This window comes from Leptinotarsa decemlineata, unplaced genomic scaffold (assembly GCF_025532065.1).
Source record: "Leptinotarsa decemlineata unplaced genomic scaffold, Ldec_3_MD MMD2_tig00026282_RagTag_RagTag, whole genome shotgun sequence".
Lineage (NCBI taxonomy): Eukaryota > Metazoa > Arthropoda > Insecta > Coleoptera > Chrysomelidae > Leptinotarsa > Leptinotarsa decemlineata.
Genome location: NW_027412668.1, coordinates 2,207,927 through 2,332,500, shown reverse-complemented (window position 1 = coordinate 2,332,500; position 124,574 = coordinate 2,207,927). Strand labels below are relative to the sequence as shown.

At 34.8% G+C, this 124,574-nt stretch overlaps 10 protein-coding genes, 1 long non-coding RNA gene and 1 other non-coding gene across 17 annotated transcripts; 7 read left to right on the top strand and 5 right to left on the bottom strand.

Annotated features, from left to right (window-relative positions):
- Nucleotides 1-30,187: 30,187 nt before the first annotated feature.
- Erk7 (Extracellularly regulated kinase 7) lies at nucleotides 30,188-37,129 on the top strand. Its single transcript, XM_023174453.2, has 6 exons — nucleotides 30,188-30,407; nucleotides 32,747-33,146; nucleotides 34,319-34,525; nucleotides 34,656-34,796; nucleotides 34,855-34,994; nucleotides 36,258-37,129. The coding sequence occupies exons 2-6, from the start codon at nucleotides 32,887-32,889 to the stop codon at nucleotides 37,007-37,009; spliced, it is 1,500 nt and encodes a 499-aa protein (XP_023030221.2). The 5' UTR covers nucleotides 30,188-30,407; nucleotides 32,747-32,886; the 3' UTR covers nucleotides 37,010-37,129.
- An 857-nt stretch (nucleotides 37,130-37,986) lies between these two features.
- Nucleotides 37,987-53,747, top strand: RpII215 (RNA polymerase II subunit RpII215). The gene is given in 16 exon segments (XM_023174454.2): nucleotides 37,987-38,139; nucleotides 41,766-42,035; nucleotides 42,091-42,418; nucleotides 43,409-43,679; nucleotides 44,908-44,929; nucleotides 44,931-45,130; nucleotides 45,191-45,322; nucleotides 45,393-45,600; nucleotides 47,974-48,379; nucleotides 48,438-48,539; nucleotides 48,645-48,943; nucleotides 49,082-50,211; nucleotides 50,750-51,087; nucleotides 51,178-51,467; nucleotides 51,580-52,078; nucleotides 52,322-53,747. Coding segments are annotated over 16 exon segments (5,691 nt in total). The 5' UTR covers nucleotides 37,987-38,061; the 3' UTR covers nucleotides 53,440-53,747.
- A 539-nt stretch (nucleotides 53,748-54,286) lies between these two features.
- On the top strand, nucleotides 54,287-67,326 carry LOC111518086 (centrosomal protein of 104 kDa). Of its 3 annotated transcripts, XM_074179606.1 has the most exons (14): nucleotides 54,287-54,430; nucleotides 55,204-55,368; nucleotides 56,129-56,355; nucleotides 56,409-56,622; nucleotides 56,677-56,888; nucleotides 58,324-58,628; nucleotides 59,452-59,799; nucleotides 59,958-60,095; nucleotides 60,160-60,291; nucleotides 60,976-61,189; nucleotides 65,607-65,718; nucleotides 65,779-65,932; nucleotides 66,407-66,654; nucleotides 66,715-67,326. In XM_074179606.1, exons 1-14 carry the CDS (start codon nucleotides 54,364-54,366, stop codon nucleotides 66,867-66,869), a joined length of 2,691 nt encoding a protein of 896 aa, XP_074035707.1. In that variant the 5' UTR covers nucleotides 54,287-54,363; the 3' UTR covers nucleotides 66,870-67,326. The 3 variants fall into 3 exon arrangements, with proteins under 3 accessions (XP_074035707.1, XP_074035705.1, XP_074035706.1); XM_074179604.1 differs by having other exon boundaries at nucleotides 54,288-54,430; nucleotides 65,607-65,932; XM_074179605.1 differs by lacking the exon at nucleotides 54,287-54,430 and adding an exon at nucleotides 54,848-55,152 and having other exon boundaries at nucleotides 65,607-65,932; nucleotides 66,715-67,325.
- Nucleotides 67,327-69,744: 2,418 nt separating this feature from the next.
- Nucleotides 69,745-75,312, top strand: LOC111518095 (stromal membrane-associated protein 2). The gene is given in 5 exon segments (XM_074179603.1): nucleotides 69,745-69,958; nucleotides 70,169-70,328; nucleotides 70,832-71,040; nucleotides 71,043-71,174; nucleotides 74,771-75,312. Coding segments are annotated over 5 exon segments (1,023 nt in total). The 5' UTR covers nucleotides 69,745-69,840; the 3' UTR covers nucleotides 75,175-75,312.
- Nucleotides 75,313-78,976: 3,664 nt separating this feature from the next.
- LOC111518113 (trafficking protein particle complex subunit 13) lies at nucleotides 78,977-81,170 on the top strand. The gene is made up of 7 exons (XM_023174456.2): nucleotides 78,977-79,150; nucleotides 79,204-79,457; nucleotides 79,514-79,638; nucleotides 80,160-80,374; nucleotides 80,447-80,673; nucleotides 80,739-80,839; nucleotides 80,895-81,170. Exons 1-7 carry the CDS (start codon nucleotides 79,117-79,119, stop codon nucleotides 81,145-81,147), a joined length of 1,209 nt encoding a protein of 402 aa, XP_023030224.1. The 5' UTR covers nucleotides 78,977-79,116; the 3' UTR covers nucleotides 81,148-81,170.
- A 463-nt stretch (nucleotides 81,171-81,633) lies between these two features.
- On the bottom strand, nucleotides 81,634-84,231 carry TTLL12 (Tubulin tyrosine ligase-like 12). Of its 2 annotated transcripts, none has more exons than XM_074179600.1 (2): nucleotides 83,382-84,231; nucleotides 81,634-82,826 (listed from the first exon to the last, which is right to left on the bottom strand). In XM_074179600.1, the coding sequence occupies exons 1-2, from the start codon at nucleotides 84,103-84,105 to the stop codon at nucleotides 81,748-81,750; spliced, it is 1,803 nt and encodes a 600-aa protein (XP_074035701.1). In that variant the 5' UTR covers nucleotides 84,106-84,231; the 3' UTR covers nucleotides 81,634-81,747. The 2 variants fall into 2 exon arrangements, with proteins under 2 accessions (XP_074035701.1, XP_074035703.1); XM_074179602.1 differs by having other exon boundaries at nucleotides 81,634-82,814; nucleotides 83,382-84,228.
- A 1,053-nt stretch (nucleotides 84,232-85,284) lies between these two features.
- Naa40 (N-alpha-acetyltransferase 40) lies at nucleotides 85,285-86,776 on the top strand. Its single transcript, XM_023174457.2, is given in 6 exon segments — nucleotides 85,285-85,438; nucleotides 85,493-85,749; nucleotides 86,079-86,095; nucleotides 86,098-86,236; nucleotides 86,293-86,448; nucleotides 86,508-86,776. Coding segments are annotated over 6 exon segments (735 nt in total). The 5' UTR covers nucleotides 85,285-85,432; the 3' UTR covers nucleotides 86,668-86,776.
- A 1,047-nt stretch (nucleotides 86,777-87,823) lies between these two features.
- On the bottom strand, nucleotides 87,824-91,002 carry LOC111518115 (uncharacterized). 2 transcript variants are annotated; one of them, XR_012466703.1, is made up of 3 exons: nucleotides 90,233-90,548; nucleotides 87,918-88,925; nucleotides 87,824-87,838 (listed from the first exon to the last, which is right to left on the bottom strand). It is a non-coding gene; the product is annotated as an uncharacterized lncRNA (long non-coding RNA). The 2 variants fall into 2 exon arrangements; XR_002723917.2 differs by lacking the exon at nucleotides 87,824-87,838 and having other exon boundaries at nucleotides 88,252-88,925; nucleotides 90,233-91,002.
- A 734-nt stretch (nucleotides 91,003-91,736) lies between these two features.
- Nucleotides 91,737-93,879, bottom strand: LOC111518116 (uncharacterized). Its single transcript, XM_023174459.2, has 2 exons — nucleotides 93,725-93,879; nucleotides 91,737-92,393 (listed from the first exon to the last, which is right to left on the bottom strand). Exons 1-2 carry the CDS (start codon nucleotides 93,740-93,742, stop codon nucleotides 92,040-92,042), a joined length of 372 nt encoding a protein of 123 aa, XP_023030227.2. The 5' UTR covers nucleotides 93,743-93,879; the 3' UTR covers nucleotides 91,737-92,039.
- A 1,147-nt stretch (nucleotides 93,880-95,026) lies between these two features.
- On the bottom strand, nucleotides 95,027-95,218 carry LOC111518152 (U2 spliceosomal RNA). Its single transcript, XR_002723919.1, has one exon. It is a non-coding gene; the product is annotated as a U2 spliceosomal RNA (small nuclear RNA).
- An 860-nt stretch (nucleotides 95,219-96,078) lies between these two features.
- Nucleotides 96,079-101,672, top strand: Sac1 (phosphatidylinositol-3-phosphatase SAC1). The gene is given in 5 exon segments (XM_023174437.2): nucleotides 96,079-96,316; nucleotides 96,373-96,659; nucleotides 97,109-97,774; nucleotides 100,768-101,226; nucleotides 101,229-101,672. Coding segments are annotated over 5 exon segments (1,737 nt in total). The 5' UTR covers nucleotides 96,079-96,281; the 3' UTR covers nucleotides 101,519-101,672.
- A 9,156-nt stretch (nucleotides 101,673-110,828) lies between these two features.
- On the bottom strand, nucleotides 110,829-120,170 carry LOC111518117 (terminal nucleotidyltransferase 4B). 2 transcript variants are annotated; one of them, XM_023174460.2, is made up of 5 exons: nucleotides 119,634-120,170; nucleotides 118,731-118,924; nucleotides 115,101-115,690; nucleotides 113,908-114,138; nucleotides 110,829-113,212 (listed from the first exon to the last, which is right to left on the bottom strand). In XM_023174460.2, exons 1-5 carry the CDS (start codon nucleotides 119,954-119,956, stop codon nucleotides 112,976-112,978), a joined length of 1,575 nt encoding a protein of 524 aa, XP_023030228.1. In that variant the 5' UTR covers nucleotides 119,957-120,170; the 3' UTR covers nucleotides 110,829-112,975. The 2 variants fall into 2 exon arrangements, with proteins under 2 accessions (XP_023030228.1, XP_023030229.1); XM_023174461.2 differs by lacking the exon at nucleotides 119,634-120,170 and adding an exon at nucleotides 119,188-119,376.
- Nucleotides 120,171-124,574: the final 4,404 nt, after the last annotated feature.

The window sequence follows — 124,574 nt, the reverse complement described above, 5'->3', positions numbered from 1 at the left end:
AAGATAGAGAGACAGACGTTATTGCGTAAATAATGAAAATAAGAGCAACACTCTATTGTAAAATTCGTGAAATAGTACCCTTTTTTGTAGGGCCTCTTGGATAGTTCTGATTTTCGAAGGAATGTTACTGTAAACCTTTTTGTTTCCATAAAACAGTGAAAAATTGAAGTACATATGATCGTTATATTTCTTTTCTCATGAATTACGTAAAAATCACAACAGAGCTTCACTGTAAATTTCTTGAATGGTATAATATGCTATTTTTTGTAGAGCATCTTCGACAATTTTTCTGAACAATTTATATAAGGTAAATTTCTAGTAAATGTGCTTATAAAGCTTTTCGCTTTTATAAAATAGTGATTTCTTTGTTGAAGTCGATTAAATGACTGAAAGAAGAAAATGCATATTTGTCCTTTACCGCGTATTGTAGTTTGAGGTTTCACAGAATCCTCCTGAATTGTATTCCTCATGAATAGGGCATACAGATTCAACAATCAAGGTACATATGTGATTGTTATATTTCTTCTCTCAATAATCATTTCAAATGCACAGCAGAGCTTCACTTTAAAATTATTTTTTTCTGTAAAGTATCTTTGACAATTTTGCTGAACAATTTATATGAGGTGATAGTTCCGAATTCCTAGTAAATGTGCTTGTAAAGCTTTTTGCTTTCATAAAATAGTGATTTCTTTGTTGAAGTCGATTAAATGACAGAAAGAAGAAAATGCATATTTGTCCTTTGCCGTGTATTGTAGTTTGAGGTTTCACAGGATCTTTCTGAATTGTATTCCTCATAAATAACCCACACAGATTCAAGAATCAAAGTACATATGATCGTTACATTTCTTCTCTCATGACTCACGTAAAAATCACATCAGAGCTTCACTGTAATTTCTTGAACGGTTTATATAATACACTATTTTCTGTAGAGCATTTTCGACAATTTTCCTGAACAAATTATACGAGGTGATAGTTCTGAATTCCTAGTAATGTGCTTGTAAAGCTTTTTGCTTTCATAAAATAGTGATTTCTTTGTTGAAGTCGATTAAATGACAGAAAGAAGAAAATGCATATTTGTCCTTTGCCGTGTATTGTAGTTTGAGGTTTCACAGGATCTTTCTGAATTGTATTCCTCATGAATAAGGCACACAGATTCAAGAATCAAAGTACATATGATCGTTCTTCTCTCATGACTCATGTAAAAATCACAACAGAGCTCCACTGTAAATTTCTTGAACGGCATAATACACTATTTCCTGTAGAGCATTTTCGACAATCTTCCTGAACAAATTATACGAGGTGATAATTCTGAATTCCTAGTAAATGTGCTTGTAAAGCTTTTCGCTTTCATAAAATAGTGATTTCTTTGTTGAAGTCGATTAAATGACAGAAAGGACAAAATGCATATTTGTTCTTTGTCGTGTATTGTAGTTTGAGGTTCCACATGATCTTTCTGAATTGTATTCCTCATGAAAAGGCACACAGAGTCAAGAATTAATGTATATATGATCATTACATTTATTTTTCTCTCATGAATCACGTAAAAACCACAACAGAGCTTCTCTGTAAATATCTTGAATGGTATTTGTCATATTACGTCTGTTGAAAGACTCTACATGAAAATATCTACTGTAAAAAATCTACTGTAAAAAACACAGTATTCCCACATTCAAAAACAACCAAGCATAATTTCATTTCCCAGCATTCATGTATTCTCCAAATTTCCGAAAATCGCTAGTTCCATCCGTGAAACTGTCTAGAAAAGTACGATATCATAAGAAAAAATAAAACGAACCATCCGGCTGATTTGTTGCCGAGAGGTATTTCTGGAAGCTGGAAAACAGGGGAGAAAGAGGGTGGAATACGGGGATTGGGGTTCGCAAGGGAAGCCAGCAGCGTTTATATGCATGTAATCTAGTCCGTGAAATAAATAGCTGTAATAAATTGTGAGATACGCGAAGATCCCATCTGAGCTACAGTTGGGGCATGCGATCTTGCCCGTGAAAAGGGATGAGATTGCAGAGCTGAATTCGAGAGTGAAAAAGGACCGGAAAACATTCAGAGATCCATCTTTGAAATCGACAAAAATTTTCTGTCACGTCTCAGTTGTTTTAAGACAAAACACAAGCACTACAGGAAACATTTTCAAGGCGGTCTAAGAGCGGTGTCTGAGCGAAAGTAGCGTATCACGTTGAATATGATTCACTGGAGATTAAATTAATTTGGAAAAAAGTTCTCAGAAAGTTCATTCATTTATTTATTTATTTCATACACTATTCTACAGGATGAACCTAATTACAGAATAGGGAGTTACAGTGGTATTTACAAATACAGTGTGACCCATTTTTAATGGAAACACCCCCTAAAATTTGAAGTTGTAAACCGATTTTAATAATTTTTTTTGAAATGTCAAGTAATAAAAGGTATACCTTGGGACAAAATTTGAAATGTTTATTAAAGTTTCAGGGCATACTACGATATTTTTTCTTAGTCGAAAATCGGGATTTTTTATTAGCGATTTTTTTATTGAAAAAATCACTACGCCACTGGATTCAGAGTGCCTCTAAACAGGTGTGACCAAAATTTCATGAAAAAATATTTATTATTAACAAAGTTATGACAACTCAAAAATTCGAAAACTCACACAGCTAACAGTTACAAAAACACCCTATATCAACAGATATAGCCATGACAATATTTTTTTTTAGATTTCAACAATAAAGTGCCGCCAGATGAGAAAAAAAAAAAACAAATAGCGTAAATATTTTTAACGAAAATAACGGAATTACATTCAAGTTTTCACGCAAATTAACGATTTTTTTTTGGTTACGTTTGGTTTGATTTTTTCGGCAAATACAATCTGAAGTAAACTAGTAAAGTAAAGTAAACTAAGTAAACAAATTAACCAAAACTAAGACCTAATATTTCAATTTAAATCTTAGTTGCCATGGAAATGATATTACAGTTTGACACTTGTGAAAGATTTAAGTGTACTATTGTCAACAATATTCACCGTACAGTTCTTCGAATTATTTTGTGTCATGGCTGCAAGATTGAGCGTAAGAGAGAAATTGAAATTGTACGCCTTTCAGGAGATGACGTTAGAAGTGCTAGAGAGATTTGTAGAGTATTTAATGAGAGACATCCAGATCGTCCTCGTATTAGCTGCGGAAACTGGTGCAGTATCAAAAATTATGTTAAAAAGTAATCCTGTACAAAGACGAAACAGGAATGACAGGAATGATCAAATCATTTTATATTATTTCGGAAATAATCCTAATGCCAGTATAAGGAATGCCACTTTAGATTTGAATATTCCACGAGAAACTATTCGGAGATGTCTCAAGGCGAAGAATATTAAACCTTTCAAGCCAAAATTTTCACACACTCTTCAAGAAGACGACGAAGCAAGACACCTGGAATATTGTTTATGGGCCCAAGGGGAATATTTAAACAATAGAAATTTCCTAAAAAATATTTTATATACCGACGAAGCCACTTTCACTACAAATGGAGTAGTGTCATCACAGAATTGTCGCTATTGGGCAGCGGATAATCCTAACTGGTTAATAAACTGTAAAAGCCAGTATTCCCAAAAAATCAACGTCTGGTGTGGGATATTGAACGAACGAATTATTGGTCCTTTCTTTTTTATGGAAAACATTAATGCGCAGAGGTTTCTAGAATTTTTAAACACAGTTTTGGGATGCTATTCACGAGCTGCCAATCAATGAACGATCAAATTTAATTGTCCACTTAGATGGGTGTTCAGTTCATTATACCAGAGCTGTGAGGCAATGGCTCAACGAACATTTTCCAAACCGATGGATAGGCCGTGGTAGTCCGTTTATAGAATGGCCAGCCAGATCTCCAGACCTCACAGTTTTGGATTTTTTTCTCTGGGGACTTTCTCACACGAAAGGTTTACAAAAACCGCTCAGAGATAGATAGAAATGACTTTGTGCAAGAATTCGACAGGTATGTGCAGATATTAGCCCTCAAGAACTAAGGAACGTAATCAGAAACATTCGTAATTAGTAGAGGCTACTAGAATATAAGTTAGAATTAATTGTTGCACTGAATCGAAACATTTCAATAATTGGTTATTAGTTAAGTTTATAAAAAATTTTGCTTCATTGTTAGTTGAAGAGTGTGAATGTAATTCCGTTATTTTCATTAAAAAATATTTACGCTATTTGTTTTTTTTTTTCACCTGGCGGCACTTTATTGTTGAAATCATAAAAAAATGATACATTGTGACTGTTAGCTGTGTGAGTTTTCGAATTTTTGAGTTGTCATGTGGATATTATATGTTCAGACCAAGTTAAGTCGGTATTAATAGTCACTCCCAAGTCTACATGTGAGGACACTGTACGTAACGATTGACCGCTTATTGTGTACGTATGGAGTGGATTGTTCTTTCCTTGATGAAGTACCACGCATTTGTCGACGTTAAGAGGTAGAAGCCAATCCTCGTACCACTGACTAATCGAGTTGAGGTCTTCTTGAAGGGAATGATGTTCGACTAAGGCATTTCCATACAGTTTAGTATCATCGGCATAAAACGACTTGCTGGACTTTATGTGAAGAGCAAGATCACTTGCATAAACAACGAAGAGGAGCGGGACAAGAACAGATCCCTGGGGAACTCTACTTGCGACTTGTCTGTGCGAAGAAAAAGAGTGGCTCACTTTGACCGAGAAAGTTCTATCTGTCATGTAATTTTCAATTACCTTTTAAATACCTATTAAATGATCAAATCGATTTAGTTTACTCACCGGTTTTCAAATTAGCACATCCGCATTGTAAATTGTAAATTCAGGTACTCAGTCAAGCCAACTACGTCTATTTTACCTACAGGGGTACTATATAAGGGCTAATGTAATAAACCATTGTTAGTTTAATGTATACGTTTGAAAATGTCCATATAGAACGAAACTGCAGTAACGTTAATTACAAATAAAAGTGGTGAAAAACATAGAAATTTTCAATTTTCTTTTCTTCGTTGATATACAATAAAAAGAGGCTTGTAGACAATATGGATCCCTGGGGAACACCAGCGGCCAATTGCAGAGAAATTTCTTTCAGGAAGCTGAAGAGCCATACAAAAAAATGATCCGACAAACCATAACATCTGAAAGCAACTCAATATTACAACGGCACTCAACCCCTACCAAAAGATATTCATTCAAAGAAAACTACAAATTTTCTCTACGGGCATCACCTAATGCCCCAACTATATCCCCGGAGTTTCCCCGCTTCCCATCGCTTTTCCCCTAGCAATTTCCCCGGGCCAATAGCGGCTGCCTTCGTCGTTTCCCCCGACCAATGAGCTTCCCGGGCGCGGGAATAAAAATACCCCGGCAACATTATCGGCCATGATAGCGGCCCGTCTCGCTCAGACTGATTCCTTTCATAAATCCGGGAGAAACGAGCCCGGAACTTATTAATAAGTGCGCTCATTGTAGCCCGGAGCGAGTGATGGCTTTCGTAATTGCTGGCTGTTTTCGGGGAATCATGCGGGGGTTGGTATTGATCGGGGACGGGAAGGAGGGGGTGGTAGATCGTCTTCAAGACAGAGAAGGTGTTTTTTTTTCATTGAGGATCTCCATATATTTCAGTTTTCGGCTTCACAGCCGTTTAATGGGCTTGTTTCATGATTTTTGGTTTATAGTTCACTTGATAGAAATTTTAAATTGAAAAACAGTGCACTTTGTTTTATCTCTCTAAATTCCGTAGTTGTCCAGTAATTAGTTATTGAAAATCCTATGTGGTAGGGTGGTGACGTCACGCTTCTTATTCGATTGACCAGTAGAAACAATAGAAATAATCAACATTGCCAAATCGTATAATTTACGGAGTCTGTCATTATCAATTCAATTATGGAAGTGTATATGAACCCGTTAACGTTTCATTTAATGACAAATTCTCCACATGGAATAAAATGTACACGATAATCATGTTTGGAAATAAGTTCTATATCTAAAATCAGTACACAAAGTCGATAGATTACAAAATATTTACCTAAACTATGATTTTACGCATTATTTAATAATATACAGTTATGAAAATCAAAAAATATAGCGAACTGAATTGAAGAGTCATTCGAAATATTCAATTTATTCTACATTCCTCAATTTGTACAACTGCAATTTATCACAAAAAAAACGATTCCTACATATAAACCTCTTTCTGATATAGCTACTAAATTCAAGCGTTATAAGCTCGCTTGGGTAATCTGTTGAATCTTCCAAAACTTGAGAGGAAGGTTGAACGAGGACAAGTATAGACAGAATTGATTGTACTCGAACTGATCCGACAAAAGCTTCTGAGGTACTACCATTAATCATATGATAAAATTTAATGAAGTACAAAGTATCACATCACTTCCAGCAACAGTATTAACTCCAGATAATACTTTCTGTGGAGAATACTTGAAGCAGAAATAAAAAACTGTGTCAATAAATTCAATATTTTCTTCTGCCTTTCATTTATTGTCACTTTTTAAATGATTTCTATAAAGTCTTGGTAGAGTAGGAGGATTGTAGTTTTTTTTTTTCGATACTATCACCCATTTTTTTTTCTCATCATTTTATCCTTCTGGAACCTAAAATCATTATATGAACTCTCTCTGTTTTCTTGTGCCTTTTCGCACAATTAAAATCAGCACAAGAATGCACCATATTAATAATCAAATATATCTTTAAAGCACTTTTAAAACACACACAAACTATACTCGATGAAAAAACGAATTGTTTCTATGCGAGCTGTCAGCTAAGAAGAAGTTGAAACTTAATGTTGCAAAAATAAGCAGAATGGATCCGATATGACATTCATTTTTAATGCCGAATAAACCAATAAATTGTGATATGGGCACTCCATTTTCCTGAGAAGACGAACGATCCATTAAAATCTTCCGTAATTATTTATTAATTTTTTTTTAAGAATGAAGCCAGCAAACAAATAAATATACAATAATAAGATCGCTCGAATCCACGAATTAAGCATAAAAATAGACAATAATATTTGCCTTGATAACTGATATAGTACGAGTTATATCTAAATATGATTCTAAATAGAATTTAACGAGCTGTATTTTCAAATGCTTTTCGAATGCTCATGAACCCTAATAAAATAAATTATGCATTCATGCTACCCACCAAAATTAAGAAATTCAACGTTACTGGTATATTAGCCATATTTTCATCCAGTCAGCCAGCGCCATCTGTAGTATATGCGACAATGTGCTCTTTCTAATGTCAACGGTTTCCACCAACTTCGTATTTTCGTTAAAATAATTTCAAAATGAATGTCGAGCCTAGTTTTGTTAAAGCTGACTTCCGACAACTGATCAAGAGTCGATTTTGAAATGATCGATGAATTTTACTTGAAAAATTTGCATTTGGTACCGAAATGAAGAATGAAAAATTGAAACGGTAGGTGGTATGTTTAATAGGTCCCTTTTATTTATATGACATTAATTTCAGACCTTGTCTTTTATCGAAGGATGGAAAGTTTTGATTTAATTTTCATTTTATCTCGGCTAAGGAGCAGTATGATGACTGAAAAGAGAAGCAAAAATATGTACAGTGAAATGTAGAATTACTCGAGAACATATCAATTCAAAAATAACCTGAAAAATTATTTTTCGGAATGTAAACTAATGACACGGAATATGCAGCAAAATAGGCACCCGCCGGGATCTAAATTTTACAAAAAAAAACGTTCTTTAATTAGATAATTGTAACAGTCGTATTCACACCGAGTTGACAACAATAACAACAAAAATGGCATCTGTCAAATTGAATCATCAGATCTGTGATTGGATATTAAAAACCAATACACTTGGCAACTCCGCTCTAGACACGATCAATTTTATTGGTCAACAGACACGCGGCCAATTTAAATTCTTGCTTTTCGAATTATTCTTTTTTCTGCAAATATAAAGACATTTTGGGACAGATTAGGCTTGATAAATATAATATACCCCTAACTCGATCAGTCTATAAGCAAACCAGTATCATTTTCCATAGCATGAAACAAGCCCATTGTTGTTACTCAGTTTCAACTATTCGATTATTATTATTGTAAAAAATAATCCAGGATCCATTTCATGAAATTATCGGTACAAAGTGGGCCAAAATGGACACTTTCAAAGGGAAACTCCTGTTTCCAAACTAGATAGATGACATCTGATGGCTGTGTCTGTGGTTCAAATTCACGCTATTGGCCCGGGGAAATTGCTAGGGGAATGTCAAGAATATCAAGAAAACTGAAACAATTACGTTCACACTAAAAGAACTGAAGGGCCATATTTAGCACAATTGAAACATTTTTTATTGAAGGAATGTTTTTATTCGCTTTCCGAATTTTTAATTGAAAATTAATGTATGTGACTAACTTATCTTAAATTCATATTTTATTTTTTTTAAATACTTTTAATAACCTTAGAATTAGGCTTGACAATTCCCATACATGTAACTATCAACGGGAAATAAAGGTTCATTATTAAGTAAAAGCCAAAAAAAAACCTTTTCTTCTCAAATATTTTTAACTCCATTAATATTTTCTGGAAGAAGCATATACACACCAATAAAAAAGGCTATTTCAATCAAGACCTTCAGGATACCTAGAACAGTCATAATAACCCTTTCAATGTTTGCCTATTTTTTCTTATCAGTTATCAGCGTCTCCATCAGATTATCATTCCGATTTATTCATCGGAAAATTTATCGAAATCATAACTCCGTTCCGTCGAACGGTCTTTTTGCATCGCATCAGCCTATCTGAGCAATTATCAGACATAGATGGTCCATTCACTCGAAATATTCGAGCATATTGCTTTTCATATGCCTTTATGGTTCAGGACCGATATCAAATAAAAATGAATAGGGTAGATAACAGTGGAGGCCCCTCTTTGTAATGTGGCTTAACATATCACTGCTTGTTGTATTATACAGATTGTCACAACAAAGGATTACACAATGGAAAAGGATTCGCTACGAAGCGTTTTATTAGATTATGCTTTAATGGACTTTACACATGTTACTGTCTATGTTTGTGCAATGCGAGGGTTATCGTGTAGGGGGTCTTCATTGAGATCTGATTTGGAGGCATATTTTCAATTAGATGTGTCAAAATAAGACTGTAACTGGTATCTGTAATTTATTGGTAATTACACAGGCATAACGAAGATACAAGACATTTTTTTCAGATTTGTTTCCAACAACATAGTCTCCTTTCAACTCTACACACTTTTCCCAACGATGCTCCCATCTCTGTAACCCATCCAAATAGTTCTTGGCGTGTTTCTCTGCAAAATAATTGTCCACGATGGTGATTGCCTCTTCAATTGACGAAAATCTCTGTCCTCCTAGCGCAAATTTTAGATGGGGGAACAAAAAACACACGGCTGTGCAACAGCACGCGATTAGTCGAAGCCACCATTTTAAATGGCAAGTTCCGAGGTGAAAATATATCAATACCACAAATTCCTATTATACTTACAGATGTGTCAATTCGTTTTAAACGCGTGCAATTCCCAATCAGATTGGCATTTGCAATGACCATTAATGAGTTGGGTCCGTTTATGGCTTGGATTTGAGCACACCATGTTTTTTATACGGACAGAGTGTTATTGTTCTGACACTGACGGTGGGAGAAATTTTATATGCGTAAGTATTAGGAAAAAAGGAAAAGAAACTTTTTTTTGCAATTTTACGTATTTGGATGTTTACGGCTTGAATAATCTAACAGACTAATAACAGATTTTCTACACATCTACTGCACATCTTGAGGGAGGCAGGATATTATATTTCACGAACAACGGTTGGCAGTAGTTAAATGCTGAAACATTTGCAATTATTATTAATGCTTTTTTTTTAATCGAAAAACATTTATTGCGGAACTGGGATAATGCCATAAGGAATTCTATAATGGAATAGAGAATAGTAAACAACCAATTTAACGAGTTGACTAGTTGGATTCCCAAAAGAATGACAGAACTTCCAGTTCGTATATCATTATGACCGGAGACGATAATGGTTCGAATTTTCGCTCTATTCAGTTTGAGCTTATTTTTATTGTGCCATATATCAGCGTTATCTTCAATTTGGTTGATTGGTGGATTGATAGGTAGCATAATCAACATATGACACCATATATATAAAAGAACAGCTCAGCTCATTAATATGTATCATGAATAAGAGTGGTCCCAAGACAGACCCCTGCGGGACACCATGTTGATTTTCCTGTATTTCCGCTCAAAATCTTCATTTTGAACACGAACAAATTTGTTTTTCCACTGTGAATCTTGAGCAGTTTTTTTGATTGTGACAGGTTTTTCAGAGCTAAAGACTCTGCCCGGTCTTGAGAATAATAATTCCCAAATCAGTTATCTTTTTCAAAAAGTAAGTTTTTCACTCTTCTTTTCATCAGAATCCTCTGTCTCAAATGATGGAACTCAAAAAAAGTTGTAGTTAGAGTTACTCTCTATAAATTCGATTATCAATCAACACAATAGCAAAGGAAAATATATTTTTACTATCATTTTTATAGTCTCCTATCTAATTGTATAACTCCATTTCGTTTTATTAAACGGTTTCATATAGCTTGGCCTGTTTGTTTGATAATTTTGTAGCTGTGGCCATCTTGGATGGATGAAAAAAATGCAAATTCAATATAATCTATAAAAAATCTGTCAACTCTGAATCGGGGTACAAGCATGGATCTCCCACCCAAGTCAGGGTGGCTAAAAATGATAATAATGATGTAGATAATGTAGTAAAGGCTAAAAAAATAATTCGGAAGGTCCTAGATTTTTTTTCACATTCATTGTGTAATTTATATCAAAACCCCAACAAGTAAAGCAATATCAGTTTCCCAGATTTGTTTAAACTAAAACGATGAATCGTTAGCTATATTTCTGTCATATATCAAAGCTATACCAACTACCTGACACATTTATCATGACGAATCAATATTTTCTTTCTCCCAGTTACATTTTTCCTGAGAAGCAGTTTTGGTTACGGTGCGAAAAATGAAAGCATTTATGATTTTATATCTGTATTGTCCACTTTCGTTTTATAGCATCATTATTTGTTTGCTACTGAATATCGTGTTGTAAAGTTTTATAGGCTCGATATCTTTTCCGTTAATGGTAAAGTCACACTCAGTGTACATTTAGCTGATTCGAAAGTTTCTAGAAAAAATCGCCCTAGATTATGGATGTTCAGAATATTTGCTGGAGATGATGATTTCAAATATTTGTCGACAGAGTGGTGTAGTGTTAATGGTATGTAAAAAACTTTCGTGTCGTTAGTTTAAATTGAACGTGTACCTTTGAAACATGGGGCTTCAGTAGAAAATTATAAAAAAGTTATGCATATTTTGTAATGTTATTACGAATTCTGGAAAAAGTTAATGGGTGCTATAATTTTCCAAATACTCTGTACTTTGATAAGGAACTAACAATAATGTTGAACATATATGTTGGGAATAATTTTGGAAATCATTAATGAAAAACGACAAGTGAAAATAAAAACAAGAATCAGAATGGAACTGAAAGTAATATCAAATGTTAACAAAGAAAGTAATAAGACGAAGAACGGGAATAAGGGAAACAAAAAAAAGAACACAAAAAACAAAGAAGCTAAAAGGCCTAAATAAATTCATGATGAACAAGAGAAAACATAACAAAGAAAGGAACAAGACGAAAAACGGGAATAAAGGAAACAAAAAAGGAACACAAAGAAGCTAGAAGGCCCCAAAGACAAATACAAGAAAAACAAGAAGAGCAGAAATAAATCATGATGAATAAGAGGAAAGATAACAAAGAAAGGAACATGAAGAAGAACGGAAATGAAGGAAACAAAAAAAGAACACAAAGAACAGAGAAGCTGAAAGGCCTCCAAAGACAAATACAAGAAAAACAGGAAAAGCATAAATAAATTCATGATGAACAAGAGAAAACATAACAAAGAAAGGAACAAGACGAAAAACGGGAATAAGGGAAACAAAAAAGGAACACAAAGAAGCTAGACGGCCCCCAGAAACAAATACAAGAAAAACAAGAAGAGCAGAAATAAATCATGATGAATAAGAGAAAAGATAACAAAGAAAGGAACAAGAAGAAGAACGGAAATAAAGGAAACAAAAAAAGAACACAAAGAACAGAGAAGCTAAAACGCCTCCAAATACAAATACAAGAAAAACAGGAAAAGCATAAATAAATTCATGATGAACAAGAGAAAACATAACAAAGAAAGAAACAAGACGAAAAATGGGAATAAGGGAAACAAAAAAGGAACACAAAGAAGCTAGAAGGCCCCAAAAAACAAATACCAGAAAAACAAGAAGAGCAGAAATAAATTCATGATGAACAAAGAAAGGAACAAGACGAAGAACGGAAATAAAGGAAACAAAAACACAAAGAAGAGAGAAGATATTAATGCCTCCAAAAACAAATGTAACAAAAACAAACTAGAAAGAGTTCACCAGAAATCCGAAATTAAATATCAACAAATGAAACAAAGAGCAAAAAACTAAGAAAGTCCAGATGAATCTCAAAAACAAGAATAAGAAAAACATTAGGTATAACAAGAAAAAACCCTAACGAACCAAGAAGCAAAATTAAGACAAGAACAAAAAGAATAATAAGTATAAAGCGATAGGAAAAGTTAACGAAACCAATGATAAATAGGAGAAAAACAACAAGGTTGGCAAATCAACAACAAACTGAGTTTAACGGACAAAAGAACACAGACAAAAGACAGAAGAAACAAAACGAACAAAAAACAATAGAATCTAACCAAAAACTGAAAATAGGAACAAACAAATAGCGACGTCACTATATTTTATGTCTCAGAGGAACAAAAATAATAACTTTTTCATTAACCATTCTGGAGATTTATATTTTAAACAGTTTGAAAAATTGTAAGAGGAAACTTTATGCATGGGTATAAAAAGGAAAAACGTTTTGGTTCACCTCGATAAGTTACTGTGTAAATTCGAAGTATTTTTTACAAAATAAAACAGTATTTATAGAAACTTAATAATTTTGACTATGAAATAGACATATACTTATCTTACCGTTTGGCTCCTTTTTCACTGGTATAAACAATGTTCTGAATTGAAATTTTATTTTGTCTGATTTTGGAAGGTTAAATTCTCTAGATAAACGTCGATGAAAAAATTCTGATTTCCTCCACGAAAAATTAGTTTTGTTAAAGATTAGAACCTTTTGTTTTCTGTTTACTCATGTGAGGTTTTTCAGATCCATGCACGATTACCTCAATTGGGAAAAGATCTGAGAAATATATGGATCCTATTCACCTTCCCCATAGTTAGAGCAACACATACAAACGTTGTGAGTAACAATTCCAATTGAACAATCATTCAACTAATTCTCTTCAATATGACTTATATCTGGAGATTTACGATCACCATAATAGGTTGATTCAAAAGTTTTGTCAGTTTTTATGAGTCTACTTCAAAGTGTTATATATCAGTGAGTATTTATTCAATTCATTTCAAATAAGCCCCATGGGTTTCGATAAAGTCGACGAAGGTCGTTTTTGCCTAGTGCTCATTCGTGAAGGTTCTAGCGGTGAGAGAGTTATCGAAGTGCTTGAAAACATGGTAGTCGGTTGGCTAAAGGTCAGGGGAGTATGGTGGGTGAAGCAGAAGTTCTATGGAGCTACAGAAACATATGACATTAAAACGGACAGAACTTCTGAAACAACCTTATATTATATAAAGTGTATGTACTATAAATTCAAATGAATAATAATTGAGTTTTTCAGATTCAATGTCTAAACATTTCATTCTTTGGAGTGCTGTTTTCAACAAATTTCTCTTCTGAATTCTTGGATTATTGAACCAATAACGACAGTACTGATCAACAATGATTAAAGGAGCAATCAAACAGAAGTTATGACATCGCCTTCGAAGAAGAATGTCAGTATAATAGCAGGTCTACTTCGTGAAGGTATACAAAGCACAAAAGGGCAATAATTCGACCAGTGTCGACAGGTTTATAACACGAATGTCGGCAAAACAGTCGCATCTTCGGGTAAACACGGGTCTGTGACGAAACGATTTTGACGGTTCATGAAAATTGGTCAATAAAATGCTAAACATGTCATCTGATTTGTTACAGTAGCAGAAATGCATTTCAAACTCTTTGAGTGTTTGGCTATTCATTGAAATATGAGTCAAAATATTTCTTCCGTTGATCTTTTGTTTTCCGTCTATTTCATTGGCAATCGTGATCACAAGTAATGATGAAAATAAAGGTACTAGTAATGAAGTAATAATGATAATAACTTAATTCACAGCAGAAATATGTACTACATGAGTACTAACTGCCGAAAGTTCCAAGTCTGCTGGAACTGCAGCATTTTCTGGCGAGAAAAGAACACAAAGAACAGAGAAGCTAAAAGGCCCCCAAAGACAAATACAAGAAAAACAGGAAAAGCATAAATAAATTCATGATGAACAAGAGAAAACATAACAAAGAAAGGAACAAGACGAAAAATGGGAATAAGGGAAACAAAAAAGGAACACAAAGAAGCTAGAAGGCCCCAAAAATAAATACAAAAAAAACAAGAAGAGCAGAAATAAATCCATGCTGAAAAAGTGAAAACTTAACAAAGAAATGAACAAGAAGAACGGGAATAAGGTAAACAAAAAAAGAACAGAGAAGCTAGAAGGCCCCAAAAAACAAATACCAGAAAAACAAGAAGAGCAGAAATTAATTTATGATGAACAAGAGAAAACATAATAAAGAAAGGAACAAGACGAAGAACGGAAATAAAGGAAACAAAAAACATAAAGAAGAGAGAAGATATAAGGCCTCCAAAAACAAATATAAGAAAAACAAACTATAGAAAGAGTTCACCAGAAATCCGAAATGAAATATCAACAAATGAAACAAAGAGCAAAAAATGAAGAAAGTCCAGATGAAACTCAAAAACAAGAATAAAAAACATTAGGTATAACAAGCAAAATTAAGACAAGAACAAAAAAAATAATAAGTATAAAGCGATAAAAAAAGTTAACGAAACCAATGATATAAGGAGAAAAACAACAAGGTTGACAAATCAACAACAAACTGAGTTAAACGGATAAAAGAACACAGACAAAAGACAGAAGAAACAAAACGAACAAAAAACAATAGAATCTAACCAACAACTGAAAATAGGAACAAACAAATAGCGACGTCACGTCACTATATTTTATGTCTCAGAGGAACAAAAATAATAACTTTTTTATTAACCATTCTGGAGATTTGAATCTCAAACAGTTTGAAAAATTGTAAGAGGAAACTTTATGCAGGTGTAAAAAGGAAAACGTTTTGGTTCACCTCGATAAATTACTGTGTAAATTCGAAGTATTTTTTACAAAATGAAACAGTATTTATAGAAACTAGTGTTAATAAGTTTGAAAAAATTGAAAAGAAAAAAATGCCAAAATCTGGGAAACAACTATCTGTTTCATCCAGTGGCGGTTGAAAATTTTTGGTATTTATGGCCCGGAGTCTCTGTTATTCGTTCATGAACTTGGGAGGAGAATAAGCCAAGCAACGAAAGATCACCGTTCTACCTCTTTTTTGATAGAAAGAATTAGTATTGCTATTCAACGTGGCAATGCTGCTTCAGTACTTGGAACTAATCCTCCTTCACATAATTTTGATGAGATCATGCATTGTCCTAATTTCAGTACGGAACTGAAACTTCTTCGAAACAAGCCGAGATATGTGGATATACATCAGTCTCCTATCAAGGTTAATTCACAAGTGATTGATCCACCTTCTTCTTTTTCAGTGCGGTCAGTGGACTCAGGTCATTCTTGCCCCAAAAAATGAGTTGCAGTCCTCGTAGAACTGGTTCCCTTTCAGTGGAAGAGCTTCATGAAGCAAGAGCCGAATCGATCCCTCTACGAAACCCTTCTTCACTTGGAAGGATCGATCGCAGCTTGAGAAATGGTTCTTATGGAGATTCTGTGAAACATGTTCTTCCTTACGAATCAGTAGATAGTTGCCCTGAAAATCTAGAGAAGAAAATTGGATTGGATAATTTAGGAAACACTTGCTACATGAATAGCATTTTAAAAGTGTTGTTCATGACGAAGAATTTCAAGAACGAAGTTTTATAGATGAACGAGAACGGGAATGTTTCCTGTTCATGCATCTGCAGTTTCGTAAGAATGTATCATCGCTCCCTCCAACCGATTTCCTGGAGTATTTGAAGTCCACTAGATACTCGTTAGGACAACAAGAGGATTGTTCCGATTTCCTGGGGTTCTTGTTGAATACTCTTCGTGAGCAAAACATTAGCAAAATCAATACTCCTAACCGCTCTGGACTGAATGATTCCGTACAGCCCATCTCCCCTTGTGTTTGTAAATCTTTTGCTGAAAAATTCCTCACTTGTCTACTTTGTGGTAAATGTTCAAGAAGTACCGAAAACTTATGTGAATTTCTGGAACTTCATCTAGCTTTTCCTAATATGACTAATAACCAGTCCGTGCAGAGCTTATTGTTAAATCATCTGAAAATGGAATTTTTAACAAGTGATGATCGACTGTATTGTCCAACATACGCCAAACTAAATGGCGATGATTATACAATAAAAATGAACCCGGTAAGAATTTAGTTCTAACATTTAACATTGTTGCCGTTAGCTCTCAGTTCAATTTCTATATGAGTTACCTTCAATTGAAAATTGTCAGACCAACCAGCAACCAACTCTTTTTCTGAGCACATCTACTATTCCTCTGCCCTCCCTCTTAGTTCAGAGCTGCTACCCCAACCACCCCTAACCTTCTCCGGGCTAATTTACAACCCCCACTACTAATTTCCAAGGTATCCAATAAAGGTTCGCGCATTTTAATTCCAGGTGTTTTAAGGGCAGCTTCGTGTTATTTACCAGCTAACTGCCGCGTCGTGATAGACATATTGGCTGTTATCCTTCCCAATAAATCGAGACGATCAGTTAATCTAGACGTCGGTGGTGTGGTGGCGCAGCCTTTATTAAGCTGTAAATTACCCCTAAACGGGAAGGCGCGACCGCGGTGAATACTTTCTTGGCTGCAAACGGAACTGGATATCTGCCGGAAAATGTTAGGTTCGAGGGACAAGAAATGTATTCGTATGTACAGGATGTCAATTCGAAATTCGGCTCCTATGGAAAATCTAAAAATATGAGTTACATCAACCGATAGCCGGTCAGGTTGACGCGGGTAATTTGCTCCACTCACTCAATCGACCGCTGTGTGAATCGGTGATTCGAACCGCAAGGCCGGACTATCTATTTTCACTGTACATCATCCAACCCATGTTGGGAGTCACACGTTGAAAGTTGAGACCTCGTTAGTCCTTAGCTCGCACAAGTTTCGACTTTTGAGAGTTGTTGTTCGTATAGGGGTGCGACAGCTGGTTAACAGAAAAACAGATTTAATCCTTCTAGAGGGTGCACAAAACTCCTGAAATTTTTAATGGAAAGAGGAGTCAAAGGCAAAAATACTACATGCTTGACCTTCTTTCTTAATACTTTTAGAGATTCTGAATAAAACCGTGAAATTATTCAATTATATCAAGTATTTTGCAATGAAACATAAATATTATTTAAGACTAATTTATTTTATTGAATGTGTACATTATTTACTGAATGATGGTGAAGTTTGCTCTCGAAGTTCTGTCCTAAAGTCTGCTCTAAAATTCTGCTCTCAAAATCTGCTCTCAAAGTCTTTTCTCAAAGTTTCCTCTCAAAATCTCAAAATCTGCTCTCAAAGTCTACTTTCAGAGTCTGCTCTGATAATTTGATAGAGTGAGTATCTAAGAAGGTATATAGTCTCAATTGAAATCACGTAGGGTATATACATATTAGAGTAAGAATGAACTTATACCTAGTACTTAATTCATTTCGAAACATGTCATGATATATTTTTCGATAAAGTTTGCGCAAATCGAATTGTTAGTTGTACTTTATTAAATCTCTTCATTTCTTTATGATGTTTATTCAAAGTTTGATTCTGGTAATGTAGCAGCTGCGGTCTTCTGTGATCTTTCTAAAGCGTTCGATTGCGTTGATCATAAGATCATACTGAGAAAAATTCACCAATACGGCTGCAGAGAAATGGCACTCAAATGGTTTCAGGAAGGAATCAAATGGTAGGTAAGAACAACAGAACTTTCAGAAAAAAAAAGGAAATTCTGTGTGGTGTTCCACAAGGATCAGTTTTAGGACCCATCTTATTCTTATTATATGTCAATGGCATTGGAAATTTCACTTTTTCGCTGATGACACAACGATATTGTGGAACAACGAAAACTCAAATGATTTACACAATGTGATATCTACTGATATGAAAAAATCAAGGAGTGGGGTGATGCTAATTTGCTATCCTTCAATATCACTAAAACAAACATTTATCATTCAGATGTGCTCTTGATGACCTGTCATTTTGTGATAACTTAGTGATCAAGAACGAGACCAAATCTAAATTTCTAGGTATTCACATTAACTATAAGCTCAAATTTATTGAACATATCAAACAACTTAAAAGTAAAATTTGTTCTGGGTGTTATGCAGTGAGAGTAACTTCAATAAATTTTGGAATCAAAACTGCCAGAATGGTGTATTGGGCCCTCGTTGAATCCCACCTACGTTATGGAATACCGTTTTGGGGAGTATGCAATTCATCAGCACTTCTGTCTGTATTAGTACTACAGAAACGGGCTATCAGGTATATGTGTAAGATTAAACCTCGTGATTCGTGCAGGCACAAATTCGTTGAGCAAAAGATTTTAACAGTGATTGCTTTGTTTATGTTGGAATCGGTTTGCCTCATTTACAAAAATATCTCCCCATTTGAGGCTTCATGCCATTCTTATAGCACCCGTTCCACCACGTTGAAATTGCCAATTCCTTTAACAAATTTGGTCAGGAATTCTATTTATTACAATTGGGTCAAGATGTTTAATAACTTGCTCTCAGATATAAGACAGGCAAATTTGACCAACAAAATGTTTAGAATGAGAGTAAAAACATGTTTGGCTGATATACCCTATAATAATTTTCGAGAATTCTATAATGATAAATTTACGTGACAAAATGTGCATATTTGAATTTAGGTTGTATAAGAATTTTGTTTATATTCTTGTATGGATATAAATGTTTGATTGTCTGGGTCAGTGGGTATGTTTATTTATGAAATCTACTATACAGGGTGTAACTGAATAAGTATAAAATATTTAAGGTTATTCCTCATCGAAAAAAAAAATAGGATCTTTCATATAAAGAAACTTCATTGGAGCATCCCTTGTTAAGATACAGCCCCTTAAAGGGGGTACATAAAATTTGTATAACAATTTTTTTCACAAGCACTGAAAAAGTTACAATATTGAAATTAACCTGACGTTTTGTACTACCAAAAAGACACTCAGCTAGTAATTTATTTGATTTACCCCATAGTTGTAAGGGGTGGAAAATTTATTTCCAATGTAACTTTTTGTCTTATTATTTGTTTACCATTTAAAAATTCATTTCCGATAGCCTGTTTCATTCTAAACAAAACAAGTCTCTTGGGTTTTTTGCCCAAAATGAACCAGTTCGTAGCAAAAAATAATTTTACGAACAACTACAGAGATACATCGTCATAAATGCGAACTGTATTTATTGTTATTTTGTAGTTAGTACCTGCATTAGACGATAAAAGGGTAATAAACAAAAGTAATTTATTAATAACAAAACACACAACATGTAGAAATCATAGTAAATGTTCAATATGTCTACCTTCAGATATTACGCATGCGTCTAGACGTCGGCGCATTGAGCCACGTACTCGATCAAATATTCCTGGAGTCTCTCTGATTACCCTGCACGCATCAATGATGCGGTTTCTTAAGTCCTCTACATCGCAAACAGGAGTACGATAAACCAAATGCTGTAAATGGCCCCAAATGGAGAAATCGAGAGGATTGAGATCCGGGGATCGAACGGGCCAGTTCTATGGTCCTCGACCTATCCACTGATTTGCATATCTTTCAGTTAAATGCTGACGTGTTACTTGACTAAAATGGGCGGGAGCCCCATCATGCATAAAAAACATATCCTTCTGACGCTCAAAGGAACTTCCTCCAGCAGTACTGGATGCACTTCTCTTGAAAATTGAACGTATGCCTCACCATTCAATCGAGGAGATAGAAAATGAGGTCCAATTAAATCATCCTCAATAACTCCGAGCCACACGTTAAGAGAAAACTGTTTTTGATGGTTAGTTTCGACAATAGCGTGAGGGTTTTCATCAGCCCATATGTGGTAATTATGAAAATTAATAATTTTGTCCCGAGAAAAACTACATTCGTCTGTGAACTCTATCGTCTTCAGAAAGTCACGATTTCTTCTGATCATTTCCAGCATCCAATTGCAAAATTCAAGACGGTTCGGAAAGTCTCGCGGTAACAGTGCCTGTACTCGTTGCAGATGGTAAGGGTATACGAGTTGTTCCTTTAAAATTAGAAATACCGTCATATGATCAACATTTAGCTGGAAAGCAATCTTTCTAGTACTGGTTTTAGGTTGTTCTTCAATCAAATTAAGTACTGCTTCCTCAAGCTATGGTGTTCGTACTTCTCGATGGCGACCACAATCCTGCGTTCTTTTGTCGAATGAACCATATTCTCGTATCGTTGATGAAGTCGAGCAAATATGTTATTCTATGTGAAGGATGCTGCCGTTGAGGATACATTTCAGCATATCTTCTAGAAGCTTCTAACCCATTCCCCTGCGATAGACCGTAAATGTAATGCATATCAGCCATTTCCTCATTTGTGTATGCCATTCTAATAACAAGTGAATTATTAAAGTAACAAAACAGAGAACAGAACAACAACACACAATTAGTATTCATTCAATTTCGAAAATTCACAAACTGACAGCGTCATACCAATTTAATTGTTACTATCGCTAATAGCGACCTACTAGGTAGATTAGTTTCGTATTTTCGCATTTATGACGATGTATCTCTGTAAAATAATTTTTTGCTGCGAACTGGTTTATTTTGGGCATAAAACCCAAGAGACATTTTTTGTTTAGAATGAAACAGGCTATCGGAAATAAATTTTTAAATGGTAAACAAATGATAAGACAAAAAGTTACATTGGAAATAAATTTTAGGGGTTGCGTTTTCCACCCCTTACAACCATGGGGTAAACCAAATAAATTACTGGCTAAGTGTCTTTTTGGTAGTACAAAACGTCAGGTTAATTTCAAATATTGTAACTTTTTCAGTGCTTGTGAAAAAAATTGTTATACAAATTTTATGTACCCCCTTTAAGGGGCTGTATCTTAACAAGGGATGCTCCAATGAGGTTTTTTATATCTTTTTTTCGATGAGGAATCACCTCCTTGAATGTTTTTACACTTATTTAGTTACACCCTGTATAAAAATGGATGTTGGTTGGTTGGTAAGTGATAAACTTCTACATCGCTCAACCGATCGTGATGAAACTTGACATGTATAAGTAATTTTTCATAGAGAAGTTTTTAGGCTATCAAATTTTCTGTAACTCGCCACTAGATGGGGCTGTAGAACATTTATTTTTTGAAAGCACTGTTCTATAACGCTGCGTTGATTCTGATTCTGTCAAAACATTGGAACATCAGCGAAACAGCAACATAGTACTAGTATTATATATAAGTATATATGTTTATATGTCTATTATAATAAGTGTTGATACAATACAAGTTAGTACACAACCATGTTGATTTTTAATGACATTAAAGTTTATTATTATTATTATTATCAAATACAGTTTACTGCGTCAGTTCACTTTGGGAATAATAAACCGAAACCTGTCGAAACAAATGAAAATCTCAGTAGAAATTATACAAAAGTTGTTTTCTCTATCCTATATTTGATTCAATCATCTTGAAAATCGGTTTGACATGATTGAAATATCTAGAATTTTGGAGAAAGTGTTCAAACTCTCTGCAGTATTTTTCTAAAAGGTAGCAATAAACTCTGTGCTGAACCTACTGCCCCATTATGCACAATAACACCCCATTGTACCATTCATAACCTTCACCCAATTATGTCGATTTTTCGAATGATTGTCCTTGGCAGTGTTCCATTTTTGAAAGTATACCGAATCATCTTTTGTAAACTGCCATTATTCAGACATGAATGTTTTCGCTCAGGATGTGATTTATCTGGAGTTCTGTCAAAATATTTTACAACACTTGTCTCTCGAATATGGTTCAATAGGACAAGCGTGCCACGCATTTGTCTTTTTTTGTTTTCGATACTCGGAAGGGTCTGAACAGTTGAAATACAAAATAATGGGTGTTTTGTCGAAACAAATATGCTTGAAGGTTGTTGACTTTCAATGTAGTTCATTTAGTGTTCGATGATTCTGAAACTTTCGCTGTTGGTGGAATATTTCCACTTTTATTGTAAAGATCTGACTTTAGTCGTGCATCGACTGAAAGCAAACTAAGAGATCAGATTTGTTGCAAATAATTGAGGATCTAAAAGGTATTTGTTTGTTGTCAGATGCACTGTTCTCAATTAAAATTACGTCATAACGCAGCACCGCTTGATAATTTTTGAAAACATAAATTTAGTTATCCTGGAATAAATGACGTGTAGCAGAATTTATTTACTGCACCTCTTGGAAATATGGAGTTTGTCGATATGTGATTTCTTTTAAAGATTAAAAGCAGAAAAAACAGCGTACCCACCATAGCATAAAAAAGGAATTCTCTGTATGTACAAACGTCAGTAGCTAATATTGATGTTGGTTTAAAGTAAGGTGTTGGTGTTAAAAACTGTCACAGCGCGTTTTGATTGATTTTGAAGTGTTATTGAAGTTATTTTGGTAGTCCGCTGTTTTTCTGAATATCAGTAAATATGGTAAATTATACGAATGCGGAAATGGCGCAAATGCATTACGTATATGGCCTTGCCGATGGTAATGCAACAGAAGCCAGGCGCATTTATCAGAAAAGATATCCTAATCGTGCCTTACCAGATAGCCGAACCTTTTCAAATATTCATCGTCGACTTGAGGAAACTGGTAGTTTTAAGAAAGGGACTCCGGAAGGTAGACCTCGTGTAGTAAGAACTCCTGAAATTGAGGAAGCGGTGCTTCAAGAAATTGAGGAATATCCTGAGACGAGTACGAGGAAGATCGCTAGAACTCTGGATATTTGTCATCAAATTGTTTGGCGTATTTTGGTTGATTTTTTGTTATATCCATATCATATTTCAAGAGTGCAGGCATATTACTCCCCAGAGATTTTCCACAGCGTGTGAACTTCAGTCAGTGGTATCTACAAAGTATTGCACTAAATCCGCAGTTTGAGACACAAATTTTGTTCACAGACGAAGCAAATTTTTCTCGGAATGCCATTCAAAATTTCCATAACAATCATGTGTGGGCTGAAGAAAATCCCCATGCAATAACCGAAACCCATTTCCAACACCAATTTTCGGTTAATGTATGGGCAGGAATTATAGGTGATCATATAATAGGCCCATTTTTTCTACCAGGAAGCCTTGATGGTCGTTCTTATTCACACTTTCTCGAAGAAGACTTACCTGGGTTATTGGAAGATGTGCCACTTGCGTTAAGGAATCGAATATGGTACATGCACGATGGCGCCCCTGCTCATTTCAGTGTAATTGTCCGAAACCATTTAAATACAGTTCATCCTAATCGTTGCATAGGTCGCGGAGGACCTCAGCAATGGCCAGCAAGATCCCCTCTCAACAGTTTAGATTTTTTTATGGGGTCACCTTAAAACTCTTGTGTATAAAACTCCCGTTAATACTTTGAAGATTTAAGAGAGCGAATAGTTGCCTCGTGTGAAACTATACGAAATACGCCGGGAATATTTGAACGGGTGCCTAATTCCATGCGTAGAAGGGCGGAAGCATGCATACTAAGTGCAGGTGGCCACTTCCAACAATTTTTATAATCAGTTTTGGTATTATTACTAATTAACAAATTTGTGCTATTCGTTTAGACAGACTTACTGTCACAAAATAAAATAAAACTCGTTTTTGTGAAAAATTTATTTTTTTGCAGATTATGTTTTCAAATATTATTAGGGAATTGGTAATGCGTTATGAAGCAATTTTCAGATTCTCATTCATTTTAGAATTGATCTAATTTCTTAATTTGCTTTCTGTCGATTTTTATTTTTTTGAGTGAAAATCATGCGTCAGACAAAGAAATACCAGGAGATCAAATTTTCTCAAAAATAAATGAGGATTTTAAAAATGATTTTATTTTGAAAAGAAAGCATCAGCGTAATACTTTTTCCCCAAAAATATTCAATGTGAAACCCGTAGGGATGCCACTGTTTGAAAAAATACAAATTTGTGTACATCAGTAAATGCGCCTTGAGGCATGGAACATATGTACCAAATATGCCAAAGATGTCTACAAAATTATCTCAGTTATTATTGAAAAACTGATTATTTTTGAAAACTTTGCCACCCTGTATCTCAAAAGTTAAGGCGTTTAGGACATACGTCCATAGAAAGTTTTTTTCTTAAAATGGGTCTAAGAATTACCTCCTTAAATATTAGCATGTGTTTAAGGAACACCCTGTATATTTTTCGTTAGTTCAGTCACTCTTAATGTATGGAAATCTAGAATGAGGTAGGGTCTATAATACAACTGTACAACCGTTTATGGTACTACAGAAACGATTTCTGAAAATTATCTTTAATTCAAATTTTCATTTCCATCGGCCCAAATATTCCAATATTGTGATCTGATGAGTTTGAGATATCTTTATTTTAAACAATTATTATTATTTATATTTCACAACAGAAATAAGTTAAAAAATCATCAACATGGATACGAAACCCGACTCAAAGCGAGTAACCTAGATATACCGAAAATGAACAAAGCTATTGGACAAAGATCAATTACATACATTGGACTCAAATTATTCAATCTTGCTCCAGATCATATAAAAACGGAATATGTGTTTACGTTTTTCAAAATTTCAGTGATCAATTGGCTCAAAAATGAAACTATAACATTATTATAAACAAATTCTACTGAATTAATGTCTCAATTTTCATATGTATTTTTCATCCCTACCTAGCATTTTGAATACTTTTAATTTAAGACGAGTTTGTATTGTATAATGTAACATTCATATTTTTATACGTTTACACATTTAAATTTTTAGGTTTCATATGTTTTACATTATGTACACGTTTAGAGATTTTATACTTTTAGATTTTATATTCAATGTGTCTTTTTTGTAGTATACTAAGAATATTATTCACTACTTTTTAGGAGAAGATAATATCGACATTATTAATACTATTTACAAATATAAGCACTAAAATTTTTTGCCTGAGTAACTCAAAATGCATTATATCTTGACCATCTTCAAAGGAAATAATTTCGATAGATAGATAGATATATTTATTTGACAACTTTACACTTGAATGTTTGTTGCAAGTCAGTTAAAATATACATAGAAAAAAAAACTAGTCACAAGTTAAAAATATTGAATCATAAATTGTGAATAAAATGAAAGATAATTTTGAACATTACAATAATCAGTCCAACATTTTTGAAAGTGTCAAAAAACAAATATAATGTATAAACATGAGCTTCACATATCAGATGAAATAAAATCAAATCTAAATCGGCATAATTGAAGTACTTAAATAATCTTGAGTACTATATTGATGTTTCGCAGACAAGTTTTCCAAAAACTTAAGTGAATCATCAATACCTATGTTTCCTCTCATAAAAATTCAATAATAAGACTCGTTTTGACAAACATTTCCTTATATCTATATTAATCGCCAATTTTTTCTATTGTATGCTTTTATAAATACATAAAATTTAGTGATTAATAAACTACTACTACTACTACAGTTCCTCACCATTCTGTTAACGTATAGAGAATAGTATATAGAATAGTATAGAATATATATAGTATAGAGAATTTCAGGTATTTTCAGTTTTCTAAGAATGTTGAAAACAAAAACCACTTCCGAGGATTCACGGCGGTCTTTCAATGGTTGCATATTGAATTCTTGTAATTGGCTAGAATGTAAGAAATGGGTGTTTTTTTTTTGTAATGTTATCCAAACCGGCGTTGATGAGGTGAAAGACAAGTGCTTATTCTCGGAACTTCTAAGTTTTTATCAAATATTGACTGAAATAACAAATGTCCAAAAATTGTTTTGTCTGATTAAACATATCTGTTTGGTTAGAAGTGTAGGTATATTGATTGCCAATTTATTTTTTAGTATCATAAATTTGTTCATGGTATGTGGCGCCATCTGTGTAGTACTAGCGAATACATTGTAAACCTTATTGGAAGTTCCCGTAGGTTATATTCGATTTTAGGTTTCTACTTCTGCATGTTTATCAATAAAAATGTGAGAATCTTCCAAAGAAAGGAAGAAAGCAATTAATTTCAAAATAAGTTGTTCACAAAGATAGGGAAGTGGAATTAAACAATGCCAAAACCTTTCTTTTCCAAAAATTATTCTCTCCGAAAAATACACCCCTTTCAAGTTATATTCGAATCGGCTATCGTATAGAATACGTAACAGACAAGTCATATCTTGTGAATTATCAACCTCTACTGAAATGTTTACCTTCTTCGAATAATACTGAATACGTTCATGTAAATTTTGTATTGTTCAATATTTCAGAGAAATATGATGCATGATGTGTCATCTGTGATATGTTTTTGTAACAAATGTTCATCAAATTATAGAAGTCTGCACCGTCTCTCAAGTCTGGAAGGAAAAATTTCTAGTTTCTATTGCCCGATAGATGGCAGGTTGATAAATTAAATGATACATGAAATGGGGATCTGTTGAATAGAAACATTAGACTCGAAGAAATAATCACCTACCAGAATTAGTTATATTACCAAAATATGCTACTCAACATTCCTCTTAATAATAATTTTGCAGAATAAAGGCATTGCCAGTATAGAAACGAGTTGAAATCTGTTCCGCTACTACCCACGAGATGGCAGCTTGAAGGAAACAATTATTCCTTAGTGAAATAAGGAATACATTTTTTTCTGAAATAAATTAGTATTAGTTTTAAAATTGAATTGCAAATATATTTCAAGTTAACGAATTCATCCATTTCTCCCGTACAGTTTGATTTTTAGTTAACCCCAACCTTCAAAAGACAACTGTATAAATTTCACAGCTGTCTGACTATTAGTTAATAATAATAATAATAATATGCTTCATTATCATAAGACATAATCTTGTAGACAAAGCTTGGGTAGTAAATACTTGAAAAAAATGCAATACATACCAAATGAAATTAAAATAAAAATGGTGCATGGGTACAAACTATGTCAAAATGGAGGATATAAAAGATATGTATATATAAAAGAGTAAAAGTCAAGTTTATAAAAGAGTAGACATAAAAAGTAACAACTTAGGAGCTCCTTAATAAATTACAATAGAAAATATGAGTAAGTCAGTTAGAAGCTATCGTTAAAATATTCATCCAAAGTAGGTATAATAGGGTCTATCAAATAGAAATTGTATGACTAACTTCCTGAATTGGAAGTCATTTATATTGGCAGATTTTATGACCATAGGCAAATGAATATACATTTTTCCACCGTTGTGAAATATGGAGTCTGGTGATGTTTTTAGTTGGTACAGTTTCAGAGTGTATCTGCTGTTTTGGGTGTTATAATGGGAAGAGGTTGCAGCAAAATTCAATTTATATGCTTATTTATTACACACACAGATTCTAGTATAAATAAGACAGTTACCGTTAGAATATTATGTTTTTTGAAGAAGGTTACACAGGAGTCTCTTGGTTTAATGTTTTCTATATATCTTATTGCCCTTTTCTGTAAAATTAGTAGACTTTTGAATAAAGTTGGACTGCATGCTCCCCAAAACGGTATTCCGTAGCGTAAGAGAGAATCTATGAGTGCATAGTACGCTATTTTTGCAGTACTGAACCCCAATGGGGAATGTTCCTCTTGACGAAAATCAAGTAGTTTTCATAAAAGAGTTCTGAAACAACGCATTTCAAACGTATCATTTCAATCTTTTTCTTTAAAAAATTATTTAAATACTTGAAAAAGAGGAATGAAATAATGCATTCAACATTTAAGGGATTCGTTTCTATTTCACCATTTGGCAACATCGGTTATAGCTAATAAAGGACAATGAATCTGTTACCTGTATGAGACAAACAAAGATGACATATTTCAGAGGCGTGCTGTTCTGTTTACTTATGTTCCGAGACATTCTGTGACATATGACATTTTGTGCAGCTAACCTATCTTCCTCTATATAAATAAATAACAAAACAACTGTTGTTTATGTGGCTTGTGGACGTGGTACTGAACTATAATTTATATTTTGCCTTAATTGTTCATTTATGAAGATAATTTTCCTCTTTTAAATTAGAATATCTAGGTACGTATAAATTATTTCAACTTGATATAAGCGCTGTTGCCAATATGTGAATTAGAAACAAATCCCTTTAAAAATTAAAACCCAACATTTGAAACATCAATTTGAATACTTTTCGAAGTGAATTTGAAAAACTCATGAATTAAACTCAACTTTATTTTGTTCAAACTTGCATTTGCTGCAATAACCCAAATTGATGAACATTCCCCATTCTTTATAAATCACTCTAACCGCATAACAGCCAGAGGAGACTTTTCTAGTGAGTTGTTTAACATGTTCCACAAATTTTAAATTCTGGTCCTAGAAATTTAGTGTTATTTTTAGATTCCAGTGATCTGTCTCAAAAAAAGAGTTCGTTGATTCAGCATCTAAATGATATTAAATTTGTTTTAGTTAAGTTAAAAGATAAAATGTTTGAATCACACCAATCTTTGACTTTTTTCGAGTTGGCAGAGATTATTTTGTGCAACTCTCAAGTGTTTTTATTATTCCAAAGTATGGTAGTGTCTGTCATCTGCAAATAAGGTGAACTTCCCAGAAATGTTAAGCTTGGTGCGGTCAATCATATATAATAAGAAAAAAATGGGACCTAACACAGAGTCTTGTGGAACTCCAGAATTAATTTCCTTTTTTTTTTTGAAAGTTGACTTGTTTTGACCATTTGCGTCCGTCCCATTAAGTAGGAATCGAACTATTTGTGAGGTACTCCTCTGCATCCCTAACGTTGGAGCTTTCTCAGCATTATTTTATGATCAACACAGTCAAATGCCTTTGACATGTCACAAAATACTGCGGCAGTCTTTTCACCGACATTTATCTCAGTTTGTGGTTGAAGCAATTTTTGTTAGTTTGAAGAAAATGGATAAAAAGGAATTTAGTGTGTTGATAAAGCATTACTTTTTGACGAAAAAAAAAAACTGTTGAAGCCAAGACATGCAGTTGACGCTCCAAAGAGGCTGTTGCCGACGAAAACATCAAAAAGATCCACAAAATAATGTTGGATGACCGTAAAGTGAAGTTGATCAAGATAGCTGAGGCTCTTGAAACATGCATTTGAAGGATGAAATCGCGAAATAAAGGCCCTACTTGTAGAAATAGAAAGTGTTGTTTCATCTAGACAATCTATCGTGTTACAAATCAACGAAAACGATGGCAAAACTGACATTGGACTACGAATTGTTTTCGCATCCACCGTATTCTACAGATCTGGCTCCCAGCGACTTTTTCCTGTTCTTAGAGCTCACGAGAATGCTCGCTGGAAATAATTTTAGCTCTGATGAAGAGATAATCGTCGAAACTTAGGCTAAAGACAAATCGTACTGAAAAAATGGTACCGAAAAATTGTTTGACCGCTATATACGTTGTATAGCCCTCGAAAGCATCTGTACTGAATAACAAAACAATTTTTTTTGTGCAGAAGGTGCAATTTCACTTCAAGCCCTCCACTATTAATGAAAAAAATCCATTGTTGGATATAACAAGCTCGATATTTATTAATGAACGTTTCGATACTTTCAATGTCACTGGGTCGCCTCAAACCGCCCTTCATAAAAAATTGATAAACGCGTCCATTATCCCGTCCAACCCACAACCTGACCCGTTTGTTAGATGATGCGAAAATCGTTAGATGTCTCTCGTTATGTAGATGTTCAACTGATGATTGACGATATAGATATTGCCGTGCGCCCACAATAAAATATAATGATTGATTGTTGTCATGACGACAGTCGCATGTGAATGTGACCAATAAACAAACCACACTATATCATATTAATTCCAGCATTTAATGATTAAACATTCGGTGCCTTCTTTATGTTCAGTACCGGCCGGATTGGTAGTTTTGTTTGAGTTTGCAACTGTTTGCGAGTGATTCACGGTTGTTTACGAAGTTAGCGCGAGAAATGAGAAAATGTGCGTTTGAATTAAATGCAAAATCTATGAAATTTCAGGTAAGTTTTTTGGAGATGGGAAACAAGATGTTGGTGCGGAGTAACTTGAAGTTCAAAGTTCGTATCGGTCTTTACGAATGATTTTTATTGTACGTTCAACAGAAATGAGTGTTTTATTTATATATAAAGTAAAGTTTGCTCAGAGATATACCGGATTGTTTAGTTACATTAACAGTTTGTGTACTTATGAATTGTGCATAGTAGCAAAAACAAGGGGGGGATATATCTACATAAGAAAAGATGCAGATATTCGTTTTGAGGGCCCCCACGATTTTGAAAAAAATGTTGAGTGTACTTACGTATTTTGATGCGTAGATTGAGAATCCAAAAGAAAAAAGCAGCGCTCTCCCTTACTTACAAAGTTGAGGCCCTTCAAAGTTCAGAAAATGGCAACTTTTCAGCCTTCTTTTTCACAAGATAAACTATTTTAAAACACAAGCATTTATTCACTAGGTCACCTTTACACCTTATTTCTCCTCAATTCACACTTTTCAATTCAACCATCAACATTTTTCTTATAAAAAACCTAATTTAAAAACGAATGCTTGCATCAGTCGTACCAACTATACCATTAACCTTAAAAACGTAAAATACAGAGATACATAACCAAAAAACAGCTCCGTACATTTTTTAACATTTTTATTGGAACAATGTTGATTGCCGAAGTGAAAAGTGTCAAGGAAGGAGAACTGAGGTGCAAAAGTAACCTAGTGTTATTTAGTTTTGAAAACTATATTTATTTTTCATTTTTTAGTTTCACATGCTACAAAAGCGTGTTTTTTTAGTCTTTTTTAAACTATATTTATTTTATCTAAACTTTGGGATCAATCAGCAGTAGGTATATTGTTTAGAAAAATGACCATTGATATTTTCTGATTCGGGAAAGGGAGCCTGAAAATCAGCTACCAAACCCAAGGCAGCAGGCGCGCAAAAAAGGGTTACAAAAAAGGGAACAGACGCGCGTGTTAATAAAAAAATACTTTTTTCAAATGAAGAAATACATGTAAAGTGAGTTCGAATTATATCAAAGAGATCACGTACAGCGCCATCTGTCCGCGAACAGATCAAGCAATGAGAGTTACAAGTAAATAAACATACATACATACAGGTGAAGTTAAGAAAAGCGTGTTAATAAATTAATTTAATAAATAATTAAAAATACAATGATATGGAGGAAGTCTCTAAATCGCAGCAAAATTGAAGAATTTAACTATTTCAGTAACTGCTTTTGGTATGTTCTGGATACATTTTTGTGTTTTTAAACGCCAGGCACTCTTTGAAAATTGTCGATTATGCACAAAAAATTATTGATTCTAATGAATTCATTTTATTTCGGTTTAACAAATTTGTCATTTAGATATAGTGAAATGAATTTGTAATGTCAAGCGAATTCAAATCAATGAATGTTGCTTGAAACACATATTAGTTTGAATTTCAGATTATTTAAGACGTTTTCTGGCGCTCATGTCTGTGATTCAAATTCATTCTTCTTCTTCTCGTTTTTTATGGTCTTTGTTCCCTTCGGCGCAATAGACCAGATTCAAAAACATTCGTTCTGATTATTTCAAAACTAGCGTGAAATTTATTTATGAACGGAATTTGACATTAAGTTACGTCAGTTTCTGCTTTATTTTGATATAGTGCTGCGTATGGGTGCGACAGCTGGTTAACGGAAAAACAGAACAGAAAGTATTGAAAACTTTTCATAAAATACGTTGTATAAGGATGTACAAAATAAGGCTGAAAACATTACTTGCACAAATCCGATTATAATTGAGATAGAGGAAATTGAAATGACATTTTGGCGCGTCCACGTGCCTAATCAACTCATACTTCATGATTTACTTTGTTTATTACCTAAATATAAAGTACCTATTGTAATATTAGGTAACAACTCAAATAACTAATTTTATGTTTAATATTTTTGAAAAACCATTAATAATATTCAAAAGAAGAATCTACACCTACTCAAATGAACACCTCACCTATTTCAATCATTTTTAAGGTACGATTAATATTTCTTCTTAAATAAGGGGTTGTTATGTTGATTTGTTGATTATCAATAAGTAATAATGTCGAAGACTGCATAACGTTGTGATTTAAAGATAAAGAAATAAAGACTAACTGATTATAATAACGTTTTCTTTATTTTTCCCTCAAAATATAATCCTTGTGAGGAAGTTTCGATTTCGGCCGAAACTGAGACCGTTGCCGAAATTTGGTTTCGGTTTCGGAAGTAAAAACCAGTTTCGGTCGGACACTATTCGCTATATTTTGGAAAACACTAGTGGGAAGAAGTGATAATGTTAATTATTGTTATTCTATTTTTTTATTTTCAGGGTCACCCTGTGATAACAGTACGATCCGTCACTCAGTTTGTAGTAAACGCCAAAATGACAGCTTTACATTTATAAGTTAGTTTTTTTACAAGTATTTTACACAGTAAATCGCAATAGAAAGTGTACGGATATATTCTACAATGGCCCAATCAAAGGACAAAATGTCAGAAATTGACGAACATATCATGAAGAGGTTCGATATCCAGAAAAGATTGGGAAAGGGTGCTTACGGGATTGTCTGGAAGGCCATCGACAGAAAAACCAAAGAAGTCGTGGCAGTTAAGAAGATATTCGATGCTTTTCGAAATCAGACTGACGCTCAAAGAACTTTCAGGGAAATAATGTTCTTGCAATCGTTCAAAAATCACCCTAATATCGTTAAATTGCACAGTATTCACAGGTGAGATTGATATACGAGCATTTATTAAGTAGTGGGCTACATTTTTGCCTAGAATACAAGATTTAATGGTAGCAAACTAGAATAAACCTTTACACTTTCGGAAAACATTTTTTGTATCAAGATGGAGAAGTAGAAAGTCAAAATTTCTCTCTCTTAAAAATATATCCTTTCAATTCAAACAAGATTCCTATGGCTGGGATTTAATCAAATAAGCGAACGTACTTCCATCGATGCCGTGGGTATATTCAACCCATTTCGTTAAAAAAAGTCGTAATTTTATGAACGAATTGACTGTTTTTCCTTATAATGTTATCCGTATTTGCTACTGAAGAGCCGGTAAGGCAAGTGTCTCACGGCGAAACATCAGATGTCTAGCAGTGAGGATGACAGTGTTCCATGTAAGTGAAACTTCACTTCTTTCATTAATTATATTGTGTAGGAATTCTGTGAATGATATCTAATTCGATTCCAATACGAATGTTTGGAATACAAACGGAATAGAGAAATGTGTTTTACGTTTTACGACTAATAGTCTATATACAAAGGTATATATGAAGAGATGAAGACGAGAAAATACTGTTGATCACGTCCATTTTCTTATGTAGCGTATCCTTTTAATCAGCTCAGTTGTTATCTAACTTCAATCATCAATTATTTAAATCAAATAAATAAAAAACATCCTAGAAATTAGCCCAAATAAATTTCCACATGAACGCGCAACGGGAACAGTTCTCAACAGTTCAGCCTCTAGAGCAAGAACAATTCGAGACGGTTCAAGACAGTTTAGGATCATTTCGCAGTAGAAACCAGAACAAAGGATTCATCGATCCGATATTATCCTCAATAAACCAGAACGCTCTATATCAACTGCACATGATCCTGACGTCCTAGAACCTGAATTTCGTAGAACCAGAACGAACCTATAGGCGTTATAATAGTCTAGGAGGCTACAGTTGGAAAGTGTCTACAATCAAACAAACCTTTATAGCTTAGAATTGTTTTTTTTTTTTTCATTTTTGTATATCATTAGGGCAGCTGTGATCCCATTTTTTATTTCTTTCACTACGATTTTTTAATGTCCTAATCAAACGATAAAATAAGTTTGAATCTACTTTTGAGAACATCGAAACCGAACAAACCGTTGAAAATCGTTGAATATAGTAATTTTTCAGAGCTGCCAACAACAGAGACATCTATTTAGGTTTCGAGTATATGGAAACGGATCTGCACAACGTCATAAAGAGAGGGAACATACTTAAAGACATACACAAACGATACATTATGTACCAGCTGCTGAAAGCAATGAAATACATCCACTCTGGGAATGTCATCCACAGAGATATGAAACCAAGTAATGTATTATTGGACAGTCTGTGTAGGTACGCTGATTTCGTTATCAAGTTTGGTATCAATTTCAATATTTTCAGAGATTTACAAACATTACTATGAAAATTAAAAATGAGTTCATTTTTCTAAGCCTACTATAGTCATTAAAATTAATAATTTCAGATGTAAAATTGCCGATTTTGGATTGGCTAGGTCTTTATCACAAAACCTAGATGGTACCATTGGCGAATGTGATCCAACTTTAACAGACTATGTAGCAACAAGATGGTACCGAGCTCCAGAAATACTTATAGCGAATAGAAGGTACCAAAATTGTTATTTCTTTTATATATAGTCAAAACATATATTTGCCAATTTGCAGGTACACCAAAGGTATAGATTTATGGAGTTTGGGCTGCATACTAGCGGAAATGACGGTTGGTAAACCTATTTTTCCTGGATCTTCAACTGTCAACCAGGTAGAGAAAATTATGGCTACCATTCCAACGCCAACACCAGATGGTAACTTCCATTGATAGTCATGTAATCATTTATATGTCGGACCGGGAACTAACAAATAGAGAACCATTTTCATAATTTCAGCCTGGGTCAATGTCTTACTATCAGCCATTTCCTGCCCTTCCCCTATGGTAACGCACACCAAAATCATAATTTGCTTATTTCATTTCCAACATATCATTTATTGCCAAAAAGTCTGATTATTCAATCCCATTTTCATATTTTGAAATCAGTAGTGTCAGCTGTCATTTCTAGATGATGTTTGTATTGTCTATTTTAAATTTTTATGTACCGTTTGCAGTTCGTTTTCATTGTATTTAGTTCATCATTGTTCCACGTCGTTGGAGATTTTATTGCAGCAAATGTATTTGTCTGAATTGACTGTTCTGTGCATTCGTCATTACCCTCAGTTGTCATATATAACTGATGTTTATGTTGTAGATTTCTGAGTTTTATTTTGCTGTATATATTGTTCTCATTTTTCATTTAGTACAATCATTATGACAACTGGCACTAATAACAAATAGACAACTCAAAAAAAATAGATGCATGTGATCCATTTGAAATCCTTATCCAATATGATTGGCCTCAGAAATCCTATACAGCAAAAAACTCCTTTGATTGATTTTGAAGTGCCCGGCTCTTGACCCTGGCTTCCTAAGTTCAAATAAAATTTCTACCAGATATTTTCCCACAAAAAACATCCAATTTCTGATTCAAAATCAGAATTTATTAAAACTACAAGTTTAAAATCGGAATTTGCAATGGAATGTCCTAATCGAATTCGGAGTTTCGCGATGTTCCGAATTTGAAATTGGAATATTATGAAATTACGAATTCAAAGTCAAAATTCAACAAAATATTGAGTTTAATATCGTAAGGTTTCAATAAACTTTTTAAATTTAATAATCTCTATGTTGTATCATGTATTTTGTGTTCTATGTTTTTTGACAGTAGATCATCTTCTGAGAGTCCATTCCGTCCGACAATTTTGATATGTAAAGTTGTGTCCTGATTGAATCATTAAACATCATGAAAACTAGTGTGTCTTATTGACCAAGGATCCCCAGAGAATATAACAAGTAGAAATAAAAAAATATATTGAAATCTGAATTAAATCTCAAAATATCGTTGAATTCTGACTTACACGATATTTCATTATTTTGACTTCAAACTCAGAACTTGGAGAAATACCTTTGACAGAAAATGCTCCCTCTATATTGGCTCAATTAAAATATATCGTTTTTATCCCAACTTACTTTTCAGATGTAAATCAAATCTGCATATCAGGAGTGGGGTCGTCGATGATTCGAAACGCATCGGCCGTCCAAAAAATCCCCCTCCAATCGGTGTTGGGCCCCAGCGCGCCTGCAGACGCCGTGAGTCTGATCACCCAACTGCTCGTTTTCAACCCCCTTAAAAGACTGAGAGCTGAGGAGGCCTTGGAGCACGAGTACGTGGCGAGGTTTCACGATCCGGAACAAGAAATCGTGATGCAAACCAACGTTATTATTCCTTTGAACGACGATATCCGGCTGTCTGTAGATGACTACCGCAACAAACTGTACGAATTGATGTCTGCTCACCATCACAGACCGTTCATCAATCCTGTGTCTGTAAAACAAAAGCCGATCATGCCACAAGTCTACTCCAAAGTTACCAAGAACGCGGAAAAATATATAAAGTCGCACGTCAACCTCAAAGACCGGTCTTACGTGTCGCAGTCAGAACCTAAAATGAGCAGTCAGAAGACACACTGGCTGCACACCGCGCATATCAGGTCCGATTCCAAGGTCATCGTGGCACAGACTCTTCAACCTCCTGCGAAGCACAGGGTGGAGTCTGTTAAGGCCGCGGGGGATCACAGAGTCCAGATGAAGTCGACTAGCGAAGTGCCCAAGAGAAGATTCGCTCCGGCTAAAAATCACCTGTGCAATTCTTTCAACAGCTACAATAAAAATCACGGAATCATCACGCAGAGCGCCCTGATGGAGCTTCGAGCGGCTGGGTTTCGATAAATCTCGTACTTTTGTATTTAAACACAGTATTATTTTATCACTTTTGTATATAATATACTGAATTTTATATGCATTTTGCACCTTTCATGAATTTTACTAATAAAAGGAGAGGAAAGTGGTTTTGTTTGTTTCACTCAAATCGCTTTGATTGAGAACAATTTTGTGAAATACAACTGTTTCATCTCAAATTATGTAAATATTGGGAGATGTCCTAAAAAACAATTTCAACATACATTGGTTGAAATCTCTTGAAATATTGTATGAATTACAGAAACTTAAGTTGTCTTTTTTGATGCTGACTCCAAGTTTTATACACGAATCAGTATCAACTTACCTAAAACGCAAACACCATTTGTTAATTGGAATTAACAAAGTCCAACAACAGACAGTAGTGTTTCGGTCTCTTCAGTGGTGCTAGACTGAACCACAAATGCATTACTAACTCAATTGTTCCTAAAGAACGAATCTGAAAAAACAGGCCATGACATCCCCTGTTGAAAAAACGCCATCTATGGGATCGACAGAGAACTCCATACTCGAATATCAAAGATAAACCAGGCTCACCAAGGCGGACAATTACAAAGATAAGCTTCCACATCGCCTGCGACGAGATTCGTCATTTGTCTTTCACTGCAAGAAAACTATTAACTTCCAAATGAAATACTAGTTGGAATTCTACTTCCTAGGGAGATAATTTACCTCTGAAAACTACCCTAGCCTTCGATTGTCTTACCTCGTATTATATTTCAAATAACGGATTTTTTGGCCAACAGTACTATCATTTCAAAGATTTCAAGTGAACCTTCCTTGAAACAAGAAACGTAAACATTTTACTTCGATATGTAACTTTTACATTCACTTTATTTTCCTTGGTTCCCCAGAATATATTTACGAATTCAGACAAGGTAAGGTGTTAAGTGTTCTGTGAAGTTGGTGTTTTGTGAAGTTGGCATTCTGTGAAGTTGGTGTTCTGTGGGGTCCCTTCTACAACCATCTGTCAGCCTCAGTCTGTGATCAGTTGATCATCGGCTCACAACGATTTAGACGTCAAGATGGCGGCGTCTGATAGTAAAGTTCCGCTAAGAACAGTGAAAAGAGTGCAGTTTGGAATACTGAGTCCAGATGAAATAGTGAGTAAAATATGCCTTATGTTGTAGCCGTCAGTATTACAGTAATTTCAAGTCAATCACAGATCTGTTTTCATAAGAAAAACAGTGGTTTTTGTTGAACATTTTGGACAATTTCACAAAGCAGTGTGAGGACACTAAATTTTCACAGGATGTAATTTGTTGTGCAAAAACCGAAAAAAAGCTACTATTTCATCGAATACTGTACAATTTTCACGAATATCAGAAAAATACTGTTGAGCATATACATACCAATTTTCTATTTAATTTGTGTGAAATGTTACTTGGTTTTTTCTGATTGTTAAAACTAATCAAAAATGATGTTCGTTCCTCTAAGAAACACTAGGACATGTTTTGACAAATCCCTGTATCTGGAAAACCAGAAACTAGTGTTTGTAAATATCTGTCAAGGTCAAGGCACTTTCTTTAAATGACGTCATAATACTCAATATGTTTCCCAGAGGGGATTTCCTCATAAATCACATAAGTTATATTTTTCATTATATTTGCATTCATGAATCTTCATCATCATCATAGAGGCTTTCCAATATCATTTAGCCAAATGAAATCAAAAACATCCACTGTTACCTCTTATCGACCCTGGTTTCAGAACGATTATAGTAAGACCTTCGACATAATTAGACATATACTACTGTCAGCAATATTACATTCCCTCGGATTCGATGATAGTTCACTTTTTCAAATAGGATTTCAAATAGTAAAATGTAACTATATCTTATCTGCACTTGTAGGAATGAGAAGTAGTTTTCTGCTAGACTCAATATTGGACCTATTCCTATTTTGATTGTACTTGCCTTCTTCCTGAAAGTTTTAAACACGGTAAACAACAATCCTACTGTTCATAACTTTGACATATGAGCTGTCAAACGTTTGAACCTAGTTTTCATAAGAAATAAATAATTTTAAAAAGTGTAGATTTAGTAAATCGGTTTAGTAATGTTCAAAGTAAGTGGCATTTACAGAGACAATAACATTGGTTTCAGTAACATCTATTAAGACGCCCTGTATACAATACTCTCACATTCATTGGGAGTGTCAACTTATTCACAACTTCAACTTCCACAAAGATATAGATCCTTTTCAAACCGGAAATTTCTTATTGAAGTGAAAAAGATACTAATTGATCTGTCCCTACTCCCTAATGACAAACTGTTTTTATTATGTTGAGGAATATCTCACTTACAATTATTTATAGCCCAAGACTTTAATTTTTTCCTGTCATCTATTTTCATCTTTCAACTTGATTCTCTGAATTTGCTGGGACATGTATTTAGTTTTATTCATAGACATTATACTCGTATATTCAGGACAATGTGGATCTTATGACGATAAACATTATTATTATCAGAATTATTATTTCCATTTTATTGGTTTTCCTTTTTTTGATTTCACAATATTTGTTTCTTTTGTTTATATTTCATAGTAGTTGTAGTAGTATATGACGTCTCTATGATTAACATATCTGCTAGTTTCACTCTATTCGCGGATGATACTACAATATTGTGGAATAAAAAAACTCAGTGGACTTAAATGAAATAATATCAATGTTTTTTGAAGAAGTGCTAGAACCTGAACTAGTTTCAACAATAACCGAACTAAAAAATAAAAAATCGAGTGGCCTAGACGATATAACAATAAAAGTTCTGAAATATGTCATCCCATCTATATCTGAAATTCTGTTGAATCTTATGAATCACTCTATAATGGAAGGCGTGTTTCTGAGTGTCTTCAAAACAGCCAAAGTTATTCCTATTCATAAAAAGGGTTCACTCGAAGATACAGATAACTATCGCCAAATATCATTACTGAGTATTCCATCTAAAGTTATTGAAAAAATAGTAGCAAATAGAATTATTGCGTTTCTCGAAAAATACAAGATTCTAACCGATCATCAACATGGTTTTAGAAAAGCTAGATCAGTTGAGACTGCTATTGCTAGAAAATTCGAGTTTATTTACAATGAAATCGATAAGGGCAAGTACGTAGTTTCAATATTATTTGACTTGGCTAAGACGTTTGATTCAGTAAATAGTGACATAATGGTTAGTAAGTTATATAACATTGGCATTAGAGGGTTCCTTCTGGAATGGATAAAATCTTTTATGGAAGATAGGAAAATGGTAGTGACTGTGAATAATGCAGTATCTGATATTCAAGAGATTATCCTTGGGGTACCACAGGGGTCCATTTTAGGCCCACTGCTTTTCTCTATCTATATAAATGATCTTCCGAAGTATATAAAACAAGGTTTCATTATCCTATTCGCAAATGACACTACCATAACAGTTTCCGGAAATACTGTATATATATATATATATATATATATATATATATATATATATATATATATATATATATATGTATGTATATATGTATATATATATATATGTATATATATATGTATATAGTTAAGTACCTGTTTCAAGTGTCCGATCTATGTTATACTGTGGACCGTTATTATTGTTTTATATAATTTTCATATTTTTATTTATGACATGTCTTATATCATGTATATGATCGAAAAGACGAATAAAGTTGTTATTATTATTATTATCATCCGACTTGAAGAAGGTGAAGAGCTGGTGCGATGCAAATTTACTCTCTCTCAATGCATCAAAACGAATATATCATTCAAATGTTCGCTTGATGAAATGTCAATAGACGCTGCCACATTACAAAATAAATTAAACACAAAATTTCTCGGTGTATTCATTGATAATAGGCTGAAATTTGAGGAACACCTTAAACAACTCAAGAGTAAGATCTACTCCGGATGTTATGCAGTTAGAGTGGTTTCAAATGAGTTGGGTTTTCATATCGCAAAGACCATTTACCATGCACTTATTGAGTCTCGACTACGTTATGGAATATCTTTTTGGGGAGCATGCAACTCATCCCCTCTCTACGGAAGAGGGCACTAAGATGTCTCTGCAAAGTCAAACCCAGAAAATCGTGCAGGAACTTGTTCCCTGCCAATAAAATTTTAACAGTCATCACACTTTTCATCTTAGAGACGGTTTGCCTTGTTTATAAACATAAATCGAAGTTCAACTTTGCTTCTACTTCTTATGCTACTCGTAATAGCAATTATACTTTTATTGAATCAAGGATTCCATATATTATAATGGTGGTAAGTTGTTCAATCATTTACCACTAGAAATGAGATCTGCAAATCTAAGCAACATTTATTTCAAAAAGACGGTGAAGTTTTTTAGCGAATACTTTCAACAATATATCAGCAATTCTTTGTACTATCACTTTATATATAGTGGTATTTTATCTATACATTTTTAGAACTTTTTTATATTCACAATTATACATTTTTGGAACTTTTTTATATCTACATTCATACTGTGTTGGTACTTTTTCTATATTAACATTGTATTTCTTGGACTTTGTCAATGAAATGCAAATCTTTTGACAATAAAGTATGTTTTGAAAAGCTCAATGACTAAGAATGAGAAGAAACTAAGTAGATGTCACGAAAAAAAAAACTTCAAAAAGTTTAACTTATTATATTCTTTAATGAGATAAATACATATCCGTAACAATCCAAAAATGAAAACTCCTAATTTCTCCGTGTCTCTGAATGTTTTCCTTTCTTTCAGCGTCGTATGTCAGTCACAGAAGGCGGCATTCGCTTTCCAGAAACCATGGAAGCTGGCCGCCCCAAGCTGTGCGGTCTCATGGACCCAAGACAAGGAGTCATCGACAGAAACTCCAGGTGCCAGACATGTGCTGGTAACATGACAGAATGCCCCGGTCATTTCGGGCACATAGAATTAGCAAAACCCGTTTTCCACGTCGGATTCGTCACAAAAACCATCAAAATCCTCCGATGCGTTTGTTTCTTTTGCAGCAAGTTATTAGTCAGTCCGGTAGGTGGAGCAGTTTCAAATTTAATTTGCCCGACTCACTTTATACTGTTTCTAGAATAACCCCAAAATCAAAGAAGTCGTCATGAAATCAAAGGGACAACCCAGGAAGAGGTTGGCTTTTGTGTACGATCTTTGCAAGGGCAAAAACATTTGCGAGGGAGGAGACGAAATGGATGTCGGTAAAGAGGGGGAAGATCCCAATAAAAAAGCAGGTCACGGAGGTTGTGGTAGGTACCAACCTAACATCAGAAGAACCGGTCTCGATCTCACTGCCGAGTGGAAGCACGTAAACGAAGACACGCAAGAGAAAAAGAGCGCACTGTCGGCAGAGAGAGTGTGGGAAATATTGAAGCATATAACGGATGAGGAGTGTTTCATCCTCGGTAAGTATTTGTGGTATGAGCCATATGAAATATTAGTAGCAATCAATATTTGATTGAAAATTACATTATTCTATATTATACATGAGTTACTGTACTACCTCTTAATGAAATTCGAGAATTTATCAGTATGCTTTATCTCTGGAACAAGTGCTATCTTGTATCTCCTGAACTAGTGCTCTGCCTTATCTCCAGAACTAGTGCTAGGCTATATTTCTGGGACTAATGCTACGCCATATATCTGGAACTAGTGTCATCCCATATCTCCGGAACCAGTGCTATGATATATATCCGTCACTGGTGCTATTTTATATATCTGACACTAATGCTATTTTATATATCTGACACTAGTGATATGCTATATATCTGACACTAGTGCTATGCTATATATCTGACACTAGTGCTATGCTATATATCTGACACTAGTGCTATGCTCTCTCTCTCTCTCTCTCTCTCTCTCTCTCTCTCTCTCTCTCTCTCTCTCTCTCTCTCTCTTCTCTCTCTCTCTCTCTCTCTCTCTCTCTCCTCTCTCTCTCTCTCTCTCTCTCTCTCTCTCTCTCTCTCTCTCTCTCTCTCTCCGGATCCAGTGAATTACAAACAATGAATATCATGGGTATTTCCTTTAAATTGAAGTTTCGAGTTATCCAAATTTTTTTCAGTATGGTGTCTCTCAAGGAACCTTTATGGGTCCGCTTTTATTCAGCATATACTTCAACCTCGCTAAAGCAAGCATTCATTCATTAGCAAATTTTTTGAATTTTTCTGTAGGCGAAGAATTTGATGAGCCCAAAATAAAAAACTATACATTTTTCATTCAATAAGGAATGATTTCATTCAAAAGTATTTACTTTTTACTCTTATATGTAGGAACTGTATTCATCTCTCATATTTATGACATTGAATTCGTTCAAGAAAACCATTGAATCATGTAAATTTGAAACGCCTAGGATAAAAGTGAATTTTTAGTGACATCATTTTTATAATTATCATTAGGTATGGACCCTAAATTTGCCAGACCCGATTGGATGATAGTAACAGTACTCCCTGTCCCGCCTTTGGCTGTTAGACCTGCCGTAGTCATGTTTGGCTCAGCCAGGAATCAGGATGATTTAACCCACAAACTGGCAGATATCATCAAGGCCAACAATGAACTACAGAAGAACGAAGCTGCTGGTACTTCGGCTCATATTATCACAGAGAACATTAAGATGTTGCAGTTCCATGTTGCCACTTTGGTAGACAATGATATGCCGGGCATGCCAAGGTTTGTTTTTTGAATCAATCAGTTACTAAATGTTTATACAACTTAACTGTAATTGAATAGTTTTTAATGTCGATTTGGCATAATACGCTTTTAAATCAATTTTAAAAAATCGTCATTACTTCTAAGTTTATTCTCTGAATATATTATTTTTTATTCCATATTTCAACTTGACTATTCTTGAATACAGAACATTAGACAGTGTCATTCCGAATTTCAGATTAAAATTTATAATTACGATATAAAATTTACTTACTACGGAATGTGAAATACCCAGTTATCATTATCATTTTCGGATACAATGTTAAAACACAAATCCACGTACAAAAAAATGAGTAGTTGATTTATACCGCTTCGAAGTCCTCCCCCACCATGTTGAAACGACATTGACTCTACCACTTTCAGATTGTTTTAGCTCTGACCTTGAATAACCTTGAACTACGTCATGAGAACGTAATTTTGAAGGCTATTCAACCTTGATCATCATTAATGATCCCCCACCATTCTTAACTCATTCAATTGAGAAATCTCCAGCTACAAATTCAGTGTCGAATTTTCAATCTATACGTAGAATCATAATGTATTGTTGTAATAGGTATGATAGAAGTTTTACTCAGGTAGATAGCTTACGTTGTCATCAGGCACGGTCTTGTAGGCCTAATAATGTCATCGCCGGACCTTCAGCTAAAAACCCCAAGTATCGGATGAATTCTCACCTTAAGATAATGGAGCATGCACTGAGTTTTTCGTTGACTTTGAACTTATCAATAGCACATTAACTTTTATTTTTTCAGTATGAAAAGATTTTATAGTAAATAACGTTCAACTGACAAGCGATAGTTGTCATCATCATCAATTTCCTCTCAAAACTTAATTGCCAATGCTATCTCTTTTCGATCTACCAAGTGCAAACTATCATCAGAACAAGAACTTTCGCTAATCAGCACACAAAAGTCAATTGTTTCATATTCATTTTCCAAATTCAAAATAAAATGGTTCTATATATAAATGTATGTGTTAAATTGATGACACTTATAATGATTCATTGCTGTTGTTCCAAATGTAAATATTTCCAGTTAAGGTTCCGTTTATTTTCTGTACTAATTTGTACACATATTCTAATAGATCCGGCGATTATTAAGATTTATTACATATTGTATCAAGAAATACAACAAAAACCTAACGAATCCCTCAAAATTTTTCATGAACGTTGCTATCATTCATATTTTAGAGCCATGCAGAAGTCGGGTGTAACCTCTGAAAGCAATCAAATCAAGACTGAAAGGTAAAGAAGGCAGGATCAGAGGTAACCTTATGGGTAAGCGTGTGGATTTCTCCGCTCGTACCGTAATCACGCCTGATCCTAACCTACGTATCGATCAAGTAGGAGTTCCGAGAAGCATTGCTCAAAACATGACCTTTCCAGAAATTGTGACCCCCTTCAATTTCGACAAGTAAGTAAAAAACCATGTGATAACTAAGTTCCAGATGATTTAGAATGTCTTTCTTTTTAGAATGTTGGAGTTGGTACAGAGGGGTAATTCGCAGTACCCAGGAGCAAAATACATTATCAGAGACAATGGCGAAAGAATCGATCTGAGGTTTCATCCCAAGCCGTCAGATTTACATCTTCAGTGCGGATATAAGTAAGTTTATCTATCTTTTGGCGAGTTCTTTTTACCTAGTGCGGTACTAATCCTAACCTTTTTCTTTCAGAGTGGAGAGACATATTCGAGATGGTGATCTGGTCATTTTCAATCGACAGCCAACTCTCCACAAGATGAGTATGATGGGTCACAGGGTGAAGGTGTTGCCCTGGTCGACGTTTCGGATGAACTTATCGTGTACCTCCCCTTACAACGCCGATTTTGACGGCGATGAAATGAACCTCCACGTACCGCAGAGTATGGAGACGAGAGCTGAGGTATGTCTCACTTTTTTTGTCCTTTGAGGTTCTTTTTAGGATCATTATTTGGAGCTGGTGTCCTGACTAGCATTCGGTTTGCAGGTTCACGGCATCTGTTCGATTGATATTAAAAGTTCACAAATTATCTGCGAATAAAACCCACTTGAATGAATAAGAGCAAATCCTGTAAGTAGTATTACTATGCGGTAACAGGTCCAAATTTTATCGGCTGTATTGTTTAGCCCAGATGATTTTGAAAACTTGGAACGATTAGTGCATGGTAAAATTTTCGAGTCTGTTTATCGATATTTTTGTTTTTCAAAACTAGTTCTATATCCAAGATACATCATATTTGTTGAATCTCGTTCAAAATGTATGAAACTTAGAGTTCTGTTTATGGATAATTGTCGAAAACATGAAATATGGGATAATTTCAATAGAAAAGTAGAGGCAATGAACATCAACAAAATCTGGCTACCTATCCTTGGAGGCACAGAACCAAGGTCAGGTAATCCAATTTAAAAAAAACAAGCCACGCCCTCTGGAATTGTAGTTACTGCGTTTGGAACAACGTTAACAACAACTTGGGCACTCCGGCCTTTACCACATCGCCTTTCACAATGTCTACCGCAGTATTAGACGAAACGTCGGACATGAAAGCCTGTAGACCACGGCAAGAAAAACAGAAAATAGCTTTCACAACATGGACATAGTTCCGGCCATTTTAATTTAATACAATTAAAAAGTAATCGAACCTTATTATTTTGGCTATTTTGAAATGATGTGTAATAGCAGGGGAGCCCCCGATGCAAAATGGGGAATTACCCGAGCATCATTGAGACATATTAGGTTGCAAAGCTTAGATGATAAGAAAAAAAACATTATATAATATATACCTTTTCATCGGTGGAGGAAGTGGGTACAGATTTTTAAATATGTAAAAAAATACTGTTGCATGGACATACTCGAGCGCGTCAGATATTGATAGCATAAATGTCCTACGTATTTTAATAATGTTGGTAGGTTAATCTGATCGTTTGCATGATGTGGGTGGTTGTACGTAAGGGTTAAAAGTGAAAAGAAAAAAATTTTATCGAGCGCGTGTAAGTGCAACAAAAAAAGCTCTCATTCAATAATCTGACGATTTCGATCTGACGCAAACTCGCGGCCATTATTATAATATGCATAAAAAATTCGCCATTTGAAATACTCAAGCGCGTCAGATTAAGATATATATGGTTCATCTTTATGTTTTAGGCTTGCTGTCTCATAATCTGACGATTATCTAGAGAGATTCGCTTAATCTGACACAAACAATTTTTTTTTTCAATTCATTGAACTTTATTAATTGAAATTGATTACTTGATGAAGAAAAGAGAAATGAAACTTTCTATGTTTTTAACCACTTTTATTTTTAACTAACGTTACTGCAGTTTCGTCCTATAAGGACATTTTCAAACTTATATATTGTAAAAGTTTGAAAATGTCCTTATATATTGTATAAGTTTGAAAATGTCCTTATAAGACGAAACGTTAGTTACAAATAAAAGTGATAAAAACAGAAAGTTTAATTTTTCTTTTCTTCATTATGATTTCCTACCACGTAGTAACGGCTACATCAATCAATTAATTGATTAATTAATCTTTATCACGAACGAGTCTCTGAGATCAGCTGTGATGGCGTCATGGCAACATAATTCAGAGTGGGGACGGAGCGAGAGAGTAATAGAGAAAAAGTGAATAGAAAATAGAGGAATAGAAACTCGGAGAGGGAAATATAGGTATCACACAGGTGCACGTATTAAACTTTATCGACGAATTTTTCTTATTTCGGCTTGCGGAAATCGTCAGATTATATATTTTTCGTTATCCTTGAATTATTTCCTTCAAAATAAAAAAAAATTTGCTACGCTCGAGAATGTCGAAATGATGTTATTTTTTTACAACTTTGCTGCCCTCCCCTTTCTTTACGTCACTCTCAAATTGTCAGATTACTGGAATATACACTTTTTAGCAGGTAATTAACTCGCCCTACCTTAATCTGACTCGCTCGAGAATTTCTGATGATCAATTTTTTTTTACTAATCTGATCCTTTATCCCTCACAGGCGGCCTTATATATGGGGCTCATATTTGGTGGAGGTACTCAACCGGTACAAGGTATCCCCCTGTATATTAATCTGCCGCGCTTCAGTAAATCCCGATATCCCCGCTTGGGCTCCCCTATTATAATGACAAAAAACTGAAGATATTGACTGACTCACAAAATATGTCCGTCCTTCATTCAAACTGAGTTTGATTATAGGGTGTAGTTCAGCGTGGAATATCTTACTCTACAGACTTACAGTTACTTTGACTCGTTTCCACTCTCACAAATTTTTCAAAATTCCAGGTGGAAAACTTGCACATCACCCCCCGTCAGATCATCACCCCACAAGCGAACAAACCCGTCATGGGTATCGTACAGGACACGCTGACGGCCGTCCGGAAAATGACAAAACGCGACGTTTTCATTGAGAAAGAACAAATGATGAACTTGCTCATGTTCTTGCCGATTTGGGACGGTAAAATGCCTCGGCCGGCCATCTTGAAGCCGAAGCCGCTGTGGACCGGCAAACAGATATTTTCTCTTATCATTCCCGGAAACGTCAACATGATCAGAACACATTCGACACATCCTGATGAAGAAGACGACGGACCATATAAATGGATATCGCCCGGAGACACCAAAGTCATGGTGGAGCACGGGGAGCTTGTCATGGGGATCTTGTGCAAGAAGACTCTGGGTACTTCAGCAGGTGGGTTTATGTCAAATATGAAATTGCTCAGTAAGATTCAATTTTTGGGTTTTTACAGGATCTTTGCTTCATATTTGTATGTTGGAATTGGGTCACGAGGTATGCGGAAGGTTTTACGGTAATATTCAGACCGTAATCAACAACTGGTTGTTACTCGATGGTAAGTTGAACTGTGATCAGCCGTTAGCAGTCTAGTTTTCGTTTGTTCGCAGATATTTTTACTATTTTGTGAAGGGATTTTCATTCAAATTGTTTTCCTATCCAGGTCACAGCATCGGTATCGGAGACACCATTGCCGATCCTCAGACTTACACGGAGATTCAGAAAGCCATCAAAAAGGCCAAAGAGGACGTAATAGAGGTTATACAGAAGGCTCACAACATGGAGCTCGAGCCGACGCCAGGTAATACGTTGCGTCAGACTTTCGAGAATCAGGTAAACAGGATTCTGAATGACGCTCGTGACAAAACTGGTGGTTCCGCTAAGAAATCTCTTACAGAGTACAACAATTTGAAGGCTATGGTCGTTTCTGGTTCCAAAGGATCTAACATTAATATTTCCCAGGTAAGTTTTTTTGACGAGATATTTGCCGCCCAACGTGGGACCAATTTACTTTGAACTTTGTTTGGAACTATGTAATAAAATAACACTAAGATTGGTTCCTTTATGAATGTAGGCTAAAAACTCCAAACACTCTTCCAGGTTATCGCTTGCGTGGGTCAACAGAACGTTGAAGGTAAACGTATACCATTCGGTTTCCGCAAGCGCACGTTGCCGCATTTCATAAAAGACGATTACGGTCCCGAGTCTAGAGGCTTCGTAGAAAATTCGTACCTCGCCGGTCTAACCCCGTCCGAGTTTTATTTCCATGCTATGGGAGGTCGAGAAGGTCTCATCGATACCGCTGTAAAGACTGCCGAAACTGGTTATATTCAGCGTCGTCTCATAAAGGCTATGGAGAGCGTCATGGTACACTATGACGGTACCGTTAGAAATTCGGTGGGACAGCTAATTCAGTTGAGGTACGGAGAAGATGGCTTGTGCGGGGAGATGGTAGAGTTTCAGACGCTGCCGACGGTTAAATTGAGCAACAAAGCCTTCGAGAGAAAGTTTAGATTCGACCCTAGCAACGAACGGTATCTGAGGAGGGTGTTCACTGAAGATGTCATCAAACAGCTCATGGGGTCCGGCGAGGTCATCTCCGAGCTCGAGCGGGAGTGGGAGCAACTCCAGAAGGACAGAGAAGCCCTTAGGCAGATTTTCCCTAGTGGAGAATCTAAAGTAGTACTGCCGTGCAACCTGCAACGAATGATCTGGAATGTCCAGAAGATCTTCCACATCAACAAGAGAGCTCCAACAGACTTATCTCCGCTGCGCGTCATCAACGGCGTCCGGGAACTCCTCAAGAAGTGCGTCATCGTAGCAGGAGAGGATCGCCTCTCGAAACAAGCCAACGAGAACGCTACTCTCCTCTTCCAGTGCTTGGTGCGATCTACGCTATGCGCTAAATCTGTCTCCGAACAGTTCAGATTGAGCACCGAAGCTTTCGAGTGGTTGATTGGAGAAATCGAAACACGCTTCCAGCAGGCTCAGGCAAATCCCGGAGAAATGGTAGGGGCTTTGGCCGCTCAGTCTTTGGGAGAGCCCGCCACTCAGATGACGCTGAACACTTTCCATTTCGCCGGAGTGTCTTCCAAGAACGTAACGCTTGGTGTGCCCAGGTTGAAGGAAATTATTAACATATCGAAGAAGCCAAAAGCTCCGTCTCTTACGGTGTTTCTTACCGGTGCCGCTGCCAGGGATGCGGAGAAGGCCAAGAACGTATTGTGCAGGTGAGTGTCGACACATTTTTTTTTTTTTTTTTTTTTTTTTTTTTTTTTTTTTTTTTTTTTGAATTTTGTCATACAAAATTTTCTGATAGATGCCACAATAGAGTGAAGATAAGAGTACATTGTATGGCAAAAGTAACATGTTTGACATTTTGACGTCGTTTTAACTTCGAATGTCTGTCACAAATTTGGCAAACCGTGTATTCAGCAAATCTGTGATAGAGACAAACTAGTACCAAACTTTTGGCATATGTTTAACATGCCTTATATACCAAATGAAAATACGGGGTGATAAACCAAGCGATCGCCAAATGTTTGGGTGTTTGTCAACCCTTCCCGCTGACTGCCGAAAGTTTGGACCAGCCATTTTAATAAGTCGCAATTTCCTTCCTTATTATCATCTCTTCAGTATAATATTTGGCTCTCAAACTTATTTCAAGGTCAAAAGCGGGTTGATGATGAAAAATGTCTAAAATATTTCCAATCTTATAATAATTGTAGCATTAGCCTGTTTTTTTTTTAATTTCCTGTATTTCTATAGATTGGAACACACAACTCTGCGAAAAGTTACAGCGAACACAGCCATTTACTATGATCCTGATCCACAAAACACTGTCATAACTGAAGATCAAGAATTCGTAAATGTTTACTATGAAATGCCTGACTTTGACCCAACGAGAATATCTCCCTGGTTGCTACGTATCGAGCTCGATAGAAAGCGTATGACGGACAAAAAACTGACTATGGAACAAATTGCAGAAAAGATCAACGCTGGTTTCGGAGATGATTTGAATTGTATTTTCAATGATGACAATGCCGAAAAACTGGTACTTCGTATCAGGATAATGAACAGTGACGATGGCAAGTTCGGTGGAGAAGGTAAGTCAGATTTTGGGTTTACATTTGAAATCCATATGCGTGGTTGTTTTTTTGTGTCAGCCCTTTTTATCTTCTGAATTGTTCGCGCAGGTGGAGACGAAGACGTCGACAAAATGGAAGACGACATGTTCCTGAGGTGTATAGAAGCTAACATGTTGAGTGACATGACTTTGCAAGGTATCGAGGCCATCTCCAAAGTGTACATGCACTTGCCGCAAACCGACTCAAAAAAGAGGATAGTTATTACCGAGACGGGAGAGTTCAAAGCCATCGCTGAGTGGTTGCTGGAAACAGACGGTACGAGCATGATGAAAGTACTGTCAGAAAGAGATGTCGACCCTGTGAGAACATTCTCCAACGATATTTGCGAGATATTCCAGGTGAGTTAGTTTGTTGTATACATTCATTCATTCAAATGTTGAAAAACATCAATATATGTCATCCGCATTAGCCTGTTTTGTATTTGACTAGCGACTTTTATTTTACTTTTAGGTGCTCGGAATAGAGGCTGTTCGTAAATCGGTTGAGAAAGAAATGAACGCCGTCCTGCAGTTCTACGGTCTGTATGTAAACTATCGCCATCTCGCGTTGCTTTGCGACGTCATGACAGCCAAGGGTCACTTGATGGCCATCACCCGTCACGGTATCAACAGACAAGACACCGGAGCTCTGATGAGATGCTCCTTCGAAGAAACAGTCGACGTGCTATTGGACGCGGCTAGTCACGCCGAAGTCGACCCAATGAGAGGTGTCTCCGAGAATATTATCCTCGGCCAGCTGCCCAGGATGGGCACAGGCTGTTTTGATTTGCTGCTCGACGCGGAGAAGTGTAAAATGGGCATGCCGATCCCTCAGGCTCACGGAACTGACATCATGTCTTCGAACTTCTTCGCAGTACCAACACCAAGTAGTAGTATGAGCCCTGCGGTGCCGCTGACGCCTTGGAACCAGGGCGCTACTCCATACGCAGGCAGCGTTTGGTCGCCTCAAAGTGAGTCAACTTTTTTTTTTGTTTACGTGAGGTTCTGTTTTGGGCCCTCTTCTGTTATTGACTTATGTAATCTTTAGTTTAATGATGATCATTTGGATTAGTCTATATTAAAATCTGTTGATACCTTTATAAATAAGTGATAAATCAATATTTTTCGATTTAGTGGGACATACACTCGAATTTTGCACCAACTACCTACTATAGGAATAACTTTTATTTTCAATTTCTTTATGTTTTTTCCAGATTTGCCAGGCATGACGCCCAGCGCTGGCTTTTCTCCTTCTGCGGCTTCAGACGCTTCTGGAATGTCTCCCGGCTACGGTGGCTGGTCACCAGGAGGACAATCTCCAGCGATGTCTCCCTACATGGCATCACCACACGGACAGTCACCTTCCTACAGCCCGTCGAGTCCTGCATTCCAGCCGACATCACCATCTATGACTCCTACATCGCCTGGTTATTCTCCAAGCTCGCCAGGCTATTCTCCAACTAGTCCCAATTACAGCCCGACCAGTCCCAGCTATTCTCCAACGTCTCCAAGTTACTCGCCGACGTCTCCCAGTTACAGCCCCACTTCTCCAAGTTACTCTCCGACTTCACCGAGTTATTCCCCTACTTCTCCGAGTTACTCTCCCACTTCCCCAAGTTACAGCCCTACGTCGCCTAGCTACAGTCCAACTTCTCCAAGTTACTCTCCCACCTCTCCGAGTTATTCCCCTACTTCCCCCAGTTACTCTCCCACTTCGCCGAGTTACTCTCCCGCCTCGCCGAATTACAGTCCCACCTCTCCTAGCTACTCTCCCACTTCTCCTAATTACAGTCCCACCTCACCCAGTTACTCTCCGACGTCGCCGAGTTACTCGCCGTCTTCTCCGAGATACACTCCCGCTTCTCCCAGCTATTCTCCCACGTCTCCCAGTTACTCTCTTACGTCTCCGCAATATTCTCCTGCTTCCCCGAGTTATTCCCCCTCGTCTCCGAAGTATTCGCCTACGTCACCGAGTTATTCGCCCACTTCTCCGTCGTTCTCGGGAGGCAGTCCTCAGTACTCTCCCACGTCTCCCAGTTATTCCCCCACTTCGCCGAGTTATTCTCCTTCGAGCCCACAGCACACTCCCGCTGCAAGCTCGAGGTATTCACCGTCTTCTCCGAATTACTCGCCGAGCTCTCCTAGTTATTCTCCTACTTCTCCTCAGTATTCGCCGCACAGCACTAAATATTCCCCCACCTCTCCTACCTACACGCCGACGAGTCCCAGTTATTCTCCCGCCTCTCCGGCTTACTCTCCTCAGCCTCCGAGATATTCCCCTTCGTCACCCAGTTACTCTCCTACCAGTCCCAGTCAGGACGATTCTATGTAAGGAGGGAATTTGGGAGCAGTTATTTATGACATATTGTTATTTTGAATCATTTTGGTTACATACATTTAAGCAAATTGGGATTTTGCTCAGATTATTCAATCTATCGAAGTGCCAGGTATTTTTTGTAATTATTTTTTATTCATAATGATTTTATTTAATTCATAATTATATGAAGGCGCCTTTAATGGAGGGCATGCAGGAGTGATGACTTCTCAGTATGAGTTATGAAGTTATATTGTAAGTAGGAGGTAGAGTATTTTAATATGTATAGATGTTGAATACTTTATAAATAAATTTATTAAAAACCCTGTACTTGTTTTTTTTGATGAACTTGATAGTTTTCATCGACACAAACAAATCAATGTTGGTTCCACACAGTGTTAGTTTTTGAAGCTTAAAGTGTTATTTGATCATTGGGCTGCTGAAAATACAAAATGAATGTCAATAGTATAAGTGGAAAGTAACTGAATTGAAATCAAAAATAAGTTGCTCAAAGTAACGGTCAAAATCTACAAGTAAAACATTTTTAGAGTTTGAAACATGGGATCTCAATATATCGTTCATTGGCAGATTTATTTGTGTTTGTACTAGGTCCCTATTTTTGAATCACTCACAATTCTGCGAATCTTTCGTGCGATTCGAGAATAGCCGCCCCGTTTGTAATGTACACTTGAATAAATATGAATCATCTTCTAAACATCGCATTATTTCCGTCAACAATACTTTTACAAGAGATATGGTTGAAATAAACGTAAAATCAGGTGGAAATATTGAATCAAAATGTCATTTAGACATCTTCTTCGCTTTCCTAGGGTTTTGCACTGCCACCTCGTGGCAGACTTTAGAATAATTGTGGTGACATCGCCACCAAATCAAAATCTCTATTTCCTATTTTTCTGATAACACTGGTGAAATCTGTTTACAATGTATACAAAAACATTCTTCCCCAAGGGAGGAAATAGCAAGAGGATGACTGTACTGTTGAGCCCAGGTAAGATCGCCACCAATACAGTGCTTTTTGTTTGGGTTATAAACGCTCATTTAGAACGAAACTTCAATTTCAAACCAATTTTCAGAAAATGTATTTCAAATGTCGACGCATCAGTGGTGACACAACCTTCCAAATATAATATTTTTGCTAGAAACCGAGTGAAAATGTTCTTAAATTCAGTGAACTGTCGTCGTACCTATATTAAGTTGTGAAATGTTGCTGTTTGATATGCGGTAACAGAGTGGAAGGTAATCTGGAGTCATCATCACTTGAAAAAACCAAATCAAAAGCATAACTTTTCACGGCACACGTTAGTTACAACGTGGTAGTCGTCATGCGACATATCTTAAGAAATCCTCTCAAAGTATCAGTGTTCGTCGATTTTTCGAAAAATAATCTTTTATTACTAATTTGTTTGAGTAAAGTGAAGTTACCGAACTCATGTTAATACCGGTCGTAACAACGTTGGCGGCACTGAATTCATAATACCAACTGAAAAATTTCTCTTTAGTATTTAAATTATGAAAATACTTCGCGCAATGCGCAGACGATTAAAATGAAAAATCAATACGTCTCTTAAATTATGTGAAGTAAACTAATTTTCCCATGTGCAGTTCTAGAAAAAATCAATATATTAAATTTTTGTCGAACGGAATGAAATGAGCAAACAACAATAGCCGAAATGCCTAAAAAGGTTGAATTCAGTGTTATTCAAGCAACAAGTAAAGAAGATAATTATATTTGAAATTATGAATAAACATAGCAAATTGTAGGTGAAGATCCAAAATACAGGTATACAGAATTGAATACACATGGTCCGATAGTTAAAGGGTGGCAATCTGAAAAGAACTGCAACTACCCACAAGAATTGATACTGCAACTGGAAAAAAGATGTATTTTGAACAAAATACAAATACTAGCCCATCAGTTCCTGATACGTAAGTTGGAATAAAGTCTTTTAGCTTTCTATTTCTCATTCGAGATATATGGAAACTGGGAAACTTCTGAGGAGAAGAAATACGTCATTAAAATACTTTCTATAAACATTCTAGATAATAATAATAAAATATTCTAGATAATGAAATATCAAATCCAATGAAAATTACTGTGGGATTACCTCAGGGTTCGGTACTTGGCCCCCTCTTTTCATCATCTCCATCAGTGACATTAACAGAACTTGTCCTTATTCAATAAATATTCCATTTTCAATCAAACGAAATTCCTAGGTTACTAATAAATCGATTTTTTTATAAACTGTCATTCTGATAAGACCAAATGAGCCTCTTTCTGTAACAAAAAGTGTAGTTTTTGCAAGGATTGGTTAAATAGTCTTTCAAGAGTGTTTCCGCCTGAAACTTCGAAGTACACCTGAAGATTGTAAGTGAAATTTCGTATCAATATACTCTCACATACAGATATTATATTGTGTAGCATTCCTGGATACGATATTAGTACGAATGTATGGATAGTATATGAACTAAATGAGAAAAGTGATTTCCATGTTCAAATATTTGAAAATAGTTGTTTCAGATGGATTTTCCCATTTTCAGTTTGTATATGAAATAAACTTCTGCTGCATGATGTAGACATCTCTGTAAACGATTTTGATTGATGCATTTATGTTTTATTAGATTATAAACTCTTTGAAAAACGTTGTCTTTTCAAGTGAGTTGGAAAATCTCTCTTTCTCAATTTCAGCTGCCAAGGTGGAGCTCTTTCTCAGTAACGAAGATTCTAATACAGTAGACGAATCAGCCACGAACATAAATTGGGAATATTTAGGATACATAACATTGTCTACGAATGAAAGTACAGACTTTAAGAGCAGGGAACTTAAATCCGCTAATGTGCCCAAGAACCAAGTGACATTTGTTAAAATGAATCTTCACCACAACCATTTCAACTCGCACAACAAATTCAATCAGGTGTTATCTTCGTCTGTCCCAAACGAGGGTAGTTTTTAAGGTTATTTTTCCAGGTGAGCCTTATAGCAGTGAATATGCTGGGGATGGACTTGGAAAGTAGACGGTTATCTGTAGCTGAGAAAGATGATGAAGCTAAAGTATCGGACATTATGAATAACCCTGAATACATTTCGCCTTACGATGATTTAGCTTTCCTAATGTATGTAGACGTAGATATCGCTAGGATTATTAAAGAAATGGAGTTGAAGAAGCATTTGGCTGTGATAAGTGAGTAAAGTTGTGAATTATAAGAATTTGTTTTTCGAGTACTTGTTTTCGTAGATGAACGCTTTGAGTATGCAAGAAAACTTAAGAATGCTATGGGGAAATTGAGAGTGGCGGGTGAAAAACTGGGGAAATACGAGCTAGAGAAGAGACACGCTATAGAAATAGAAGACTATGAACGGGCTAGGCACAAGAAAAATCAAATGGACCAGTTTAGGAACGAAATTTACGAAGAAATCCGCGTTGAACAATTGATGGAACGTAATGGCGTAAGAACTCATTTATCATAATATGCTTTTGAGAGGAGCCCGAATGCTCAGCTCATGCAAACGCAAAGTTAGCAAACCTTTATTAGAAAACTGTTTTTTATTCCATTGGGGTATTTTTCATGCGAATTGTTTGTAGTCCAACCAGCGGCGACTGGAAGCTCCGCGAGACCGATTCAACCAGCGACATACGTCCCGATTTGTAATTTTAGTTGCAGAAATTATACCGTTAGAGGAGGCTAGCCTCCATTTGATCTCCGTTAGTGTACGACTGCGTTTGTTTTTTATTTAATTATTCGGACGGGATCCCGGGACGGACCGGGACTGAAAAATATTTCGGTAAATCGTTTTAGTGTTTCTTGATAATATTTGTATTTGTATATAAAACAGGCAGTATTGTATTATAGCAGTGCTTTATGGTAATATTTTTAATGTGTTTTTAAAGTGTTTCCTTTCAATTTCAAGGTGTTTTCAGGGTTTCACTTTTCGGTAAGTTTTTTTCCATTTAATATGGATATGTTGGACGAAATTGAAAAATCTGATGATATAGTCGTATGGTTGCTGACAAATAATTTCAAGTCTTTATCTTATGATAATAAATTTTACATTATTGAAACTCTGGGAAGGCCTTAACCAAATTTGATTTCTTTCAAATGAAGCGTCAGATAGTCGACAAAATCGAGGATTCTAATATTAGTTGGTACGATAAATGCGATTGGTTAACCGGCTCCATTAAACGACAAAAACTTTTTTGTTGGTCCTGTGTTCTATTTTCCGTACAAACCGAATACCAAACGTTGTCTAAAATAGGATACTCCGATTTAAAAAATTTACCTCGTTCTACAGAAACACATTTTAAATCTAAGGAGCATATATTTTCGTCTTGTAAATTAATATTGTTTAGCAAACAAATTATAGCAACAGCTTCAGATACAGCTCAAAAAGAGGCCATAATTTCTTTTAATAATCAGAATAGGGAAAATCGGTCGAATTTAAAAAAACTTATCCATATTACGATTTATTTGGGTTCCCAAGAATTAGCTTTTCGCGGACACGATGAAACCGATGATTCGATTAATCGCGGCAATTACAAGGAACTTTTATTGTTATGGGGCAAATATGATTCACAATTTGGGACTTCAATTGATTTAACTCTCGAACCGCCGGCGCCGAAAAAAAAAAAACCAATTTAGACTTACCCGATTTGAGACAAAATTATAAACAGATTTACAATGAAATATTGGACACCTTTTTAATGCAAATCAAAGTTAGATTTGAAGATTTACTTAAATTAAACTACTTTGATTTGTTATTGTTTCAGAAATTTTCATCCTATACCAAAGATTTTCCCCAAAAGCTTTATAACGACCTAATAGCTCAGTATCCATTTGCTAATGAATCACCTTCGATTGAAAATTGTTATATACATTTCTTACAGGTATGTCCCAAAAACGACGAATGTTCAGATGGTGCCGACAACATCAACAAAAATCTTTTATCTCCTGTTCTGCCGAAGACTTCTTCAGACAAGAGAGCTTCGTCTCCGAATCAGTTGAACCACAGTCAAGTCTCTCCTCTGCACATGGCCAGACACCAGAGTCCCAAAACAGGCTCGCCGAGCACCGGCAGCCCGACAAATAATCAATCCAGAGGCTCTATCAAGAGAAGAAACAAATCAGCTGGGGCTACAGTTAAATCGACGTATGAGATGTATGAAGAGAAACCCTTACCGGCTTTGAGACAGTGAGTAATTTGGTTCTAAAGAATTATGCGATGTGTCCGGGTTTATTAGCAGTGATCTGCAGGTTTTTTCACTTGACGTTTCCCTGCAACTGTGGTCGAAGTGATCTACCACTTGCGCATCGGAAAAAGCATCATTGTACAACTTACATTCAAATCATTTTTGAATTTTGACAAAATTGACATTGTTTGCATGTGCAAATGAAATTCATACTTCCACTAGGAATAGCTAGCTATGTGGGGTTAATAATAAAATGGAAGTATTTCTCATAGTACACCCACATGTTTAGTGGTTTTGGTGGATAAATATCACTACTGACATTCATATGAAGATGAAAATGTATATTATATAAATTCACTTCGACAATAGAGAAACTATTATTAGATTTTAATGGAACTAATAGCATTTTTCATTGGTAAAACTAGCACATCGTGTATTGTTATCCTTCATTAGTGTTTAAAGAAATGGGGAACGGAGATACACCAGATGTACATCAGTTTTACCAATGGAAAACGCTATATATGTCAAAAAACATGTCAAAAAATCAGTCATTGGCTGGATGGCACTAGCAGCTGAGGCTATAATACGGCCAATAAAAGGAAGATCATTTATGGCATGAGCTGCCAAAGTCAACCAGCCAAGGATTTGAAATCAGTGATGTACTATGTTTATTTAATGCAATGAATGCGCATTACTGAATAAACGTATTCATCCATAATGCAATCCTTTGATTGATTCAATCGTCATTCATGTTCAATCAGCCGTAACAAAATACGGTTACAGTAGACAAACAAATGAATTCATCACTTGTTTTTTTTTGTTTAGTTCACAAACGAACGAATTTCTAAGAGAATGTCAGCTAGATGCCGACTATAAGATTCCCTCCAAACTGACGGAAAGGGAAAAGAAACAAGCCGCTATGCCCATTTTGGTGTTTGGGAACGACATTGTCGAAAAATTCTACTCAAAGCATTACTGCGATAAGGAAGAAGGCTTGAACAAGCTCAAGGAGGAGCTGCTGTCGTACGACGCCAGCAAAATACATGCGCCAAATAAGACTGCCAGAGGAGCAATTTTTCTGCTGCACAGGGCGTTGCGCGATAAAGTTTTCTCCGTGTACAGTCTGGCGAATGAGGTGATTAGGTTATTCTTCGTGCAATTCGTACCCGGCAGGTGAGTGATGCAGATATTATATAGTTTAGCTCACCTAACGTGAGTTGTTTTGATAGAAATATTATCAGAAACACCTATTTAATTGACGTCTTTAATAGACTCGACATTTTTTGTGCTGCAAACTCTGAGGTAGACTACAAAACCTAAAATGTTCTTAGGGTCGCTTCTGCTGAGGTAGCGAGAAGCGTTGACAAATTACTCCCTGAACTACTCACAAAGTCGGGTGATACGAGTCAGAGGATAAATCAAATGGCTGTTCACACCATCCTCACGATGGCAGACTGTAAAAACGTCAGGTAAGCAAAGGAATGTGTGTTTTCAACCTAGAGGCGTACATCATCGCGTCGTGATTTTTTATAGAGAGCTTCACATCATCCCTGTTCATCTAAGTAGGCCTGTTAGTAGCGGCACTCATCCTAGATTAGCGTTGAGTAGGGCAGAAATGGTCGAACAACTCATTATTAATCACGGAATATCAATGGATAAACAGAGGTACGGCTGTTCTTCCTGAAAGTAATTTGTAGAGCTGTAGTTGAATCCAACAAAAACACTTTTCCAACACAATGGTGTGCTATCAATGGCTATGGTATCAGATCTGTTAATTGAAACCTGTCATTTGTCACTTGTCGGATCTGTCAATCAACACTTTTCATATCTTTCAATTGTTAGAGTAATCTGAGCCTCACTTTATATTATGTAATTTGGAAATTCCTATTTCAAACTCAGAATTTAGACGTTTTATAACTCAATCTGACATGACCTTATTTATAATTAATAATAATTATAATAATAATTATAATAATTTCCGAGTTAAATATCAGAAGGATATTTTCTCGAAAATTTGTTTTATAAGTTGAAAACAAGTCTCAAACACAACACATTTATGAGTTCTCTGTCGATCACATAGATGGCGTTTTCGTAAGGGGATATGTCATCACCCTTATATACAAATTTTGATGTAGATCAGCTAAATTACCGTTTAGGAAATCGTTTGGTGAAACTTGAGTTGAAAATAGTGTTACAATTGTGGTGTGTGGGAAGAGTATTTCAATTGGATTTATTTAACGAAATGTATGTTTGCCTTGAAAATGTGTTATAAGAGAGTGCTTTAATTAAGACTGCTCGTAAGACTACAAAGTTTTGTGCTTTCGTGCTACTCAAACATTGTTTCTTCAGCGGCTTGACGTGTCGAATACTATCGGAATTTGGCTCAAGTGGCCTTCACCATCCTGCCGAAGCGGTGAGAAAGGTCTCCGAGAGGATTTTAGTGTTGGTATATAAAGTAAATCCAAGGCTCGTGAGAAAGCAATTACCACCCGATGACGATATCACAAGAAGAAATTTGCTATACAGGCAGTTGTTTCACGAATTTGACAGAATCGATTTGCAGGTAAGGATTAGGAAGTATTTTTGCTTTTTTGAGTATTGTTGGTTTGAAGTTTGAGTATAGTCGAGGTCTTCTTTTTTATATGTTGATTGTTTATTTTTTTTTAATAAAAATTGTGTATGTACATTTACAGATCATTGAAAATGACTACGTGAAGAATTGCAATGAAATTCACCGTTCTAAGAAATTTGTGGTAATTAATTTATTCATTTTGCTTTTTTTGGTTTCTTCTGATAATTTTGTAATTTGAAAAAATGAAGGTGAGTTTTCATTTTTCTAAAAAAAATATTTATTTATTCATCAATCTCTATTTTGTCCCCTCCCCTCATATATAATACATTTGTGCCGGCATTTTTTCCAATCCTCGAGTTCTGATATGCCCAATTCGGTATGTACTTCAGCTCTCTCAGTAATTCAGTTTTTATCTCCCCAATCGTCGCAAAACGCCATCCTTTCATGGCTCTCTTCAATCTTGGGAACAAAAAAGAAACGAGTGAGCAGGTGCATTACTGTGATGCAAAAGCCATGCATTGTTTCTCTACAATACCGGACGTTTCCTTCGCATTGTTTCTCGCAAGCGGCGCATAATAATACTCTCTATCGGCCGTACGACCATGTGACAAGCATAACTGATGCACTACGATACGCTAAAGCTTGTTGCCCATTTGTCCGGCAAAGCACAGCACGGCCCGTCCTGTCCAAATACGAATAGAATTTTGTCATCAACTTGTCCAAACGTACCTGCGAAGTTTCTGTATCTCTATTAGTCGACAGCAGTGTCAGTGTCATAGGTACCAGATTGACAGCAGTGTCAATCTGATACCTATGAAAACGGATGTGGAAAAATTCAGTTGCTTGTTAAGGCAGGCTTTAGAATATTCAGAAGTTCTGAAAATTTGCCTGGAGTCATTCGGAAACACTGAAAAAATGGATCCTCGTCTTTTTTCAGGTTGTTGGAAAAATGGTGATACTCTTCTAGATTTGCTCTCTTTTTATAATGGGATGGACCCCTAACATTCTTTGCTGTGACTATTTTCTTTTACATTCAATAATGCGGCCACTATAATGATGACTTGTTCGTCAGAACTGCTAGTAATAGACATGAAATCGAACAAATAGTACCTTCGGTATGCTGGTTATAGCTGGACAAGTGGGCGATGCTACTACCCGTCGCCATTAGGCGACGCCATTAGTCAGACAGCTCAAGTTGACAAGTTGAGTAATTTTCGTTGTGCTAATTTCGAAGTGTAGCATCTATCTTTCGAGATGGAACAAGTTATAGAAATGATTTTCAGTTTTACGAAAGTTCGTAAAAAGCCAAAAGAAGCAGGCCTGACTATAATATCAGCTATTATAGAATACTATGAAATAAGTAGTACCGAACTAGTGGAATGGACTTGAATTTGAGAAACAAAAAACCTCTAATTCATCGTCTTATTGACTCCGACTCTGGCATCAGCGATCTAGACAGCGACGATATTATGTCGGGCGAAGAAAGCCAAGTGGCAAAGATCCCAAAAAAGAGGAAAAAAGAGGCAGAAACGTCTCAACAAATCAAACAGTTGAAACAGTGAGCATAACCTTGACATTTGATCAAACTTGGCGTGCTTTTTTGGTCTTGGCTCTTCTGGGCTCTTTCGTAGGGACGATTGGACTTTGGTTTAGATGTCATAACCATATACCTACCCATGATTTGTCACCAGTTGTGATCATTCAAGCAAATCTGGAACGCCGTTATGTCATTCAACAATTCCTGAACGATGCAGTTTTGGAACAGACTTCGCTGCACCACGCTTCATACCCAAAATTTCCGAAAAAATTGCATGATATGAGTAAACCGATATGCCTATATCCTCAGCAACTTCCTTTATAGTGATTAGACGATTTTCCATAACAATTTTCTTTATTTTCTCAATATTTTCATCGGTTGTTGCTGTGCTGGGACGTCTAGGGCGAGCGTCGTCATTTACTTCTTCTCGACCTTCTGCTTGTACAACTTGTAAACATTTTTGACTCATCAACAAAGCTGAAACAACTGAACAACATATAAATCGCTAATCGAATTTGAAATTTGAACATTCACCTTCATTTTTGAACAGCCCACGTATAATTAGATTTGTTAAAACTAATCAGAAGTGACTATAGAAGTTTTATGATGATTAAGAGTTTAATTTTTCTTAAGTTTCATTTTGATATGATACTTAGAGCATACTATAGATTACGTGTCGACACGTAAAATAAATAGTGATTAACATCAAAAAAATATGTCGGTGCCATGCTTCATGGTCTCTCTTGACTAGAAATTTTATTGATCACACTGTTGTCCACCAGTAGAACAAGTAGATTTTTTGGCTGGCACTGTTGCAATTTCGGCAAAGATAATAACAATTGTATGGAATTTATTAGCACATTTCCGTTCCGTTTATTCTCAAATATTCTCACACTGATAATCGAAGCAACTTAGACAACTTATATAGAACCGTACCAGCGGCGGCTCGTCAGAGGAGGCAAGGGAGGCTTAGCCTCCCCATAAAATTTGAGGCTATTCATCGCAATAAATTAAAAGATATTGACAAATAATTATGATTATTTTTTTCAAAAAATGATGGGGTATCATTACTTAACCATTAATTTTCAATATAAATACATAATATGCCCGAAAAAACACTATCGCTCACTACGTACGTGCTCAGTGCTCAGTACGTACCACACTGTATCCTGTATCAACAAAACTCAAACGCACCGCCCATGAACGAATAACGAATAAACCATCTACCCCAAGCCTCCGACCGCTTTAAAAAAACACAGGCTCCACGAGAACGATCCAATCAGCGACATACGTCCCGATTTGTAAGTTCAGTTGCAGAAATATAGCGTTAGAGGAGGCTAGCCTCCAGTTGGTCTCCGTTAGTGTACGACGGCGTTTGTTTTTGATGTAATTTTTCGGACGGAATGCTGTGACGGACCGGGACTGAAAAATATTTCGGTAAATCGTTTTAGTGTTTCTTGATAATATTTGTTATTTGTGTATAAAACAGGCAGTATTGTATTATAGCAGTGCTTTTTGGTAATATTTTTAATGTATTTTTTTAAAGTGTTTTCTTTCAATTTCAAGGTGTTTTCAGCTTTTCACTTTTCGGTAAGTTTTTTTTTCATTTATTATGGATAAGTTGGACGAAATTAAAAAAATTTGACAATATAGTCGATTGAATGCTGACAAATAATTTTAAGTTTTTATCTTATGATAATAAATTTTACATTATTGAAACTCTGGGAAGGCCTCAACCACATTTGATTTTAATTAAAACGTCAGATAATCGACAAAATCGAGGATTTAATATTAGTTGGTACGATAAATGCGATTGGTTAACCGGCTCCATTAAACGAGAAAAACTATTTTCGTTTTGTAAATTAAAATTGTTTAGCAAACAAATTATAGCAACAGCTTCAGATACAGCTCAAAAGAGGCCATAATTTCTTTTAATAATCAGGTTAGGGAAAATTGGTCGAATTTAAAAAAAACTTATCGATATTACGATTTATTTGGGTTCCCAAGAATTAGCTTTTCGTGGACACGATGAAACCGAAGATTCGATTAATCGCGGCAATAACAAGGAACTTTTGATGTTATGGGGCAAATATGATTCACAATTTGGCACTTTTTTAAACGGTAGCGTTTTTTCGGGCACCTCAAAAACCATCCAAAATGAGCTTATAGACAGTGTGGCATATATTATTAAGGAAAATATAAGCAAGGAGATTGAAAGTGTTTCTTTTTTTGCATGGGATATTGATGACACTACCTATATTACTTGTATATCACAACTTTCATTCGTTTTTAGATATGTCAAAGATGGTAATGTGGTAAAAAGTTTTATGGGTTTTCATGATGTTTCATCTGGGCGCACAGCTGACGATTTGTTTAATAAATGAAATTCCTCATGCACTTTTTACGCATTGTCATGCCCATGCCCTAACTTTAGTATTAAGCAAAGCGTGCAACAACATGAAAATGTTCGCGCCTCTGGCGGGCTTTTCTGTGTGTATATAGTCTTTATGACTTTAGCCTCCCCTGTTCTCTAATGCACGAGCCGTCACTGAACCGTACTGAATATTATTGTTACCACGAGTTTTTGCATCAACTTTCACCCAAACCTAATTTGACGAAATGTCAATTTTTTTCCAGTCATGATTTACGTGCCGAATCATATATAACTTTTTAACCAAACTACTTCATTAGTCAATCATTTCGTTAGAAACATGTGTCAGTAATGCCAATGCGATTGATTTATTTATTAGAGAACTGTGTTTTAAAAAGGTTGGTCTCTGACTCCCTTCCTATTCATTAACTTTTATTCGAAAAGAAACTGCTCCAGTATTGCATATAGTGAATTTTCCTCAAGTAGTCGTTCTTCTCCAGAGAAAGAAAGAAATACTGGATAAAAACAAGCTCCTGGAAGCCATAACTCCGACAAATGCGAACTGCCTCAGTCCAGAGCCAGTTCAGAACCATAACGGGAAACACGAACAAAGTAAGGATAACATTTCTACCGATCCTAAACCCGTATCTGACAGCATTTTCCAATTCGAAGTATCCAGTCAGCAGAGAAGTTTCGCCTTGGCGAAAAGCTTGAGCGGAAGTAACATACAAGCTAATAGTAATAACGGCGTCAACGGGCAGAGCTCCAGTTCTGCGAGTGGTATTTCTACGCCGAGTAACAATTCGCAAAAAGACGAAGACGAAAAGTAAGTATTGATTTCAATCGAGATTAATAAATGACAAATAAAGTGAGACATCCAATTGATGTGCTACTAATGTTCATAACATAATGTGGTTAGATGAAGATCTGTCTGTCTACCAGTCTAGGCTATTAAGGTATATCACTGATATAACACTAAACATAAATCATTTGCCCACATTCTAGAAATTATGGTGCCAAAAATTTGGCGCCCAACGTGGGGCCTGAATGAATTTTCTGATTTTTTTTATTTGGTTTATTTTGAAATTGCAACTATCAAGAAATACGTTTTATGACAGACTTCACCAATAATTTTGAAATCGAAGCTAATACATATTTGAATACTGAAGTTTTTCAATTGAAATGTCGAATTGTTTTCATCATTTTTTGATCGTGTTTTTTAAAAGTCGAATCGAGTTTCTATGTGTTGGCGGAAAAATATCTCATGAGAGCAATGAAAATGTGGCTTTTCAATTTACAGGCACTGCATTTTTTGCAACCACCCAGAAACATCGATCCTGTCCGTCAGCAACTCTATGAACTCCCACTACTGGCGCTCATGTCCGATGCTAGTGAGGTGCAAGAACTGCAGCCAAGTGATAGAAGTGTCGACTTTAACAGAACATTTGCTCGCTGAATGTGAACAGCGGGAACGTTACACACAGTGCTCACAATGTTCCGAAGCAGTCAAAACCGAAAATTATGAAAGGCATCGTGGAGAATGCAAAGGTACCATATGCCTGTTCTTACTGGATTACTGAATCAATTATTAATCTCTCTGTATTTCAGAACTCTCTGAGAGCTGCAACCGTTGCCCGCTGTGTCACGAAAACCTCGAACTGGAAGATAATTGTTGGAAAATTCATTTGATGGGCGAGAAACCTTGCCCGAAAAATACTAGGATAAAAGTTCTTCATCAGAAGCAAGTCAAAATCAAAGTTTGAAATCACATGCCCCTCCACAGACCCTCTAGATTGAAAAATGTATTCACAAACAAGTTCCCCTCCTCTGTGTGATAATTCACGAAATAACTCTCGATGACTACCGACCATCAACGAAGTGTTTACGGAGAATGTTTTTTTTACAGGTATCTTTCACGAATTTCGACATAGTTGAAGACAAAAGTAGGTATGATGTCAATTATCCTCCCCAGCCATCCAATTCAAATGGTGTCAATGAAAGAGAGAAAACGTGAAATGAGACTCATATACAAATATTCAGAAAATATTGAAAAAGAATAATAATAACTAAGCTTCGGAAAAAAGCATGTTTCGAACGTATCAGAAAGGACTCAAGATCGAAGTACAAAAAATTGGTTGAAGCGGAAAAGCAAGGACCGTCCAAAATGTTTCAAATGGCTGGAAGGTGGAAAGACGAGATGGAAATATAATTCCATTTCAGTTAGCCGCTTCAGGAATATGATGCCGTCAGCCATACAGTGTTTTCATACTTATTATGAAATTTATTACTGTTCTGAATACGAACTCGATTAATATCTTACTAAGTCGGCTTATTACTTGTGCAAGTTTTCACATGAACCATGTTTGCATATACCTATAAAGTTTCATTGATATGCGATTTACAATAATGGCTTGGGATTAGTTTCTATTGATTATTTCGACTGGTATTATCATTCTGTTATGGGCCCATACAGAGTTTTTTCTGGATTCTCCGTCGATACTGGATACTCTGCCGATTTTGAAAAAAATTGTGTGTCAATTACATATTTTGGCGAGTAGATTACGATTCCGAAAGAAAAAATCGGTGCTCTCCCCCCTATTTTCAAAGATACAGCCCTCCAAAGTACCGAAAATTTTAACTTTTAATCCTATTTTTTGCAGAATATAAACTATAAAATCACAAGTATCTATACACCACATCGCCTTCACATCCACATAAAAAATATCTAGCAGAATTGCTTCTGTGAAAAATCTTGCACAAAAGTATTCGTCAGACATTCAATTCAATTTACGGCCGTAGTAGAGTGCTTGGAATTGAAAGTAGGACCATTTTAATCGAATCAATAAGGAATAGAAGTACACAACTAGTTCATTTATTCTGTTATAATCAAGAAACATTCTCCACGTGGCAAATCTCTATATTCTAGAGAGGAAACCATTCGATTGTTGAATTTATTCAAGATGTTCTTGTCTCGTTTGCCTTATACGAGATTTTTAGAAACAGTAAAGGGTTTATGAAAAATATATACTTCCAGTGGCGATAACTTTGAAACTGGATATAATTCACGGTAAAATTTCCTTATCTGAATCTACTTTGGGAGATACGATACAAAGATAGAAAATACAAAAAATGATTCGTTTCCATCGCAACAGGTTGTTTCACTTTACAATACGTCATCAGACGTATTGATACTGAGTTCTATCCACTCAGAGATTTATATACAATAATAATTCGAATTATCCGACTTTTTCTTCTTATAACTACATTATGTATCGGTTAAATTCGTCACATATTATGAAACTGTCGACGTTGAATGAAAATGAACTGTTTGACCATTTGAAGAATCATAAATGTAAATTTCATAAAAACAGTTCAAATAGGACCTCATGAACAATGAAAGAACGAATACCCTTGTTGAAATTATTATATTTTTCACCCTATTGTTGAATAAACAGTAAATTTCGTCCATTTACAAATATTAAAATCTCATCTCAATCCATTTTTGATGATTTGTTGATAGTATTTCAGATTGTTGTATTTCTGTAATCGTCAAATACAGTTCACAATGTTTTTAATAGTAATATTTGAATGTCTCTCTAATTACATTTATTAAAAGATCCACAATCATTTTATCGTATTGCCAGTTATTCAATACGTAATATTTGCAGTGGAAGTTTGAAATGAACCAAAGTTGTAATACATTTTGTTCTAATTTTGTTATAAAAATCATATTCAGCATGAAAAATCGATTCATTAAAAATTTGCCACTGTGGGATCATTCTGAAAACAAAAACAATCCTGTCGTTAAATAATTATTCATTTATTCAGAGTAGTTCAATTACACTCGGTGATTGTGGCTACTTTTCATGTACATTTTATTAACCGAATGATATATGAAAAACTGGTAATAAGATGAGATGATTGATGCATTTGTTGATCGTGGCAAAATTTTGTCTACAATCAAGCTGAATATTCCTCATTCACCACACAATTTTTAGTCTAATTACATTATTGTGCAATGTTTTTGTGATATTTTATTATTGTCAAAAAAATTTCTTGTACATTTTTATCTGTTAATTTCAAAATAAATTGTTCGATTCGAAAAAGAATATTATTGGAATCTCTACCACTGTCGAATGTAGAAGAATCCTCCTACCTCAATTTTAAAAAAAACGAAAGTTTGAATTTTGCCTCTCTGAATCAAACTACTCAAAATATGGAGTATCCTAGTATGAATGGAAATATTTATTAAAAAAATAGAAAAATAATATGGCGTAATCAGGAATCCTGGCAAAATCCTAAAACACGCATGGAGTTTTATGATTATAGTGTGTGGTAGAAGTATTTTTATTGGATTCATTTCATGCTAGAAGTTTCCCAATTCCAAAATTGGGCACCTGGATAGGATAGTAAAAACGTAGTCAAATGTCAATTCAGGTGAATTATTTCAAGTGTGGTAAAAATTGTATTTCAAGACACCAGCGCCTTATTGATTTAATTTCAATAGTGCTTTTTTAAAACACTGTTAGTCCCCCTCTTCATACTACGAAAAAATCTTGGTTGCAAGCATCAAAACCCCATGTCATAAATGATGAAAAATAGAAGAGAATATTTGTGTAGTGTTGACGTTGACGTTTGGGTTTTTACTTCGTGACGTTTTGTGAGTTGCAACCACCCCTTAGTTGTCATTCGCCAACCTTTTTTTAATGTTTTTATAGGTAATTAAACAGAAAAATGAGTTCAAAATCAGAAAAAGATAAGGCCAAACAACTACAAGATAAATGCCAGTCGGTTCTCAATAGTTTGTTAAGAGATGAAGACAACAAGTATTGTGTAGATTGTGATTCTAAAGGTAGGTAATTCATATTCATGTTTATTATCTATGATTCCACTCTTTTGCGATATCGCATAACAAAGTATCAATTAATTTCGCTATTTTTAGCATTGCGGTATGTGAAATGCAGTGTGTTCGTGTTTATTTCCATTTATGTTTGGTGGAATAAAATTTGTAATCTTCCTTATACTTTGAAGGTTGTCTAGAAATGAGTTCTGTAATTAATAGGTCCCAGATGGGCTTCGTGGAATATTGGAGTGTTTCTCTGCATCCGCTGTGCAGGGATACACAGGAATTTGGGGGTGCACATTTCGAAGGTGAAATCGGTCAATCTCGATGCTTGGACTCCAGAGCAAGTGGTGTCCTTACAACAAATGGGAAACTCAAGGTAACGATATCTATTCGAAATTTCGTCATATAAGGTCTAATGTCAAAATTGATTGAATTCACACTTACAGAAATGCAACACAGTGGTGATATTTTATTGTATCGAAAAGATGTACCTGAGACATCCCGTGTATTATTTATGACCAATGAGGTTTAGTAGTGACAAAACAACGATTCTAGCTGCCCCACTAACTAATATTTGATACCTGTCTCTGAACCAACGATTTTGACATTACCAACTACAGAACCATAAGCATTGAATTGGGATTCGAAACATTTTCTGAAAAGTCTTTGTACAAATCTCTTCCTTTGTTCAAATGCAACACCTGATCAACATGACTTCAAGGAGTTTTACTACAAATCTCTCGATATCTATGCAATACACAAGTATACTCATCTGTTCATAAACATAATCAAGTAGATGTGATCCGTATGGCTTTTCAAAGACCTTTGAAGTATTTCCTGCATTTTTGTTATTATTTTCACAAACGTATATGGTTTCAGAGCAAGGGCCGTATATGAAGCCAACCTTCCTGACAACTTCAGACGCCCTCAGAGCGATTCCAGCTTAGAATCGTTCATCAGAGCCAAATACGAGCATAAAAAATACATAGCTCGTGAATGGGTACCTCCCGCATTGCCGAAAGTCAACTGGGAGAAAGAAATAGACGATGAGATTGAGAAACAGAAAAGGAAGAAAAAGACAATAGTGGAAAAAAATCTCTTGGAGCTGTGGAGGTTCCGCAGTTACCCAAACCAACAAATCCCAGTCCTAAACCAGCAAGGGCAGTGAATAGCAATACGGAGACAAATAACAGAAAGGAGAAAAAGGACAGTGATCTTCTAGGTTTGTTATTATTGATTTTTAAAGTTCTTGTTTTACCACCCTGATATATTCTGATCTTTAAATATTTTTATGGTGGTTTCTGTGAAAAATCTTTGATCCAGATTTGTATTTTTATTTTATAAAAAATTCACAGTTTTTTAGTATGTTTTACAAAAACCTTTGTTCACTAATTTCGCAAGGTCTTAAAAATAAACGGTGTACCTTAGAGTTGTGGATTTATTATAACTTTTTGAGATATGGGATATATGTTAATCATATTACAAAAAGTTCCACTAATTTTGATGTAATACATACTACCAAAGAAAAGAATAATCCGATATCAGATTGTTTAGAAGTTTTCAATAAATTGCCTGAAAACAAAAAAAATCTAAATCAGTTCATATATTTCACAAAAACATCAAAGAAACATTTTTAGTTCAATGATGATCATCAAATTAAGATTATTTGAGTGTTCATATTTTCTAATTATTAAAAGTTGTTATTAACTTTTATTAACTTCCTTATGCCAGCATATTCCTGACTAGAAGTTTTGTAGGGAATGAATAAATATGAATCATAATTTTTTTGTTTCATTATTTGGTGTAAATAGATTGATAATTTCTGGTAATTATGCAGTAAAATACCTCATTGTTCAAGATTTATTAGCCAAATATTATTATCACATGTAAACAGACAATGGTCCACATTATCAGGATTAATTGTTGAATAAATAAATAAATTAGAAACAGCAATAATAGTTCCCTTTGTTTTTATTTACATTGATAACTATGTTGGTTTTTGATATTCCCAGGAGATTACAATTATTTAAAATTATTTACTTTTCTGAAATTCAGTTTATTTATACACTTATTATTAAACAAAAAATCGATTCACTATATAAATATTGTAATAATTCTAAGTGGTTATGAAATTTTAAAAATGCATTCAGTGTAACCGTTTTCCGGCTTTCAAACACTGTTGTTCCTATTTTCAGTTTGCATCCCAAACATTCATTATGGAATTGAATCAGATATCATTCACATGTTTGCTACACAATATAGTATATGTGAGTGTTCCATATTTTGGTTTCTCACAATATCAACAGACATAAAACTAAAAAAAGTCTTTTGAGATTTGTTAAATCGAATCCTCCATTAACATTGAAAGTTTGAAATGAATACTACAATTTTCACTTTTCAATCAACTCAGTTATGTACATCTATGGAACAGCAATTTTAAAATGATTTATTACTCTGCAGCTTAAGGGAATATACTATAGTTTTAAACAGATACCTACAATGTATCTGTACCACTTTAGACCTTCTTCTAAAAGAGAACCTACAAATTTTGTATCTGTGTCAATAATGAAAGGCTCATTAGGCAGAAGTTTTTAATGAAAAAATTTGATGATTACCGATTTTGATGTGTTTGAAATTCGTCCATTTCTCTGACACCAAGAAGGAAATTGCTTTATGGCCATTTCTGATTCAGCTACATGCAGTTCTGTATTATGAGAGAGAGAGATAGATCTTTATTTAAATAGGATATCCTAATAATATACAAATCAACTAGAATGGTAGAAATAAAAAAAAGGTATGTGTTACATATAGAAATGACTTAAATGTATGACAAACATAAGTTCAATAAAATATTTTAAAAGACATTACTACAAAAGCAGCAACTTTATACATTCGAAAAATTTCAATGCAACATGTAGAAAGATAAATTACATAATTGTTTGAAATATATAACGAACATTAGATGAATGGAATTATACAAGTTATAGCTACAGGTAACAAAGACATAATACATATCATATTTATACATTTAAAACAAATTTCTTCACTTCATTTTTGAACATGTTCAGAGATGGGCTATTTTTAATTGCATTAGGTAATTTGTTGAACCCATCAAAACCCTTGAAAAACAATGAGTTCATAGTATTTTTGTTTTTTGTTCTGTTAATATATAAGTTATTATTATTTCGAGTGAAGTGGTGGTGAATATCGTGATGAAAGACAATATACTGATTAAAATAAGATGGTCCTAAATTGTTCAATATTTTGTATACGAAGATCATTGTGAAGTATAGCAGTCTTTGGGAAATGGATTGCCAATTTAAAACATTGAGCATAATAGTGATAGGAGTATCTCTACGGCACTTCAAAATGATTCTCATACCACGTTTCTGAAGTTTTTGGAGTTGAGACAATTGATTCTGATTGAATAGATATAGGATAGAGGAACAACAGTCGAAGTGTGGCTGAACAATTGACTTGTAAACTGTGATACTTGACTCCGTTGAAAGATTATTGGCAATTCTAGAAAAAAAGAATAATTTCTTTGAAATTTTTTTATGAATATACCCAAAATGTTCATCAAACGATAGAGTGTTATCTATCTGGAATCCCAGATATTTAGTTGAATTCACTATTTCAATTTTGTCATCATCAATGTTGAGATTAATAGTTTTAGAGTCTATTTGGCTGTATTTAAACTTGGTGGTGATTATCATCGCTTTAGTTTTCATCACATTCAGCTTGAGTTTATTAATTTTTAAATACTTGTTGACACTTGCTGGAGTATTATTAAATTTTTTTATAGCCATCGTAAGGTTCACATCGCTACATGCCAATAGAGTATCATCAGCAAAAAAGTTCATAAATTCACAGTCGACAAACAATGGCATGTCGTTTAAATATAGTATGAATAGAAGGGGTCCCAGAACACTACCCTGGGGAACTCCAACTTAATTGTCAATTTCACAAGAGAACATGTCTTTAACTCTTACCCGTTGTTTTCTGTTGGTCAAGTAATTAGATAACCAATTATACACTTTGCCCTCAATTCCATATATATTCAATTTGGCTAGTAGTATAAACCTATCAATGGTCTCAAATGCTCTTTTGAGGTCAAGGAACACGACTATAACAAACTTATTATTATCCAGCTCAGATTTAAATTTGTATGTATGATCAGATATTTTCATATACATTGTTACATGAATATCGTTTGAATATCGTGGAAGGTCATTCACATACAGGAGAAATATCAGAGGCTCAAGAACTGAACCCTGTGGTACATCTAGTTTTACAGCCTGATCATCTTAGAGTTATTGCATTTTACTACCACGGTTCAATCTGTCATATATGATTCTATCCAACTTATTGTATTCATCGGAAATCTATCAGTCATTTTTATAGACACTACTCCTACAAACAATTCAGATAAGAGCCCTTTAGGGTTACCTTTTTTATATATCAAAGTTGAAACTGTTCACAAAATACAGACTTCAGAATTTTTTGGGGGATTTGGGCTTTTGTGGCCACTTTTTGTGGTTTTGGGTTTTTAGTCCGTTCGTTGGAATTTCTTCCTGACGTTTCGTCGGCGCGAGTGGCTGTCATCTTCAAAGGCCTGTGTATACGCTTCCAAAATTGGGTATACTCGCGACCTTGGAAGTGATACCACAGACCTCTGAAGACTTCAAGTAGAAATTTCAACAACGACGGCCTGAAAACTGAGAACTGCAAACAGTTTCTTTCTTATTTTTTTCTGTGTGTATCATTTGGACTGCCATTCAGTATCACCATGAAATTAATAAAGTTTATGTGTTCTAGGTCTTCAAAATGGCGAAGACAACTTCAGCAGCTTCGTTTCTGCTCCTCCAACAGCTGCGAAGCAGCCCGAGAAGACAGAAACTCCTGATCTCACGAAAAACGAAGAAGAGAGCTTCTTCAACCAAGTCTTGCCCACTGAAAAGGAAAAAGTTAAGCTGGACAAGGACAGCATTCTGGCGCTCTACGCCAACACTCCCCCTACCAATAATTTCAACCAGTTCCCGCAGGCGACCTACCAACAACCTGCACAGAACGCTTTTCAAGGTTTCGGCGGTTTCCCGCAACCACAAGCCACGTTTCCTATGCAGAACGGCATAACGCAGATTCCACCCCAGTGGCCCCAGCAGCAGTGGGGGCAAGCAGGGGCAGTTTCCCGCCCAGCAGCAAGGGCAGTTCTTGCCTAATGTCACTCAGCCTCTCGCGCAGTTTGGCAACAGCCAGCAGTTCGCTGCTTTCCCACAGCAGCCCCTGCGGCGAATCAGTTCTACCAACAGCAGTTCCAGACGCCTGGTTTCAATCAAGCCCCGAACCCTTTTTCGCCAATCAAAATCTCCAGCAGCAATTCAGTAATTTGAATTTGAATAATCAAACCGCGAATACCGGTAATGTATGGCAGTAAGAAGGGGTAGTTTGTTTGATTGGGGTTGCGCCATTGGGGTGTGTCACGAGTTTGCGCTTTGTTAGCGTGAATCCGGGTACGAGCATTTTAATTGAAACAGGGTGTAACTTGGGGGGTGATTCCCTGTTCACAGTAAGTTTTCAGTATAGTAAAATAAATTTGCCATTTCTGTGAAGTTTATTTTAAGGTATCTTTAAGGTGGAGATTCGAAGGTTTCAATTGATATTAACTTTAGATTTCGTAGTGTTACTTCTGCCGTGAAATTGTAATTTATTTTTTTTTTATTTATTGATTTTTCAAAGTTATAGCCACAGGAGATTATTGAAATCCGCCAATTCGTAACGTTTCTGCATTTGAAGAACATACAAAAAGGGCTATTTCTGCAAATTTTTTCAAACGAGTGAAAACAGAATCGATGTAATTTTACTTGTTTACCAATGTCTTTAATTTTACGTAATTTTTCTACCATATGCCTTTCTTCAAAACATAATTTATATGCAGTAAAATTCTCACTCTGAGTTCAATCTAACTCCTTTGAATCTTATGTCGTGTCAAAATGGTTTCTGTTAAAGAATTATTACAAATTTCACCTACATTTAAATGGTCTTCAAAAATAAACCAACTGGTCTTTATTAGTGACTCTACTTTCAACTAGGTTATTCATTTATTATCCTTATATTTTTTGAGCAGACACAGTGCTACTTATACAGTACAGGGTGTTCCAAATTCGAGGGTGATCATTGGAATCTCGGAAACCGTAAAAGATACAAGGTCGGTTAAATTAGGGCAAAGTTGCGTAATTTGCTATGAATTTGTAACTTATTGGGCTTTTCTAAATGTGAAAACGGCAGTTCCTTTTTTTTATAGAATTTGGAAATGGAAATTATTGGTCTTCACAATAATACATAATTTGAAAAGGCAACAAACATAGTATGTTTAGACACGTCAAACGGAAAATGTGCACATTATTTAAATTCACATTTAAAATATAAGAAAAACTAGCTACATAGGTGCCATTTCATTAAATTGTTGAATTGTCCAAGCTGCACCAAAAACATCATTTATTTTGTGAAATGCTTGGCCGTTTCACCTTGAATTTAAGTTTTTCAATTGAAAAGTTTTTTCATTCTTGCAATAGAGTGTTATATATTTTGCCATAAAATGTTTCAGATTGTTTTTCACTATTCACCATTGATTTTTTAGTTGAACGATGATATTTTTATTTCAGTCCATAGTCGCTTTTTGTTTTCGTTAGTTATTCGGCCAATGTCGCTTTGGCATAACCTACTGTTTGAATGAAAATAAAATAAAACAAAATCATTATTGAAGTGTACCAAACTACGAAACTTTGCCTCAATTCAACTAACCGAGATCCCAATGGTCACTCTTGAATTTGGGACACCCTTTAAATACCATACAGTATTTGTAAACCACTATTTCTCTAACAAATCTATTCACAGAAACACCAATTTTATTCAGTATACAACAACTATAAACAAAAACCAGCTTGAAAATAAGCCTAACAATCTAACAGTACAACACCAAATAGAATGACAGTATCCGACTCAGTGTTGCCAAACCTATTCCAGATAGAATGTATTTGAAAGTGTTCACATTTGGCAACACTACAATGGTACTGTCTCATAGAGACTTGGTCACTTGATGGAGACGCATGCTTTTGGTGCATGCAGTCATTTTTTTTTATTTTCTATTGTTTTAGAAAATATTTTGGCTCTTCAATAGATGATCCAAATCAGTTCAGATGTGCAGGAAATGTTTTTGTTGGATTTAGTCTATTCCAGAAGCTTAAATTCTACTTCTCGGTGTGCTCAAACGTTGGATGCAATATGAATATCTGCCTTGCACCAAATCCTTAGTAGAAGCTGGGCAGGTCAAAAAACAGTTACGTTCAAACGATGATTCTTATGAAACATGGCTGAATCTACTGTATTATCAGGTATGGCCTACTTTCCAACTTTGCTTCACGTTTCAAACTGATCAGAAAGAGAGCCATTTCAGAATTATTAAGTTATTGTTGCAGTCCAACTATAAAGGCAATTGACTATGCCTAGCTTTGAATTGAAATGACAAAAGAAGAAGAAGAAGAAATTCTCTTCTATCACCACAAACTAATTTATTTACAACACTTAGCAACTGACGCTTAATTTATGTCCACTATTTGAATTCCTTGTTAAACCGCTCGATTTACTTTCTGAACTCAACTGCCCTCTTAAGACGGGAAGCCTGCCTTATATATCGGTAACGATAGTTCTAGAATGCTGTACTCAACTCTAGTTGAGTACCGAAACGTCTCTCTTTCAACAATCAAGAACGTGGAGTATAACTGTTATGGGAGTATATCTGTTGCATTTCTGCAACACTGACATGAACATCCAACAAAAACACTTATCCTCTCAGTGTAACACCCTTCTCGATGCGCGTTTCACCAACTAAGTTGGCATCATCAGGAAATTACCTATACAGTTCTCCTTTTGGTTATAAAAAATAATTGCAGGTAGGGGGATCCCAGAACTATCAAATCAAATTTCTGTTGGCAATATTGAAATAAGTATAGCAGGTTCTGGCTCCGAATTTTTTTCATTGGAATTTTATGTGCACATTAGTTATTGAATTTTACATGCCCTCTTCAAATGCAGGATATCGGTTGAAACATTTCTCTTTAAGACCTTATTTGAATTTGAAATTTTGGAATACAGTTATCAGCCCCACTTCCATTTTTTTGGTTACTGGGTATTGTTGCAATATTGAAAAAAACTGATGGTGCAAAATATTAGTTAAACGAATTTTACAACTAGAGGTATTCGGTTATTTCTTTGCAAAGGTTTTATTCCTCAAAATCATTTCCGGAGTTTTTTTGCAGCCTTAATAACTGATACCTCTAGTATTTTTATGAAGATGAACGAATTAAAGGAATAATATTGTTTCGATTGATTTTTTATATTATGCTTATGTATGTTGAATGTATTTTGAATCTTATGAGATTATCGATAAATTATATATTGTATGTGGAAGTCTGTTTGTTGAAGAAGACAATTCGAACAGACATTGAGATTTAATAAAGATTATCGAAATTGAACAGTATATTTTTTTCAAAGTTATGATCATGAAAATTCACTCTATATTGAATCTTGACAGGTTATTAATAAATTTTATATAGTATGTGGAAGTCTGTTGGCGAAGACAACTTGATTTACGTTGAGATTTGATGAAGATTATAGAAATTAAACGGTGTAGTTTTCAATTAATCTCTAATGAAAATCCACTGAAGCTTTTGCTATGCAATGTATGCAGTTCAATGGTATTAAATATTTCATTAAATTAGGTCTTGATGCCATTTGATTGAATACAAACCATTTTTTGTTACTGATACCTTGTAGAAGTAGTTCTCCAGAATTGAAGATTAGCCTACTAAGTTACCAGTCGCCTCATTTACTATCACTACAATTTTTGACGGATTCCGTTATTTTATTACTTTTAGTTGCAGCCATTTTCCTCCAAATTTCAGCGCCCTCATCGGTCGACAGAAACGTACCACAGAACATGATAACAGAGTTGGTGTTCTGTGGAAAAGTATTTACATTTTTAATGTCAACTGGTAACCTTAATTTCCCTATATTTTGTTAAAAATGTTTTGGACCGCACAATCTTCATAGTTATGAAATATTGAGTACTTTATTATATATATACTAGATTTTCGGCTGCTAAAATGGAAACCGAAGAACATCTGCTTTCACTGAAGGGTAGTACAACCTAGAAGTGTTTGAAAAACCTCTACACCTTTTAATAATTTCAGTGATGCGCCTCACACGCCCTACCTTAGCCAGTCCTTTTCCAGTTACTTGCGATAGTAAAGACCTGCCAGGAAATCTATTGAACAATGCTTTGCAGCAGGATCCCACTTCTGTCGAAGGTACCGAAACGCTCTGTACAGGACAATTTCTGCTTCTGCCTCAAACACCAGTCAACATATACCTCGGTGAAACTTTTTCCAGCTACATATGCGTGTACAGTGAAACTGAGAATGTAGTCAACAATATAACAGTTAAAGTAAGTGTAGATATCAGTGCATTTTTGATATTATAAAGTGAACTTTTTTTATGAAGGTCGACTTGCAAACAAGCTCGCAAAGGTTACCTCTGTTCTCCAATCCACCAACAACTCAGCTACCTCCAGATAAAACTGTTGATGTTGTCATTCACCATGAAGTTAAGGAAATTGGAACACATATGTATGTATCACATATGCAAATGATTATGAATTATTGGTTCTTTAAGATTATACATGATGACATAGAACAAGTCGGGAATACTGATAATGGTTTCAGAGAGCGCTGCTTCTTATTTAAAAAAAGAACAAATCAAGATGTAACAAACGTCAAGCAAATTTCAATTTGCTGGTGAATTTCCTCTGTTCCTCTAAGTGCTATATTCCCTCCTCAAAATGAAATATACTTCCTACTGTTGGGAGTATGTAGGAATCCTGAACAATCAGAATCAGAATTCAAATGGGTGGTTTCCAACTTTGTCTTCGATTTTTTACCTGTTCCGATAACTTCGAAGCCGCTTTACATATGAATGATAATACTTTATTTGCATAAAGACAGAGTTGTATAGGAAATTATTAAAACAATAAATTAAAGATACTAAAGTCAATTATAAGAATTCAATGAGGCAATAATAAAAGAAGAACAGACTTGATGATTATCAAAATGTATTTTTAGAGTTTGTATTAGATAATTTTTTATTTCAGATTGGTTTGTGAAGTCACCTATCAATCTCCCACTGGAGCTCCTATGTCTTTCAGGAAATTTTTCAAAATAATGGTTTTGAAGCCATTAGATGTGAAGACAAAGTTCTATAATGCTGAAAATGATGACGTATATCTGGAAGCCCAGGTACAAAACATTACGACGGGCCCCATTTGCTTGGAAAAAGTGGCGCTGGATGCTTCACATCTGTTCAATGGTATGAAAGTGCGTTCTGAGCAGTATAGACCAGGCTTCAGTTTGGTTTTAAAATACATTTAATTTTCTTTAGTTGCATCTTTGAATTCTACTTCAAATGGCGAGAGTATTTTTGGGAAAACAACGATTCTTCAGCCACAATCCATTTGTCAGTTTCTGTATTGTCTCCAACCAAACGAAAAGTTATCGTCCGATTTGAAGTTGCTCAGTGGGGCTACTAATATCGGAAAACTGGACATTGTGTGGAGGTCCAACCTCGGAGAACGAGGCAGACTGCAGACCAGTCAGTTACAGAGAATGGTGAGCTAATTTGCTCAAGGAATCATATCAGTTCATACATTCAAGTGTTATTCTTGTTTTTGCAGAGTCCTGACTATGGAGACATCAGAATGACGATTACAGAATTGCCTAACTTTGCTCTTCTCGAAGACTTGTTCACGTTCAAGTGTAAACTTGTCAATAATTGGTAGGTTTTGGTGTTGATTCATATCGTTTTATCATTATTTTTTACCTTTTTCCAGTGATCGTACTGTAGAACTGATGATATATCTGGAGAACGTGGAAGGAATAGCCTGGTGCGACATCTCTGGGCGAAAATTGGAACCTCTTCCCCCACTCTCCCATGTAATTTTAGAATTTAAATGCATTCCATTGATACCAGGTTTGAGAACAATTTCAGGGATCAAACTACAAGATATTTTTTTAAAGAGAACGTATACGTACAATGAGTTAGGGCAGATTTTTGTAGTTGTTGAAGAGGATCATTATAAATAATGTAAATATATTAATTTATTGGCGCAGTAGGATTCAATACCCAGCATTTTTTTCCTGTTAATTCTCATCGCATCGCATCGCTATTGAAAAAAAAATCAAATCTTGCTTTTCCAAGATAAACAAGCGCCCCTATGTCCGTTTCTTGCGAAGCCAAGCTTCGATATTGAGCACTGTCATTGGTCCAAAACGAGCACTTTTCCAAAACACAAGAACTGCAATACTCTTTTTGACACGCATTTCACTATCCAAGGTATTTTTTTCACTGTTCTAAAAAGAGCGACACCTATTCCCATACACTAAGAATAGAATAGAAATTTATTCATTATTATAAATGTTATACATGTGGTGCATACAGATATAAAACTTTATCAGACTAATCAGAACAGAGAATAAAGCGACTGCGCTTATCTAGTTTATAATTCTCAGCCGTTTCTATTAAATTCTGAGATGTTCATAATAACGATGCTAGGTTTCAAGATAAAAACGTTCATTGGTCAAATATTTATTTGCTTACAAAGTTCAAAAAGCATTAAAAGCAGTTGATTTTCCAAAAATCAGTTGATCCAGTCAATATCAAAGGCAAATTACTTATCACAGCTTTTACAATGTAAAAAAAGCACCTGAATCCTCATTCAAAAACAGCAACCTAAATATGTCATTATAAAAATCGGGATAATAGTCGCAAGCCCTCTTGCAGTCAGGAGTGAAATTTATTTCTAAAATCTTAGGACGGATATCACCATCCTCATCCCACTCTAACATTATATCCGCAGCGTAAACAGCCCTGGACTGGGGGCTTTCTGCAATTCCACATGGGGGCTTCTCCATCGTAGCGCATTCCAGAATCTCCTTCAGCATCTGAATAATTGATTTTTCCACATCCTCCCAGTCGTGATTGGGGTACTGACCCGTCCACTCCATTTTGAAGTCTTCGCATTTCATATGTTTCAAAACTGCATTGTCAGTGTAGTTCATCACCGTGAAATGCTTTTCGTAAACGTCAAACTCGTTGAGCTCGAAAGGCCGGTTTGCAAATCTCAAGAAAAAATGCCTGTACACATAAGCTTCCAGAGGTTTTACGCTCTTCACTAGCAGCAAATACCTGATGTCAAATTTGACTCTGCCGCCGCACTCCGGCCTGTAAAACAACACGGGTTTCGTAATGTACTTCTGCACTATCTTGGGTCCTGTCCCCAAAAGCCTACAGATATAATTCAAATTGCTCGTTATGTGTATGTCTAAACCCCTGGCTAGGTTGTAGGGCTTCACTATCCAGACGTTGTCCAAACCAAGCTTCTCACGTTGCTGAAAGCAGCTGATGAAGTTAGGGACCTCAGTAAGAAGATTGTAAGTTACAGGTAGCCACTGGCTTGAACTCTCCTTCCTTCTACACGTTATGCACAAGAGATCTTTGACAGTTATCACATATTCAAACGGAAACTGATTCACAAACTTCTCCGGTGTCTCACTGAGGCGTTCGAAGTCTTTGAAGTGTTCAGTGTACCACAAAATATCAGCCTCCTGCTCGTCATTAACCAAGATGAACCTGTTGTTTGTGAGATGCTTGTTGACCAAACTATACTGGGAGAAAACTTTCAAGACATTATGGGGAACTTCCATGCTTGGCAGTTTCGATAAGACTGGTAGACTTTCTTTTAGATGGCCACCTGAAAGCATATCTAAAATATCAATCTATAAAAAACTATCCTTCATATACAGAAAGAAAGTGAACGTTATATATTTCATTCAAGGCTTATGTCATTAATCTTGTCTTTTTCCAAGCATACAAAAGCTTTCAATTCCTCATTTCTCAAACTGTAACTTCTCAGTAACAAGCACCTCTATTACTACTTTTTTAAACATACTTAGTTAACCCTGTAAATTATTTTGAACCCTTCCATAACAAATGCTATTATTATTATCATTTCTAGAAAGGTTTTGGGAAACTGGATCAAATTATTAAAAAAAATCAATTGTGTTCTTCCCGAAGTTTTGATTTAATTGAATTCTTCTTCAGGGCTCTGTAAGAATGAATTTTATAAGACATACCTGTCACGAACCTTATAACTGTTGTCGTTTTTAATGCTGTAAGATCATAATTACTCACTAAAAAGGAGTTTTGCCATGTTAGAACTACAACTGAATTTAAAAATCATCAGAAGCAAGGCCTCGATACTGTATCTTATGGGACTCCATATTCAAGAATACTTAAAGCTTCTTTTATTCTAACACACCTAGGAAATATTCTTCAGTCGGAATTGTTGGGGTTACATCTTTATCCTCAAACGATTTTGGAACCCAAGGAATCAACAAGGCGGAGCGACGATCTTGGTCAACTACACCCTCGGCAAAGTCTCTGTAAACTATATCTTCCTCTGCAATATCTTCTACAGGAAATAGAACCGAGTAAGTTATCTGGTCGTTTATGTAAATGAAGGGAACTATTCTACAGTTAGGTTGATCACTGTGCAGTACAGCAGTACCTATTTCATCCATAACATACCAAACCGGCAATCTGTCTTCTACGTTATCAGCACTGCTGATGGTATAGTAATTATTGATCTTCCACAAACTATCGAACAGTTCCTCCACCAATTCCTCCTTGGCCAAGCTGCTATCCTTGTCGAACATGTTACACAAGCGTTGGCGAAGACTGTCATGCTGTAAGAGCTGCTGCTTGGCTTGGTCCACACGATACGTCCAAGCATGGTCTATGAGATATATGTGGAGGGGATCGGCCTTTTCTATAGACTTAGTGGCTTGCAAGGCAAACAGGGGCTCGTGTTCTTCGCGTTTTTCATAGTCTAGTTTGAGTATTTGAAAGGTTTCCCCTGCGTCAAAGGTTTGGTTCACCAATTTGTGATATAAAGTTTGCCAATACTGTTGAGGAACTCCGGAGGAAATGAGCTGGTCTTTGTGGATATTCAGAAAAGCAGTGATTTCTGATGTCTGACCCATATTGTTTCAGCTAGCCTCTAGTAAGCAAAAGGTGTATAACCTAGAAAGTAATGTCATAACATAACCTATTTTCTGAAACTGGCAAGGACGCGAGTTACGTGATTTTCTTCTGTCACGGAACATCAAGAATCAGAACATTTAATGCTGAAACCACAGAATATCTGTAGTTCCGATATTCTGTGCTAAAACCATGGATATTGTTTTATTTTTTCAGGTAAACGATGTAAATAACTCCACAAGCCACCTAGGGAGCTTCAATTTAATCCACAGCCCCGTTGACTACGTAACGTTCCAGAATGATCCAAATTTCTACTGGATGAATTCTGTCGAGGTTTGGATCGAATTCACGACCTTCCGATCGTGAGTCAAGCGCACTATCACTGCGCTAATTCACTGCTTCCATGAAGATTAATACTTACAAATATATATTGCACCTCAGAGTAACAAATTGTTGCATACTGGCTTCAATCGTTTACAGACTAAATCTCAAGTCACACTGATAAATGTTGAGGGGTTTCATATAAAACGTTCAGAAGAATTATCATTCTGCCATATCAATTCGGTTAAGTGAAGTCAAATCTTGAACACATTATATATATTTGTAGAATGTTTATAACTTCATATCCAATTTTTTTTAAATTATTTCTGTAATATGTTTTAGTTTATTCTTAGATTTGAGTAGGTTATCAATTGTAAAATACGTTCTCTTGTATGATTGTAAATAAATACATGGCTTAACAGTTCTTTGTTATCCTCCGCTTTGTTCATGGAATCGAACTATTACTACTTGGCAGTAGTTGAAACCGGCTTTAGAAGGAAGTTTTCTATATGGTGTTGCCTCATTCTTGGGAAATTGGGAAAGGTGACTGTTTCGAATTTGAAATTGAAATATTTTTCTTATTAACGATTCAATGGGAAATAAGCTTGTTGTTTTTGTAAAAGTTTCGAAGAATTCAATTCAAAATAAACTCTTAACCTATTTCATACGAACATTCTTTCCCAAAAACTAATCTCTTCCAAAAATATTTTCAATTTGAATGAGCTTTATGACAGTATATTGAGAAAGCAGAATAGACCAAAAGTGTCTTTCATTTTTTTCAAATTTTATTCCACTCCCAAATAATGTAATAATATACCAAATTACTGTCGACGTTCCAAATCGTATCGTTTAAAAAACCCCTGAGTGTGCTTTGGCAAAACGCAACACTGCGAATGCAACCAACAAAAAAATTAACCGCGTACGACTCGTTTTGTTTTTAAACCAAACACATTACTTTTTTATCAAACTACCGGCTGTTGTTCAGGAAATAAAAAAGGAAGTTCCGCAATGGGGGTGAGTTCAGCAATCTTTATAATTATCCAGTGTTGATTATCCTTTTTTGTTCAGAGAAAAACCGCTGCAAGTACTGCAAAAAGTAAAGAAAAGCGTCTTCAGAGGAAGGAAGAACAAAACAGGATAAGCCAGGCGATGAGTGTAGTGGCAGAAGCCAATAAATTGGTCGATCCACTGGAACCGTTCCCAGTTTTCTCAAAATTCAATAAGAATGGTCTCGAAGCAGAACTTAGTGTTAAACGATGCTCGAATCTTGATGAAAATATCAGACAGTGGGCCTTCAATCTTACTAAGAGAAATATGCAACTCAAGTGAGTGTCATATAATGCATACCATGTTAAGGGAGTGAATTTCTGGCTTTCTTTGTATAGATTGTTAGACATAAAACAAATAGAAATTTCCAAGGAAGTAAATGAAAAAAGATGTGTAGAAGGATATAATTATTGGAGTAGCCGATAAATATCAGTTTATGTTTGTTGATTAAACAGAATGTTTCTGAAATGAAAATTCCAAAGACTCAAAATGTTATGTAGTTCAAACAAGGGTTTGCCGGAGTCTTGTCTTTTGGAATTGCGCATGAATCATATAGCTCTTTCTGTATAAATGAATACATATGTTCACCATCGTCTATGTTCGACAGGTATGAACAATGCTCATGGGGTGGAGTGACGAGAAGAAATTATCAGAGTTGACGGATGAGGCAGCTTGGTACCTGATAGCTAAGTCAGTAGACGGTAACTTACTGGGGTTCTCCCATTTCCGATTTGATATCGATGATGGTATCGAAGTACTTTATTGGTATGTAAACAGTTTCAAATTTTGTCGACCACGGTTTCAAATTGAATTTATTTCAGCTATGAGTTGCAGTTAGAATCGCCGGTTCAAAGGAAAGGACTGGGAAAGTTCTTGATGCAAGTTCTGGAGTTGATAGCTTTCAAAAACAATATGAGGAAAGTTATGGTGACGGTACTGAAAAACAACCAATACTCCCGGTTTTTCAGGGCTATAAAGTGAGTTCTGAATCAAACATTCAGAAAGCACGTTTCATTTACAATTGATTTTCTTCCAGTTACGAGTTGGACGAGACATCTCCAGTGGATGATGAAGACGAGAGCTATCATTATGAGATATTGAGCAAAATAAACAAAAGACTTGCTCCTCCCACAGTGGTTCCCAAAGCTCAGACAAACAGCCATTGTTGTTCAGGGCACGGACATCATCACCATTGACAGGATGTATTTCTCGCCTCTGAATCTCTACTTATCTGTTTTAATTTGACTGACATTTTTGAGCATTTGTATTAACGTAATTATAATTAAATGTTTTTAACTATTAAAAGGCATTTCTCAATGACGTATCCCTTCTTAACTTCTGAATGGAACAAAGTATCACTTTCAGTACTTTTACTTTTAATAGAAGGGAGGGCCTTCAGATGACTCTTTCTTTGATAGGTATTTCAATACTCTATCCAATAGTCTTTTATTGTTGGAAATCGAATTAGCCGTTCCCAAGTAATTAGTAGTTTCATATTCATTTTTAGAATCTGCACACAAACTATAAATATAATTTCAAGAAAGAAGATATCCAAAACTCACTTCACAAAGTCTGAAATGAATAACGGTTGTGTATCGTACACATCAGTTGTCGCATGCTCCCTCAAAAACATCTAGAGGCGTCATATCAGGAGATCTAGTGGGCTCTTCCAAGGGATCACGTTCGCCTGAATGCCGGTTTGAAAAATCAAATCTGAATGAGTTTTCAAGTAATATTAGGTTTCAGCAAGATGAGGGACCTCCTTGTTATGACGAGCTGATTTCAAAGAGGCGGGATGACAATTACCCAAACCAGTGGGTAGGTAAACGTGGTCACTTGGAATGACCGACTGCCATACCTGATATAATACCCTCATTTTTGTGAGGATTGGTGAAGTTCTTATCGAGATGTAGGCTCTTTTTCATTATCTTTCAAAAATTCTTCAGTTGGCTGTTCAACACTCGTAGTTTCTACAGATAAGCCATGTTTATCGAGATGCGGCAAAAATTTTGAGTAACAAAAATAAAGTTATAATAAATGAATATTAATGTTATTTGCAGGTGTAAAAAGTATCTACAAATGTGTGGTATTTCTAAAATAAATGTTCAAAATGGCCTCAATTTTTCTGAATGCTCATTCAGCACTGCTTTCAAAAGAAAAACCGAGTCACAGTCTTCTGACGAAATCGATTTGCACTTTCAATGATTCGGTGCCTCGGTTGTTGTTGGCCGATTATTTCAACAGAATACACGTCCTCTTTCATGAAACCCCATAAACAAAAGTCAGCAGGGTTGAGATCTGGACTTCTGGCTGGTCAAGAAATAAGGTGCCTCAGAGCCCCTTCCAATCCAACGTCAAAGATACAGACTGAAAAGATAATCCATAACGTTGTTATCGAAATATGCTGAAGCTCCATCTTGTAAATACCCCACATATTTTGCCTTACCTCATTCAAGTATTCTGGTAAAACATTTTGTGAGAACTGTAAGTAAGTTCCACCACTTGAATTATTTGGAAGAAATGTTGGCCCTATTAAACATTGACTTTGAAGGTCTTTCGGTGACGAGTCGTTTTTTTGAGTTTAGTTCGACAAATTCTACAATCTCCTCATCGTTTGTGTCTATTTTTGGACGACCGCTATTACCAGCAACTTGCGGTCGCATATACGCGAGTTTCTTCTTGGGTTGGGTAGTCAAAAAATTAAAGAATGGATCTAGAAGAAACACTTTCTCATTTCATTCTTATACTCTTTACCTCTTTATTTGTCAAAAATAACAGTATGCAACTATGAAAATATATTACAATATTAATGCAAATAACAAGGTTACAAAACTAAAGTAAAACTTAAAATATATCACATTAAAACTTAATAAAAAATGAGCAAATTTATGTAAAATATCATCAGTCAGCGGGATTTCATACAGGCCATCTCGAACAGAAATAAATAAACTGTCATGAATATTTTTTTCAGTTTTGGTCAAAGATCACCAGTTAAAGAATTACTTGAACCATTTTTCGAAAGCCACACGGTTGAAGATATGAATGCTTTATTTATTTGCAATTAGAAATTAAATTAATTATGCTGTGTTTTAAAGCGGAATAACATCGAATGGCAGTATTCCAAAGTCCCTGTATCGAGTACAAAGTATAAAGTTTTTAATTCACAAATCCTTCAAAACACGGTGGGAAATCTGTCGTAACTATTTTGATAATTCACACTAGAAGGTAAATCATTGTTATTTATACGGAACCTTGAACCGAAACCATTGTTAAATCTCCGTCTTGTCGCTCTGGCTACACGGATATGAGGAATATCTTCCGGATCAACTTTCCAGGTTCTCACATCATAGTTCACCGGCGATTTCTTGAAACTTGGAAGTTCTCTGTGGTTCAGTTGCAAATTCCTTCCGCTTATGTCTTGGGGGTAGACTACGATGAATACCAAAACGATTAACTGAAAAAGAAATGAATATATAATAGGTATAGTGAGTTACTGTAAAACAAATGTGTTGTGGGTGAGTTTAAAACATTATGTAACAGGAATCCAAGAGCCAGACTATCTAATGTGAATTCAATTGGCGAAAAAAACAATGGGTGTGCCACAGGGGTCTATGCTAGGCCCTAAGCTGTTGCTACTCTATGTTAATGATCTGACATACAAGTTTTTCAAATAACGGAACTATCAACTCTCAGTTCAATAATTATATTTATAACAAAACAATTCTGAATGATAATTTTTCATTGACCTTAATTTATTTGGACAATTCTTAACAAAGGAACATTTGTATTGACGATCTGTCAATACAAAGGAACATTTGTATTGACGATCTGTCAAATTTAAACATTCAGTCTGTTAAAACTGTTTCCCGTTAACCAGCGTTAACCCCTACGAACGACAGCCCTCAGAAGTTGTAACTTGTGGGAGCCAAGGATTAACGGGGTCTTACCTTTTAATGTGTGATTCCTAGAATATATCCTCACATTCATAGCAACTTATATTTAGTAAATTTTCCATTTTGTATTCGATAATTAAAATAATGAAAATTCCTAATTGGATGATTATGCCAGTTGCAAAAATGTATCTGTCAGATGCAAGTTGTACTGTTATATATCAAAAGAGTATAACCTAAAAATTTTGCAACTTTTCAAACGAATGAATGATTCCAAAAATATTTACAGAGAATTTGTAGTGTTGAAGAATTTTATAATTTCAAGTTCATAAGTTCAGTCAAGGTATGAAAATCTGCATTTTTGTTACTGTCTAAAAGTCTATTTTATTGTGATTTTGGCAGTGACGTAATAATATAGACTGGTCATTGAAGAGAGAACATTGACTCCAACAACTGATAAAAAATGAAGTGATTCACGTCTTGGCATTTACGTCACTCATGCCACTTCATATTGTCATGGTTGATAGTGACCATATTGGCATTTGTGTATGTACCTAATGTGTTAGGTTTCACGAAAAGTATATATTTAGCCATTTTCATTCAAAAATGAAAAAAAAATGTTATCAATGAATAGTGAAATTTTCCTGTTACTTGATATTTAATATCAAACTTTTGAATTTGACCTTCACAAAATCAATGTCAAATGATTGAAGCAGTGGCTAATTATCCCAACAACCGTTACCATTATTAACCATTCATTGAAAATTCAATTTGCAAAAAACAACACATTAAAATGAAAAATATCAGCAATGATTTTCAGTTTGAGTCAATCTTTTTTTTTACTTTCATCAAAGAAAAACGGCTCACTCACCAGTACTGTTGATTTCATATTCTTTCCTCTCAAAATAGTTGCAGTTGGAAAACGTAAACCCTGTGTGAGTAGACTCTTCCTTTTATAGACTGTAGAACGATCTGAAATCAATTAACCCCAATGTGGCATTTATATCGATTTTTCCAGATTATGCAGAATGTTTATATACTTTTTGAATTAACAAGATATCACACGCGCAGATGAATGTACGGAGTAAAATCCAGAAATACCATATTCTGGCCTTTTTCCACCTCCGCGAAATTTACTCATCAATTAGATATTTTGATTTGTTGCGACAAACAAAACAGCATTCTTCGTATCAGAAAGAAGAGTGTAAACAAGTTCCTGAAATTTTGTCACGTCAGTTGACACATTCAATTATTAGTTGCTGTTGTCGTGTTCATTGTCATGTACTTGTCCATTTGTATTTTTGGCTACACTTGACGTACAGGGCGTCCTCTACAAAACCTAATGGTGGGTGTCTCTCCCGTACGACAGTCTAGAACTATGATCTGTGAACTGTATTTGGTGCAATGAAAAAATTCTGGAAGTTTTTAGGACTTAGAGGTTAGGATTTCTATATATACGTTGAACCAGTTTTTAAGGAACAATAAGCTGATAAGTACATAATCTTTTTGTTTTTGGAGATTCCGACTTATGAAATCAAAATTTTGAGATTAAAATCGAAATTTATAGAATAAAGTCGAAATTTCGGGTTTGAAGTCGAGGCCCTGCTGCACTTTTATCACTAATTGTTTAAATTGGTAAGATATTTGATACTCCAGCTGTTTATTCAACATATATTCGTGCAATCACTTTCATACTCAAACGAGTGGAATAGTATATCATTTTGAAGCTTTCAATTTCGCTCTATATCATTCAACTTCTAAAGATACAGATTGTCTGTTCTATTGAGAAAACAAGGGGACACAAATGTGGTGAACATGGAGGTCATATATGCTGCCTATTCTCTTTGGTATATCTCACCGTCCTGTGGGAACATCAAATCACATTACTATAATACTGTTAAATCCGACCAACGTTTCCTATTATACGAATATGAATATTTCGAAATGAATTTTCGAAACCTCCATCTCCCCTAGCGTACCTGCACAGTAGGTTTCGGTAAATGCCTACGAAAAACACTACTTCCCTGGCTAATACCAGCTATTAGGTGGAATTTTAAAATTTTTAGACTTCTGCAGAGAAAATTTCAAGGGCTTTGAACTTGTCTTCATGGTAGGATTTGGCATATGCCAGAAAACAACTACTCCCGATCAAATACCACGTGGGATATTGTTCTATGTTTTCGAACCTTTCGAGGATGACATACTTTCACATTTCTCATTGAGGGTAGCACTATAAAACAAAATTTCTTCAAAACGTTCTAATTTTTTTATTTGCCCTAAACATTTCTGTTCAGAAAATATATCTCAATTCACAATAAGTGTGTAATAGTTCTAATTGGATATAATTTCACAGGAAGGTTGAAAAATATGTGAAATTTTTCTTTACATAATATATTTAACAAATAAACAGTTCTGAGTTATAAATAGATGTACATCTAACGGTGTGATACTTCCCAGTCTCGACAAATAAATTAACAATCAAATTCATACTAAATGAAGTATTTTACTTTCACCGTTTTATATATTGATACATTTGGAAAGATGACTAGAATGATATAAATAAAAGACTACTAATATTAATAAATATAACATTAAAATTAAATCACACACTTTCATAGTTGAAAAAATCAGATGTTTGGATTGTATGGCTGTTTTTTCCAGAATCCCTCTGGTCGCAATTAAAATGTGGTGGGAAATTCGTCATAACCATCAGCGTAGTTAGATAGGGGATGCACCGGCCGAAAATGTCTATAGAAATATCTCCCAGAATCATCAGAAGAATCACTGACGGGTTGGTCCTCGACAAAGTTTTCGGCGTCAGAAACATCTTCCTCTTCAGAATCGTCTATAGTTCCTATGTCAGGCACAACTTGTCGCTTGGTTACTCTGTGGACTGGCAATTTTTCGTATACGATTGCTTCCAGGGGTATAAGAAGTACGCCTCTAGTGTTCCAAAGACCTAAGTTTGTTTTTGAGCCATCGGGAATTGGTTGACTGTGGGTTGAAAGGGCAGCAGTAATGCAGAAGATGGACTGGAAAAAACAAACAGAGTAATTTCTCTATACTTTGTCTGGACATTCAGTAGGCAGAAATTGTTATTATAAATCCCAAAAAATCGAGAAACGAAAAAGTTTAGGGACTCTTGGATGTTCTTGAGAACAGACGTGAATATTAATGGGTTAACAACTCGAGCATCAACTCAGACACTGTTACCGTTAACACATAGCCTTTGATGATTTCTACCGCAGTAGTAGATGAAACGTTAGACATAAAAACCTGCAGATCGTCACGGCCAACAACCCCGGAAAATAGCTTTCACACATAAAAAATGGTCGATAAAGAAGTCAAAGCATCATGTTCTTTATCGAAAGATCTCTCTAGATTGAAAAGTAATTTTCCCAAATTATGTAAAATTAAAACAAAGGTATAATTTGGTATTGACTATTAAGAAAGAACTTCATACTAAAGCTATGTGTCTACTTCTGACAATCCTGGAAAAATTCTTGGAAAGTAATACATGATTTGAACGACACCATTGTAAAATAAAAATATTTCCATAGCTCTTGATGGTGAAAAAATTGAGAATCTGGATGCAATCGCTCGTCTTTTCAATAATGTTCATAGATGCTCCAGTGGAGCTCAAAAATATAAAGTTATACAACAAACAAAACATTCACACACGTACTATTTTTCAGAACCTGTCGCTGTTGAATATCATTCATAATTCGTTAGTCTTAGAAACCTGAAAAATAAAATTAATATAAATAAAAATAAAATCATTCCCATATATGGGAGTACTGCAAGGTTCTGTCTTTGGTCCGGTACTGTTCATCTTGTACATTAACGAATTATCCACCGCTTTTTCCGAAATTAAAATGACAACATCACTTCTGAATCTTTATCACGAAAGAAAAAATTATAATTAGCTGCACTAAAATGAAAGTCATGTTTATGAAGTCGTCATGAAAAGGATCTGCATATATTGATTTCCAAAACTGAGGTTTCGTGAAAAGCTGTGAAATAGGCACGTAAACTTAGTACAATGTAATTGCAAGAAATCGAACATGAAATTTCATTTGAAAAACATCTCAAGTTCCAACCCGTTAGAAAATGTTTTTATTCTTCAGATAAATATTTTCAAATTGTTATGGTCATTTTCAATAGGTTGAAAAAAATAAAAGAAAAATATAAAAGATGAGTTGACAGATTCAAAAAACACTTCATTGTGAGATTTTCACTGAACTATTTCACAAAAACGCAACACGTGTTTCGCCATCCAATGGCTTCTTCGGGAGTGCGAAAAAGCAATTGCATGGAATTGTATTGAAGAAAAATTTTGAACGCATAAACATTATCAACTTACGTAGTACATAAATTCCATTTTCTTGAATGAATAAATAAAAATATTGATTTCGGAAATGTTTTGTAAAGAATACCACGCACAAAAATAAACTGATTGTTAAGCCTACAAAATAACCTAATATATAACTGAATTTGTGTGAAAAAAATCAATTAGGTACAGCTATTTTCGCGACAAACAATCTGATGTCACATACTCTTTTAGAAGGCACTATCGATCAATTAATTACTAGAAGTTAATTATTATAAATACATATTTTCATGTTATTCTCAGTTTGTTGTTGACATAAACACTTTTTTGCAAACACGTGTTAACCATTGGTTAATGGGAATACAATAGACAAATGCAGCTGTAAGTATTTTGGCGCGTTTTACATGTTATTCAAACAATGAATTAAAATGTGTTCAGTTCATGCAATTCGGAAATTTGTTAAATATTTAACAAGGCTTTTTTGTTTCAAGTAAGTAAATCGATTTGTTTCAGACACCGATAACATCGCCCAAATAATAGGTCCAATCTTGAACCCCGTGAAACCACTTTTGAACATATTACTTTCATTTGTACCGTGATTGTAACAGTGAATATATTTCAACACTTCAGGAGAAAAATCTCTTTTGAATCTATAATTTGGTTTAAAACTTTGAAACATATTTAAGAAGTCCACTTGGATACAATGCATTTCAGGTTATGAACTTTTCTTCGTAAAATTAGCTCCTGAAAACGCTCTCACATTTTTCAACTAAATTAGGAAACACCCCGTATAATGGGCAAAGATTTGTGATTCGATATTTAGACAATGATTCAATGTTTGTATATAAGACAGTCTATATTTAAAGATTCAGTAGGGTCACACTGTCACACATTGTCACAGTTTAAAATATTCTGTGGTACGGCTACTGTGCAATAGATGGCATTTTTCCAATGTCAATACTTTTGTCATTGTCTACTAAATCTTTAGACAATACTTTTTTGTAGTCAAATGTAAAATTATGTTCACAACACTACCGTTTGAAGGAAACACTGATGTACGGTGATAACACTTATATTATTATGGTTTGAATAAGTTAAATGCAAAGTGATTATATATAAAAGTGGTCTGAGATAAAAAAAAATTGGAATTCCGTTATCATTGTCTAAAGATTTACCTTAGACAATGACGTTATGTACTTTATATTACTTTAAATTGTATTCATAAATAACTAACTAACTGTGCTTCATTCACCCCCTCCTAGGGAACGTATATTAACATTAACCTCGATATAATATCTAGTTCTATATATATACCCTATAATATGATTAATTTATATTAAATGGGCCGATCCCGGCGGTACTGCAATACCGGGCCAACCCGCGACGGAGGTGGAGCAAGCCCCTTAACCCTCCATCAATTTCCAAAAATAAGTTTAATATACTGGCCCCGCATGCGGGGCGTATCAGATATTAAGCTGATAAGAACAGATACTACACTTTGATCTTAGCCAAGGGCCGAGAAGCGATAAAGAAAACAGTTGTTTCACTAGTTTTTATCAAATGAGATTGTGTAAGAATAAGCAACGCGTTGCATTTAACAAATCACGCCATCTATCGCTAAATTTTGTAGTTAACGCAAATCGATATCCTTTAGAAAGAGCAATTCAACAGCGAATAAACCACAGTCATTGTATATAGATTTACAGTTCTGTAAGTTAAATAAAGATGAAGTGAAAAAATGTTGAGATATAAGCAAATAGTCTGGTAACTGAAAAGTGTTTCGGTAAAACCGGAAAACTTCAGTTATGTTATACCGGAGTATTTTTCGTAAATAGACCTAAAATACTACAGATAATCATTAAAAATGTATAATATATTCCTTTATCTGAAAATATAGCGTTTAAATGTGATAATTCTGGGCAGAATATGTTTCCAGTGTACTCCAAAACAGTTTCCAGAAACAAAAAACGCTGTAATGGCAAATGGAGGGAATGGAAACTCCGGAAAATACATAGCATTCAAAGGCATATTGGGTTTAGGGGGGAGGGATAACCCTTAAAATTTTATTTTTTTTCAGAGACCATTCGCTGTTATTGAAAATATGTGACAACAAATTTGAAATTTAGGAAAAGTATGGAAGATAACTCCTAATACTTCACACAAAATGACCAAGGGACATTGAGCAAAAAGTTTTTGAAATCTTGAGATCGAATAATGACGAAACAAGCGCAAAAATTAATAAAAATGTCGATCTACGTCGCTTTAAGCTATTGTTAAATATATTTCCGAAATGGTTCATTGGAACTGATAGTCATGCGAAATTATATCGGTGAATTTTCAAAAAAGATGGAAAAATCTCCATTTGCACCAATCAGAATGATTAAGGATTAAGCTATGGGAATCCAGCCTAAGTACCGTTAATTATTTTGACCTGGTGGCAACACTGTAAAGCGGTATTAGTTGTCACATTTGACATTTGTGTCAACGTGACGTTTTGATGTGGGTTAGATTAATTTGACTTTTTTCGAGAATTAAATGGTAAAGCTGAAATTATACAACCTAGCACTCCAATTTCCATTAAATAACGAATATGACCACTTCGGACGTTTATAATGACTTGAGTCTGTAAGTAAAACTCGTCTTCCTTCACAAACTTACCTTTAACCTCCCTTCAATTACAGATATGTTACACCCGAGAAATTCTACCTTGAACCCAGAAACAGCGACGAACTCTTGATTATCGACCGACCTTCGGAGCAAATCACGATACAGAGAAATGTCGGCCAGATTCCTGCCTCGAGCAGCAGAAGGGACTTCTGTGGACTGCTGGGTACGATCCATCTACTGGCAGGACCCTACCTAGTCGTGGCCCTCCAGAGAGACCTGGTGGGGTACATCGCCGGCCACGCTGTCTGGAGACTAGCCAAAGCCGAGCTAGTGCCTTACAATAGAACATTGTTGCATTTAGGTAAAATTCCTCAAAACTTGTAGTCATTTCTAAATGCAAGTGAACCTGGTGAATCGGACAGATATGAAGCCGTGTTGGTGTTCATTTAGTATGTTTTTCGAATCGAATGTGAGTTTTTTAGTTATCAAACAGTCCAGAAATTTGGGAATTTCACTTACTGGACGTTAGTTTTCAATGTTTTCTTCATCTCCAGGTTTGTGGATTAGAGTTGGAAAACTTTACTTTACGAATGATTTTTATTCACTAGACAACTTTGTTCTGCAGAGGAATATCAATTCTAATAGGCTCTGTATGTTCCCCTTTTTGTCATTTTATATCTATTTATGTGTTTTTTTCATGTAAATGCATGTCAAACATATTTTGATTTTGAATTTGACACTTTATACCTCATGAGCTTTTAAAATCAATAAACTTCATGACTATAATTAATAAGGTTATTATTTTATCAGATGCTGAGCAGCAGAACGACAACAACGTCTACCTTTCCATGGTGGAACAGATGCTTTCCACACCCTTCCATTACTTCAGCTACGACTATGACATCACGCATTCCATCCAGCGCCTGCATGACATCAGCCCCGACTTCTGGCAGCAATCTCTGTACGAGCGAGCTGATCAACGATTCGTTTGGAACAATCATTTGCTGCAACCCTTCAAGAGCGCGGGCGTCAAGCGTTTCTGCTTGCCGCTACTCCACGGATTCGTTTCGATTAACCAATGTGTCATCAATGGCCACAATCTCAGCTGGACTATCATCTCACGCCGAAGCGTGTTACGCGCAGGGACAAGGCTGTTCCGAAGGGGCATCGACAGGGATGGGAACGTTGCTAATTTTGTAGAAACAGAGCAGATAGTGGAGTTCCTAGGCGACCGCGCTAGCTTCGTACAGATAAGAGGATCCATACCCCTGTTCTGGCATCAGAACCCGGATTTACGGTACAAACCACCGCCTACCCTTCTGGATGTGGACCCCCAGGAGCAGCAGGCTGCGTGTCTACGTCACTTGGAGGAAATGACTGCTATATACGGCAAGCAAGTTCTGGTGAATCTCATCGATCAGACTGGTAGAGAAGGTGGAATTGAGAAGGCCTTCAGGGATACCATCAGTATTTTAGGTAGATACGAATTTATTTATCATACAGTATGAGCCCTGTTACAGTAAAATCTCACACAATGAAATATTTATTTATTTATATACACGGGCAAGTCCATTTCAGATATAAGTAGTACAGTGCTATGTAGTACTTGATGCAATACAGTGGATTAAAAGTGAATTATAAGAATAATACAATTTCGAAGTAAGATAAATTTGTAACAATATGAACTAATATAATTCTTACGGACAAGTAACACTAGACACAATACAACAAGTATTAGATGGCTAGATGAAGAATATGGTTTTTTAAGCGTGAAAGTGATATATTAAAGATTTGAGGGTTATTTAAAGAGTTAGCCAATCGAAGAGTTCTGGGAATGAAGCTGTTATATGAATAATTGAATCTGTGAAAGGAAACGTAAAACGTTTGCACTTGTCTAGTCGAACGACTGTTGACATGTAAAGATATTTTGTAGAGAAGCTCAGTCCGTTGATAAATATTATTAATATAGGTTGTATCAAGGATATGTGGGTGGACAACGTCAGAAAAATGTATTGATAATATTTTCACACATCTAAAAGGTGACTATACCCCACAAATTTTGCGAAGTTCAATATCTGATCACACTGAAAGGTGATAACAGAAAATTTATGAGAATATTCTCTAGGGAATATAAAAACACGTTTATTGAAAGCTTAAAAGAACAATACTGGTTGGATATATATAACATTAACGAAAATGAAGTAAATAAACAGTGGAACCATTTTATAAACACATTTCTGAGAATATTATTATATTAAAGTAACACACGGATGTGAAAGGAGTTTACAGTGCAACAAAAAAAAGTACCATTAATTGTTGAAAAAGAAACGAGAAGGTTTCTACCAAGAAAATGAAATAAAATGAAATGTATGTGCAGTATTCATATATATATATCATCACGTAGAGTACGTTAATTTGTGACTTTTACAAAAAATAAAAAAGTTTGCATATATAACTCATAGGTTACACATCACAGACATTGTAAGTCAAGTGAATATAGGGATTTTCAATTAGATATTCCTTCAAAGTTCGTTTCAAGATACTCATGGTATTGATTTCTTTGAAATGTGGAGACACTGCATTATATGAATTTTTACAGTTATAGTAAGGACCTTTCTCAAATGGACTTGTTCTATGTAGTGGAATGCGTAGATGTAGCTACAAACCCAGTATTTGAAGGGAACACTGCCAAACAATACAATGATTTTTTATTTAACATTATACCTGAACTACTTGAGAAACTTAATAAAACCACATTCACTTGTAACTTCACAAATAATTCACAATCAATGTTTCTTGAAACTGTAACCGAAGATCAAATATAAAATTTGGCACAGAAAATTAAAAAACAAACATACCTGTGAGGATGACGAAATACCAGTTGGTTTGATAAAATTATGTACTGATTATGTTGCTAGTATTATTTGCTATATAATTAATAACTCTTTTGAGATGAGATCTTTCCTGAACAATTCAAAGTAGCTTTGATAACACCCATCTATAAGAAATGAGATTGTGAGTTATTTGAGAATTTTTGACCGATAAGCATTTTATCATCTTTCTCTAAATTTTTTGAGACGGTCATGTGTAATAGTCATGAAATTTATGAAAAAGTGCAACTTGTTAAGTTCTTTCCAACATGAATAGAATAGAAATAGAATAGAATTTAATCATCTGTAAAAGCAGAACATAATATGTTACAAAATAATTTGGTACACAAATGTTACTACTTCATTAGACTAGTCAACTAAAATCAGAATATATACCTATTTATAAGACTATTCTACATACACAACCTACTTTCAATGCTAAAATTTGTTAAAAAAGGTCATATTCAGTCATTTAAAAATTCCTTCACAGAATAGAATGCTTTTCTCAGCAAGAACTTACTTAAAAGAGATTTAAAAGTTTTGAAATCATTGAAATTTTTTTCACTGCCATATTTGTTCTTGAAATAATTATAAAATACGATGCCTTTGTATATGTGAGAGCATTGACCAATGGCAAGTCTCGAAAACGGCTGCTGCAAATTCCCTGCACTTCTTGTATTATAGTTATGGTGAGCACTATTTGTAGGTAGTACTTCCAATTGTTTTTTTTACGTTTAAAATAGTTTGAAATATGTACAATGATGGCACAGTTAAAATAGATAATTTAGTAAATATTTCTTTGCATGATATTCTTTGATGTACCCCTTTTATGCATCTAATAATTTTCTTTTGCTGTAGAAATACTTTTTTTATTTGAGTTGAGCCTCCCCAAAATATCAACCCATAGGATATATTTGATTGTATCAAACCATAGTAAACCAATAACAGCACGTCCATTGACACTGTATTCATCAATTGCCTTAGTACAAAGCAGTTTATACTCAGTTTATTACATAAGCTGTTAATATGGTTTTCCCAGCTTAGTTTGTGGTCCAAGGTAATACCTAGAAACTTCGTTGATGTGACCTGTTCAATACTTTTGCCATCAATTCTAATCAGGGAACAGAACGTATTATTGATGTTTTTTGGAATGAATGAGATAAAATTTGATTTTTCTCAGTAGAAGATCAGTAGAAACGGCAATAATTCAGTCCACTGAGAAAATTATTCAATCATTTGAAAATAATGAAATATTTCTGCCAAAAGCCTATGACTGCCTAAATCATAAATATTTATTGGCAAACTTGATAACAGTTGCTTCCCTAGTGAAGATAGACGAAAATGTGACAGAGAAAAGTTGTAGAAAGCTATCTTTCAAAAATGATCACAAATATACAGAATGTTCAATAAATGTGTGACTTAACAAAGTTTTGTTTTCTCAATCTAAAATCATACGAACGACAACCCTCAGAAATAGAAACTTCTGCGAGCTAAGGATTAACGAGGTCTTACCTTTTAACGTGTGATTCAATAGAACACTATAATGCCTTTTTCATACTTTCTCTATACATATCTACAATAAATCTGTTTCTGATTCAGGGTTTGCTTCTGCAAGATACGAGCCTTTCGATTTCCACCACGAGTGTAGAAAGATGCGCTGGGATAGGCTCTCAATCCTCATCGACAGAATTGCTCTGGACCAGGATGAAATGGGCTTCTTCCTGATTCTTCGGGACGGCTCTTTGAGCTCTCTTCAGGACGGAGTGTTCAGAACGAACTGCATCGACTGCCTGGATAGGACGAACGTGGTACAAAGTATGCTCGCCCACAGAAATTTGGATGTGGTGTTGAAGAAACTGAATATTCTGCATCCGAATCAGAGGTTGGACGAGCAGTCATCGTTCGAGATGCTATACAAGAACGTGTGGGCCGACAACGCGGATTTCATCAGCATTCAGTACTCCGGAACTGGAGCTCTCAAAACTGACTTCACTAGGACAGGAAAGCGCACACAGCTGGGATTGATTCGGGACGGGATCAACTCTCTCGTGAGGTACTATAAAATAACCTGACAGACGGCTACCGGCAAGACTCCATAGACTTGTTTCTGGGTTACGGGAAGATTATCTCACCTCTGACAGTGGAGAAGGGCTGGCGATACATGACGTTCCCTTCGGTTCTTCTGATGGCCATCGCGATGTTTGTGGCCTCCGCCGTCTTCCCTTCGGAGTACTCTACGGAAAATCTATTGTACTTGCTGTTCTGGGGCTCCATGGTTTACGTTTCTGCGCACACCATCCTCAAGTATGGTGTGGAGTTTGTTGATAAGCCGAGGCTCACGCAGTCGTAGTTTTTTGTCTAGTCACTGCAATCACCACTTTTTAAACTGTATTCGCTTTCTTAGGGAATCTTGTATATAGTCTGGAGTATCGTATATTTTCTATATTTTAAATTATAATTATTTCATTGCTAATATATAAATATAGTGGATAATGTTATTGAGACCAGAAGTTTCATTTATTAGCGTTTTCATTTTTTTTTTCAACTAAACCAAACTATTTTTTTTCAACTCACTGTGAAATACTGATGTTTGGAGATGATCTAAAAATTTTTAGAGCTTTCGATACTGTTGACCATGAAATACTGTTAGAGAAATTATCATATTATGGAGTAAGAGGAATTTCGTATAAACTGCTCAAGTCATACCTGTCAAATCGTTTCCAATCGACATGGTGGAAAAATTCACTATCTCAGACAATTCCGGTAACTTAAGGAGTGCCCCAAGGTTCTATTTTAGGGCCAATTCTGTTTATCATCTACACAAACGATCTTCTCGAAAATATCAAGGTTTATGCATCAAGTGCATATGCAGATGATACAACTTTTCTAGTTAAAGGCAAAGATGAAGGTGACATAAGACAACAGGCAGAGCAAGTTCTAGCCGAAGCAGATATTTGGTTTACGGCAAATATACTCCTGCTAAACAAAGAAAAAACTCAAAGGCTAATGATTTCAAGCAAAAACAATACAGAGGAAAAATCACTAAAATTCCTTGGAATACATCTGGACTCAAAACTAAATTGGAAGGTACAAATAAGCAAAATGAGTAAGAAGCTTAATTCAGCAATATATTGTATAAGGAGAATGAAAACAATTTCAACACATCAAGCGGCTAAAATAACCTATTTTTCAAACTTTCACAGCATAGTAACTTACGGAATCCTTTTGTGGGGCACAAGTTCTGAATCAAACAAAATATTTGTTCAGCAAAAAAAAGCCATCAGAATTCTATGCGGACTTGCATATAGAGATAGCTGCAAAGAGGCTTTTCGTCAACAAAGAATCCTCACCATTCCCAGTGCATATATATATAGTTGTCTAAAATATGTTCACGCAAATCCAGATATGTTCGCAAAAAATGTACTCAATCATTCTTATGATACCAGAAATAAAGATTTACTGCAAGTTCCTCTTCATCGATTGAAGAAAACACAGCAAGGATGCGATTATTGGGGCGCAAAATTATATAATAAAATTCCAGACTTTGCAAAAAAGAAACACTCGAATGAATTTTCCATCTGGCTGAAAAATGTCCTAATAGAAAAATGTTTCGATTCAATAGAAGATTTTATAAATGAATAATACATGTACTACATCTCTTGTAGGTTTACATGTGCATGATAATTTTGTATATATTTATTTATTTTATTTTGATCTGTGCATCTCTGTGTATATGTATTTTAATTTTAATACTAAGGAAATAACGACGTTGTAATGTTTCATTTACAATGAATAAATTGATTGATTGATTGAATTGATTCGTTGCAGGATTGTGCGAAAATTCAAATAATAATAATAATCTCTTTATTTACTCAGATTGATTTGTATAACCACAGGAGCAGAAGTACAAATGGAAAAGAGGAAAACGTCAATATACAATATTGAAAAGAAATAAAACTATACGAAATTGATAATGTCACAAAGTTGTAGATTAAAAAAATGTGTAAAAAATATAAAATAAATATATATACATATTCACATATATACAACATATACAGATGTATACCACATAAATATAATAATAGATAATTGTTTCCTATACACGCATATAGTATTGGATTACAAATAAAAGTCATCAATACTGTAACAGTTCTTTAACAGAAGAAGTTGCTTCAGTCTTGATTTAAAAATATGTACATTTTCAGAATTTCTGATATTGTCGAGGAGTTTATTAAAAAGTTTGCAGCCTTGAAACTCAAAACTTCTTTGGAACAGAGCAGTGCGATGTTGACTAGGTAATAATAAGTGGGCATTCCGAGTAGAGTGATTATGATAGGCTCTGTTAGCAGCTAAAGTGTTTCTATTTTGATAGATATATGTGCAAGCTTCCATTATGTATACTTCTGCTAGCGTTAATATTTTCAAATTCTGAAAAGTTTCTCTACAAAAATCTCTATAGCCCAACTTAGCAATGATCCTAATAGCATACTTTTGTATACAAAACACACGAGACACGGTAGAGGATGTGCCCCAGTTAAGGATGCCATATCTAAGATGCGAATTGAAGTTTGCGTAATAGACAGTTAATAAAATACTTTGACCACAATGGTGGGATAGAAACCTAAGAGAATAACAGGCTTTTCTAAGTTTATTACATAAGTGGTCAGTATGTGTCCTCCATTGAAGTTTGTCATCAAATACAACACCCAACATTTTTGTTGACTTGGTTAGGTTCAATTCTAAAGCAGTATCAATAAACAGATTCAACCCATATTGTTGCCCAGTATTCATCTTGAAATTTAACAAGTTAGTTTTGGCTTCATTCAACATTAAATTGTTTTTCTTTGACCACATAATAACTTTTTTGTAGGTCTCTAGAGCTGTGTTTTTCGCGGAGTCCATATCGTTTTCAATAATTAATATATTAGTATCATCAGCATAACACGTACAGTGAATGGCCGAGTTCTTATTTAGGTACACTGACAAGTCATTGGCAAAAGCTAAATACAAGAAGGGTCCTAGAATGGATCCCTGTGGTATCCCATCCTCAATATTTCTTTCAGTACTTAGACTTTTTCCAACTTTGACTACTTGCCTTCTCTTATATAAGTATGAGTTTAGTAAGGACCTTAAATCTTTTTCTGATCGGTGTAAGATGAATTATATGGATGTCAATGTGGCAAAATGTGAAAGTATTTCCTTTTCAAAGTCTTTAAACCTTTATACAGCTGGTTATAGTACTGCAGGGAAGAAGTTGGAACGTGTACAATCTATACGAGATCTGGGTGTCATGATGGATGACAAGATGTACTTTCATTTACAATATGAACACATATCTAACAAAGCGATGAAAATGTTAGGATTCATATGCAGATCAACAAAAGATTTTACCAACATTTTTTCTATTGAAATACTATACTTTGCATTGTTTAGATCAGTGATTGAGTATTGCACTTGTATCTGGTCTCCAACATACTTCAATCACAGTTATGATATTGAGAAAGTTCAGAATAAATTTCTTAGATATGTTGCCTACAAAATGAACATGCCAGCTAGAAGTCATTCGCTCTTTGAAATTCGCTCTACTATTGGATTGCTCAAACTCAGTACAAGACGGGCACATGCAGACAATATTCCTACATAAATTGTTGAACAACGAAATTAATAGCCCAACTCTTCTCTGTCAAGTCAATCTGCATGTTCCCCCGAGAAGGACACGTAACAACCAAACTTTCAGTCTCGACTTTCATAGGTGTAATTATGGAAAACATTCCTCTTTTTCCAGAATTCTATCGAATGCTAATAGGATCAATATTGATTTTTTTTATATCTCTCAGAACACTCTTAGATATACTCTGCGTGGTTTAGATTTATAAGACTATTTTTTTAATTCACAATTTCATTTTAATTTTCTCTATGTAGGTTGATTTATTAGATATGTAGATACTAGAATAGTTAACTTTCTAAGGTTAATATATTGTATAAAAATTGGGGGTTACCCGTTGAATAAATAAATAAATACATAATATTTATTCACCATTTGTGATACATAGCGTATATATGGTAGGTCAAAAATGATTAATCAAATAAAATAAAAAAAAACAAACTCGCTTTTTACAATATGTCACTTATGAATAAAAAAATTAATCAATCAATCAAAATGTACTTTATTGTCGATGATGAGATCTCATTGACAAAGTGTTACTATTCTAAGAAATATAAGATACACAACTTAACAGATATTGTTGAAGATAAAATATCATTGTCAAAGTGTTACTATTTTAAAGAATATAAATTATACAAATTAACGTTTGGTGATTTCAGAATTTTGGGGTGAAAAAGAAGTCAGAAAGTAAAAATATAGATATACCACATATTGAAATAAATAATAATGAATATTCTCATACAATACATAAATGTAGATATGAAAACTATAAAGCATAAAACTATAAAAGTGAATGCATAGAAAATGAAATCAGAAGCTTTTTTACAGACTTTCTAAATTTAGTGGTACATGTTATGCCTTTGATCTCAATTGGCAAATGGTTAAACATTTTTTTCCATTATATATGAAAGACCTCTCAATTTTTGATGATATTGGAATCAGTGAACTTATATTGAGCTTACTTCTGGTATTTCGTCGAGGTGAAATGAAAATTTCCGTCCTATATTTTTTTGCATCAGACATACTATTTTCAATATAAGTATTGAAGGCAAGGTCAAAATTGTATGCCTTCTGAATAAAGGTCGACAGGAATTCCTGAATCCAACTCTACACATAAATCTAACTCCTCTTTTTTGTAGTACAAACACGTGGCAACACGTTCCCCAAAAAGAGCTACCGTATCATCTCAAGTGGGAATCAACGAGAGCAAAGTACACATTTTTTGCCACAATAGTGCCCAATTCATTTGCTGATACTCTAACTGCGAAGCATCCTGATGAATTTTTTTTACATAGGTTATTTATGTGACCTTCAAAATCCAAATTCTTATCAATTTGTAATCCCAGATATTTTGCTGACATTTTATGAATTGAGTACCCAGGTAGATATGTAGTGTGGAGCACTTGAGGGTGATGATGCTAGTTTTTGAGATATTAAATGACAAGAGATTCGCATCATACCAGTCTTTTATTTTTATAATATCCTTGCTGATCAATCATGCAGTTCCCTTTCATTTTTGCAATGCCAAAATAATGTAGTGTCATCTGCGAATTGGGTTATTTCTGCAGCTATATTAATGCGGGCTAGGTTGTTAATAAAGCTAAGTTAATTGGGCTTAGAACCGATCCTTGTGGAACACCACAAGTAACTGTCTGGGGATGGAATATGTTGTCCGGGAGTTTAACTTTTTGAGTACATTATGACAGGTATGATCTGAACCGTTTCAAAGATATATCTCTAAAGTTTTTGCAGCAGAATTTCATGACCCTCGCAATTGAAAGCTTTTGAAAGATCGCAAAAAACTGCCGCTGCTATTTCACGATTATTCAAATTGATATAAACGTTTCCCAGTAGATGAAACATAGCATTTCCGTGTTTTTCATACTCTGGAACCCCAACTGACTGCTACTGATATTATGCTTATTCACTAACAACATGATTCTTTGTTTAACAAGTTTTTCTATGATTTTAGCAAGGGTAGGTAGCATAGAAATAGGCCTAAAGTTAGCAGGATAAAACTCCAGTAATATTAATTTCCTACCTACTACTGTTCAAACATACTCTTCACCTGTCGTCTAACATCCCCAAGCAGTAAGATTCTGCGATGTCCTGCTGATACATGTTGAGTAATCTTGCACAAATATCTCTTTGATGTACTTCACTATCCGTTGTGGCATTACCCAGAGTAATTGTTTTCCGCCAGGCATTTGCCAGATCCTGCTGGGTAGAACCGTTGAAAGAGATGGAAGGTTTCCAATCTCTATTGGAAATATTTTTATCTCAACATCATCTACCTACTATATATTTTCTTGTTGACTTAAATTTAGGGTTTCTGATATCCAGTTAAAACATAAATTGTTTGAAGCTGTGAAAATTAAAAAAATTAATATTCATCTACATTTGAAATTATTCTTCATAAATGATAAAAGAAGGTAATCTTAAACATGACTCACATGTCAACAGGATTGACCTTTTGAATTATGATTGGAATGTCGAGGTTACTTCTCAATTTCCACCTAATCAATAGATTGCCAAGGAACGTTGATGAGATCTCTGACTTTTGATCAGTCAAAGGTATGACAACATGAAATCCATTTGAGAAAAATCATAATTGTGGTTCCATTATAGGAATACATTTGGAATTAATTAAATCTTTTTTATAAAATAGAATGATATCAGTTAAAAAAGTAAATTATCAGAGCTCTCGGAGTTCCTCAAGGATCACTCCCGCGACCATCTTTTTATTTTTGCTGTTTGTACTGTATCAACAGAGGAAAAATAATCATTTATGTAGACGATCCCATTTCTACTTGATGGACTCACAAACTGGAAGAAAAAAACCCTCTCTAAACTACTTTCACACAAACTTTGAATAACACGAAAGAAAAAGTACTTTCAAAATAAATGCTTTTATATAAACGTTGTATAAAAACACTTTTTCTCTTCAGTTTGTTCTCCAAACTTTCATTATGGAATTGAATCAGATATCATTTACAGGATTGCTACACAATTATATGAAAGAGAAAAATTGTCACAAATACATTTTTTTCATGTCAGAGTTTGAAATGCTGTCTCGTTACGCATCACATACAAATATAATTCTTGAAGAAAATTACCAGTTCTGTAGAAATTCTATCAAAACTATATTCAATTCCTTTGTTGGATAATTTTAGAAATATTCGGATTTTTGGGAAGGCAAAAATTGAAATGAAACACCGAATCTTGCGCCCAAGATACAAAATATATATTTATCAACAGTTAATTCAATTTACAGGTAAAATCCTGGCGCTTTTAGGTAATAAAAGTTTTTTGATTTTTATTGTAAACCAATATTTTTACATTTTTTTTCAGTAATTTGTACTTAAAATGACTTACGTCTATATTATTACAAATCATGTAAAATTTCGAATAAGATACACGATATAGACAACATTCTTAAAAACTATAATAAACTAACATAAATACTTAGATCTATTAACAAATGTACAAAGTTCTAACAAAAAGACTGTCGAAAAGTTGTCCTGAGAATTAAAAAAAAGTCCAACTCGAACAGTAAACCAAAATAAAAGCCAATTGTCTTCGGAATAATCTCTGTTCCAACACACATAAATGAAATGTCGCAAAAATCAAGTGCCAAATTTCAAGACAAAAAGGGTTTTCGATAAACGGTATGGAAAACTTGGTTCCAGATATTTTCGAAAAAAAAAAAAAAACAGTTGTACATTCATATATTTACAAACCGCTAACCTCTAGCTTGCCAATCGGTACCTGATTTCTGGTCCACCCCGTAATAAAATAAATAAACGCGCAACACTGACTCAAAAACCAATCTCCGAACCGCATACTCAGACTACAAAAATAATGAGAGATAAAACGGAGCACAGAGAACTGTTTAGTGAAATTTCATCACGTTAAATCGATACACTGGGTGTTACATTGAGTAGTTGCAAAGTGATCAAATCATATGACTTTAAGTAATCTATATATTTACAAAAAAAATATGTTGGAAAAATAGACCAACTATGAAAACTGGGTAGTTGATATACGATAATTATAATTTATACTGATTTATATGTAAATTTTATTTTCAAAATACTACTAAACTGATGCATTTTCGTGATATAATAGAAAAATATTATAATTATACTCGTATATACAAAATAATTATTTTTATTTCCATCATATTCAGAAAAATGTTTGCACTGGGCAATTCTATCAATAAACTGATTCATTTTGTGATATGATAAAATACAATGATAACTTACATTAACTGATATATATCGAATACTTTTCTATGTATTTTTCCATGTATTATAATGAAATGAATAAAGAAAAAAAATCCAAACTGAAGATACATGATTCACTATTATTTGATATAACTCACTACAAGAAAACAAATTTCCTTTTCTTGCTACTTAAAAAAGCAAATAGAGGATTATTCACGTATCTCAATTGATGTTTTATCAATCACACTGGGCTATTTCATAGAAGATTCTGATATTCCACTAAAAAGCGCCTGTCTCCTCCTTCACTTTGGCAACAACAAAAAAAAAACAAAAACAAACAATAAAATTGAGTCTTCGACTTATCGACACACTCCCTCTGACGAATATCTTCAAAAAATCATATTTCACTAAACTATCAGTTATATCACATTTTTTTACAATTAATTACATATATTTACACTTTACACACATAAATTCCCCCCAAAAATATCATCGAAACGAACACAAATGCAGCAGTAAATATTTCGTGATATGCTCGATGGATTTTTATTCGGCAAACGGTGCAGATGAAACCAAAAGCAGAAAGTTTCTATTGCAATTTGAAAAATACAAAATTCATTTGTTCAATTTTACAATTGATTACAAATTTGTCCGTTCAAACTCAAGTAATTATCACTGAAACTGGTTGTAAACATTTAAGAAATAATCAACATTCAATGTTAGAAGAATTTGTTAATGTCACAGAAACTGAGTTGTGAAATCGGGATTGAAAACTATATATTTGTATATTTGAATTTATTTATATTGTTTGTTCTATTTATTTGCATGTTTTTAAAGAAATTCTACAGAAAAACTTTCACAATTAACAATAATTATGAGACTTTGTCTATGATGTTGTTTTCTTCTGACAATTGACTGATTTGTTGTATGGATATCCAAATTCTTCAAAATCGTTGTTAAATTTACTATGCCTGAATGAAATACTAATTTACAGACAGTTTTAAGAAATTTATGTATTAAAATTACTACAGTTTGTAGTGAATTACAAAGCTTTTAATATTTTCAACGGTGAATAAACATTTTCATCTAAATCAGTTGTAAATTTGGAAAACTCTTTTTAATAATGTTGAAAATTCAAAATTTTGAAAAACCTTCACAATCACTATTTTTATACAGATGTCTAAACATTTCGAACATCTCTAATTTTGATCAACTTAATGCCAAATCAACCAATTCATAAATTTTAGCACAACTGAACCACAGTATAATTGAAACGATTTTCAAAGTCACTATAACTGAATGAAATCCCGACTTTATAATTTCTAATGTTTTTTATAGATTTTAGTGATTCAAAAATGTTGTTGGCTTGAATTTGAGAACTTATGAACTACGAAACTTTTGCTTCCAAGTGTTTGGCATATCAATTCATTTCAAAAATTCTGCAGCAAAAAACTGAAATAATCGCAACGCCACTAGCTCAGTGCCGAATAAAAATCGTCGAATATTTGGCATAGAATCTGCACCCCAGTAAGGGATCAATGACGAAACAACGGCAACATTTTCGAGATATACCGAGTGTCTTTATTTACTCGTTTCATGACGAAAATACAAGCAAAAAGCGAGCGTTCTGTCGTGGTCGTCTTTTTCGTCGTGCCTCGATTATCGAACAATGAGGAATCGTCTTGCACCGTCGAGTACCACGATAAATTACAACAGTAAGTTTGCGGGGTACGCGACAGAAGGGAGGAAATTTTGCACAACTAATCGAGGCACTTGTTAAAAAAAAGCCATTGTTGTCGAGGTTTTTTAGTGTGGATCAATAAGGGCAGAACCGATCATATAAAAATCTACGGTATATCACAAAGTTTATGGGTAAAGAATGGTTATTTTTCATAGTTTCGTTCAAAGGTTTATCCTAGAATTGGGGGTGAATTTGAAAGCAATTTCTTTTTAAAATAATTTCTATTGTATCAGTTACAGTCCACTCGAATGCATTTTAAAATTTCAAATCGCTTTTGAAATCCACGATTAATTTATAGTGATATGTCCCTTACAATTTCAATTTGAAGGTATCAAAAGTTGCGATTTGAATAAAAAATTCATAAATTTTGTGAAAGTGTATCACGAGACAAGACGTTATCATTGCCACAATAATAAAATGTTCTGTTCGAATCAATGAATTTAAAACATATAATTTGCCACTAAAGCAGGAACTCCCTATGGAAAGAAACTTTATTTTTTGGGGCCCTGTAACTATAACCTGTTTCGAGTGATGTAACCGGAAAAAATTATTGAAGCTACTATATCGAAGAAGAGAAAGTTATTAATGTCGATATAACAAAATTTTCAGTGTGAATGAATGATTTTTAACGTTTTTCTGCCACTGAAGCAGGAACTTCCTATAAAAAGAAACTTTATTCAATGGGATCTTGTAGCTAAAACCTATTTTGAGAGATATTATAACTGGAAAGAGTTTATTGGAGCCACTATAACTCAGATGAGAGAGTAATTAATGTCACTGTAACTGGCAAAACCTCAAGTTTCGATAAATTATTTCTAGTGTAAAATTCCAGACTAAAGCATTGATAAAGACTTGTTATACAAAAAAAATAATGTGACCCCTTTTCCAACATCACTATAACTGGAAAAAGTTATTTCATCACTATAATTGAACAAAAATATCAAAAATGTATAGTCATCTTAAATGACTACTTATCCAAGAACAGAAAAAGAGAAACATCAGTAAACTTGATTTATTTTGAAAAAAAAATTATAGCTGTAAATTGCCTACAGTATTCAGTATTATTACTGAATTTTTTTAATGATACTAATGCCGAATATTTTGAAGATTAGTTTATTTGACATGTACCTTTAATTAAACCTTAAAATTTAAAAAAACCTATATTTTTCTAGCGAACTGTACCTGACAAATGAGAAACAATTTTTCAACGTCGCTATAACTGAATAAATAATTTTTTGGAAAGACGTTTTGATTCAGCCGCTACCAAGCTTTCAATTCCATGTTAGATGGGATATATAGTAATTCTAAGACAAAAAATATTATTTTTTTTCTGCTTATTGATAACCAGTTTCTATTTTCGTATTTTAGTTATTTTTTTGCGTTTTATAAATTTCATAGCATTGATTTTCATTACATTTTTGAATTTTTTTTTACATTTCAGTTTTTCCTTATATTTATTTACAATGGCTTAGGATCGAATACTTTACAGTGGAGCCCCACCTCTATCTCATATCTTAACAAAATTTACCGCCATTACTTCGTAGATTTATATATGTCGGTCGCCCTTCGAAATTTCTTGAAAAAACGATTTCCTTCCTCCGTGAAAAAAATATCAAATGAATGAATGCAATGGCAAAAAAAATATTCAAATAGGTAATTTTTGTATGGTATATATTGTCAAATTTCATTTTTTTTTTTATGTTTCTTCATTTTGTGTCCTTACGGTCAAAGTATAACCTATAAATATCAAACCGGTATAAAATAGAATCAATAACATTCTAAAAGATGCGTGGCGTGTCGAATTTTCCAACTTTTTTATTTTTTTTGTTTTTTAATTCACTACTCATGAATTACCGATAATTTCTTTCAAACTAATATTAAAATATATGCATATTTTTTTGGTCCGACACGCCACCCTGTTACAAAACAAAAATTTGCCAATGGTAGTTCTTCGTATCGTTGACTCGCAGACGGATACTGAAAAAATTTCAAAAATCCCTCAAATCACTCGTGTGAATCGCTCTGAGGACTCTTTTTTTTTTCGTCATGAATACTCCTCGATATCGACAAACAAAACGCTAAACACTCTAGGCATTCGCAAAAAAATAGCCGTGGGAAACGAACCTGCCGAAAACCAACTGCCTAATATCCTTCCTTGTCAGCTGACTCGAAACGTTATTGCTTCGTTGGTTTCCTGCGTTTCATGCTGTTGTAGGAGTTGTGATTTCCGTGGCTATTGCTATTGTGATTGTTGTGGTTACTGTTGGCGTGGTGGTGATTGTTGTTGTTGTTGTTCCGGAACCCGCCTTTACTGCTGCTGCGCCAAGTCATATTCCTGATTTTTTGGGGGGCCTGCCGCGTAGGGATGTAGTTGACGTTGGGGGAGTTGTCTCTTGAGGGTAGGTCAGAGCCCTGGAAGCGATAGGAGATTTCAGGTTTATCCCGGATGGGTAGAAGTTTATGAATACAACAATTACGTCAAATCAACTTGGTTGAAATAGAAACATCAAAACAAACAACATTTTGAAATAAACTAAAAGCACCCCACGAGTAGTTCAAATGTACCCTCAGGGTTTTTTTTTTAAACAAGTTTTATGACTGCTGCAAAGAGAAATTTATGCTCAAGGATATCAAAGTACGCCAAATCAACTTGTTTGAGATAAAATCATCAAAACTCACTCCATCAAAACAAGGAAAGGATGCTGAGATGGATGATTTGGAGATAAACTAAAAGCATCTCACGAGTAGTTCAAATGTACCCTTTGGGTACAATTTTTTCTTTCCAAGATTTGTGAGTGCTGGAATGAGAAATTCTCAAACTTTGTAACCTCCTTGGAAGTCTTGGAAAAATCTGCAGGCAGTTAGTTATATATTTAGTCTATAGATTTATGCTTTGTATGTTTGATAGTTTTTAGTGCTGGTGTTGGTTTTAATTGTTTCCTTTAGCATTTAGTTTTTAGGCTGCTTTTTATTTTGTATATTTCAATATTTGTATGAATTTTGTTACTGTTTCTGGATTGAAGTATATTTTTATACATGTATATTTTATAACATAATTTAGGGTTTTTCCGTTTATACCGAATAAATAAATATTATCAAGTTCTCACCTCTGAGCTACCTCCACTGTCCTCTGCGCTGGACCCGGTAGATCCGATGCTGGAGGACCTCGACGGCCTTTGCCTTATCGTTTCCTCCACCTTTAGCCTTTGCTGGATTACATTCTCTCTCACCCGAATTATCCTGCCGAGGATGGTTGAGTATGCACAGTTGCTGTACATTAATGTGGGATGCATTACGCTTGTCAAGACAATATAGGCATACTCGAATGCCCTTTTGACCTGGAATGATAACGGTTATGAATAAATGATAATAAATTGATTTTTTTTACCAAAAATGTCAAATACATATAGAAATAGTCTACAAATAATATGCTTCCTTCATTAAAACTCATTGAAAATAAAGAAAGTTCAGTATTATCATAATAAAATAGACAGATACAAGAATAATTATCTTCTGATGTGGAAAACGTTAAAAACCCTTGTTTTCAACATACATTTCCTAACCTAATCCAATTTGAAGATGAATGGGTTAAGTACTAAAAAAGGTGAACCTGACATGGCTGAAACTTTCAACCTATACTTTGTAAACAGCATCCAACATGTAGTCCAAGGTATTAAGAATTCCGAACCATGGTTCAATTTTGGTAATAATTTATATTTGCCCTTCAGCACCTTCAGATTGATTACCTTAAGAGATTTGAATGATATAATTGGGTCATTAGACAATAAATGTAGTATCCATGAAATCTTGAATTCTAAAATATTAAAGCATGTATTTGAAACAGCTGGTCATGCAATCCTCAATATAATCAATACATGTATATTAGGGAATCCTAATTCAATAAATAAATTTAAAAAAAAATCTTTATACATTAAAAAATGTGGGAATGTTTTGAAGATTTTCTTTGTATGAAGATGAAGTGGAAAGCCAAAATAATTCTTTCCCCTTTCAATCATTATTCTGTTTTACCTTCGATTCTGAGTTGTTATCTATTTTAGTTTGAATTCATCAGTCGCTTGAAAGTTCTTAAGTGTTTTTTCACAACATGAACATGCGAGTTTCATGAGAAATAAATTCTCAATTTACTCAAGGACATCCCATTATTCAATAAACAAAGATAGAGAATTTCATTTCTCCTCCTTTAGCAATTGACACACTTGTAGAAATTGTGGAAAACGAATCCAAGTTCATCGATCTCGGATCGAAAATAAACAAATAAAATAACGAATCGAAAACTCACCTGAAGCACTCCGTAACTACTCCTGCCGATATCGTTTGAAGGCTGTAGTGGATCCTCGATGCATAGCATGCTAGGCCTGTGCCCATCAACCATCTCCCTCTGCATTTCGTCCTTATCCAGATACCGTCCACCGTCTCGTATCCTAATACCAGTCTTCATGTAGTTGAACTTCTTACCGTACAACTCGAAAAACTCTATCAGCAAGACCCCCAAGTTGGCATTGTTAGTACGGATGCTCTCTTGTCTCGGATGCAGTTGCAAAAAGCTGATGCACATGAGAATCAAGCTGTAGCTCGAGATGCCTCCCGTGAAGACTTCGTTCAAGTCACGTTCGAGCAGGAATTGTTTTAGGACGTAGACGAGTTTCGGTAAGACAGGGAACCTTTCAACGTACGTCTTTATCAGTTCAGCAGATTTGACTCCGTTCGACATGTTGAAGGAAATGTCCACTTTGATGTCCGTCTTTTTGTCAGTCAACTTCACGATGGGAACAGACGCTTTGTCTAAAACTTTTATGCTGTCATGGACAGCTATGTCTTTTTCTAAAAATTCCTGTTCAAGAGTGCGCAGGGGCAAGTTCGACCATTTACCTGGAAATGGAAAAAGTTTTCATGCAAATTACAAGCAGATTGAAATTCACACTATTATTTTTATAAAATAATGTAATAGTTAGCGATAAGAAATATGTTCATTGTCAAAAGTACACCTTTTCAAGTTAGAGAACATCCATACTAAACCATGGTAACTATATAATGATCTTATGTAAAGTAAATAGTCTCTAGATAGATATAGATGATCTGTTGAAAAAAGTGTGTGGTTGTTGAAAGTACAACTCCATGCTATTATATTATAACTCATTATGGATTCTGCCAAATACTTTATATAAAAATACATTTTTTTCTGAAAGAATATCTCTGGAGTGTATGAAATTTATGCATTCACAATTTACTTGATGAATGAATGAATGAATGAATGAATGAAAGAAATACCGAGGCGTTTATTGTTTCTCTGTCAGATAAATTTGAATTCTTTTTATACACACGAGCCTAATGTTGATAATTTAGCTAATCTTCTGATTACTTCATTAGAGAATCTTGTCAATCGCTATTACCATTAGTTAAAGTCAATATTTCAAATAAAACGCCATTTAAATGGTTCAATGATAATCTCAGACACTTGCGAGCGTGACTGGAAGCTATTTCTACGGTTGCTGCCACTTCCAGAAACCCTGCAGATAAAGAAGCATACAATAATTACCGGAATCAATACAGGGCTATGATAATAGAGACAAAAAACAAGCCTATAATGATGTCATCAGAAATTTGTCAAATATAGCTCGAGATAGTTGGAAAATAATCAACTACGAGAGGAACCATTCATATGCTACGGATAACGAAGACATTATTCTCCAAGATGACTTATGTAATTATTTCGTAACTGTTGCTAACGATCTTATACATTCCTTGCCATCCAAGGGCATTGATGCATCTAGTTACCTTAAATTCGTGCCAGTTCAAGGCAACTCATTTTTTCTTGAACCTGCAGCGGATGCTGAAGTTGAGAGTGCAATACTTTCTTTGAGTCGTTCAAATAGCTTATGATATCAACAGCAAAATATTAAAAGATTCTCTTGGAATTATTCTGAACCATTTTACAATTCTCATAAACGAATGTTCCTGTCAAGGTGTATTTCCCACTGCTTTCAAATTATCTAAAGTGGTGCCTATTTTTAAAAAAGGTGATAATATAGACCCTCAAAATTACCGACCCATCTCTATAATCTGTACTCTTGGCAAAGTTATCGAAATAATTTTAAAAAACCGTTTAAGTGCCTATTTCGAAAAATTCAATCTTCTCCACAAACACCAATTTGGTTTTCGTGCAGGTAGATCAACAGTGTCAAATTGTCGCCGCGATTATAAAAGGATTTGAAGAAGGTAAACATACTGTTTTAATTTTGTGTGACCTCATGAAAGCTTCCGATTGTGTCTCTCATGACCTCCTCCTCAAAAAACTGGAATTTTATGGGATAAGAGGTCCTGCACTTTCTTTTATTCGTTCATATTTGACCGGTAGAAAATAATATGTATCTTCAAAGAGCGGCAAATCGGATATACAGGAAAATCCACATGGCGTCCCACAAGAATCTGTTTTGGGACCACTCTTATTCATCATATATATTAATGACCTTTTCTTTTTCATGTACCCTCATGATATGGTGTCATATGCGGATGATGCTACTTATTTCTCATCCCAAAAAAATATTGATAGTCTCCATACCACTATCAACCAAATTGAAGACAAAGCTGAGATATGGTACAATTATAATAAGCTTAAACTAAATAGACTGAAAACTCAAACCATTATTGTCTCCAGTCAAACTGGAAGTTCTGTAAATCTTTTGGGAATCCAACTAGACGACTCGTTAAATTGGTCCACTCATAACGAGAGTGGACCACTCGACACGCGTTTCGCCAACAAAGTTAGCATCCTCAGGAGAAGAAAAAATACCCAAATTTCGTTTGACAACATCCAAAGTGAATTCTTTAAACTTGAATTTATATAATAAAATTCCGTCAAAATTAAGAAGTCTTAATTTTGATCAGTTCAAAATCAGAATGAAACAATATTTGAAATCTAAATGTTTTTACAGTGTGCAAGAATATTTACAAAATGATTTTTGACATTATTATAGTTGTATATAATAATAATGTATAAGAAGGGGAAGTTTGTTGTTAATCTTGGTATAGAATTCTTGTTGCAGATTTATGATATTGTTAGCCTTTTTTAAAATTGTATGTTTATGCTATATTTATTATTGATTTATAATTTATATTATTGTTTTTTTTAATATATGAAAATTTTTTCAGAATTTGTGAGAATTAGACTGTTATGACCTGATATATACATTATGTAACGTAGTTAAATAAACGAATCTATCTATCTATCTATTTTAGTTCTTTCAACTGTGTAAAACTGTATGTACGTGTTGTATTTTTGTGTATTTTATCAACATCTTGAAATAATCACCCACTATACTGTTTATTAGTCTTTGACTAAATATAACAATTGGTTTCAAAGCATTCAAAAGCATATTAATCTAAAATGTGAATATTTTGAAAAACAATAAGAGTTCATTAATTTTTTTTTCCATTTTGTGAATACATAAAAGGTGACCCGTACCAGCAACAAGATATAAAATTACCAAAATTGCAATCTATCTTCAGATTTCTACTCGACAGTAATTCCATAAAATATGGTCACAACATAAAGTCATAAAAACATTCAATTTCCCTGAAAGAACTTGAATATTTAATCTCGTTCTTTGTTTTTTTACCATAATCTGCAAAAAAAAAACCTAGTTTCTTGCAGTCAAATCTTTTTATTTCATTTCCTTGAATTATATGCTTTATCTTTGCTGCAAAAGGGAACAACAAAAAAATTATGTGGAATATTATCTTCAGTTAAAACCTGTTTTTTTTTTTAAATTATCATTTCAATTTCTTTCAGTGATTGGTATTTTTGCAGCGGGCTGCACATTTATGGAGAATGTGAATCTTTATTAGTCATACGAGTCCTGTACTTTTGTATAAAATTTCAAGTACGAAAAATAAAGTAACGAGTACTAACCTATTACAACCAGATCTATATCGCTAGTAGGTAAGTAGAGGCCGGTGCGATACGATCCAAAAATTTCGACCTTCGCTTCGTTCCATTTTGAAGTGATGATTTTTTCTATACGTTGGACAACTTCTGCTCTGATCTGATGTTCTGCTTCCGTCGGACTCATATAATGGTAGAAATGCTCAATTTCTTGGTGCAAACTAAAAAAAAATCTAGCTGAATCCAAACATTGCTGACAGGTGAACCCAAAAAAGGGCACACAACTTATTGGAGAATGAAAAAAATTAAGAAGTTGGGTCATATTTTTCAGATTCTTACAAAAGAAACCAATTTCTGTAAATAAATAAATGTACGCTTATTTCATGGGATTCCCCATCATAAATATGACTATAACTGATAAATTATGAAGATTACATCAATGAAGTGATGTCATAGAAAAATTGTAACCAAAAAAATATATTACAATAAGAGACAAAAATCGGTGAAGGGGTCCACGTAGGGGCCCACAGGATCTGGTCTCAAAAACATCTTCATCCTGAATATTTATCAACTTCACTAGAACTATACAAAACTTGAAGTGCACACAACCCTTTATCTCCACAAGAATGTACTAACAGCAGTAGTCAAGCTTGTACTCTGCCTACCATATTTTTACTGATTTTAGGAATTCCAAGGTCAAAAAAATGGGCCCGATAAAATATCCCAATATTAGTGAGTTTTTATGTAGTAGCAAAACATTTCACAAGCATCTCCCGCGGCATTTTTTGCCGACACCCTATATCGCCCAAATTGTCAAATAACTGACAGTCAAGGCCATCTGATGACAGCTGTGGGAGTTAAATACAGAAAGTCGGACGATATCATTTTTTGGTTATAAGACCACGTTTTTGGCACTTTCTCACGACTCACCCCATAATGCCCCTCTGATATGGAAAATCTACAGGTCTCCAAGGACATCCACCATGATTATGCTCCAATTTTCGGGACGCCACCCGAGTTGTGGACCTGGCATCTTTCCGCCTTCTGCTTGCCATAATGGGGCCTTTATCTGACTTGCCGTTCATTATGTTGGCGTTATGCGTCGTAAATCCGTTCGTGAATGTTTCCACTTCACTGTCACCCTCTTTTAAATTCATATTATCGAATTCTTGTTGAGTCTGCCAAATGCGAAGCCACAGAAGCTTGGCGGGTCCCTCTTGTTCCGGTTGAAACCAGGATAGCGAAGGATCCATCAATAGCAGTCCCGGAAGTCTTTATAGTTTCGTCACCATCGGTTTATTTTGATTTATTGTACCAATATGATTGAAATACACGCTAAAGTCACACCTTGAGCATATCACACGACCGAAAAAACTTGACACTACTGTAGTTCGACGGTAACCCGCTTGGAGTTCCGACGATTTTAAGCTGGTAAAAGCGCGAAATTTGAAATTTTCATTTCGATGACAGCTATTTTAAATGAAAACAATATTTGAAAGTTCAATAACGTTAGTCGATGTGTCATTTTTTTAAAGTCCTAACTGGCAGGACATTATTCGTATTCCAGAAAATATATCATTCAATTGTTTGGCCTTGTTTGTTCCTATGAAATTTCTGGAATAAATCCAGACGCTCTCGTTTCGATTGGAGGATCCGAAGTGAGATACGGAAATGTACGAAACGTTTTTGACCAATAAAAACGGTGAATCGAATTTTCCGCCAATGCGATAGTGATAGCGATGACTAACACAAATATATGTATTGTAGGAGGGACACAAGTATTGGAAATTATATTATTTGAATTCCTAATAAAACAGTTTTCAATTGGCGTGAAGTTCAATGAAAAATTATAATATAGTTTTTAAGCGAACTTTAAAAAATTAGGTAGGTCAATTAATATAGCAATTCACAGGGGTTGTGTTCATTAACAGAGACCTAACCGGAATAGTTTGTTCAGCAGTGACGTCATAGTTTTGTGGATTTTATGGCTCAAAATGATAAAAGTGGGTCTTTTATAATGCTAAAGAGAAAATCAGCACAGAACACTCAACTCGGATCAATAAAATATTTTTTTATATAAAAAGGCATATAATATATCTACACACATACTTATTTCAGACCTAAACCCATTGTACATATGTTCAATCCACTCAAAATTATTAATTTCAGTTCTGTAGAATCAGTTCAGGGTCTGAATGTAATGAAAATCATTTGAAATTTGTGTCATATCAATCATAAATGCTATATTTCATTATGCGTGATGAGCCGAGAATATTGTTCAGTTCGTTGCACACCGTTGTTTTGAAAAGTTTGATTACTGTTACATAATCACTAAGCGTGTTGCAATCTTGTCATAATATTAGTGTTTTTTATCAATGAAAATGAATTATTTGTGAATGATTCATAAAATATTTTTATGTATGATAATTTAAAGGCGATGAGCCATCACCCCTCAAAGCCGCCATCTGTGAGATAAACAGAAAACTCAATCCTCATATATCAGACATTGACCGCCGAACGAAAATCGACCTTTTCAATGGTCTGCTGTGCCAAATCATTGTTTTGTTTTTGTGCTTTGGTTACAGAAAAAATCTCATTCCGAAAACGACGTCAAAGCTTGGTTTTGCAAAGACATTAGATTGAGTCTTTTGTCTATCCCACAGATGGCGTCTCCGTAAAAGAAGGTGTATTCGCCTTTATTTTATCAAACTTGTCTTTGTCCGCCTTGAAGAACCTTCTTTATCTCTAAGGCCTCGTTCATAGTAGACGCCGGTACGGCGTTGTTTTTCAATGTTTATAACATAGCTGGTTGGCGGAAAAACAGATTTTACCGCCAGATTTAGACTGGCGTATTTTATATTACTCTGAGGCATTGTATCGCAATGACAGTCATCAAATGTACATAACAGTGTTTGTTTCTACATTCATCCATTAGATAAGGAGTTATTTAATTTGTTTAAGTTGAGAGTACCCGGAAGAATTGAAACACATCAAATTAATGACATTATAAAAAAAGAATACGTCATCAATTTGATAAGTGCTTGAAAAATCTTGAACAGATATATTTTGAATACGTATGAAAGACATAATACATTTTGAACGACATTTTGAACAAAGCAAACATAGTCTTCAAAAAAAAAACTGGCATCAAAACCAACTTCTGCTGAGTTTATTGAAGTTTATAAACGTCTAGAGTAAACTCATCGGTTCGACCGGCACTATGAACATTTCTGCTTAGCTATATGTATCATTCTTAAATTCAGTCGACGCTGACTATCGAAGGTTATAAATTCGACTCGGCGGGACAAAATAGCACCGTCTGATATTATATTACGAATTCTTTGGTTTTAAGCTCTATTTTCATTGATTTTTGTAATTTTGTTATGCTCACTTGATAGAATAATTTGTCAATTGAGTTTATGGCACTATTACTTAGGGTCATTCTCAAGATTTTATTTTCAACGCCGGGACAAGGAATAATATTAATGCAGAGACCTTCCTTCATTCATTATATTCATTTCGAAAATATATTAAAAGAAGATGCTTAGTGAAATATGGTTTCCTGGATGAGGAGATAATTTATAGCGACATGAGCATATTACAGCAAACCAAATTATTTTACTTATATACAAAGTGATAGTGGGTTTATGCAACACCTAAAACTGGGAGTTCAACCATATCAAATATGCGAGAGCGTTTATGGAAACTTGTTTGATACTGAGAACTATGCCTAGAAAGTTGGCCAGCATTTATTTGATAACTACGAGCTTAGGACAAAACAAAAATGTACATTCGCCAAATTGAAAATTCCAGTGTTGCCCCTAATGTAGTTTTAGTAACAAAATGTTACCTTTCGACCAACTATGTTAATAAATTATCTTTTTTCTTATGTTATTACCTTTTCGGCCCTTGATTTTGAGGGTCAAGTTTTTGTGGCATATTTTCTGTTTTTCTAATATCCATGGTAATAATAATCATGCAATTTCCACAAATAATGTTTTATTTTACATGCGTTTCGCTAACACAGTAGCTTCACTTGTCAGACATACACCACAGATAAAACTTCACTACACAGATAAACGTAAATTGCTTGCACTTGCTGTGACAGCGTAATCTTCCGCTCCTCCGCCTTTGAGAACAGTCTGTGGAACAGTCATATCCAATAAAACATTTCACACCTAGACGAGGAAACGGAAACTGTGAACTGGTATTCATATTGTTTTGGTATTGTTTAATGTCACGCGGTAAATTCAAATTATTCGAACAGGGAATACAATTAGGAACGATATATATAGATCGCCCAGTATGGAAATAGTAGTTAATGCGTTGGATACAACAGAAACAGGAACTAGAGCACCAGCTCGGGTATTGCGACCGTTACCACATTGCCTTTGAAAAAGACTACCGCAGCAGTGACGAAACGTCAGATATGAACGCCTGCAAACCAAGGCTAGAAAACCCGAAAAATAGCCTTCATACGTTATCTTCTGCCGTGAAAGTTTACATTCTCCGATTAGCTTCATCATGTTCACGTTCAATAAGTCGACACCTCAGAGTAACAAAAGACAATAGAGAGGCCTTTTTCCATTCTTACATTGAAGGCAGCATAACTTTGTTTTCTTTCTCATAAATAAAATGTTTGAAACTAGGTATATATTATTTCATCATTTGACATTTCCCAATGAAAAAAAAATTTAAAAAATCACAATCGTCGTTTCTTATTGAATATTTGTCTGTATGCAACTCGAAAGCCTCATGCAAAGAAAGAAAAACCAAAAGGGAAATCACATTCTTTGTGTGACGTAAGTTACTTATTGTTAAGTGAGCAATAACAGATTTAACACCGGTTGCACAAGAATAACTAGTATACAAACTGAACATTGAGCAGAAAGTTTTTAATCTGTTGATCACAGAATGAATATGACCTATAACACACATATAAAAAACATATTTTTCATTTTTGAATAGTTTTTTCATTTACACTAATGATTTTTCGTAATTATAGAATTCGTTAGCATGAATTATTGAAAAAAAAAACATAATGTCGGTCCACAAAGACCCCTGGATACCAATTTGAATGAAATCACGTAATAATATGAAACTTCAATCGTAATTATAAATATTCATGATTTCTAATTGAAAATTATTTATAACGGACCTCACAAACCTTGTTCATCAAATCTGAGAATAAATTTCTTCATCTGATTATATGAAGTAAAGTTCATTACTTTTGAAATTAACATTTATCATTGTTATGAATTAGTTCATTTGAAATAATTTAATTTTAACCCAGTAAACCATGCGCTTCATTATATAAAGCCATACATAAATAAAAATCTAGTAGGTGATAGAAAACCTGGCCTCATTTCCATAATCATCAACAACAAATCAGATTTCATGTAGGAACTATTCGAACAGAATACATTTTCACGTAAAATGATTTATTTTATAAATGTATAATATCCCTCCGATTATCAACTAAACCAACCGCCACTGTTAAATGGTCCAACTTACTTCAAATGTAAACAAACTCCATAACCTCTCATTACCCGCCACCCACACCGCGCCAATAAGTTGTACAGAAAAGGATAGTCCCATACCCGCTTCAAAATATATGTATTGTATTGGTATGGCTACTCTATGTCTTATTATTACTCTGAGCTCGACACATTTTTTAGTTGCCGTCTGTCAAAAAAGTCCAAAGTGCCCTATTCTGTGCCGTTTTGCAAGATATCCTGTAGTTTTGTGGTCAAAGAACAGAAAAGTTTATATGGCTGTTTTGAGTTGCTCATTTATTTTATGTAGATTACGGATATTGAACAGAATCTGTTGTTCTAGTAATCCCTCCCCCCAAAAAAAAGCGACTCCTAT

Bases quoted from the DNA above. Each gene is read 5' to 3' on its own strand.
- Erk7 (XM_023174453.2), top strand. From the start codon at position 32,887: ATGGCCCAATCAAAGGACAAAATGTCAGAAATTGACGAACATATCATG. The intron at 34,797-34,854 runs GTACCAAAATTG...GCCAATTTGCAG, and splicing joins ATACTTATAGCGAATAGAAG to GTACACCAAAGGTATAGATT. The intron at 34,995-36,257 runs GTAACTTCCATT...CTTACTTTTCAG, and splicing joins TCCAACGCCAACACCAGATG to ATGTAAATCAAATCTGCATA.
- LOC111518086 (XM_074179604.1), top strand. From the start codon at position 54,364: ATGTATACAAAAACATTCTTCCCCAAGGGAGGAAATAGCAAGAGGATG. The intron at 59,800-59,957 runs GTGAGTGATGCA...AAATGTTCTTAG, and splicing joins GTGCAATTCGTACCCGGCAG to GGTCGCTTCTGCTGAGGTAG. The intron at 66,655-66,714 runs GTACCATATGCC...TCTGTATTTCAG, and splicing joins GCATCGTGGAGAATGCAAAG to AACTCTCTGAGAGCTGCAAC.
- LOC111518113 (XM_023174456.2), top strand. From the start codon at position 79,117: ATGGAAACCGAAGAACATCTGCTTTCACTGAAGG. The intron at 79,458-79,513 runs GTAAGTGTAGAT...TTTTTTATGAAG, and splicing joins TCAACAATATAACAGTTAAA to GTCGACTTGCAAACAAGCTC. The intron at 79,639-80,159 runs GTATGTATCACA...TTTTTATTTCAG, and splicing joins AAGGAAATTGGAACACATAT to ATTGGTTTGTGAAGTCACCT.
- TTLL12 (XM_074179600.1), bottom strand. From the start codon at position 84,105: ATGGGTCAGACATCAGAAATCACTGCTTTTCTGAATATCCACAAAGAC. The intron at 82,827-83,381 runs GTGTGTTAGAAT...TTGATATTTTAG, and splicing joins GACTGAAGAATATTTCCTAG to ATATGCTTTCAGGTGGCCAT.
- LOC111518117 (XM_023174460.2), bottom strand. From the start codon at position 119,956: ATGGATCCTTCGCTATCCTGGTTTCAACCGGAACAAGAGGGACCCGCC. The intron at 115,691-118,730 runs GTTAGTACTCGT...TTCCATTTCCAG, and splicing joins TATAGATCTGGTTGTAATAG to GTAAATGGTCGAACTTGCCC. The intron at 114,139-115,100 runs GTGAGTTTTCGA...TTATCATTCCAG, and splicing joins GTAGTTACGGAGTGCTTCAG to GTCAAAAGGGCATTCGAGTA.